This window comes from Tenrec ecaudatus, chromosome 17 (genome assembly GCF_050624435.1).
Source record: "Tenrec ecaudatus isolate mTenEca1 chromosome 17, mTenEca1.hap1, whole genome shotgun sequence".
Lineage (NCBI taxonomy): Eukaryota > Metazoa > Chordata > Mammalia > Afrosoricida > Tenrecidae > Tenrec > Tenrec ecaudatus.
In genome coordinates this window covers 63,752,641-63,895,789 of record NC_134546.1, presented here as the reverse complement: position 1 = coordinate 63,895,789, position 143,149 = coordinate 63,752,641, and the positions used below count along the sequence as shown (strand labels likewise).

At 49.5% G+C, this 143,149-nt stretch overlaps 2 protein-coding genes and 2 non-coding genes across 5 annotated transcripts; 1 reads left to right on the top strand and 3 right to left on the bottom strand.

Annotated features, from left to right (window-relative positions):
• Positions 1-88,123: 88,123 nt before the first annotated feature.
• Positions 88,124-88,184, bottom strand: LOC142431163 (U7 small nuclear RNA). The gene has a single exon (XR_012780719.1). It is a non-coding gene; the product is annotated as a U7 small nuclear RNA (small nuclear RNA).
• A 4,084-nt stretch (positions 88,185-92,268) lies between these two features.
• On the top strand, positions 92,269-123,508 carry DIS3L (DIS3 like exosome 3'-5' exoribonuclease). Of its 2 annotated transcripts, XM_075536002.1 has the most exons (17): positions 92,269-92,491; positions 94,179-94,332; positions 99,769-99,897; positions 104,050-104,185; positions 107,278-107,454; positions 108,894-108,972; positions 109,970-110,149; positions 110,826-110,995; positions 111,835-111,996; positions 114,407-114,654; positions 115,202-115,294; positions 118,790-119,323; positions 120,552-120,706; positions 120,788-120,966; positions 121,885-122,030; positions 122,617-122,791; positions 122,880-123,498. In XM_075536002.1, exons 1-17 carry the CDS (start codon positions 92,353-92,355, stop codon positions 123,186-123,188), a joined length of 3,165 nt encoding a protein of 1,054 aa, XP_075392117.1. In that variant the 5' UTR covers positions 92,269-92,352; the 3' UTR covers positions 123,189-123,498. The 2 variants fall into 2 exon arrangements, with proteins under 2 accessions (XP_075392117.1, XP_075392119.1); XM_075536004.1 differs by lacking the exons at positions 92,269-92,491; positions 94,179-94,332; positions 99,769-99,897; ... (2 more) ...; positions 108,894-108,972; positions 110,826-110,995 and having other exon boundaries at positions 109,971-110,149; positions 122,880-123,508.
• A 1,178-nt stretch (positions 123,509-124,686) lies between these two features.
• TIPIN (TIMELESS interacting protein) lies at positions 124,687-142,757 on the bottom strand. Its single transcript, XM_075536005.1, has 8 exons — positions 142,642-142,757; positions 139,356-139,497; positions 139,157-139,235; positions 138,872-138,947; positions 136,345-136,467; positions 135,232-135,295; positions 128,007-128,213; positions 124,687-125,155 (listed from the first exon to the last, which is right to left on the bottom strand). The coding sequence occupies exons 2-8, from the start codon at positions 139,486-139,488 to the stop codon at positions 124,977-124,979; spliced, it is 861 nt and encodes a 286-aa protein (XP_075392120.1). The 5' UTR covers positions 139,489-139,497; positions 142,642-142,757; the 3' UTR covers positions 124,687-124,976.
• LOC142431243 (small Cajal body-specific RNA 14) lies at positions 134,693-134,827 on the bottom strand. The gene has a single exon (XR_012780779.1).
• Positions 142,758-143,149: the final 392 nt, after the last annotated feature.

The window sequence follows — 143,149 nt, the reverse complement described above, 5'->3', positions numbered from 1 at the left end:
AGCATCTTTCGGCCTTCCCAGCTTTCCTTTCCTGTCCCTGCACTGCTGAGGGGGCAGGAAGGGGCAGCAGAGCTGGGACCCAGTGCAGGGGGTAGGAGAGGCGGGGGCGGGGCTAGAGAAAAGAGTGAGCATGGCCCAGGAGGAGACAGACGCCCTGGGCACTGCCACGTGGCACTGCACACACCTCCACTTGAATCTCATTCTCCAACCAGATCAACTGTCACAATAACACACATCACATCCGAAAACAACTGATAGGCTTGATGTGGAAATTGCATTTATCGGGCAGGCAAATAAAGTAGGAAGACATGTCGGGGAGAAAGGCTTCATCAGCCCCAGAGGGCACAAGTGACCGAGGCGCCCGCATAAGGCCCAGAGGAAGACCAGAGCAGGGCACCTAAGCGTCTATGGCGATGGGGCCAGTGGGCTGGCACAGACTCCCTCCAACTGGCTCTGGAAGGACGCTTTCCTGATACACCCTCCCCCCACAGGCCACACCTCCGCTGTGGAAGGAGACCAGGGGGGACCTGTGCTCACATCACATGGTGACTTCATGGCAAAGGGCTCCTGTCATGTACTGGTCTGGCTGGAGGGAGGCATCTTTGAACTCCAGTCAGAGACTTTGAAAATCACTCTCGGGCTCGCTTCTCGTAGCCCCATCTGAGATGAATTAAAGGAATTATGCACAGAAACCCCACAGATCAAGGAGACACTACTCTCCATCAACCGCCTGGCAGCTGATTAGACAGAGCAAGTCCACAGGAGCCCAGGAAAAATAAAATAAATGCGGAATGCCAAGATGGATGGCTTCTGTCACAAACTCTCCAAAGCCACAGCCCATACATTGAAATTCCCATCAACGGGTAAAGCGGCAGCTCAGCTGCAGCTAACGGAGCAGTGGGGTCTCTGGGGAAGGATTACGGCCCCCCTGAGAAGCACCAGCTCCTCCAAAGGAGGAGGAACTGCACCTCTAACTGAGGGGACACCCAAGGGAGGGCCTGCCTGCACATCACAGGGAGACAGCTTTGAGCTCTCCCACGGAGTCAAGCCCCGGAGCTGCCGAAGCATCAGGCTACCCACCTGCTCCCTCCACTTCCCCCAGTAGCCCCGATGCCCAGCACATCGGAGCTCAGGAAGAGGAGAGTAAGAGGAGACAGGCACGATGCTGTCGGTCAGAGAAGGAACATCAGGAATGTGACCACCAACTCTGTGCCAGTGGCTGCTTGACCAAAGAACCAGCTGCTGGCGCTGGTGACAGAGACCTCCGGCCGCTCTTCTCCCAGGCATGAAACTGGTGACCTGAGGTCAATAAAGGCCATCTGTGTCGCCCGCGCCCCCCACCGCCCCCCAAGAGATCACCCTTCAGTCTGGCATGCTCACCTCTCCTTAGGTTAGTGTACGAAAAAAAGAAGGGGGGTTCATGGCCACCTGAGGGGGGGGGTCACAGAATGTGATGTGACATGAGATCCCTGGTCTAATCTAACCCCTCGAGTCAGAACCAAGGGACGGGGACAGGGGACACGAGTTAACTCTGATCACATGGTCAGGCCCTAAGATCTCCCTAGAAAGCATCCAGAACAATCCAGAGATGGAAAGTCCCCAATCACCCCGTCCCCAGAAAGAGGCGAGGCCCAGAAGAGTAATTGAAAAAGGTCAAATTGGGATCCCTGCCCACCCGAACTTTCCCTCCGCTACTTAGTGAGCAAGGCTCGGGCCAAACGCTCGCTCCGCGGCCCAGCTGCCACTGCTGGCCCATCTCCCGGCCTCCCTCTGGGAACAGGGTGGACACGCAGCCATCAGGTCTCGTTCAACCAGGGAAAGAAATCGTTTCGTCATTCTCGGCTTGTTACTGTAGTTGACCATCACCCGTCTCTGTGTCTCCAAACGTTTTCAGTGAAGAGTTTTTTAAAAGAGAGAAACTGTATCGCCCGCCCAGCGTTTACCTTCATTCAGTGACTCCCCAGGGGAAGGTAACAATTAGAGGAGAGGGTGAAATGAAAGCTGACCGATGAGTTGTCGTCTTAAGACACTCGCTTCAATTAAGCTAAAAGCTTCCTCGGCTTCCCATCCTGCCAGCCAGGGGGCCCATGGGGCGGGGCTCCCCAGGCTCTGGGAACAGAGGAGGAGGTGCATCCCTGGCTGCTGCACCTGCTTGAAAGGGTCTCGAACCGAGGACCATCTCCTCAGCTCCACATTCCGCCTCTGTCTCCCTCTCCCTGCCTGGACGAGGCCGGAGTCCTCACATAAACGTGCTGACTTCTAGTCATTGCTTCTGTTTGCTGGCCGGCCACCTGCTTGCTGGGGGAGGGGTCCCCCCAGAGCTCGCAGAACAAGGCTATGATTGTTTTGCTCCATTTTCCAGCAACTTTTGGAAGCCCCTGACATTCAGCAGCTCCAGGTGGGAACCCAGTGCTGGTCTGACCTCTCTGTAGCCTCCCCTTGCTCCCTCGTCTTTGAAACGGGAATGCCCTTGCGTTGGGGTACCCAGCGTCAGCCCCCAAGGCTGGACGACTCGCAGGGTTGCTTTGAACGGGTCCTGTGACCTTCCCTGGAATTCTGTTTCCTCAACAGCAAAATACAGACACAGGGCCTGCTTCCGTACCCCATTAGAGGTTGAGCATGTCCACCAGCAAGGAATCATCTTTTCAAAAATCATTTTGGAGCAACTGGATATTTATAGTCCAAAAAAAGAATCCTAACATAAACTTCACATCTCATCAAAATATTAATGAATCATAGGCTTGAATGTAAAATGTGACACGTTTAGAAGAAACCCTGCTAAATCAGACAGTTTATAGTCATGACAGCAAAAGTAAAGGCCACAGAAGAAAAACCGTCAAGTGGACCTCATCAACTTTCAAAGGATTTGCTTTGTAAAAGACAGTTAAGAGACTGAAAAGACACAGCGCAGGATGAGAGAAAAATATCTACCAGTCACATAGCCAACAAACTATATGTATCCAGAATATATCAGGAGATACTAAAAAATAAATTGGAAAAATGTTTCCCCAAAGCTATGTATTTAATTTCTTTTTTTACAAAACAACCTTATCACCTTCAAACTACTTGCCATAACCCTTAATATACTTGTCAAATCTGAGATTCCATTCTTGGAAACATTTTTCAAACGCATCTGTGTGGATGGCTGACAGCACCTCCTCGTTTTTTTCTTCACCTCTTCTATGTTGTCAGTCACTGTCCTTTCATGTCCCTCATTATATACAGAAACTAAAAGAAGTCGCACGGAGTGAGGTCAGGTGAGTAAGGTGTGTGGGGCAAGAGAGGCGTGCTTTTTCCAAAAACTGGTGCACTGACATGGCTGCGAGGATCAGCTCATTGTCGTGGTGGCAAAACCAGTCTCCCGTCTGCCATCATTCAGGACCTTTTAGTCGTACCCTGTTATGCAATCTTTTCAGAACCTATAAATAGAAAGCTTGATTCGCGGTCTGACCTGGTGAATTGAACTCCAAATGCACTGCAAGTCAACGTTTCCATCTGTTTGGAAAGTTGACTGACGTCCAGAATACAGTTTGTCATCAATCGACATTTCACCTTTTTTGAAACAAGAAAACCCCTGGTACACTTGAATTTGCCCCACAACACTGTCCTCATAAGCTGTGTTCAACATCACATGTAGAGCCTGGGTTCTTAAAGGTTTAAAGTTTAAAAAAAGCAGCCATCTAGCAGGGAAGCAAGTAAGCCCACATGGAAGAAGCACACCAGTCTATGTGATCATGACTTGTCGATGGGATCAGGTATCAGGCATCAAAAGATCCAAAACAAACAATTATATTGATGTGAAAGAGAGGGGTTGGAGTGGAGACGCAAAGCCCATCTGTAGACAATTGGACATCCCCCCACAGAGGGGTTACAAGGAAGGGACGATTCAATCAGGGTTCAGTAAAGCACAGGCAAGACACACATCATTCCTCTAGTTCCTGAATGCCTCTTTCCCTCCCTTCCCCTCCCCCCAACTACCATGACCAGTTCTACCTTACAAACCTGGCTAGACCAGAGTACACACATTGGTACAGATAAAAGCTCTCAACACACGGAATTCAGGACAGATAAAGCCCTCGGGTATATTAGTGGGAGTAGGGGAAGGCTGGGGGGAAGGAGGAAGGGGAAGAAAAGGGAACCCATCACAAGGGTGAGGAGTGAGGAGCCGATACCAAGGGCTCAAGTAGAAAGAAATTGTTTTAGAAATGTTGATGGCAACATATGTACAAGTGTGCTTAATACTACTGAATGATGGATTGTTAAAAGATTTATAAGAGCCCTCCCCACAATAAAATGACTAACTAAAAAAGAAGATGATGACGATGATTTTTGGCTCTTACAAGGCATAATATAACATAGAACTTCCCCAAAGGATTTCCAAGGTTGTAATCTTTACAGAAGCAAATTGCCACACCTACCTGCCACGGAGAAGTTTAGGGGTTTGAACCACCAACCTTTTGGTTACACCCGAGCTCTGTAACTACTATACTATAGTAATACAGAGACCCTAGAACATATATAGAGACCTCCCTGAACTCAACAGCAAGGAATCAATGATCCCATCTAAAATGGGTAAAATACATGAGAGACAGATGCCCAAAGAGGATATACAGATGGCAAATGAGCACATGAAAAGATGTTCAAAATAATTTCCCATTAGGGAAATGCAAACTCAAGCCACCATGAGATATCAGAGCAATGACAACCAAAAAATGAGAGCCCCAAGTGCTGTGGAGGATGAGGGGAAAGCAGAGCACTCCTCCACTGCGGGTGGAAGAATGAGGTGGTATCAGCACCTGCAAACCAACTCGTTGTCCTCGTTAGGTGCAGTTGAGTTGATTCCAACTCGGAGAGACCTTACATACAACAGAATGAAACGCTGCCCAGTCCTGCGCCATCCTCAACATTGCTGCTTCGTCAAAGCCCATTGTTGCAGCCACTGTGCCTATCCATCTCTTCTAAGACGTTCCTCTCTTTTGCTGACCCTCCACCTTACTAAGCAGGATGGCCTTCTCCAGGGACCGGCCTCTCCTGAAAACATGGCAAAAGTACATCCAACGCATATCTCACTATCCTTGCCTCTCAGGAGCACTCTGGCTGTACTTCTTCCAGACAGATCTGTGCCACTTCGTCCGTGGCATTTCCATAATGCTGTGCCAACTCCCTTAATTCAAACGCATCTATTTTTCTGGTCTTACTTATCCGTTGTCCAATTTCCGCAGGCATAAAAGGCAACTGAAAATCCTGTGACTTGAGTCAGGCATCCTTAGTCCTCAGAGTGACATCTGTGCTCTTAAAGAGGTCTTGTATTTGCCGATGAACTAGGTCACCTCACTTCTCGATCGCTGGGCATCGATGGTGGGTTCCACTAAAATGATGCCCTTGGCGATGGCAATCTGTTCCCCGCTTACCATGATATTGTTCACCGGTCCTGTTGTGAGGATTTCTGTTTTCTTTACAGTAAAGTGTAATTCATGTTCATTGATAGTCTTTGAGCTTCATCAACAAGTGCTTCAGGTCCAGCAGGAAGCAAAGTCATGTTATCTTCACATTGCAGGTCGTTAATGAACATTCCTTGAATCCTGATGCCAAGTTCTTCCTCAGATAGTCTAGCTTCTCAGGAATTATTTACTCAGCATACAAATCGATTAAGTATGTAAGAGGGTACAACCCTGTTGCACATCTTTCTTGATTTTAAACCATTTAGTATCCCCTTCTTCTGCTCAAAAAAATTGATTCTGGTTCTATCACAGGTTCTGCATGAGCACAAGTCTGTGTTCTAGAATTCCCCTTCTTCTCGATGTTATCCATAATTGGTTATGATCCACACAGTTGAATGCCTTCACATCGTCAATAAAACGCAAATAAATGGATGCCCCTCAGTGACTAAGGGCGATACAGGGGACAGCACCGGAGACACAGTGTGGGAATTGCACCTGACCTGATCCCACCACACCGAGGCAAATCACTGGGGGAGTGCAGCGGAACAGCAAGGGAATGGAGTGGCAAGGTCCCCAGGGAATGCTGAAAGTGGACTTTGGGGCCAGGGCGTGGTGCCCCAACAGACTGGACTGGAAAACGCTCCTAAGGGCCAGCAAACGATCCCTGAACTAACTACAAGCTTTTCTCTTGTGAACTGTTTTGTTCTGTTCTTTGTCAGTGGTTTGTTTTTGTTGTTTTATTGTCTGGTTGTATACTGTTGCTTTGTGTTCCTCTGTCTAGTTTTCGTGCATGTTAGTGACTCCACAGGTCTGTCTGAATAGGACAGGCTGGATGAACTATCTGGATGAAAAACAACGGGACCGACAGTTCCGGGGGGACTTGGGGTGGGGGGGTAGGGGGGGTAAGGAAGTGGTGTTAACAAACACAGGGACAAGGGAAAAACATGGGACCCCAAATGGTAGAGAAGGGGGAGTGGCAGGCCTGGTGGGAAATGATCAAGGGTAAGGTTGCTTAGAGAAGAGGTATACTCTAGCCCAGGTGGCGATGAAGCATGGTAGTAGGGCAGGAGGAAGGTCAAGGGAGATGGAGGAAAGAGCTAGGAGTCAAAGGGCATTCATGGAGGTCTAGACAAAGACATGTACATGCAAATATATATAGGAGGATGGGGAAATAGATCTATGTGTCTATATTTATAGGTCAAGTATTAAGGTGGCGGAAGGACCTTGGGCCTCTACTCAAACACTCCCTCAATGCATGAATACCTTCTTTTATTAAATTGGAACTCTATGATGCTCACTCTCCCGACACAACGGCTGGAGCCAAAGTGGGTGAACAAGTAAATGTGGTGAAGAAAGCTGATGGTGCCCGGCTATCAAAAGAGATAGTGACTGGGGTCTTAAAGGCTTGAAGATAAACAAGCGGCCATCTAGCTCAGAAGCAACAAAGTCCACATGGAAGAACACACCAGCCTGTGTGATCGAGTGGTCCCAAAGGGATCAGTTACCAGGCATCAAAGTACAAAAAATCATATCATTGACTGCACACCTCCATGATAGGATCGCTGAAGACAAATGGGTGCACAAGCAAATGTGGTGAAGAAAGCTGATGGTGCCCGGCTATCAAAAGAGATAGTGTCTGGGTCTTAAAGGCTTGAAGGTGAACAAGCGGCCATCTAGCTCAGAAGCAAATAAGCCCACATGGAAGAAGCACACCGGCCAGTGCGATCACGAGGTGCCCAAGGGACCAGTTATAAGGCATCATGCAAAAAAAAAAAAGATATAAGTGTGTGTATGTATGTGTATATATGTGTATATGTATATATGTATGTGTATATATATATTATATTAAATGAAGGAGGAAGTGCAGAGTGGAGACCCAAGGCCCAAGTGTCGGCCAATGGAGATCCCCTCATAGAGGGGTTTAGGAGAGGAGATGGGTTAATTAGGGTGTGAGGTAGTACCGATGAAGAACACAGCTTTCCCCCAGATCCTGGATGCTTCCTCCCCCCAACTACCATGATCCGAATCCTACCTTGCAGGGCTGGATAGGACAAAGGCTGTACACTGGTACATTTGAGGGCTGGAGGTACAGGGAATCCAGGGTGGATGATACCTTCAGGACCAAGGGTGTGAGGGACGATGCTGGGAGAGTGGAGGGTGAGTGGGTTGGAAAGGGGGAACTGATTACAAGGATCCACATGTGACCTCTTCCCTGGGAGAGGGACAGCAGAGAAGGGGGGAAGGGAGACTCCGGATAGGGCAAGATATGACAAAATAACAATGTATAAATTACCAAGGGCACATGAGGGAGGGGGGAATGGGGAGAGAGGGGGGGGGAAAAAGAGGACCTGATGCAAGGGGCTTAAGTGGAGAGCAAATGCCTTGAGAATGATTGGGGCAGGGAATGTATGGATGTGCTTTATACAATTGATGTATGTATATGTATGGATTGTGGTAAGAGTTGTATGAGTCCCTAATAAAATGTAAAAGAAGAAAAGAGAAAAAAATGATTAGGGCAAAGACTATACAGATGTGCTTTATACAATTGATGTATGTATATGTATGAATTGTGAAAAGAATTGTATGAGCCCCAATAAATTGTTAAAATAAAAAAATTTTTTAAATCCGCTAAAAAAAACGCAAATAAATGAATTTCTGCTATTTGGCAAACTATTCCACAGTTTAAGACAACTAAACAACAACTAAGCAAAAGCTAAGCATTCAATAATGACCTAGAAATTGCATCCTCTGGAAATGAAACCTTATGTTCACCTGATGTCTTTTCTATGTACAATATTCTTGATGTCATCCCACAGCTCCATCCTCAATGAATCACTCTATTCTTGAGAGGTTCTGGAAATTCACATGAGATCTATTCAAGGTCATATTGTAGTTTTCAATACTGGAGGGGGTAGTTTGTTTTACAAACAAAAAGAGAAATGTTCCTAGTCAAAGTTGCCTCCCACCAACTCTGACGTCAGAAAGACTCGGGTTAGCATTTCAAATGCACCAATGACTCATCTAGCTTTGAGCAAGTTACTTCCCTTCTCTCAGCCTCAAGTTACTCACAAGGCCAACTACCCACCTGGCACAGAGAGGTCCTACTCCATCAAGTTTCACCACCATCAAGTCAATTCTGACTCACAGCAACCCTACTGGACAGACAGAATTGCCTCTGTGGGTCTCTGAGCCTATAACTGTTCATGGGAGTAGAAAGCCTTATCATTTTCCAGAGAAGCAGCCGGTAGTTTCGAACTGCTGACCTTTCATTAGCAACCTAACACGTAACAACTGTGCCACCAGGGCCTCTGAAAGAGGGGTGAAGTGAGATAATAAACCAGATAATGATCAGCGTGTGGATGCTGCAGAGTAGATATTAGTTCCCATATCCCTCCAACCAACCCCACTTGGCCAACTTGCTTTCTCAACCTACTGCTGCATTTACTGCTCTGCTCTGCGGTTCTCTGGGCTTCTCACCTGGGCAGCACACAAGTCCAGACCCGTCTGCCAGCCCCATGACTCTCCAAAGCTCACCTGCCATTCGACCCCCCAGGCGTATGGGAGGAAGCTAATAACTCCCCTGCAGACGCCCCACTTACCACCCTCCCGTCATCACGCTAGGTAACACCTCAAGGTCTTGCAAACAAGGAAGAGTTACTCCTTTACGGTGGCAAGGTATAGTTAGTTTACAGTGTACTGTTTTACACATGCATTACTGCTTGGTGCCAAGTGAATTTTCAACTCATAATGACCCAGCGTAACAAAGCAGATGCCCCACAGTGGTTTCCTAACTGTAATCTTTCTGGGACCAAATTCCCAGGTCTTTTTTCCTGAGGAGTCTCTGGGTGGATTTGAACTGCCAACCTTTCAGTTAGCAACTGGATGCTTGCATGCTGAGCGAGCAGGGCTCCTTCCAAAAAAATACACTTGCTATTGTTAAGTGCCATCGAATCAGTTCCGACCAGTCGTGATCCTGTTCACGACAGAGCATGACACTGCACAGTCCTGTGCCAGCCTCACCAATGTTCCCATGGCGAACCCACTGAGCCAGCCACTGGGTCCCCCCAGCTCCTGGAGGGCCTTCCCCGCCTCCGCTGGCCCTCAACTTTACCAAGCATGACGCCCTTCTCCTGGCAACAGGTCCAAAGTATGTAAGACGAAGCCTTGCCATCCTTGCCACCAAGGAACATTGTGACCCTCCCTTCTTACATCCCCAGCAAGACTCTAGTTAGAGACATGCCAGATGCAAGAACTCCCCTTTCTTAAACAGGAGCTAGTGCACACGGAGGAGGCGGGCGAGGAATTAAACGGAGAAGGGAAAACCAACATGGTGTAACCACCCTCTGCGTGCCGGGCACCTTGCGCTCTTTCACGTGATTCTTAAACAGGATTGTGACACCTGTGTTAATGTGTCCATCTTACAAATGAAAAGCCTCAGTTCAGAAAAGACACACAACCAATGTAAGGTGACCAGATGGTAACATTGGTAAAGCAGGACACCATTGATAAAACTCATATCCTGGCAAAATAGCCCCATGGCAGCCGAAAACCCTATACCCTAGCTTGTCGTGCATTCTTTCCGAAAAATGGGCTCTTTACTTTTATCGAGAAAGAGTCTGAAATCCTTCCTTCTCTGGGCAGGCTTCCTGAATTGCCTGGCCCTGCGGCTGCCCTGACCCCACAGACGGGAAGCCTCAGCTCTTCCTCCCCACACCACACCCCCAAAGAGCTCCGCCCTCCGTGTGTTGTCATGCACATCCACCCTGGGTATTCCAGGGAGAGGAATCCTTTACCTGCTCTTCCATAGCTGCAAGGCTGTATGCCTTGTTGGCATGCGGGGGGGGGGGGGGGGGGGCCAGAGACACAGCAAGGGAGAGGCACTTGCCTCAAGCCCCCAGTGCCCACACCGGCCCTCTCGGCCCAGGCGCCGGCCCAGGAGCACTCTCATGCTGCAGAGGCCTGCTGGCCTTCCTCCCAGCCTCCAGGGAGAGGGCTGCCTGGGCCGGGGTTAACAGTCAGGGAATCCAGCGCTCCCTCCTCCCTTCCAGGCTCCAAAAGCCTATCCATCCTTCCAGTGCCAGCCCAGTCCGACTTCCGGTCAGAAAGCTTTCCAGAGAATTCCAGCCGCGGGGGTCTCAACCACTGCTGCTCCTACCTTCTGTTCCCCTTGGCATCTCCCCAGTCAGACTTCAGGACTCTCAAGGGCCCGGGCCACCCCTTCCTCCCTTCCTCCCTCCCACCCACCCATCCACTGCCAGGAAGTCCTTTCCAACTCACAGGGTTTCTGAAGCTGTAAATCTTTACAGGAGCAGGCAGCCTCATCTTTCTCCCATGGAGCGGTCAGTAGGTTTGAACTGCTGACCTTGCGGTTAGCAGCCTAATGCTTCCCAGAGAGCACCACTAGGGCGCCTTTCTCCCTCACTACATCACACCAAATGCACAGATGGGAGAGTGAGTGAGGCGGGGTGAGTGAGGCGGTGTGAGTGAGGTGGTGTGAGTGAGGTGGAGTGAGTGAGGGGAGTGAGGCGGTGTGAGTGGGAGTGAGTGAGGCGGTGTGAGTGAGGTGGAGTGAGTGAGGGGGAGTGAGGTGGTGTGAGTGAGGGGGAGTGAGGTGGAGTGAGTGAGGGGAGTGAGGCGGTGTGAGTGGGAGTGAGTTGAGGCGGTGTGAGTGAGGCGGAGTGAGTGAGGCGGTGAGTGAGGCGGGGTGAGTGAGGCGGTGAGTGAGGCAGGTGTGAGTGAGGCGGTGAGTGAGGCGGGGTGAGTGAGGCGGTGAGTGAGGCTGTGAGTGAGGCGGGGTGAGTGAGGCGGTGAGTGAGGCGGATTGAGGCGGTGAGTGAGGCGGGGTGAGTGAGGAGGTGAGTGAGGCGGAGTGAGTGAGGCAGGTGTGAGGCGGGGTGAGTGAGGTGGAGTGAGTGAGGGGAGTAAGGCGGTGAGTGAGGCGGTGTGAGTGAGGCGGTGTGAGTGAAGCGGTGTGAGTGAGGCAGTGTGAGGCGGTGTGAGTGAGGCGGTGAGTGAGGCGGTGTGAGTGAAGCAGAGTGAGGCGGTGTGAGTGAGGCAGTGAGTGAGGCGGTGTGAGTGAAGCAGAGTGAGGCAGTGTGAGTGAAGCAGAGTGAGGTGGGGAGAGTGAGGCGGGGTGAGTGAGGCGGGGTGAGTGAGGTGGAGTGAGTGAGGCAGGTGTGAGGCGGGGTGAGTGAGGTAGGTGTGAGTCGGAGTGAGGCAGTGTGAGTGCTCCCTAGAGTTTTCAGTGGTTGGTCTTTGCTCTGGATTGGTTGAGGTCTTCAGAAGACATCAGCCTTTCTTCAAAACCACCTCCAGCTGGAGTCAGTCGACCCACCCCCCCCACCCCACCCCCACCCCCGGGGCAGCAGTTGAGTGCAGCACCACCCGGGAAGTCCTCTTCCCACAACCTGCTGGGACTCTCGGTCTGCTTGGTGGGAAGAGTTCCCTTATCTTTTCCCAAACTAAAGGTATTTTCCATGTTCCCCCAAAGAACAATCTAGCAGACCTTCGCACACAATGATGAACTTTTCCCAAAAGGTTCCTCAGAAGTAGACTTTGGGGTAAAATTCCCCTTTTTAGTGGAAGCTTGCTCCTCTCATGACCTAACTGAGATGCCAGGATCGAACCAAATTTCAATCCCATTAAATAACGCCACATAAAAGCCGCCCCTGTGAGCAGCCCTTGCCTGGTTTCCTCAAGCTGGCCTGCAATAAGTATTCCTAATTGTGCTTGTTAAAAAGTGGATTTATGAATCCCAATTAGGCCGCGCACACTTACTCGGCAGCGGTTTTCAATAACCCCAGCCCTTCCTTCTTCCCAAGATGAAATTATTTTTGGTGGGTGACAGGATAATTACTGAAACGTAAAAGGACACGCTCGGCACCACAGCAGCAGCTCCGTCGATCGTTGGGGGACCTGGGGACAAGCAGGGTTTCCACAGCCAACGTGGACCTGAGCTCAGCTCCCCTCAAGGAGCCCTGGTGGTGCATGGGTTAAGCACTCGACTGGGACTCCGAAAGGAAAAAGACCGGCCGCTCTGCTCCTCAAATAGACTGCGACGATGGGGCACAGCTCTGTGACGACACAAAGACCATAGCCTCAATCATAGCCTGATAGAGCTAGGATAAAAATATTTTCATTTTTTTAAAGCCTATTATTTTCAGGGGAGGGGCAGTGAAAGAAGAATGGGGCCTGGTGGCTGCGCCCCTTGCCACCCTCTGCTCAGGATGATTGAGTGTTGGACACCCCTCCTCTAGTGCCACAACCTCCCAGGTGCCTGGTGTCTTTTTAAAGCGCTCAGCATGGGCAACATTAAAGGACCAAACAACTTGCTACTTGGAGACACCATATAGTGTAGTCATTACAAGGAGAGCCCCTAAAACAGTGGTTCTCAACCTTCCTGAGGCCGCGACCCTTTCATACAGCTCCTCATGTGGTGGTGACCCCCACCCATAACATTACTTTCATTGCTACTTCCTCACTGTAATGTTGCTACTGTTATGAATCAGGCAGCCCCTGTGAAAAGGACGTTTGACCCCCAAAGGGGTCGCGACCCACAGGTTGAGAACCGCTGCTCTAGCAGCATGTCATAAGCATCAACTCACAGCTCTTCCACTCCCAGCTGGGCCCTTGGGCAAATTGATTCACCTCTCACAACCGTGATGATCCTCCTTGCTCATCTGTAAAATGGGGTGCCAATGTTATCCACTCTCAGGCTATTGACTGCATTGAAATAAATTCATATTCTCAAGTGTGCCATTTGTTCCCAAGATGGAGGAGTATGGTGGTTACACAATCTGTTGTCAACTTGAGACGATTAAGAGCAGAGGGGTGGAGTCTAGCCTGTCAATCAGGTCGCAGCTTGATGACCTCATTTCGAGGCACTAAGGAGATAAATAGCTCGCTGGAGGCGGGACACACACACACACTCCCTGTGAGACATTCCTGTTGACAAGCCACATGGAGCTACGCTAGAGCCCTGGAGCTGGAGGAGCCACGTGGAGACCCCTGCCAGCGCTGAGAAGCTACCACTGCCACTGGATCCACAAGACTTTCTACCCCTGGCCTGTGATCGTCCTGCACTCGGGGTCACAGCATGTGTGGTATGAGTCTGAAGGGGAATTTACAGACTGGTACCGGACATGTGGGCTAATATCGGACTTAGGGACTTGATCTGGACTCCGCTGGGATGTTTTCTTAATATACAGTTACTCTTTGTATAAAGCTCTTTCCTATACACAGAGGAGTGTCTATGAACTTGACCCAAGGACTGAAGCTCATCAATTGCTCTAGTCCTGGGCACTAGGCAAGTCTTACAGACCCATCTGGTACTCAAGCAACAACCCAAGTGGGCACCTCTTCCCCAAGTCCTCTCTCCCTCAGCCTGGGCAAACTGGCCTCTCCCCTCCCCGTGGGGCAAGGGCTGGGCTCGTTTGCGTGCTAGAGCCTGGGAAGACAGGAACATGGCTGCATGCTCCATCCAGCCTTGGGACCCTGAGGCAAGGGGGGGGGTGAGAAAGGCCCAGTCCAACAGAGTGGTCAGCCAGAAGGGCTGGCTGACAGGAGGGGCCTGACCGAGATTTGCATTTGGTTGGGGCCCAGCACTTCCACCGTGTGCCCATTAGGGAAGAGTGCAAAGACCCAGCCTCCAGGAGCCATTTCCCATCGGGGAGGAGGCCAGTGACTCTGCCCAACACGGAGAGGCTTTGGGGAGAGCTTGCCCACAGCCACACTCCATTTGCCTCGGTGTAGCAACAAGAAGCAGCCCACTCCCCAGGATGGTGATGCCCAGCAGAAGCCCCGGGAAGGAGATGGGAGACCAATGCTCAGTGGCTGAGAGCCACCTGAACCCCCAGGCTCAACTCCGGCTGGTTAATGAGAATGCTTCCCTAACGACTGCCCTCTAGGGACTAATCTGGTCACCTGAGTGTACACACACTCCCACACTCCCGCAGATTCACACGCATCCAAGCACACAAAGAACTCACTGCCATCAAGTAAATTCTGACTCCTAGTGACCCTACAAGACAAGGTAGGGCTGCCCCAGTGAGTTTCCAAGACTATTTACTCTTTACAGGAGTAGAAAGCTCCATCTTTCTCCCATGGAGCCACTGGTGGTTTTGAACTGCTGACCTTGCGGTTAGCAGCCAAGAGCATAACCACTAGGCTGCCAGGACTCCTATGAAGCACACAAACACATAAATAGCTACATTTATATACAGTCACAGACGCATACACATACCCACACCCACACACTTGTGCACATGCACACCTGGTCCCACAGGCACACATTTCATCATACAATTCACACAGGCACACCTGTACACACTCACACACATTCAGACACACTGTCTCACACACCCACATGTACACACCTACACATGAAATTGGCACATCTGAGCACACACATATTGAAGGCCCATCATATGCTCACACACAAACAAGCACACACTTAGAGACTGTCACATATATTCAAACACACATTTACCTCACAGCTGATATATCAGGAGTGTCAGAAAATTCAGGGGGAACTCCAACATCTTTTCATTCCATTTTCCATGAACTCTTGGAAGCCCCTCTGTACATATACTCAGCCAGACACAGGTGTGCACGCTCACAAACACACACATTCACATACATGTAGTATGGCCCACATCCCTGTTCTCACACCAACGCACAGAAACGTACACACACTCTCAGAGTCACACATAATCTCACACACATGTTCACATACATGCTTTGCATGCACATGTGCACATGCATGCAGGCAAATGCACTCACACTCACACACAAACCCACCCCCACCCCAGGCTCCAGCCGCTGCTAAAATCTGCCCTTGTGGTGAGAAGATTGCTTTCCCACTCCCCAGGCTCGTTTCCTCCTTCAGGAAGAGATTGACCGGACAGGAGCCCTGGGGAGGTGGCAGGAGGAGGGGCCAGTACCCACAGGTCCTCAGAGACCCCTGGAGAAGTCCCCAGGACACCGGGCGCCCCACAACAGTCTGAGAGCAGTAACGCCACTGGCCGTGGGAGCAGCTTCAGTTAAGTCAACAGGAACCACAACACTGCACTGTGGCACCTTGGGCCTCAGTTTCCTCACAGAGCTGCATGAGGATTGAATGGAATAATGCCTAGGAACTGCTACCCAGGGCCTGCCACACAGTAAGCCTTAATAAATGACAACTTGTATCTTTGTTGTCATGATTAACATTGAAGAGGAGTAATAACAAATCCTATTGTAGCGATCCTGAGAGGCATTATTTCCTCAATGCAGTACAAGGCCAGAGAATTCCTGCCACTGCCCCAGGATCACCCCCCCCAAGCAGGACCATGCTTGCTTACAACCACCACCCCCGCCCCTCCACCCCAGCCACACAGTTTGAGCTGTTCCTGCTTCGCAGCATCTCCCTGCAGAGACAGAGGAGGAGAGGGTAGAAGGGAGACTGCACCCTCCTTCCTGGGTGAATCCACAGAATGTGGTCAGGGTGCTGCTACCTGGGATGCAACGCACCTGGCCCAGCCCTGAAGTGGCTGTCCCCATTCTGCCCAAGGTTCGCTGTATGCCTTATGCTCCAGACCCCCCTCTTCTAAGTCGCCCTGGCTCCAGACTGACCCCCCACCCCATGAAACACCTGTCCAGGAGGCAGCCCAGGTCCCCGTGCCTGCTCGCTCCAGCTCTCGGTCACCGAATAGCCCTGGACCAGTCTTTCTCTGGGCCTCAGTTTGCTCTCTGCAAAATAAGGGAGGGGGGAGGTCCTGGAAGTTTTCACTAAGTTCTCCTAAGCTACGCAGAAACTCAACTCAAAGCAGGCAGCTGGGGAAGGGATCTGAGGGGAAGGGAGCATCTTAAATCATGTCACGGTGGGAAGGTCTTCACCAGACAAGGCACACAGTGGGTGCTCCAGTAAGAACAGAAATTGTCGCTCCCAAGTCCACCGCTGGTGTGCGCCCTCCACGGACAGCCTCCTATAGGTTTTCTCTCGGAGCTGCTTGTGGGAACCCCAGGAGCTGCAGCAGGGTGAGGGGCACCCACTTACAGCCACGCAGATACACGCTGGAGGTTGGATGTTCAAAGTCGCCCCGCATAAGAGAAGCCTGGCAATCTGCTTCCATTGAGATGATGACAAGAGCGCCCTATGGGGCAGTTCTGCTCTGGAACACAGGGCTGCCCCCGACTCCCAGTATGAGGCCAGCTCCCCCCAGAGTCTGAACAAGGCAGCCAAGGGGTCAGGGGTTGTTGGTCTCTTATAATGTGGCCTGTGCTGGATGATCTCTGTCATCTCTTGCAGATCAACACCGTGCACTGTCACCCTGTTTTGTGCCCAGGCAGCTGGCCTGTATGGATTGTATCAAAGGGTCCTTGACCTTGGACTCCCAGTGGGGTGTGGCCAAGAGGCAAAAACAGGAGGGAGTAAGCAAGGTCACTGAGGCCTGGCAGCATCCCTTTATGAAGGTCAGACAGCACCTCCTCCAAGTCCAGATAGGGGCGCCTTCCCCCTGTCCCTGCAGGCCCAGGGGGCAGCCCAGGGTGCTGCATGATCTTCTGTCCACTTCCCTAGTCCCGGTGCCGCCAGTCCTCTTCAGACGCGCTCATCACATTTCCCGGCTTGAGTGTGCCATCTGTTTCCTGCCAGGACCCCATACACCCGCCACTCAAGAAAAAATGCTCTCCCTCAAGCCGTCATGACAAAATCACTGTGACCAGAAACAACAACACGAAGCAGGAAGAACCTTGGGGCTCTCTGGTCAGGCGGCTCGTCAGTGCAACTGAGCTCTCTCTGGCGAGTCCCCTGTCCACACGCCTGCCAGGGTCAGGCCAAGAAGGATGGTGTGTCCAAGTCTCCTGAGGCCCAGGTAGCCAAGACCTCCCATTCCCCAGCTAAATGGGAAGGGCGCCCTCAGCTCCCTCGACTGTCGCCAGGCAAGAATCCGGCCTGGAGGTGCCGAACCTCTCATGGTGCCTAAGAAATAGGAAATGCACACTTTTCTGTGAACTCTCCGCTTACCTCACATGTTTTAGAAGCATGATGGGAGCCAACCACATATACGGCCAACAGAGACATCTGTTCCCCACCAGTAACACTCCGTACTGAAATTCAGTCTTTTACATAGGCAACACAGAGAGATGACAATGTTGGTGGCCCTTCTCAGACCGCGTCCTCTGAATCCCCAAGTCTCTGCCCCCAGGAGGGTCCCTGCCAAGGCCCAGAGAGCAGGAAGAGAGGGTCGGCACCAGCCAGTCGGACAGGGAGCTAGCTGGCCTCACCAGGGTGGGTCTCAGCCCCAAACGCTGTTTCTTTGGTGGTCACACCAGTGGCACATCCTTCCTATCCCAAGGGGATCGCACCTTTGGCTCCTGTGAGACGTGGGAAGCATGTGGGAAATTAGTGTCACTTACCAAGGCTGGAAGTCGTCCTCCTTCAGGGGACCTCTCAGCTGCAGCAGAAGAGCCAGCATGTCCCTGGGGACTGAGTGGCTGCAGAACCGTGGTCTGCTCCCTCGCCTGCCACTGCCCCTGCCCCTGCCCCTACCCACCAGGAGATGAGAGGCTGGTTCTCAGTGTACGTCTTACCGTTGACCTCTCAGGTGGTAAACTGCTTGGCAGCAGGGCCAACCTATAAGCTGCCCACCCTCTCACTGCAGGCCCAGCTTCTTCTACATGGAAGTCCACTGCTGGGATTTTCGGCGACTTGAGTGCAGAGTGAGATGGAATCTACGCATAATCATGATGAAGGCAGATGCCGTGCATTTGCGGCGCCCTTTGAACTTCAGGGATAAGAAATAATAAACCTAATAGCGGGAACGATGCTGTCTTACATTTCTATGGCGCTTTGAAGTTTACAAGGCACTTCACAGACTTAATTTTATGCCGTCTTCAAAACCTTCCTATGAAACATGGAGCGGGAGGAACAGATGAAACAGGATAGCAAAGCGCGGCTAATTGCTAAAGCAGGGCGCTTTCTCGGCACTCGTCTTTCTACTTTGGGGGCTGTTTGAACTTTTCCATTGGTAGAGAGTTGGGTTGTTGTTTTTGGTTGTTTTGTTTGTTGAGTCTCTAGTATGTAAGTGGAGAGGCGCCATCAGCAGAGCATTGTCTCCCCTGCACCCCGAGTGCAGTGCACAGACACCATTGCCTGGGATGTTATGAAAATAGCTCTAAAGAAAACGGGGTCCCCGGGTCGAGTCACCATGAGAAGCACTGGGATCGCAGGCTTCCACAGGACACAGCCTCATCGAGGGTCACCCGGCATCTCCCCACCTCAGGTGGTGACAGGCCACTCGTCCCACTGAACAGTCTGTGCGTGTCAGAGTGAAGCGGCACCATTTTCCATGGCTGGTTTGGGGGTCGCAGATCACCAGGCCTTTGTCCCAAGGCCTCTAGATTTGAACCTCCAACCCTTGAGTTAGCAGCTTGGCGCTTTAACTGCTTGCTCCTTCCAGGGCTCCACACTCAGAAGTACAGGGGAGCCCTATTCGGCCCCTGCCCACGGGAGGGGCCACGGGAAGCCTTGTGAAGAGATGAGCTACCCGTGAGCCCTGCTGGGGTTGGGGCAGTGCTCTAGGTGGTAGATCTCCCACCATCTCCATTGTCCCCAGAGCTGCCCGGAGCTGCCTCCTCTGCCCCCAGTCACATCAGGGCCCCGGAGCTGGGAGAGAGCGGCTGTGTCCTCACAGGCTGGCCCTGAACATGCCTGAGTAACAGATGCGCCAACCCTCTCCTGAGCCATGAATTGAACTGCTGATTCAAATGCCCTCCCTCTCACCCTTCCTAATCCTCCGCCCCTGGGCCCCTTTGTGCTCACACAGCCTGCCTGGCAGTTCTCGGGCCCTTTGGGCAGCTCTGCTGAGGCGTAATCACGAATAAAGTATGGGGTTTCCACCTCTCACTCCGCCCTTCTCCGCCTCAGAAGTGAGGCCTTGGGCCATAGGAGAGTAGTGAAAAACAACAGCAGCATTTGCTTTGTGAACACTGGGAAGGCATCTGTCTACTATCCTCACCTACCAGCCGTCCTCACGGAGCACGCTACCCTGTAGAGCAGGCCCCATTTGGGGTGATTCCCCTCCCCCAGTGCCCACAACAACCCCGAGGCAGGTTCTATTTGACACCCCATTGTACAGAGGGGCAGACTGAGGGGGCTAGAGGTTAAGGGCATGCCTGCATGTCACCGAGATGGCGAGTATGGCAAAGCTGAGCTCCAGAGCCAGGCAGCAGGGGGCATCCAGAGGTCCTGCTCTGAACCCCTCCGATTAGTAGCTTACAGAGTCCACCACCTGCAGATCTGAGAGTCCAGGATGGTCCAGAGGCAGCCTCTGGGGACTTAGAGACAAATTCTAACAGCCTCAGTCATGGCCCTAACCTGTTGGCTTATTCTTTGGATTTTGTCCCACCCACCCCCGCCCCATCCCCACCCCAGCCCCAGTCCTGGTCACAGCCACCTAGTGTTGGGGCCCTTCACCTGCAACTGGAGCAGCCCCGGTCAAGCCAGAGAGTAGCAGCTAGATTGCTGTCAGGGCCTCAACCTCCTGCAACCTCAGCCCGCCCGGCTGGGCCAGCCCTTGGACACAGCCCTGCCGCCGCCACCACGTCCCCCACCCCCAGGCACCTAGTTCTCCCTTGGCCCTTGGCCCGCACTGAGTCCCTTGGAAGCATGAATCTTGGCCTTCTTTGGAATTAACTCTTGCTTCTTGAGCCCCAGGGATCTGATCAGGGCCTTGCTCCAAACGCAGGATGCACGAGGCGGGGGCGAGGGGCAAGGGGACAGGGGGCGGCATGAAGAAGGTCTGCCGTGTGCCAGCTCTTACCAGCCGGAGCCGGGCTTAGTTAGCTGCAGTGTTTACACCGCACACCCAGCACCTTACCGTAGGAAGAGCTCCAGCATGTTACACACTAGTCTCAGCGCGCTAACACGAGCAGACCTCCCCCGTGCTGCTGCGCGCCCAGGAGGTGTCACCTGCAGAAGGGAACATGGCCTATTTCACCAAGCACCGTGCTCGACAGTACACTACATCCCGAGTCGTACTAGTTGTGTTTAGTGGCGGCCATGTGAGTTGTGACGCAGAGAGCCTGGTCCTGCGCCAGCTGGACACTTGTCCTCATGTTGGAGCCTGTTGCCGTGGCCACTGCGTCACTCCATCTCTTGGCACTGACCTCGACTTAGGAAGCAGGCCCACGGACGCTCCACTTTATCAGGCACGATGTCCTTCTCCGAGCAGGGAGCCCTCGGGATGACACGTCTAAAGGACAGGAGGTGAAGGCTGGCCATCTCTATCCCAAGGACCGTGCTGACGGTACTTCTCCCGACACAGGTGCGTCCGTTCTTCACTAGCTCTACCCTCACAGTCCCGTCGGTGCGCTTCACTAGCTCTACCCTCACAGTCCCCGTCGGTGCGCTTCACTAGCACCACATCCAACGGCCTTGATTATTCCTCATCTTCCTCACTCATTGTGCACTCTTACACGCATATAAGGTAGCTGAAACTACCATGGCTTTTATCAAGCCCACCTTATTCCAAAAAGTGACACCTTTAAAATATCTTTCCTGGAAGATATTCCCAATGCAGTATGTCTTTTGATTTCTTGATTGATGCTTCCCTAGATGTTGATTGATTATGGATCCAAATAAAATGGAAGTTTAGTAAGATGTTACTCATAATATCTACTTTATCACATACTGTCTTCCAAGCATGGGGTCCCTGGGAAGTGCTGCAGTGAGCATGGAGGTCTGCTTCTGGAAAATCAGCCACTGGACGCCCTACGCAGACCGTGGGCCTTCGTCAGCCCTCAGGTCTGGAATTGAACTTGCCCCCATCGCTCTGCTTTCAACCAAACAAGAGCCCGGTCTAAGGCAAACAGTAAGACTGAGAAGTAGGCACACCTTAGTACAGCTGACCATTTGAGAATAAAAGGGCAGGATTTTCTCAAAGACAAAGTTCAGATGGGCGAGTGAGGAAGGGGGAATGGCAATGAGCAATACAGGAAGGAGTGGGCTATGCGATGCTTCCACATTGTGGGTATCACAAGGAATGCCATGGACCACAGTGTGAGTTGCGGACTGGAGAAGTGGTGTGCTTGGTATACACTCACCAAATTGACAATTAAAAGTGAAAAACAAAATGTCCTATGGAGCACCGCTCTGTGCTGGCACACGTAGGGACACTGTGATTCGAAATCAATTCCACGCCAACAGGTCTGGTTTTGATTTTTTTAAAATCATTTTATTGGGGGCTCATACAACTCTTATCACAATCCATACATACATCCATTGTGTCAAGCACATTTGTACATTTGTTTCCCTCATCATTCTCAAAATATTTGCTTTCTACTTGAGACCTTGGTATCAGCTCCTCATTTATCCCCTTCATGAACCCTTGATAATTTATAATTATTATTTTGTCATTTTACACTGTCCAACGTCTCCCTTCACCCACTTTTCTGTTGTCTGTCCCCCAGGGAGGGGGTTATATGTAGATCCTTGTCATCTGTTTCCCTTTTCCATCCACCTTCCCTCCACCCTTCTGGTATCACCACTCTTCACCACTGGTCCTGAAGGAATCATCCGTCCTGGATTCCCTGTGTTTCCAGTTCCTATCTGTACCAGTGTACATCCTCCGGTCCAGCCACATTTGTAAGGTAGAATTGGGATCATGATAGTGGGTGGGGAGGAAGCATTCAAGAACTAGAGGGAAATCGTATGTTTCATTGTTGCTATACTGCACCCTGAATGGCTCATCTCCCCCCTGCAGTTTTGATTTTCCTGTTCCAGGTATCCTACTAAGCACTTGACTTGTGTTATCTCATTTAATCCACACAACAACAGTATGATTATTATATTCACATTTTGCAAAATGAAGGCTTGGTGAGTTAAAATAGATTACTCAGAGTTGGGATACAAAATGTCTGTCCAGTCTCGTTCTGATTCTTGGAATGCCCCACTTTATGCTCACTCCTTTCCAGCATGGCCCAGGAGAGCAACACTGGAAAAGTGAGTCTTCTTTAGTCTGAACCAATCATGACAATCCACTCTGCATGCCAAGGATTGATTCAGGAAAGACTGTGTGGACTAATTCTCACCAATAAATTACAAAATGACTCTGCTGGAGGGTTCTGGGAGAAGTTTTCTAGCTCAAAAAGAGATCTCCTCAGAGGTGAAATGTCTCTGAATTGCATACTGTAGAAACGGCAGGCAGGAGCTGACCTCTTCTAACTTTACTTCATAGTCCCACCCAGTCAGTTGGTGCTAGTAGCAAAAGCATGGTAGAAAAGGTCACATAAAACTAATCCATCTACCTGGTGAGGCTTGATCAAGTGCAATGTAGCCAAGAGGAATTAACAAGAGCTGAATGAAGGTCGAGCATGATAGTGGGACAAGAGGAACGTAAAAAAAAAATAGAGGAAAGAAGTAGGAGGCAAAGGTCTTATAGAGGTCTAAATGCAGGCGTGTACATATGTAAATACATTTGTATATAATGATAGGGAAATAGATCAATATACCTCTATTTATATGTTAAGTGTTAAGGTAGCAGACAAACATTGGTTCTCTACTCAAGTACTTTCTCAACTCAAGAACACATTGTTCTAATAAGCTGACATTCTGTGATGCTCACCTTCCCAACATGATTGCTGAAGTCAAAGTGGGTGCATAAGCACATGTGGTGAAGAAAGCTGATGGTGCCCGGCTATCAAAAGATATAGTGTCTGAGGTCTTTTTAAAGACTTGAAGACAAACAAGTGGCCATCTAGCTGAGAAGCAACAAAGTCCACAGGGAAGAAGCACACCAGCCTGTGTGATCATGAGGTATCTATAGGATCAGGCATCAAGGACCCAGAACAAAAATCATATTGATGTGAATGAGGGGGAGTGCAGAGTAGAGACAATTTAACATCCCTCCCAGAAGGGTCACAAGGAAGAGACAAGTCAGTCAGGGTGCAGTATATGGCATCAATGAAACATACAACTTTCCTCCAGTTCTTTAATGTTTCCTCCCCTCCCCCTATCATGACTCCAATTCTACCATATAAATCCAGCTAAAATCAGAGCATGTACACTGGTACAAATAAGAGTTCACAACACAGGGAATCCAGGACAGATAAACCCCTCAGGGCCAATGAGAATAGCAAATCCAAGGGGACAGGGGCAAGATAGGGGGAGAAAGGGGGAACCGATCACAAAGACTGGCATATAACCATCACTACCACCCCCAGGGGAACAAACAACAGAAAGAGTGGGAGAAGGGAGACAGCGGTTGGTGTAGACATGAAAAAAATAATAAATAATTTATAAATTATCGAGGGTTCATGAGAGAGGGAGGGAAGGGGTAAAAATGAGGAGCTGATACTAAGGCCTCAAGTAGAAAGAACATGTTTTGAAAACGATGATGGCAACATATGTACAAATGTGCTTGACACTGTGGATGGATGGATGGATGGATGGATGGATGGATGGATGGATGGATGGATGGATGGGTTGTGATAAGAGCTGTAAGAGGCCCCAATACAATGATTAAAAATAAAACCTATCCCACAACCGGCCACCCCTGGGCTTCTCTCACCAAGGTTCTTTCACCCTTGAAGGATAGCTTTGCCTCCCATCGTGTCCCTTGGGGCCAGTCCAAGTTGCTCATTAACAATTCACCCTTCTGTAAAGAAGAGTCCTCAGGATGAGGTGGCTCGGGGACCATCCTGACCACTCACCTTCTCTGACTTCTGATAAAATAGAACTGAGATTATGTCTTTCCATTTTCCCACTGATAGCACAGTGAAACCTTTTAAAGACTTTTACCTTTGGCCATTGCACCCAACTTTAGCAATACCTCCCCGTTAGCCCACTGTTCCAGTTACTGAATCTACAATTACAGTTTTCACAATCACAATGTATCCTGTGGACAGTCAGCACTGATAGCTGAATTATAGACCCTATCAATCTCTCTTCTCTTCCCCAGATCTATCAGGAAGGGGGAAATTCACTCAGCGGGATCACCCTCCTCTTGAGGGGAAGCACATTCATGGGGAAGTTAGGCACATCATGCCTTTAGCGCCCGTTATTCACATAGCCAGTGGCTACATTGCTCATCCCAATCAAACCAGTAGTCTGAGAAGACAAGCATGGTCTTTGATCGAAAGAATCCTCCTGCTCCATTTGGAACTCTGGGCATCTGCATCCACAAGCAAAGTCTAGTGAAGAGTAATCTGTCAAATTACAGCAATCTACAGCAGCTCCCAGTGTCAAACATCATGTTTCTTCATTTAGTCAGGTTCCAGTTCATTCATCCCGAAGCTCTGTGTTGCCATCAGAAATCCGCACACTTCTAACCAGTTGGCCTTTTATCTCACTCTTATCCCTAGTTTTCATGGGCTGAATCAACGCAAAATTCCGCCCATCTCTTTATTTCTGCACCTCCCCAATGGCCACTCATTGAGTGGACCCCAGTGGTAACCGCAAGCAAGCACATCAGGCCAACTACTTTCTAGTTTCCTTTAAGATCCAGTACAGAAGGGGGTTCTTCTGATGGGTACTGATTCTTCCTGCCTGGCTACAGTGAAGAGCAAACCATTCGATGGAAACTCAAAAACAAACCAGTTAATTATTTTTTATGCAGGTCTTTCCGTCACATACAAAGGTCCTCTTCTTGGGGGTGGGGCACAGTGTGTGCACCTTTACAAATTCACATTTCTACCTGGAAAGATTCTAGACAGGACTCAGGTTTGCAACCTAAGCCTCCAGTCCTTTGGACCAAGGACTCCTGCACTCAGACCAACAGCCTGTGTTTCTATCAGGCAAACCCAAGTTTCATGTTGAGCACAGCCAATCAAGGATGGGCTGAAGGTAGTTATACCACATAACATTATAATCTAGAACACCCAATAGTCATTTCTATCATACCCTGAGGCTTTTTTATATCCATAGTACATTCAGATAAACCCACACCACCTTTGAAAATATCCCAGCTCCTCCACTCTTGGCTACACACATCTTAATGATGCTCCCATCCATATGCTATGGTCTTGCGCTTCTGGCTGGATGACCCCTGGAAATCTGTTTGTTTAGCCAGCCTGGCTTTTGCCCAAGCCACTCCTGATATGGCTTCTGTCCCCTGGGCTACAGCATGACATATCTTAAGTTCCTTTCAGACATTACAAGTCACCACCAGCTGAGTAACAATCTGAGCATCAACTTTCATCTCCCACGCTCCTCGGTGACTCCTCTTACATGCTTTCTTGGGTCTGGAGCCATCACAGCAAACCCCGTTCCTAACACCAACTGCAGACATGCGTGGTATCTGTCCTCCAAGAGGTCAGCGGCCAGGGCTGCCCGCTTGGAGGAGGTGGGTAGACTCACCTCCTCTTGCTGGCTTTTTCACCAATCCTGGCACCAGCCGTCCTTCCCACAGCACTCGCTGCTCCTCTGCTTGGTTCCATAACGTATTGCCGTGGCCACAGAGAATTCACAAACCATACTCACGATTATGGAGAAGTAACAGGTTGTGATTCAAAATCAGAAACAACTCAGATGCATTTTTCAATCAGGGCGGCCTCTTTTCAGTCATCCTCTGACCCTAGCCTCTTAGCACCCTCGTCTGGTCTCTGTCACTCTGGTATGTCTTATAAAACTCTCTCGCTCCACCAATAAGTGCCTGAGGGCACACCACTCCACCAGGAAGCCTCCTACCTGGACTCTCAGCTCTATCACTCTGTGGGTTCACAATCCCATTGGAACCCTCTTGCTCTGTCTGTATGCCGGGAGGTCCACTGGGCCATCTCCTGGTTCTGCTGCTGCTTCTCATCATCATGAGCTATCTAGGAAGCCTAGGAAGTTAGTATAAGGACCCCAGGCCCAAGGACATTTTCTATCCCTGCCTCTTCCTTTCCACCTCTGCACCGCCCATTTTAAACCTACTGGTTTGGGAAAACTGACCAAACTACTTATCGGGGTCCCATACACCTTATTTCCTTGCCCCACCCCACCCCCCGCAAGAGTGTCATGCAACTTATTGGCATTAGCAAATAAGCAAGCTATCCAATCCTCCTGGTAGATCGTAAGCGTCTATCTGCAGTCTCACCCCAGATGGGAGTTACCAGACCATGGCAGGAAAGGTCATGAGGCAGCTTCAAAGGGGGGATAGGGGTTTGGGTGCGCCAACGTGGCACCAGAGAAGATATGGATGGAGTTAGCCTGTCAATCAGGTCGAAGCTTGATGACCTCATTTGGACGTTTCACCAACATAAATGGCTCGCTGGAGGTCAGCTTCTCTCTCTCTCTCTTTCTCTCTCTCTCTCTCTCTCTCTCTCTCTGCCTTCGCGTTCCTACTGGAGAGCCACTCTGGGACCTGCCAGAGCCCCGGAGATGTGTCCACCACCACTGGATCCACAAGACTGTGCACCCACTGGCCTGTGACCTCCCTGCATTCTGCATCATTCATGTGACTACATGAGTCTGAAAAGGGACTTATGGACCAGTATCAGACTTATGGACTTGAACTGGACTGAGCTGACATATTTTCCTGATAGATAAAGCTTCTTGACATAAAGCTTTTTCTTAAACATATATGAGGGGCACCAGATTTGTTTTTCTAGTCAATCTGGCCTAACACAAAAGGATTCATGGAAAAATGTCCATGAACTTGTTGAAGCCCCCTCATAGGTGATGCATCATCATACCACACATCTTTAAAACTGGTCAAAATGGCATAACATTTTTGAAGAAAGAAAAGGAGATAAATTCCCAGTGAGAGAAGTACACTCCCTTCTGCTGCTGGATGTTGTCACTGCCAAGTGTGAGGGCCAGAACTACAGCAGCCCTCTCGCCACCATGAGGAACCAGCACAAGAACGAGCTAGCACATGCCAACAGCCGCTAGGAAGGCAGAAGGAACCTGCGTCCTGTGGTGTACACTCACATGTTGAGAGAGGTAGTTGATTGCGCCAGCCTGGCCAATAAACACAAGTGGGATTAATCGAAGGGCGGAGAGATAAATGGCTCCGTGAGCCTCGCCTTTCTTGTCTCTCACTCTTTGATCATTGGACCAGTGTGCGGCTGCCTGCTTGTTCTGTGCCTCAATTTACAGGCTACACTACCTGTGGCACGCCTAGCCTATGGGCTGTGTCGCTGTAAGTTGAGGTACAGAACAAGCAAGGCAGCCACACACTGGCCCGATGATCAAAGAGCCAGAGACAAGAAAGGCGAGGCTCACCAAGCCATTTATCTCTGCGTACTCCAATTAATCCCATTTGTGTTTATCGGCCAGGCTGGCAAATAAGCTAACGCTCTCACTTGTCAAGCTCTTTTGTTACTTACAGCCTAACAGTCAAGGAAGAATTTAGACCTCTGTCTCTCTGGCTCTAGACTCAAAGATACCAGGCCCGGTGCTGCTATCTATTGACAGACTTGGAGGTAGCCTTGACTTTGGGACCCAGCCAGTATACTGCTAGGTTCAGAACGTAAGCCCGGGCCCAAGCCCAGTCTGCCCAGAACACTGAAGGACAAGTACCACAAAAGCAGGGCCTCTCCACAGACGTCCCACCCAGAGCCAGCCCCTGTCCCTTGGGAACCACATCTCGTTTCATTCTCCATTTCCACCGCCTTCCGCTGCCACTGCCCCATAAATCTCCCGTTTATTAATCCTTTACACAAAGCAGTCGGTACAGGATCCTGATTTACTCTCTGTTCATAAACCACAGAGAAATTAAAGATGGAAATGACCCAGAAGGACATTGAGCCTCCATGAGGAGCCCCAGCGCAGTGCTGGCCCTGAACCAGCTCCTGTCTTCCCGTCCCACCTGCAAGCTCTGGATCCGGTGATGTCATCTGTTTTCCACCCCCCACACCGAGAAGAAGGGGTACGCTCTTCTCGTCCTGCCCTGCCCAGAGCAGGAAGGGAGGGGCCTCTGCCTCCCCGCAACCCACGTCAGGGTCTGGAACTTCATGAAGATTTTCCTCTTCTTCAATCCCTTTTGCTACACGGAGGGAAACCAATCAAGTTAGGAACAAAATGTAGGGAGCTACTCAAGTGATTCCAATTCAGAGACAAGGGAAGACCAGGAAAAGAGGAGGAAAACAGCATTAAAATGACTTCATCCACCACGAATCTTGCCACCCAGGACCTGCCCCTCACGTCTCAAGGTTCAAAGACACCTCAATACCCTCAATGCCTCCCAGAACCCTTCAGGTACCAGGAGCACTGACACCCGTTAAAGCCCAGCACAGCCGGGATCCCCAAACAAAATCCTGAGGGGTGTATGTGTTGGGGGGGGGGGGTCTCAAGGCTACTGAGCCACCTACACCTGCAGCCCATCCAAAAACTGGCTGACAAACCGCCCCCTTTCCCCCCTGATAAGAGAGAACCAGACAGGCATCAGGGTTCCCTTTCTGGGTGTGTATACCAGTAGTCCTACTGTGTGCCAGGACCCTGCTGCTGGGGCTCTGACTGTGCTCTTGAAGTTGTAAGACTCCTTACGGGGAGAGGTGGGAGAAATAGTCAGGAAGGCTTCCTGGAGGAGGTGATGTCTGGGTTGATTTGGGTGGGGTGAGTAAGAGCCAGCTAGAAGGGCAGTTCTGATGGGCACTGCAGCAGCAAAGGCGCTGGCATGCACAGCGCTGAGTCTCAGGAGAGAGGGCTGCAGGCAGTGTTGTGAGGAGAGCCTGAAGCGGGAGGTGGATTACAGAGCAAGAGCTGCAAGGTGGCTGCGCCTTGGCTGCTGTGCTAATGAGTTCTGACTTTATCCCAAGGGCAATGAGGAACCATTAAAGGATTTCCGACAGGTCAGGGACATGGTCCAGTCTGCACTTTACAAAGCCCTCTGTCACGGGCACTGTGAACTGGGCAGGGCGGACAGGCAGCAGGCTGTCAGGAGACAAAGGCAGAGTGGCCCAGAGGAGAAGCAGCTCTTCATACTAGGGCACAGGCTGTGTGGTGGTGGGGGGGGGGGGGGGAGGACCCAGCCTTGAGTCCGTTCAGACATGACAAAGGCAGCCCTGTAGACTCCCTGTCCCGTCAGTTAGAGCCTGGTCAGGACCCTGACACATGGGCTAGGCCAGGAGGTGGGTGGGATAAGGTTGGAGGGGGGGGGGGCACCGCAGGGGAGTGGCAAGGGCTATGATGAAGAAAAACCCAGTGTTTTGAGCAGGAGGGGGTCACAATGAGACATCTGGCCCACTGGCTACAGTGGCAAATGTCTACAGGCAGTCTCCCCACCGCCCCAGGCCTTCCAGTTGCCTCCAGTTCAGCCTCCAGTTCCTCTTCCTGCCCCGGGTCAGGGAGGAGGCTCTGCTGGTCCACAGGCTCCTCGGCCCCTGTACCCTGGGCAGGGTCCTGCCACCTGTGTGCTGGGCTCTATTGTGTGTCTTGTCTGTGCCCGTGCCACCAAGTGGATGCTGACTCATGGCCACCCTCCACCGGGTTTCTGAGGCTGTGATCATCTGTACATGAGCAGACAGCTTCACTGGGGCGGGCGGGGGCACAGGTAGGTAGAACCATGGGCCTTGCAGGTGGCAGTCCAGTGCTGACCGGACAGTGCCTCCAGGTCTCAAAGACAGGGATCATGCTTTCTAGTCCCCTGGGCCAAGCTGTGTTAAAGAACCTTCCAGAGCAGACCCTGCGAGGGAGCTCCCTTCCCATTGCTGAGTTGGCAGAGAGAGGTGCTCCCTGATGGCAATGGGGCCCAACAGCTTGTCTCTTTCCAAATCACTCACCACCACCCCACCTCCACCACCACCACCACCTCCCCCAGGAAAGACCATCCACCTGTCGAAGCAACTCCTCCAAAGTGAGAATCCCACCTTTTCATCTCCACAGAGTGAAACTAGCAAACTCTCTCCAGCCTAATGCATGCCACCCGGAGCCACCTACTGACACAGGGGGTTATAGGTATTGGGCGTCTCACCACAGGGTCCATGGTTCAAATCCACCAGCTGCTCCACAGGAGAACAATGAGGCTCTCTGCTCCCGTAAAGATCTACAGCCTCAGAAACCTTACTCTGTCCTGTAGGGGCACCAGGAGTCAGAACCCGATGGCAGTGGGTTTGGGGTGTAGCATGTGCCACCACCATTGTCTCAAATTCTCAAGTAATCCTTAACAACCATTGCTGCCATTTTACAGGTGAAGAAACTGAGGCTCGGAGGAGCTAAGTCCCTTGCCCAAATCACACGGCTCCACAGTCAATGCCTGGTCCTCTGAGCCCTGCAGTGTGGTCCACCAATGGCCAGAGAAGACTCGTGTGACCTTGGGCAAGCTGTTTCACCACTCAGGCCTCTGTTTGCTCATCTGTAGAATGGGGTGGGTCGAGAAACTGAATGAGCCCATTGGTGAAGAGCAGCCATCTCCTTGCCCAATGCTGGCTGCGGGGCAGGCTGCTGCCCCGTCCTCTCAATCACCCCTTCTCAAGATGAGCAAGACACACTTCTGAACGAGAAGTGAACCACTAAGCCAATCTTTTTTATCTGGGTAGATATAAATTATAGCAGGAAGTTTTGGGGATTGGTGTCTTCTATGGCATTAGAAGTACCATTAATTATGTATTAAGTGTTTGAAAGGAAAAGACATTAGTAGTCTATTGGATGAATTTGCATAGTAAGAGGATTGATTAGATACAATGCCCATACGGAGGGCTAGAGGGATTCAGGTCCCCGGGCTTCACAGCAGCGGTAAATTACTGCCACAAAATCTCTCCGATAGTAAAGAATGGCATCCGAATTGCTGAAGGGACTCGCTGCCTGCTGATGAGAACCGGGTGGTCATCCTGCCAGGAAAGGGGGAACAGGCAGGGCCTTGTGGACCTGGCTGCTGGTGGGGGGTCTGGTTTCCCCGGTGGGCGCCCTCTCCACCCACTTCAGCCATGAGCTGGGCCAGAAACACCTGACCACCCCCGTCTGCGGATGCTCCAGAGAGAGGCTTGTAGCTGCTTCCGAAACCTGGATTTTGCTAAGGGCTCTGCTACGAGTCCCTCTGGGAGGGAGATGCTTCAGTAAAAAGAAAATGCAAGTGTTGCCTCTCCGGCTGCAGGCTGTGCGTCCCTTTTTAATGAGGCGCCGGGAGGGCTGGGTGAGAGGCGCTCCCACTCCTGGGGAGATGAAGGCACAGAAACGCCTGTCTTCTGGGTCCGGGCGCGCCTCCCGGAGGCAGCGGGGACAGGCCTCCACAGTGGCAATCGCACCAGCATGCACGAGCTTCTGCCGTCTGCCTGGTCCGGGCTGGGTAACAACAGCCCTGCAGGCGGTGCCGCCAGAGTCCCCACGGTACAGGTCAGGAAACTGAGGCCCTGCCAGCTGTGCCCTTGACACCAGCATTGCTCGCACCCTTTATTGAGACCTTCCCCACCACTGCCTCGAAGCCTGCAATCCCATTCCCACCCCTCCCTCCCTCTTCCCCTTACCTGCTGGCCTCTACCCTTGTCTCACCAATCACCTTCAAATAAAGGCTAACCCTAAAAGCAAACCTGACTGGCCAGCCGGGGGGCTCTGGCTGCTCTCTCGATCTCTGGACTCAGAGGCGGCTGGGGTCTCCAATGGCTGCGCCGGTACAGGGTGTTAAAGGCAGGGGGCAGACGCAGCACCACGGGAGGCCCAGGATAAGCTCTCCCTCCTAACCCACCTGTTGCTGTCCGGGCCAGTCTGACTCGTGGCAGCCCCGAGGGGGTCAGCGTAGAAGAGCCATGATCCTTACGATTTCCACTGGCTGGTTTTTCAGAAGGAGCTCGCCAGGCCTTACTTCCGAAGCACCGCTGGGAATCCAGTAGCCATTTCTCATCTCCCAGGGACTCCTCGCTTTCACCGGCCGCAAACGGTTGTGTCACATAGTCCCTCTCACCTAACCAGAGACACCCCTGGTGACTAAGCCACCCGCTTCCTTCTCCCACCAGATTGTGGCTAGCTCCCCCGCCCCCCTTTCCTCTCTCTGTGCCTCACTTCCGTTCCTCTCACTCTTGTAGCCCCGAGGATGTCCACCTCACCCCTCCCCACCTCACCCTCCAGTAAAGCACTGGCACAAAGCTCCTGTTTCTCAGGAACAGGAGACCTGCTCCTCATGAATGGCCGCCACCACCCCGTGCCTAGCAGGGTCTTGCTCGGGGTCAAGCTGTCCAAGGGAAGACGAATTGCTTGGCTTGAGAAGAAAATGAGGTACTTCTAACCCCTTCGGCCAAGGAGAGCGGGGACTTAGATAAGGGCTCTCCTACTTTCCATGCTGCCTCTCCAAAGGCTTCCGCCCCAGGAAGGGGGAGCCGCTTAAGGTTCCATGGGCTCTGACTTCCTCAAAGCCAAGCAAGAATGTCAGCCCTGTGGCCTGCTGTGGCCTCAGAGCAGCAAACCGTTCCTGCCAGAGTGGACCCGCTACTTTTGAGATCTTTGTGATGTGCCCTTTGCCTGCACTGTTCATTCAGTCTGCACCAAAACCTTATGCACTATGATTAGTGTTAGTGGTGGTGGTGGTGGTGGTGGTGGTGTTGGTGGTGGTGATGGTGATGGTGGTGTTGGTGATGGAGGTGGTGGTGGTGGTGGTGGTGGTGGTGGTGGTGGTGATGGTGGTGGTGGTGGTGGAGGTGGAGGTGGTGGTGGTGGTGATGGAGGTGGTGGTGGTGGTGGTGGTGGTGGTGGTGGTGGTGGTGGTGGTGGTGGTGGTGGTGGTGGTGATGGTGGTGGTGGAGGTGGTGGTGGTGGTGGTGGTGGTGGTGGTGGTGGAGGTGGTGGTGGTGGTGGTGGTGGTGGTGTGGAAGTGGTGGAAGTGGTGGTGGTGGTGGTGGGGGAGGTGGTGGAGGTGGTGGTGGTGGTGGCTGTGGAGGTGGCGGTGGTGGCGGTGGTGGTGGTGGAGGTGGCGGTGGAGGTGGAGGTGGCGGTGGTGGTGGCGGTGGAGGTGGCGGTGGAGGTGGCGATGGTGGTGGTGATGTTGGTGGTAGTGTTGGTGGTGGTGTTGGTGGTGATGTTGGTGGTGGTGGTGGTGGTGGAGGTGGTGGTGGTGGTGTTGGTGGTGGAGGTGGTGGTGATGATGGTGGTGTTGGTGGAGGTGTTGGTGGTGGTGGTGGTGGTGGTGGTTTTGGTGGTGGTGGTGGTGATGTTGGTGGTGGTGTTGGTGGTGGTGATGATGGTGGTGATGATGGAGGTGGTGGTGGTGGTGGTGGTGATGTTGGTGGTGGTGTTGGTGGTGGTGTTGGTGGTGGTGGTGATGGTGGTGGTGGTGGTGGTGGTGGTGATGGTGGTGATGGTGGAGGTGGTGGTAGTGGTGGTGGTGGTGGTGGTGGTGGAGGTGGTGGTGGTGTTGGTGGTGGTGGTGGTGATGGTGGTGGTGGTGATGTTGGTGGTGGTGGTGGTGGTGGTGGTGATGTTGGTGGTGGTGGTGGTGGTGGTGGTGGTGGTGGTGGTGGTGGTGGTGGAGGTGGTGGTGGTGGTGGTGGAGGTGGTGGTGATGTTGGTGGTGGTGGTGGTGGTGGTGGATGCCATCAAGTTAGTTCCAACCCATAGCGCCTCTACGCACCACGGAACGGAACACTGCCGGTTCCCGCGCCACCCTCACCATGATTCCTGAGCCTGAGGCCCTGATGGCAGTCACTGTGTGTGTCTATCTCCTGGAGGGCCTTCCTCTTTTTCACCGCCTCTCCACTTTCCCAGACACGCTGTCCTTCCCCAGGGACTGATGTCACCTGGCAACATGTCCAAAGCATGTCAGACAAAGCTCGCCAAAACAGGTCCTCAAATAAGACACATAACTTGTTGAAAAGCATGCAGCTGGTAAATGGCAGAGCCAAGACTTGAATTTCATCTAAAGAGGGGCTGTCACACCTACGAGATGGTCTATGAGGAAGATACGGTGGGGTCCAGCCTTCCTGGGAAAGCTTCTTGAAGTTGGTGTCTTCTCCGGCACCAAGCTAGCATGAGTCATGCATCAGCGTTAGGGAGGAAAAGACCCCTCCTGTTACCTGTGTCTCCCACAAGGCCAGCCCGAGCCCCTTGTGTCTCCCAGCCAGGGGCATACGTTCATTTTCTTTCCTGAAGGGGTTAAGTCAGGGGTGCTGGAAAAGCCCATGGTGGACTGTTGGTCTCTGACTCTGATTGGTCATCTTGGTCTCTGTCAGAACCCACCCACCACCCGCTCCCTGCCAGCAAGTCAATTCTGACTGATGCGGAGTAGCTAGGGGTTTTGAACTGCTGACCTTAGGGTTAGCAGCCCAGTGGGTAACCACTGTGCCACCAGGACTCCTCCCAACTACCTAAGGATGGAGGGGGGGGCGCGGAAAACTGCTCCCTAACGGCTCCCAGAGCTTCTCCCACCGTCAGGCCCAGGGAGGGAGGAGGACTCGGAGGAAGGCAGAGGGGAAGCAGAGGTCTCTGGAGTTCTGCCCTCCCCAGTGCTCCAGTTCTGGGAGGTGAGTCTGGCCCAGAGAGAACATAAGAAAAGCCTTACTATAGTGACCTTCAAGAGGAGCAACTAGGAGCTGAAGGCAGGGTTTGTGTAGACCATGCAAATGATATGCAAGTGATATGCAAACATGAATACAAATAGGCCAGGGCCAGTCCCCCAGAGGCTTCCTAACGCCTGCCAGCCTGATGTGCCTCTAGAGCAGCAGTTCTCAACCCGTGGGTCACGACCCCTTTTGGGGGTCGAATGACCCTTTCACAGGGTCGCCTGATTCATAACAGTAGCAAAATTACAATGATGAAGTAGCAACGAAAATAATGTTATGGTGGAGGAGGTCACCACAGCATGAGGAAGGTTGAGAACCACTGCTCTAGAGGGGTAGTGGGGCAACGGCACAAATGGCCAGGAAGTCAGGGTTCCAGGTACCTGGGGTTGGGGACTACCAGAGTTAGAGGAGTGGGACCCTTAGGAGGGGACCCCAGGTCCAGGGCTCCTTGTGCACTGTAAAGTTTTCCAGCCCCACTGGACCAACTCTGCAATAAACACACACACACACACACACACACACACACACACACTCACACTCACAAAAAGAATACGCTTTTCAAAGTGAATCTTGAGGATGCTCTCAGTTCCAGCCGTCACCTCCCCGTGTGGCCTTGGGTAACCGCTTCAACCTCTTGGAGCCTCAGTTTCCTCATTTACCCCCTAGAGGTGGTTCCAGGCTCCTTCCTCTCCCACCTTCCAGGCTCTGTGACAGAACGGAAGCCGAGAGCCTCCTGTTGTTCCCTAGAGCTGTCTCCTGGCCTTGGGGACAGACTGCTAATGCTGGGGTCAGAGAGGAGCTAACACCTGCACCCACCCAGGTGGGGGGGCAGCACCAGGTCAGAGCCAGGCACAGGATGCAGCTCTCACTCATGGGCCTCTCACCTTCTGGCCTGAGAAACTGCCCTTCCACTTGGAAACTTCCAGAGCTTTAGAAGGAAGGCCAGCTGGGAGCCAGGAGGAACCTTAAAACATAATAACACCGTGATTATCGGAGTGAGCTGGAGGAGTTACAAAATGCCAAATCGTTGGGGTTTTGTATATTTCAGGGCCTCAGACTCCCTTTCCAAATTAATATTCATGGGGACTGGCGTGCCATTTATTTGCATATGTAGATTGTTGCTCATCCTCTGCAGGATAAAAAAGTTTGGGGGTGTTTTTATTTATTGTATTTATTTTAAGCTTGGATGATAAACCAAGAAGGTCAGGCCGGGGGAAGGGCAGGTTCCAAGGGCAAGAGTGGGTTTAAGATCCGTTTTGTTCTGAGACAGGATACACAGGGTAAGTGACTCAAGCCTGATCTCCACAGCCGCCCTTCTGAGGTCAGCCCACCAAACCCCCCACTGTCCCCACAGCAGACTCTGGGAAACCAAACCTGCCACTGTGCCTCGGGTAGACAGGCACCATGTGGGGTAAATGTGGCAAGACACCTGAACTCTCTGAGACCCTTTCTTCTGAGGATGACAGCCTACTACGCAAGGCTCTGGTAAAACACAAAGTAGATCACGAAGGCACCCCCAAAGTCCCTAATACAGGGAGCCAATGCTACCGCATCCCCCCTGCTTCTCTCCTGCAGTGGAAAGCATCCGCCTCTCCCAGACACCCTCAGGGATGGCTCTACCTCCTTCCCACCGCCACCTAACGCCTCCTGAGGACCATGGTCACCTTCTACTTTCCGTGTGCTACTGACCCTATTCCTTTTATCCAAATAGCACGCCTTCATGGCTCCACTGAAAAGCCCTGGGCCTACTGTGAGAATCTAGGGGGGTCTGATAACTCATAGGCCCCTGAAGCCCGGTGCAGGTCTGTGGACAGGGAGACCAGGAAGCCTAGTAGGAAGGTCACAGACTCTGGACTCACGCAGACCAGGGCAGAATCCTGAGGCTACCAACAACTTACCTGTCTCTCTGGCCTCAAGCTTCTCATATGTGTGAAAGAAAACCATCGTTGTGTTCTCTTCTGTCGCTTTGTCTTGCTATGCCTTGTTTTTTGGTGCATATTATTATCTCTGCAGATCTATCTAGATAAGACAGGCTGGATGAACAGTCTGGAGGAGAAAACAATGGGATCGATGGTTCCAGGGGAGCATGGGAGAGGGGGAGGCGGTGGCGGGGGGGGGGGGGTAAGGAAGTGGTGTTGACCAACCCAGGGACAAGGGAGCAACAAGTGATCCAAAATTAGTGGCAAGGAGGGTAGGGTGTGAGAGACCTGGTAGGGATTCAGCAAGGGCAATGTAACCAAGAGAAATTACTGAAACCCAAATGAAGGCTGAGCATGATAGTGGGACAAGAGGAAAGTAAAAGGAAATAGAGGAAAGTAGTAGGAGACAAAGGGTATTATAGAGGTCTAAATACAGGTATGTACATATGTAAATATATTTATATAGGATGGTGGGGAAATAGATCTACCTGCATATAGTTATAGGTTTAGTATTAAAGCAGCAGACGGACATTGGACCTCCACTCAAGTACTTACTCATTGCAAGAAAACTTTGTTCTATTAAATTGGCATTCCATGAAGCACACCTTCCCAACACGATCACTGAAGACAAATGAGTGCATAAGCAAACGTGGTGAAGAAAGCTGATGATGCCCGGCTATCAAAAGATATAGCATCTGGAGTGATAAAGGCTTGCAGGTAAACAAGCAGCCATCAAGTTCAGATGCATCAAAGCCCACATGGAAGAAGCACACCAACCTGTGTGACCACGAGGTGTAGAAGGGACTAGGTATCAGACATCAAAGAACAAAAAATCATATCATTGTAAATGAGGGTGAGTGCAGAGTGGAGACCCAAAGCCCATCTGTAGACAACTGGACACCCCTTATTGAAGGGTCACAGGAAGGAGATGAGCCAGTCAGGGTGCAGGTAGCAATGATGAAACATGCAACTTTCCTCTAGTACTTAAATGCTTTCTCCCCCCACTAGCATGATCCCAATTCTACCTTTCAAATCTGGCTAGACCAGAGGATGTACACTGGTACAGATAGGAACTGGAAACACAGGGAATCCAGGGTGGATGACCCCTTCAGGGCCAGTGGTGAGAGTGGTGATAGCTGGAGGGTGGGGGGAAGGTGGGGTAGAAAGGAGGAACCGATCACAAGGATCTACATATAACTCCCTCCCTGGGGGATAGAGAACAGAAAAGTGGGTGACGGAGACGTCAGTGTAAGATATGACAAAATAATAATTTATAAATTATCAAGGGTTCATGAGGGAGGTGGGGTGAGGAGGGAAGGGAAAAATTGAGGACCCAATACCAAGGTCTCAAGTTTAAAGCAAATGTTTTGGGAATGATGATGGCAACAAATGTACAAATGTGCTTGACACAATGTATGGATGGATGGAATGTGATAAGACTTGTACGAGCCCCCAGAAAAATGATTTTTTTAAAAACAACTCACTGCCATCAAATCAATTCCGACTGGCGGTAACCCTATAGGACAGAGTAGAACTGCTCCTATAGGTTTCCAAGGCTATCCCTCTTTATGGGAGTGGAAAATCCCTTTTTTCTCCCAAGGAGCGGTTGATGGTTTCAAACTGCTGACCTTGTGGTTAGTAACCCAATGTGAAAGCACTATGCTGCCACGGCTCCATCTGTATTCTGGACCTCATACTGTTTTATCTACCTCTTGGAATAACGGCACATAACCAAAACCAAGGAGCCTGGCTAAGGCTAAGTGGTCAACTGCTAACTGGGATCACAACCAAGAAACCCTTATGAGGCAGTTCTGTGCGGCACACACGTGATCACTGTGAGTCGGCATTAACCTGACCATCCCCAGCAACGTCCAAAATCAAACCCACAATTGGGGAGCCCATTTCATCTGTGTGTTCCCGAGCCGACTGAGCTCCTAAAGCTTTCTGGGCTGTTCCACTTGGTCCTGTAGGGTCACTACGAGCCGGGGTCAGCTTTACTCCTGGGGTTAACCCATCAGCCTCTTGGTTGGTAACTGCGGGCAAATGGTAGTGCTGCCTGGGGATCTTAACGGCATAAAGCAAGGCTTCCGGAGTTTGGTTTTTACCACCAGGATTGCAGAACTCCGGACAATTCTAGCGGGGGCATGAGCTCTCACACCACTGGGGGCGCTATTTCAGACCGCTCCACAGTTGTGCTCACGCAGGGCTTCCTGGGGCTTCCTGAGAGAATCGGGTAGTTAAGCACGAAAGAACGTGGCGATTAACCAAAGGGTTGGCCGTCGTCCAAACTCACCAGCTGCTCGTCAGGAGAAAGGTTGGCCGTGGGCTTCCGGAAAGATGACAACCGACTGTCCCAGGCAGTTCTCCTCTGTCTTACAGTGGCCCTTGGGGCCAGAACCGACTCGGTGGAAAAGAGTTTGGTTTAATCGTTGTGGGCTTGTGGTTGTTTGGTTTCCTTTCGTTTCAATAAAATCCCTTGGGGGTAGAGTGCAAACAGGTAACCCTCTTGGTAGCTTTGAATCGCCCCAGAAGAGCCCCAAATGTCCTCCTGAAAAAACCAGCCAATGAGAGCCCAATGAAGTGCAGCTCCGCTGACAGACATGGGCCCTTGACTTTGAGGCAACCGGCCTCTCAGTGCTGAGTGTTGCGTTCTGGTCTGCACTTGTGCTGACTTTGGACAGACACCTGTCATTGTGGTGGGCTAAGGAGAAAAAGACTGCGGTCGAACGTATAAATGGTGCTTTTCTGCGGAGTGATCTCTGGGCAGGCCATAGGAACAAGGGTTTCCCAGCATGCCCAGTTGCAAGAAGTGGCGGGAAAGTTGAGTCATTACAGGGCACACAGGGGAGGAAGCAGCCAAAGTGTGTCACGCAGCCAATATCCCATTCACGCTGCAGGGCTGAGATTTAGTCTTAGCAGAATAGCAACCGAACGCATTCAATTATTGTGAATCTGCATGTTACTGGCTTTGGAGCTTGCATTTAATTTGTACGCTTGCTTGGGGTTTAAGATTGAATAAGTTCTGGGCACAAGTTGTGGACGCCTAGTTTGGTGTTTATATAGGCTGAGATACCATCATGGTGTTAATGATTTAGGACAATCTCGGAGGTGTGTGGGAAGCTTTTTGTTCCCTTTAGAATGAAATCAGCTGTATATTGCTCAAGTTGGAAAACTAGTGGCTAAAGGCGATGCAGGGACCAATGTGGGAGTGGCTGGAGCCCCTAACCCAAGCCAAATTCACTGCCATCAAGTCAATTCTGACTCATAGCAACCCTACAGGACAGAGGGAGGAATGCCCCTGTGGGTCCCCAAGGCTGTAGCTCTTGGCATAAGCTGTTGAAAGTCTCCTCTTTCTCCCAGGAGCCCCTAGAGATCAGTGTTATTGTTCCATTCTCTCCTACAATGGATGGAGAGAGGAGAGGTTTGGCTGAGAAGGAGAAAGCCCAGTAGGTGACGTGAATGACCTGCCCAAGGGCACCCCCAGGTCAGCCAGGTAACCCAGGATTCTTTCTTGCCTTGAAAGGCAGCAAGGTTTCTAGAATCTTGGCTGAATTCCTCCGTCCTTTGCTCCTGAAAAAAGGGTTCCTGGATATACAGTAGTTTGAAATGGGCTGCTGACTTAAAGGCTGGTGGTTCAAAACCACACTATGGTGCCAAAGAAGAAAGGCCTGGCAAGCACGTCTGTAAAGATTACTGCCTCGAAACCCCGATGGAGCAGTTTTACCCTGTACCACATGGGTCACCACAGGTTGGAACTGATTTTCGGGCAGCCAGTTCTTGTTTTGTTTTGCTTGTTTTTAGTGGCTCCTGGAATGCCTTATGCCTGAGAGTCGGGATGGAAAAGACTAATCGAGGGAAGGCTAGTGACGAAGTGGCTTCCTCCTTAGCCCAGCTCTTCTGACTCCTCTCTCAGAGCCCAAGAAGCAGTGGCCTCCTGGAGAAAGGTGGGCTCCCACTCCTCTCACGCCTGGCCACACCAGTGCCTCCCTGCTCAAATGTCCCAGAACATCCCCTGACTATTGTGAAGGGGCAATGGGCACTATGCAAAGAAGGTTCTGCCCACAGATGTCTGCAGAGCCTGCATCCCCCTGACACTGCCATCAGCAGTGAAGAGACATTGAGCCCATAGCCCAGCTCTGTGCTGGACCCTGGGATGGGAAGGAGACCAGTTTGGGCTCCTACAGTGGTACGCTGTACACAGGTAGAGCCCAGGAGGGAGAAACTGGCCAGCCAGTAACCAAAGCCTCTGTTCTGTGGTAAGAGAAGAGCGCTGTTGTAGCCCAAAGAAGAGGTAGAACAATGAGAGATGACAGAGATGGAAGTCAGAAGGTGAGAATGTGAACTGCGCTGTGAAGGTCAGACAGGGCCCCAGTGGAGGAAGTGGCCAGTCCAGCCAGTGGTAACAGCATCGAGAAGCCAACAGCTTCTCTGAGACAGAGAGGCTGAAGATGAGGAGCCCCCTCTACTCAAGTCCTCCCTCAACGCAAGAGCATGTTGTTCTAATAACCTGGCATTCCGTGACACTCACCTTCCCGGAGTCATGGAGTGGGTTCAAACCTCCAACCTTTTAGTTTAGTATATTTTGTGTCAACTTGGCTTGGCCAGGATTCTCAGCAGTTTAGCAGTTAAGACATAATCATCCCCTCGGTAACGAAATGTCCTTGGGGTGTGGCCTGCTTCCAATATAAGTGGACACTGTGGAAACGCTTGCTTGCTTTTTGCTGGGTCTGGATCCTGCATCTGGCTCGTCAGTAGATCTCTGGTTCTTCAGACTTGAGCCAGCAGCCTGCAGTAAGTATCACATGCTGATACCATGCTGATATTTGGGAGTCATTACTCACTTGCCATCTGAACTGCCAACCTTGGATTCATTCGTTCTGCAGCCAGAAGTCTCCCACGTGCCCTGATGATCTTGAGCTACTTGAGTCAGGAGAAGCCTCCACCCTGACATCTGATCCACAGACTTGGAACTTGCCTGCCTCTACAAATTGTGGTAAGAGTTGGATGAGCCCCAATAAAATGATTTTTTAAAAACACACACATAAATATATGTATATATATAGACACACACACATACATATACATCTATTTCACTAGTTTTGCTTCTCTAGAGAAACAAGCCTAAGACCTAAACAAACAACAACAACAAATTGCCCTCGGGTCAATTCTACCACCTCCTATGGGCCTTGTAAGGGCCGAGTGGAGCTGTCCCACAGGGTTCTGAGATGACACATCTTTACAGACGCAGACTGCCACGTCTTTCCCCAAGGGGCTGCTCAAACCACCTGCCTCTTAGTTCGCCATTGAGCACTTCACCGCTGTGCCACCAGAGTTCCCCGTGAGGTTAGTGGTCGAGCATAAATGGTGTGTGCCACCTAGCGACCTTTCGGTGTTACAAGGCTGAGTCGGGGCAGATTATAAACATAACCTTACAGTAATGTCCAGCATAAAATAAAACTTTCATTAAATTGAGTCCCTTCCCCCACTGGTGGTTAAGAAACCAGGGGGGAAGATTAACTGACTTTCTCAGTCAAATTACCTTATTTACTCCCTTCCATCCCTGTGATTTATTAATTCAATAAATACTCGTTGAAGAGCTATGTGCTTGCTGGCCAGACCCTAGACAAAAGGAAGACTCCACCACACATCCTCACCCCCATCTCAGACCGTCTCGGTCTCACATCTGGTCAGGGACACAAACTTACCAACAAGATGCTAACCAACGGCACCAGCAGCATATTATTAAGTACCGAATTTGTGGTGTAGGCAATAAGTGCTACAGAATTCAGGGGCAGGAAGATCAATGCTCGGAGATCACCGTGGACGCCAGTGGCCAGGGCAGTATCAATGAGGATGCAGCTTCCGCAGCAGTCCAGAGGGCAGGGCTGGGGTTGGCATGGAGGAGGGCAGAACTGGAGGCAGCGGAGCGGGGTGGTGAGTTGCAGCAAGCAAGGATGAGGAGACAGGACGCGGGCAGGTGGTGGGAAGTTGTGAATGTCTATTTGAGGAGTTTGAGCTGCAGCCAGTGAGTAATACAGAAAATCATGTAAGGCAAACCCAAAACCCATCGTCATGGGGTCCCGACAACCCCATAGGACAGAGCAGAACTGCTCCTTAGGGCTGCAGAGGCTGTACGTCGTTACAGAGGAACCTTGGTGGTGTGGTGTAGTGGTTACACAGAGAGCTGTGATCCACAGGGCCGACAGTTCAACCCCCACCCCCACCCCACCCCCCAGCAACCTCATGAGAGAACAAGAGGGCTTACTACTTCTGGAAAGAGTGACTGTCTCAGACACCCACCGGGGCAGGTCTACCCTGTCCTATCGGGTCACCGTGATCGGCTGCGGCTTGGTGGCTGTGACTGAGTGAGAAATCTTGACAGAAGCAGACTGCCTCATCTTTGGGGTTGACACGTACACCGCCGTGCTACCAGAGCCCCTTCATTTAAAGCAAAAATGGATTTTTTTTAAAAAGCATTTAGGAAACACCCTGGAGGCATACTGGTTTTGTGTTGAGCTGCTAAACTTGAGGTTAACAGTTCAAAAACACCAGCGACTCCACAGGAGAAAGATGGGGCTTTCTATTCCAGTAAAGAATTAATATGGGAAACCCACAGAGGCAGCTCTACCCTGTCCTATTGGGTCGCTCTGAGTTGCAATTGAGTTGACGGCTGTGAGTTTGGTTTGGGCTGCAAAGGGGAGAGAGATGGGAGGCTAGGAAAGGGTCCCTTGGGCAACGAATGTGTCTTGGGCCTGGACTCCAGACTCGTCACCTCTTCACTGGGCTACACAGACTCTGAGCAGAGGCAGAGGGCCCACAGGCCTGGAGATACTGGTCACCGCACATCCCTAGGCACTAGGGCCCGGGCAAGGCAGAAAGGTAAGGTGGGACTTGGATATTATAAGTAGCCCTAAAAAGGAGAGAGAACCCCAAGAGCTGTTACCAATATTTTGACCCCCGCATCTGGGAAAAGGATGTGTTGAGGAGGGAGCTGTCTTGAGAGATGGAGACAGGTGGTTTCATTAAGGCATGCAGATCTCACCAAGGCCACCACGTGTCCAAAGAACGACAGTATCCACCCAACAACTTGAATGTGGTCTTGGGGACACTGTGCTCTGCGTCCCGGGATCTTGACTGGCCAACACTGACCATATTTGGACTGATAGTGAAGCAACCATGTTGGTAGGGCGATGACCCTATCTTGACCCAACAGGCCCATTTTCTGGCTGAGAGAGGAAGAGGATAAACTCATAACCCATCCAGACCGGAATGCTGGCGTTGCAGCATACACCATAAACCAAGCACCTCTTCCAGAAGCCTTCCTGATTGGCTGAACTCTCAGTGATGTCACACTACTACATAGATGATATGCAAATCACACCGGTTCACACGCTCATTTCATTCTGAGTTTCTGTGATCTAGTTCTCACATCTCTTCAGCACTAGATTATAAATCCTTTGATGCCAGACGTCCCCCATTCAAATAATTATTGGTCCGATTCCAATTTCTCTTCACAAAATGTCCCATGGACAGATGAGGAAACACGCATAAAGGAGCTGAAAATCTCACCTTGGATCACAGAACTAAAAGAGAGAAAACAAAATTCTAACTCAGGCCTTCAACTCTGTCAAAGGCTCTATTAGGTTTTTTTTTCTCCTTTCTAATAACACTGTTTATTCTCTCTTGTTCCAGACCACTTACAATGGTCCCTTGCCAGCAACTGGTTTAAGCATGGACATGTGATTCACAACTGCAGCCAATAAGACCAGAGCGAAAGACTGGGCAGGCTTCTAGGGGAAAGCTTCCTTCTGCCTGTTCAGCTTCTATACGTTATTACAAGGGTGTAGCACCTGGAGCTGTTGCCACCACCTCTTGACCTTGAGAGCAAGGAAAGATTAAACGAATCTGGGTCTTTGATAAGACTGCAGAGACACTTTAAAATAAAACCACCTTGGGAAAGCCATGGCCCAGATCTTTAATGTGGGAGATACAAAGTTCCTAACTGTCTCATCCAGTTGATTTTCTGTCACTTGGAGCCTGGGTTGAAACCCAGTCAAGCGCTGGGCTCATACCCCAATCAAGGGCTCTGGTCTTTAGAGCTCTCTGAGCCAAGCATTATGGGACATATGGTCCTGGTCTCGCCCGCCTGGTCCCAGACGTGGGCACTAGATACGGGCTCAGTGGGGGCTTGAGGAGTTCATTCTGCTCCTGCCCACCCGGTCCAGCGGGTCAAGTCCCTGAGATCCCTCTCTTCCCTTCACTTGTCTGCAACTTATTGTTTTTCTAGGTTTCTGCCTTCCGTTTGACTATGGTCTCGCCAACAGGCCCTCCTTGTCTCTTCCGCTGCTTGTGAGGGTAAGGTGAAGAGAGACCAGCAGTGAAACTCTGCACTCCTAAATATTTGTTCTTTGAAATATCTTTCTCAATTAGATCTCACCCAGAGGTTGGAGATTCAGGCTGAATTCCAACTTCCTGTTCCAGAACTGACTTGTCGAGCTGCATAATCACTGCAGCCAGTTTTGTTTGCTATAAAACATGGATTTTTTTCTTTTTTTCCCCCTCAACTACAATAATCGATAAATAGAATACAGATGAAAAATGCCAGCACTTAGGAAAGCCATGCTTTGATGGTCCTTTCCTTTCGGGTCTAATTAGCACGGTGGGAAGAGAGCGTGCCGTTGCGATCTTGCCCAAGTGGCTAAAGTGAACGAACCACAAACTCTCCTCCTCCTGCGGATGTACAGCTCGACACCAGACACTAGTCAGATAGACAGGCAGCTTCAAACCGTTTGCCAAGACTCCACAAACGGACCTGTAAAATCTATAATACGGACTTCCTCCAACAGCTCTGTTCACACTTGCTGTTTAATAGGTGCTCTCTCCCTTAACACACCGCAGTTTCTGTCAACTGACACACAGAGAGCCCCGTTAGCAGGAGACGCAGTCTCTCTGAATTCCTTGCCTTTTCCGGCTCTCCCATTCTTTCTTTTAAATGAAGACGTGCCTGTTCGGACAAGGGTCACCCAGGCCATGAAAGTTTCATGAAGGGCTCTCTGAGTGGATGACACCTTTTCAATTATAACACTGCTTATAATAAACCCCCACTGAGCCCCGGGGCATGGAGTCTACCTCCAACACAGACCACCTAGTCATTCCCTAATTATATTGCAATATATGATCTGTGTGTGTGTGTGTGTGCTGATGAAGATAAAATATTCTTTAAATTCTTTGGCCTCCTGGCGGGGGAAGGGGTGTACATCGGCAAACCCCAGGAGTTTCCAGAGCTAATCACTGCCTTTGTTCCAGGCTCTTCCATTGCCTCACTCACCTCATCTTCCTTTGGTCTCACACAGAGATTCTCAGCGTGGTCCCCAGACCACCAGCATCACCCAGGAACCAAGTGATGAGGCCCACTCCATACCCACTGAATCAAGCCCCAGCGATTTGTGTTTTCACAATCTCCCACTCTAAAGACTTAAAGCCATTCGCCTACAAAAGAGAGAGCATCATTTAAAATTGAAGCAGAGGCCAGGGACACCTGGATCCTTTCATCCTTTCTGCATATGTATCCCAGTCTGCAGGGCTCCATTTATTCATCTGTACAATGGGACTCCAGAGCTCACCCAGTGGCTATGGATGCTGCGGTTTAAGGGCACATGGTTACCTGGCACCAGTCTCTATGGATACCTAGTAAAATCACAGTTACCAACTCACCAGCTCCCTCCCACCACACCTGACTGGGAGAAGCTCTGCAGAGTAGGTCTCCAGCACAACATCTAAGGTCATCGATGCAGCTGCCTCTGGGTTACCCCTGGCAACCAGGAGCTAAGGTCCTGGAAGTCCACAGATGCTCCAAGCCTCATCTTGGCCAACAGCTTCGAGCTTTTTCACCTGCAAACCTTGAACCATTGACTAGAGGAGAGGCTCAGAATTGTCTTTGTCATGTTGTCCCCTGTCAGACATCTTGGGTGCATGTGGCCCCACTCTAAAACCACTAGGCTTTAAGCCTGAAAGGACAGCTCGGCAGCTGCATCTCCAGGACCTAGACTAGTCCCCGTACAAAAGCAGGAATTCAGAACGGTGTGCTGACTGTTCCTGGTGCAATAACTGCCCTGCCCACGCTTGGTCCAAACCAGTCAAGTAGCTAAATTCTAAAGGCTACCTAGTTGGGTATCCATCAAGGAGATGGATGGACACAGAGGCTGCAACAATGTGTTCAAAGATAGCAACGCCTGCCATTGGTGCCAGCTGGCCCAGTGCTTCCTTCTGCTCTACATGGGTTCCCTGTGACCCCCTGGCACCTAACAGCAACGTGGTGGGAAGAGGCAAAGAAACTAGGAAAACTCCCGGGAATGATGAGGCAGGGTAAGAGGAGAGGCCACAGCCTGACTATTTCTCAGCTGGAGGCCCAACCCCTGACTCTCAGGGAGCCAGGGAGCCAGGTGCTCACCCTAGATCTAGGATTCTAGAGCTCAAGTGACAGGTCCTGAGTTTAATTTCTAAACTGCTGCCCCTTTGACCCCCTAGCAAAGGTCACGTTCTCACAGGCCCGACGCTGCCGTCCTTTGACCAGTGTTGAACGTCATGGCTGCCCTCCTCCAGTACTTCTGTCCCCAACACCATTACCAACGGGAAATTATACACCCAAGTAGAGTCAAGCTCTACCTTTTTAGGGGAGACTCTCCCTAATCCCGCCCCGCCCCCCCCCCCCATGGAAACTGATTACCCAGGAAAACCTGTAACCACTTCCTAGGTTACAACCCTGTGGCTTCACCCTCCCTTCGGACTACACATTGCGGGTGGAGGTTGAGTCTAAGCGCCCCCCCTCCCAAATTCACCGCAGAAGGAGGCAATCGCAGAGTGGCTCCGCTAAACCCACAGCTTTTGTCCCCTAAACCTGCGCGAAATCTCGCAAACGCCTCCCCAACTCACTTTAACAAAGAGGGCTGCGAGGCAAAGGCTCCACTGCCTCCGAGGAAGCCGCCCCAACTGGCGACTTCGAGGCTCACTGACTCCGGGACCGAGTGCGGGAGCGGGCGAGGAGCTGAGCGGCGACCCGGCCGGCTCGCCTCGCCAACCGCCACCTGGCCCAGGGATTAACCCCTCTTTCTCCAGCAGGGCGCAGGAGGGGCGCTGCCGCCCGAGCGCGGGGACCCTAGCCAGAGCCGACTGAGGTGGCCGGAGCCCAAACCAGCCAAGGCCCTCCCCCAGCTCGTCGGAGACCGTGTGCTGCCAACCCGCGGGCACGGGGGAGGGTGGAGAAGGCGAACCTGAAACGTCTTCACTTGGCAATATTTTTTTCTCGAGAATATGACCGTGCGGGGAGCGAGTCAGATCAACCTCACAGCCGGGCAAGGGGCAGGGATCCCGAGACGCGGCTGCCACGGGATGGAGCCCGGGAGTTCGCGTCCCGGAGAAAGCAGCCGCGCTCCGCGGCTTCGGGCAAAAACGTGCGGCGCCCAGGCGCTCCCAGGTTACCGGTCCACCATGGCCGTCCCACTCACGGGGCTGGGCGCCCGTGAGGAACGATTTTTGCGTACTGTAAGTGGTATTTTTCTAACAATTTAGGAAACAGCTACGTCTAGAAGGAGTGGGCAGCGCTCGGGGGTTCCAAGCGACCACAACGATTGCCCACCTTCCCACCTCCGACACGATCGCCCGCGACTGGCAGAGAAGTTGGGAACTTCGGGACGGCGCTCCGGGCGCGCACAGGCAGTGACTCGCTTCTCGTTGAACTTCGGAGGCTGGGGTCGCCGCGGACGGCAGGAGAGACGCGTGGCCAGCAAAGCCCCTTGGGGCGGCTGGGCTTCCCGGAGGAGGGGAAGGAATCCGAATGAGAAGAAGGAGGATCTGCATTCCCTCCCGCTCCTCCAAAAAGCCAACGCGCGCCGGGCTCCCGCGGGCGCTTCGCTGCGGCTAGGCGCACAGCCGGCCGCCGCCGCGGAGCTACCCGCGCTCCCGGGCAGCGCGCCCACCGGCTCGACGTCCCCGCCGGGCAAGGAGGGCGCCGGAGCCCGGCGCGCAGCCGGCGCGCCGGGGAGGCCAGGGCCGGGGGTGCCCAGACTCCGGCCAGCGCCTCCCCCGGACCCGGAGCCCCGCCGCCGCGCCCGGGTCCTCCCCCGCACGTGGATGCGCCGCGGCCTCGGGCGGAGAGCCGGTGCCGGCCACGCCGGGGCGCCGCACGGCCGGCGCGGACCTCGGGCGCTTCCTGGAGCCCGGGCACCCGTCTCCTCCCCGCGCCAAACTCGGCTTCCGCAGCCCGCCACCAGCCAGACCGCCGCCGCCCGGAACCGCGGAGCCGGCGGAAAGTTCGTCTCCGGGCGGCAAAGCCCCCGGCTCGGACCCGCACCCCGCGCCACGGAGCTCTGCGCCCCCGGCGCCCGGAGACTCCCAGTCCTCGCTGCCCCTGCCCCGCCACCTACCTGCTGCCGCGGCTGGCTCAGGCTCGGCTGGCCAGTCGCACGGTCCGGTCCTCCGGAGCCCGCGCCGCGCGCCCGCGAGCGCTGGGCCGGGAGCCGGAGCTACAGCAGCCCCGAGCAGGGCGGGCGCGAGAGCGAGCGAGCCGGCGGGCTGGAGCCGCGGCGGTGCTGCTGCTGAGCCAGCCCCCACCCTGCGTCCCTCGGTCCCTCCCTCCCTCCATCCCTCCCCTCCCCTCCCCTCCCCTCGCAGCCTCCCTCCTCCCTGCTCGCGGCTCCCGCCCGCCGCTCCCCACCCCGCCCCCCTTTTCTCTTTCTCCCTCTTCGGTTCTTTCTGACCCTGCTCCCGCCCTCCTCCTTTCTTCTCCTCTTTCTGTCCCCAGCTGTCCTTCGGGTTCCTGGTTTGGGACTCAACCTTCCCCGCATCTCTTCCCGCCTTCTCGCGCCCTCTCGCTCTCTTGGCCGCGGTCTCTGCGTTCTTGTGCTCCCTCTAACCCCCTGCCCACCGCCCTCTATGGTCCCCCGCTTTTACTCCTTGCCAGTCTCTGCTCTCGTTCTCCGTCAGTCCCTACTCCCCTGCCCCTGAGGAGAGTGACCTGTCCTCCCGGCCATTCTGGCTTGTGGAGCCCTAATGGCGTAGTGGCTTAAGCGTTTGGACTGCTAACAGCAAGGTCAATAGTTCAAGCCCACCACCTGCGCCACAGGAGACAGACGAGGCTTTCTGCTTGGGGCAGTTCTCGCCTGCCCTATAGGATCGCTATGAGTCGGAATCCACGGACAGGGGTCAAGGGATCTGGGGGCTGCCCTTGAAGCAGGAGAGGACAGAAAGGGAGGGGCCAACGCTGAGGCTGGAGCCAGTAATGTCTGGAAGAACAGGGAAGAAGGCAAGAAAGCAAGGAACACCTCAGAATGCCAGTCTCCTAGACCCAAGCCTAAGGGTGCCTCGTAAAACGATGACTGAGGCCCAAAGTGAGGAGAGCCAGGGGCAGCTCCGTGCCTAGGTCAGCTGCCTAGCCCCGCGAAGGCTAGCGCCCCAGAGGTCGGTCAGCTCCTTCCAGCCTGTCTCTGGGCTCTGTGTCCCTGTCCCCTGGGGCCTCCAGATGAAAGTCGCTCGCCCCGGCTTGGGACAGCGCCTTGGGCTGCCTCCTTGCCCCAGAACACTCCTGGGGAGAATGAGCCCCGCCTTGAGAACCCCTTCTCCGCCCACCCCTCTCCAGGAAAGACATAACTCTCTTAGTGCTCCTGCTTACCTGGGCTTGTCTCCTTTTCTCCTTGAACTAAAACGGGAGCCGGAAGGCCCAGATTTGGGGGAAAGTGACTGCATAGACCCCTGGGAAAGTCGGGGGGTTTTCCCCCCAAATAAAGTAGCATAGTGTCTCTGACAATAAGCACTGTGGGAAGTGCCTGTCTGTAGGTGTGTCTGAGCATCTAGCCCTCCCTGGGTCAACACAACCCCCGCCACCCATCTACCTTTCTCAGCTCCGCCTCCAGAAGCTTCTATAGAATCTGAGGTTCGCAGGGACCCCCCCTTGCAGTCTTGACAAATCAAGACAGACCCATGAAGCTCCTAATTGCTCAGAAGGTCTCTTCCCTGCCAGCATTTGTGCCCCACTAGTACTGCCTTCTCCTTGGTACCAGCCAGAAGCGGAACTTCCATCCAATAGTGCCAGCCTCTGACATTCAGCTGAGGTATTGGCCAAACTCCACACGAACATCCCATCAGACACCACAGAAGAAGCATCTATTCAAGGTCAAGATGAGGGTGAGGCAAGTGAGGCACACAATTGAAAGAGGCCTTCACTGTAACAGTCCTATGCCTGACCTGGAGAGCCTGGCACCCCCTCCCCTCCCCCAAGGCCCCAGTCAAACCTGAGGTGTGCCCCTCCCCAGCTGGGTGACCATGGCCCACCACTGCCCTCTCTGGCATCAAGTTCCTCCGCCCCCTGTGCAAAGGCTGATGGCCTTTCGCTCAGGGTTTCTCCAGCTCCCAGAGTGCTTCAGTCTACAGACTCGGAGATGCTGAAAACTAAGGTCTAACTTCCTGGGGCTGTTTTCCTGCCACTTAACTAATTGTGACATAGGGCAGTGACGTGACCTCTCCAACCTCAGTTTCTCTATTAGCACTCTCGTGGGCACTGTAATTGTTCTTTGAGCCCTGTGAAAGTTCAGACAAACTATGCACTGAAGCATTAGCATATGCCCCGCCCTTACATCTTTGTGATGGTTGTGCATTTAAATGTTTCCCAAACTTCCCAGAAGTGAAGTTTGGGAGAGAAAGCAGGTCTTCCTGGAGAGCCTTTCCATCACTACCACCCACATCTCAATTAGCAAAGGCTTGAGAAGCAGCCCCACCCCCATCTCTTTCTCACACTCTCACACTGCCAGGAGTGGATTGGGTGACTGAGCGCTGCTGGCCACCTCCACGATGGGCAGCAGGGTCCTGGTGCCCTGCCAGACTCTAAAAAGCCACATGGATCTATAAAGCCAATGCACCTTCCCACTCAGCTGGCAGGCCTCCAAGGACACGTGTCCCAACAGAGCCAGGAACACTTTCAGCAAGCATCTCTGGGGGTCAGCTTGGGGTCACGTTGGAGCCCCGTCAAGGGGCAATAAGACAGTAAAACAGAGGAGTGGAGTGGGGTGATCAAGCGCAGGGGCTCTGCAAGCAGGTAGCTGAGTTCAAGTTCTGGCTCCATCACTTGTGAGCTATGTGACCCCAAGCAATTTAATTCATCGCTCTATGCCTCTGCCTTCTCATCTGTAAAATGGGAATGGTGTGATTATTTTAAAAGCTGCCTTGGGGTCAAACCTAACTCATGGTGTCCCCACACCTGTCATTAGAGCTTTGGGGAGAGAATGAGATAACCAGGCCTTCGTTCTGAGACTTCTGGGAGAATTCAAACCACCCACCTTTCAGTTAGCAGCTGAGCATACTAACTCTGCACTATCAAAACCCGCCAGTAGTAAGACAGACAGTTATTACCTCGTCCTAAAGAGCGGGAGCCTGAGGTTCCAGGAGAGGAGCATTCCTTGGCTCAAGGTCACACCGAAAGTCAGCAGACCCCAAGCATAATTGACTTCAAGATCCATGCTCCACCCACTACACCATCCCCACAGCCACTCTGATTTTCCTTTCGACAGGGCCCCAGGCATTTCCTTGTCCAGTGAAATGGCATCTGAAACTCCGCTCCATTTCTGCACTTTGCCCACTTCCACGCTTCATTCGGCGCTGAGGGCGAGGGAGACCAGAAGTTGGGAGGACCTCTTCCTTATTAGAAATACATTGTCAGAAAGGTGGGTCCCTGGGCAGAGAACTGGGGCTGGGCTCGAGGATGCTTCCCTGTCCTCTCTCCTTTCCTAGGTCCGGCAGCAAGCCCTCTCTCGGTCAGAGCTAGGAAGGAACCCCGCAGAGCACAGACCAGGAGTAATGGACTGATCCTGGGACTTGTAGCATCTTTGAAGTGCCTCTGCTGAAACCCGCATACATTAGAGTGGTTCTGGGAATCCCCTTTATCTGCCTTTCTATTACGAAAGCTCTGGTGGTGACCTGGTTACCCATTGAGCGGCTAGGCAACAGGTCAGCAGTTTGAAATACCAGAAAAAAAGAGACTGTCTGCTCCAATAGAGTGCTGGTCTCAGAAACCCACAGCGGCCGGTCGCTATGAGTCAGAATTGCCTCAATGGCAGTGAGTTTGGTTTTTGTGTTTGTTTTGGGGGGTGGTGTTTTGGGTTATGTGAGCATGCAACCTTAATATACACATGTGATTTCATTTAAACCTCACAACAATGCTATATACCTGCTTCCTTCGAGCCCGTTCTACCGGCGAAAATGGGAGTGCTCCACGGGGTGTGCTCCACAGGGCGCCTGAGGCTGGGAATCCCTTCTGGGGGCGGGAAGCCTCATCTTTCTTCCTTAGAGTTCCTGATGGATTCAAATTCTCAACCTTCTGATCCATAGTTCAATGTTTGACCCACGAGGCCACAATTCCATACAGCAGATAGGAGCATCTTCCTTTTACAGATGGGGACGCTGTGGGTTCGAGTGAGTAACTGACCTCAGCTCACCTAGTAAATGAACTGAGACCTTCTGAGCCTCTTTCCTCCAGGCTCCTGTCTGACACTGCAGCTGCGGGGATCTCTGAATGCAAGCAAGAGACCGCGCAGAGACTCTGAGAAGGGTAGTGACTGCAGAGCCACGTGAATGTACTAGATGCCACTGAATTGTTCAACTTGAAAATTATGAATTTGTTATATCAATTTTACCTCAACTAAAAAATAAAAATAAAGCCGGCACTCACCCTACACTGGCATAACCCTGAGAACAGGACATCTTTGCATATCTTTTGTCTTACTCACTGAGTGCTGCTTTAGGAATAGCAAGCCCCAGTGGTGCTAGTTGGTAAGCATTGGACTGTTACCTGCAAGGTTAGCTGTTCAAAACCACCAGCTGCTCCTTGGGAGAAAGATGAGGCTCTTTCTCCTGTAACAATGTATAGCCTATTTAGGGTCACTATGAGTCAGAACCAACTCTAGGGCAGTGGGTTTGGGCTATAACAAAAACACCCCAAGATCCCAAACACTGACTTTTCTCACAATTTAGGAACCTGGAAATCCGAAGTTAGCATGCCCACTCCACAGGAAGTTTTTCTCTGAGGGCCTGGGGAGAGATCCTTGTCTCTTTCTCGCTTCTCCCTTAGCAGTCTTCACAGGACTTAGTGTCTATTTCCCCATCTCTCCTTGCTTGTGCTTCATCTGTTCTTTCATGTCTCAAAAGAGATTGGCTTAAACGCACCCTAGTGGAATACTATCTCGTTAACATAACAATAAAGGCCCATTTCTTAGTGGGATTTTGACCTCATATAGAGGTTAGACTTTATAGCACATATGTGGTGGTGGGGGGGAAACACAATTAAAATCCATAATATTCCCCATCAAATTATGAAGGTGCCTGGGATCTCTGATGAATGAGGAGCAGAGAAAGAAAGCAGTAAGCAGAGTTTCCAGGTAACTTGTGCAGGCCTGACATACCTTTATATTAGTGCTCACATAATACGCTGACAATCCTCCCAATATACAGATTACTAAGAGAGCCCAACAAACTGAGCTACATACCGACTCAACACAAAATCACACACACACACACACACACACACACACACGAGTCTCACTGTGGGACAAGGCAAAGGCAGTGGAGTCTCAGAAGAGAACCCAAGTGGGATGGCTCTTCCCACAAGGTTTTTATGAACTCACCACCACCAATCAAAGTCTTGATTAACTAGGTTGTATTTATTAAATTGTGTTCAATATTTAATAACTTTGAATATGGATTGAATATGAAAGTAGCTAGGTAGCGATCTCTTTGTGTATAAACATCAGAAGGCCGATTGCTTTGACTGGAGAATTGAGTTAACGACCCCTTCTCAGAAGGTGTTGCTGCCGATCTCTCCATTTCACATGTTCCCCAGCCTGTTTGCATTACAGGTTATTGGCATGCCCTTAAAGTCCTCTTATTCATCATGATGTGACATGGAGTGCCACATAATCCTAGCGAGTATGCATTTCCTTGCATTCAGGCAGACTCGGATTGCGCCTCAGTCCCCTTCCTCCATGTTTAAAAGCGAAAGGACCAAATATGCTGCTGTGAAATGCATTCCATGTCTTAAACCCTTGGGCCTCCCAGCAGGCACAAAATGGTCTGGAAGCAATTTATGTGCTTTGTCCAAGATCAATTTGTCCAAGAGAAGAAACTCTGCTTTGTGGACTGAAGACAAGCAACATGAAAGTCTTTTTTTTGTTGTTGTTAAAACAAAAACAGAAATAAGAGAATTGGATGCCAAACACAGCTCTCAGAGGCACCCTATGACTTGGAGATGGCCGTGCAGGTTTTGTGATGGCTGAATTAGCATGGTTGTACACATGAATTGTACGTAAGTTACAGCTATATTATTGATGCTCTCTGGCTAATACGTAATTATAAAATGTGGTTTGTGAGGGGCCAGAGTGAAATAATTGGAACTCACCCTTGGGCCACAGCAGGCTGCTGCCCTGCGGGGTGTAAAATGCTTACTCACAAGAGAGCAAATGCATTCTCCATCAAGTCACTCATCCCAAGGAAGCACCTTTGCTACTTTCTGGTTTGCTTTGATTTGGCGTCCAACGCAGATCTAAGGGAATGCGCTGCACAAAGAGGAATGTCAACAAAGCCACCAGGTAGAGCATGACCTGCTGCCTGAAGTCAGCGCAGTCCTCCGGCCTGAATGCTTTGTTCACTTTAACTGCAAGAGTTAGCTGGAGGATTTCACTTCTGCACATCCCCCTTTCCCTGCCCTCTGCAGCATCAGTAATCTACCAACCCACAAATCTTAGCGAAACCATATCAACATGGCTGCATGTCTTGCGTTCTTCATAGTGTTCATTGGATTTTGGTTTTATTGTATCATATTGTATTTCTGCTGTTCTCGGTACCTAGACTGCCTTTGTATCCTCTTTTGAATTTGGCAAACTCCAGTCTCATCCTTTCTTTTTTTTTTTTTTCCTTTAAAAAAATCATTTTATTAAGGGCTCATACAATTCTTTTTTTTTTTTAATTTTAACAATTTATTGGGGCTCATACAATTCTTTTCACAGTTCATATATATACATACATCAATTGTATAAAGCACATCTGTACAGTCTTTGCCCTAATCATTTTTTTCTCTTTTCTTCTTTTACATTTTATTAGGGACTCATACAACTCTTACCACAATCCATACATATACATACATCAATTGTATAAAGCACATCCATACATTCCCTGCCCCAATCATTCTCAAGGCATTTGCTCTCCACTTAAGCCCCTTGCATCAGGTCCTCTTTTTTTCCCCCTCCTCCCTCCCCCTTCCCCCCTCCCTCATATGCCCTTGGTAATTTATACATCGTTGTTTTGTCATATCTTGCCCTATCCGGAGTCTCCCTTCCCCCCTTCTCTGCTGTCCCTCTCCCAGGGAAGAGGTCACATGTGGATCCTTGTAATCAGTTCCCCCTTTCCAACCCACTCACCCTCCACTCTCCCAGCATCGTCCCTCACACCCTTGGTCCTGAAGGTATCATCCACCCCGGATTCCCTGTACCTCCAACCCTCATATGCACCAGTGTACAGCCTCTGTCCTATCCAGCCCTGCAAGGTAGAATTCGGATCATGGTAGTTGGGGGGAGGAAGCATCCAGGATCCGGGGGAAAGCTGTGTTCTTCATCGATACTACCTCACACCCTAATTAACCCATCTCCTCTCCTAAACCCCTCTATGAGGGGATCTCCATTGGTCGACACTTGGGCCTTGGGTCTCCACTCTGCACTTCCCCCTTCATTTAATATGATATATATATATACATATATATACATGCATATATACATATACACATATATACACATACATACACACACTTATATCTTTTTTTTTTTTGCATGATGCCTTATACCTGGTCCCTTGGGCACCTCGTGATCGCACTGGCCGGTGTGCTTCTTCCATGTGGGCTTATTTGCTTCTGAGCTAGATGGCCGCTTGTTCACCTTCAAGCCTTTAAGACCCCAGACACTATCTCTTTTGATAGCCGGGCACCATCAGCTTTCTTCACCACATTTGCTTATGCACCCATTTGTCTTCAGCGATCCTATCATGGAGGTGTGCAGTCAATGATATGATTTTTGGTTCTTTGATGCCTGGTAACTGATCCCTTTGGGACCACTCGCTCACTCAGGCTGGTGTGTTCTTCCATGTGGACTTTGTTGCTTCTGAGCTAGATGGCCGCTTGTTTATCTTCAAGCCTTTAAGACCCCAGTCACTATCTCTTTTGATAGCCGGGCACCATCAGCTTTCTTCACCACATTTACTTGTTCACCCATTTTGGCTCCAGCCGTTGTGTCGGGAGAGTGAGCATCATAGAGTTCCAATTTAATAAAAGAAGGTATTCATGCATTGAGGGAGTGTTTGAGTAGAGGCCCAAGGTCCTTCCGCCACCTTAATACTTGACCTATAAATATAGACATATAGATCTATTTCCCCATCCTCCTATATATATTTGCATGTACATGTCTTTGTCTAGACCTCCATGAATGCCCTTTGACTCCTAGCTCTTTCCTCCATCTCCCTTGACTTTCCTCCTGCCCTACTACCATGCTTCATCGCCACCTGGGCTAGAGTATACCTATTCTCTAAGCAACCTTACCCTTGATCATTTCCCAGCAGGCCTGCCACTCCCACTTCTCTACCATTTGGGGTCCCATGTTTTTCCCTTGTCCCTGGGTTTGTTAACACCACTTCCTTACCCCCCCCTACCCCCCCACCCCAAGTCCCCCCAAAACTGTCGGTCCCGTTGTTTTTCCTCCAGATAGTTCATCCAGCCTGTCCTATTCAGACAGACCTGTGGAGTCACTAACATGCACGAAAACTAGACAGAGGAAAACAAAGCAACAGTATACAACCAGACAACAAAACAACAAAAACAAACCACTGACAAAGAACAGAATAAAACAGTTCACAAGAGAAAAGCTTGTAGTTAGTTCAGGGATCGTTTGCTGGCCCTTAGGAGCGTTTTCCAGTCCAGTCTGTTGGGGCACCATGCCCTGGCCCCGAAGTCCACTTTCAGCATTCCCTGGGGACCTTGCCACTCCATTCCCTTGCTGTTCCGCTGCACTCCCCCAGTGATTTGCCTCGGTGTGGTGGGATCAGGTCAGGTGCAATTCCCACACTGTGTATCCGGTGCTGTCCCCTGTATCGCCCTTAGTCACTGAGGGGCATCATGACTCATAGTGGGGCCAGCCACAGTCTCATCCTTTCAATCTCGACTCATCCACAAGGCCTCCTTGGCCCCCTCACCTCACCTGTTTACCTACCTCCGTCCACACTTGCCTCATTGTATTTGATGATCTGTTTACAGATCTACCTGTCTCTGTCCGGTGAAGGATTTCCTAAAGTCAGCTCGTTATCTCCAAAGTCTTGAGCAGTGCCCGGCCCAAGCTGAGATGGAGGGGTAATGCCATTCATACAAGTCAAAGCTCAAGGGAATTTGCCACCATCTTCTTTTCCAAATCTAACCACAGCCCTCGTGGTTACCCCATAACACATATTTTCACTCCACAGACATGTATGAGGTTTTTACTATGTACCCAGTTATGTACCCAGCTCTCTGCTCTCTGCTCACTGCCCCACATCACATGACTGACTCAACCCCAGAAGACTCTTAAGAGAGGCCAGGGTCTAGGAGCAGCCTCTGCTTTTCCCTGTGGCAACCAGGCGATCTCGGTCAGAAACATCTCTCCTTCAGGACAGCAGAGAAATACCTGCCCAGTGGAGGAAGATTCCATTTGATGAATTTTTAATTCTGTTTAAGTGCCTCAAATCCTTTGTGGAAGCAGATAAGGTGTGAACTGAACTCGCACACGTTTAAAAAAAAAAAAGTCCTTGGCTTCGAGTCCTCCCTCTCCAGCCCCCTCCACCATCAGGACTCTGCTGTGCACTTTGCCCTCCAGCACTACTGAAAGGGTTGTGGGCCCCGTGCCCACTAGAACCAAGATCTATGTGAGAAAGCACTGTGCTGTTTGCCAACATACACTCAGCACCTGGAACATAGTGAGCTGTCAGTGATTGCTGATTGGGTGAATTGCCTTTGCTGGTGATGTCTCTTCTGCTTAGAATACCCTTCCTTCCTTCTTCCACCTAGCGCTCACTCATCAGCCGCTCAGATCAAGTATCTTCTGCCCTAGGACGTCATACCCTTCCTCTGTGTTCTCGGGCACCACATAGGAAGGCTTCTGTGACCACTCACCACAGGACAGGGAATGTCTCTGTTACGTGTCTGCTTAGCACACTGGACTTGGGCATTTATGAGGACAGGAGGCATGCGTATCTTCCTGCCCACAGTCCCGTGGCAAGGTGCCTGGAACATAGAAAGCACTCTATAGAGATTGATCAAGTTGAACTAAATAACCCAAGTGGGTGCAGATTGGATCACACCACATGTGACTGCTGAATCATCTGGTCATTTAACAAATGCTAATTAATCGCCTATGACTTGCCAAGCTCTGTGCTAGGTACTGAGATCCAGCAGAGAGCCAAACAGATAAAGAAGAATGATAGTGCATATCCACAAGTAAACATCACTCAGATAGTTTACCTGGCTAGTTCTGTGGTGAAGGATCCCTGAGGGCATACTGGGTCACGAGTTGGGTAGTTGAAGCCCACTGACCACTCCTTAGAAGGAAGAAGCAGCGTTTTGCTCCTGTAAAGAGTCACGGCCTCAGAAACCCACAGGCACAGTTCTACGCTGTGCTCTTGGTCACTGTGAACCAAAATGAACCCAATGGCAGTGGGTGAGGGAAGCGGTGAAAGTGCCGATGGGAAGACGCTTTCAAGCCTCTGTTGAATCATCATATGACGTATTGACATTTAGGGAGAGAACCTAGGGTCCCAAGCGTTCCGTGGTCTCTCCCAAGGGTCAGCGTCCCCATCTGCACAGGAGCACCTTCAGAAGCCTCCCATGAGATATTCTCAGGCATGTTTACACAGCGTCCTCAGAAAGTCCTTGCGCATGTTCAAATCGCAGTAATTTCTCTAGAAGTGCTCTGAAAAGAGCACTCAATGTTTCAAGGCTTAGAAACCACCTCACAATTGCACAAAATGCATTTGTCTTTAAGGCCCTGTGATAAGTAAAGAATAAAAGTCGAAGGAGCTTTCAAAGCAAGTAAAATTTCGTTTGCCTCTAACTGCCGCTTTGGGGGTCGCTTGGCTCGTGTTCACCAACTGCGCTACATCTCGCCAACTCTTCGGGAGGCCTTCTACTGCGCCAGGCACTGTAGCTGGTGCTAAAGAAAACAAAGATGGATGAGGCTTGACCTTGACACCAGAGCCAAGCCTTCTCCAATGGGTAAGAACCATTGAAGAAGAGGAAGGGGCAGATGAGGGGAAGCTCCCGGCCACTGACTCACGGAGGGGAGATGGCAGAGGCGAGCAGGACAACATACCTGCAGGGGAGAGAGTCAAAAAGACTGGACAGGTGAACTGGACTCGGATGGTGAAGGCCAGTGGCCAACCAGGTAGAGTTTTATTCTGAGGCTTGGGGAACATGGTCGTAAAGCGTAAAGGTTTTGAACGTAGGCGTGCCTTCCTGTGCATATTGCACACGTTGCGAGAGCCTAGGTGGTGACAACCAGCGATAACAACAAAAGTGGCTAAAGGCCCACCCTAGCTGTCTGAGGGCCTGCTCCTTGTCCGAGAGAGCTTGTGCTAAGCATCGGACATGCATCGTCCTGGCCAATGTCCACAGCTCGCCTATGAGGTGTCAGCCTCACGATCCCCTCTTGCATGTGTGATATGGACGAGCTGGCGGCTACATCTCCCAGCTAGCCTCTGGCCGCCCTGCAACTTGAATGAAGGTGCATCTGACTCCAAGCCCTTCACCTCCAGGCAGCTGTACAAACAATTAGCAAACTCATGAACTGGGGGGTTATACCAAATTCCCTTTCCAGTCTTAGTCTATCTCACAAGTCTCAGCAGTTTTATACCCTTTAGCCCAGTGGTGGGAATACTGGGAACAGATTTTTTTATTTTTAATCATCAGGAATCCACCCCACTGCTGTCGAGTCAGCTCAGACATATGTTGACCCTTTAGGGCTGTGTAGACTGCTCCTTGTGGTTTCTGAGACTGTAAATCTTTCCGAGAGCAGAAAGCCTCATCTTTCCCTGTCAGGGCAGCGGGGGGGGCTTGAACACCAACCTTGTAGTTTGCAGCCCAACGCTTGACCTCCCATGTCACCGGGGCTCCTTTTAAAGAGATGCACAAAGGTGATTGTTGAAATGTTATCTATCACAGAGAAACGTTTGAAGTAACTTAAATATCCAACATTAGGGAAAAGGGTTCATTGTGAAGCAATAGAACACTATGACACCATTATAGAAGTAGATGCATGGCTAGACATTCAGGCTCACTGGGCGTGAGAGGGAGAGTGGGATAGACCGTGGGATAGAACGGGGGTCATTGTGCACTGGTATTTCCCTTTGTTCACAAATAGTCATGGATGTGGTGGAGCAATCAGAGGACAAAATTACCAAAGCATCTTCAATAGGACCAAACATCCTGTGAGCAAATGAGTCTCTGAGCCTGGGGACTCAGGACCGTATTCCCAGGGGACACCCAGGCCCATTGGTGTCACATAGCTCACAAAGACAGCATTTTGTAGTCTGCTTTGGGGGACAGTGACTGGGGTTGAAAAGCTCATCATCAGCCATTGAAGATGTACCTCTTGGTCTCTCCTTGCCTAGACGAAAGAAGAGCGGCAAGAGGCCCAGACACAGGGAAGCAATTAATGAATGGAATTAAAGACCACATCAGTTTCCATTGCCCTGAGACAGGCCCCCGATGGTGCCCAGCTACTGCTACCAACTGCTCTGAGAGGGATCGCATGAGGTGGTCTTGGACAGAGTGGGAGAAAAATGTGAAACAAAACTCAAAGTCACAAAAATTAAGAATTTTTAAAAGACCCAGCTTACTAGTCCAAGAGAGACTGATGGGACCGCCCTGAGGCTACGGGCTTCAGTTGCCCTCCAGGTCTAGAAATGAGCTCGCCCCTTTGGCTCAATTTTCAGCTAAACCACAGACAAGTCTATAAGGGAATAAGAACACTGTGGGGTATGCACACCTTAGAAAACCGACCCTTTGAGATGCAAGGGGCACCATTTACCCAAAGGAAACACAGGAAACTAAATGGGCATGAACTACTGAATGGAAATGAATCCGCTCTGCATACCCTCACCCAACTCACAATAAAAAGTTATACCTGCACACATAGGAGCCCTGGCGCTGCACTGAGCTGCTAGTTCAACAGTTCAAGCCCTCAGGCTGGTGGGGAAAGATGAGGCTTTTGAGCCCATAAAGACGCACCACCTCAGAAACCCAACATCTCTGCTCTGTCCTGTAGGGATGTTATGAGACAGAACTGGCTAAGCAGTGAGTTTGGTTTTGAGTTATGTATTATTTTTTAAATTTAATTCTAATGGTGATATATAAAATTATGAGCTGAGCTGCTCTCAAGTTGGCCCTGGAGTGCCATCTGGTACGTCACAAGTGCGGCCTGGTCCCGCACCAGCCCCAGGATCATTTGCAGATCAGACCTCTGTGATCCTCTGGGTTACCTCTGGCTGGTTTGGGGAAGTAGATCCCCAGAATCTCCTTCCTGGTCCATCTAGTTTGGAACTCCGAGGACACGTGTTCAACGTCGTAGCAACACCCAGGCCACCAGTGACAGACGAGTGGGGCTGCTCCTAGGGGCCACTGACTGAGAGTCGAACCCAAGTCTCCTTCGTGGGAGGCAAGAATTCTACCACAGATCCACCCCTGCCTCTTCCATTTACCTGTAGACACACCCATGTTCCAGGAAAGCAGAATAACACACCGTAAAGTTGAAAGTCTAATTAGGGTCCCGATGAACATGTTTGTTAAACAGCATGTTTGATCTATAGCCTGGCCTTGTCACCCCTCCTGTGGAGGTGGCAGGGAAGCAGGATCTAGAACAAAGGCAGAAGGGAGGGCCCAGCTTGGGCAGCCCACTGTCTGGGGAACGCACGATGGGATTACGGCGCCCTCCCAGAGGAATGAGAGCTAAAGTTAATAACCCAATTTGGAATAATTTAAAGCTCTTTTTAGGCAAGTTTTTGACTCAATTGAGCTCATTATGCATGGGTTTAATGTGTAACAATTTGTTCTTGAAAGCTAACATTATTGTTGGCAATAAAGATAGGAAGTGGAAATAAGTTTCCAATATGTAAAGCAGATTTATTTCTCGTCTCAAACGGACTTGTTCTGGGTCTCGGCTTATGAATCACACTGGGCGCCCCGCAATAGGATGCTGTCGGTGCAGTTGGTTATGATAAATGGCCTGTAATTGTGAATCTGATATTGGTTTTCAATATTGAATTTATCATTCTGTCCTCTTAACAGATATTAAATACTTTTAAGAATTTACCCATTTGCCTGATCCCTCTGTGATTTTTTTCCCAATATGTAAAATTTATTCGTTTCCTAGTTTTGTGAGATTTTAACAGCCGACAACATCATAAATAATGCTGAGTAATGGAGCTGACCTCTTTTAAACCTCTGTTCCCTTCCACTAATCCAGAACATTCAAATTGAATCAGAATGTATTCGATTGGGAACCCAAAAGATGGCCTCGGCGGGGTGCCTGGTTTGAATTGCGGCTCAGTGCTTGTCCTTCACTTCACCCCTTCGCCACTGGGCACCGGCTGGGAGCCCACCTGCTCCTCCCATTGAGTGGGCCACCCGGGAAAGCATTCCCCTCCCCTCAGCTGCCTCAGTTTCTTCAACACTGGGTGATTGATGATAATAATAAAGCTTCGTGTCCAGCTTGGTGGCGGAGAGCGTGCTGTGAATGAAGGAGCGCCCCTGCAGGGAGGCTCCGCTGCTATCCTGGAGCTTTCCCCAGGCGTCGCTGGGAAGGATCCCTGCCTTAAGGAAGTGAACTTCCCTCGACCCCTACCTGTGTGTCCAAAGCCACCCATGAGAGACACCCTAGAGCCCCATTCGAACAACATGAAGCTTGCTCACGATTCTGGACTGTGTCTTTGTTGATGTTGTTGGTTTGAGTCCAGCCTAGAATTCGCACCTCCTACGCAGGAGATCCTGGTTCAATTCCCAGCCTGTGCACTTCAGAGCGGACACCACTTGTCCATCAGTAGAGGTTGGCAGGTGACTGTGAGGCTGCACAGATTTCCACGGAGCTTCTAGACTAAGGCAGACTAGGAAGAAAGGTCATTTGATCTACTTCTGAAAATCAGTCAGTGAAAGTCCGGCAGCTCACAATGGTCCCATGCTCAAATGATTGCGGAGATGGATCAGGCCTGAGTAGCACTTTACTCTGTTTTGCTCAGGACCACCTTGACTCAGGGTCAAATACAAGGGCAGCCAACAAGAACACAAGGCTCGTGGTTCCTGCAGCCTCTGATGTGTCAGGTGGACATGCAGAGGCACACCCTGCCAGAACCCAGTTCCTGAGGTCAGGGAGCAGATGCCAGCTAACCCCCAGCCACTGCAGCTCCACAGCCAGGGCCCCAGAGGGGGTAGCATCGGAGCTGTGCACACACAGAAGGCCTGGGAGGCCCAAGCAAGGGGTGTGGGCAGGGAGCACCCAGCCTGCAGGATCCAGCTGAGGTTCCTAGTCATGCTTCTGGGGTGCAGGGGTCACCTTCTCAATGATGAGCTCCCCCTTGCTGTCTTCGACCTGTGGGTAATTGAAAAATAACCACCTTCCCCTCCAGTGAGGCCTCATTTCATATTCTGGTAGCAGTTCCATTGACTTTCAGTCCAATGCAAATCCGCTCCTTTGGACGTTTTGTCTATTTATGGATTATGGACCGAGATCAAACCTATCAGAAGAAACCAGGAGCTGTCAATAGGGTCACTGGGAGGCAAAAACTTTTCGAAAGGCTCCTGAATCAAGAGGCAACTTGCTGTATTTTCCCCCCAAAGCCAGAAGGTCACCTGGTTCCAGGCGACCTACCAGGTGACATCAGATCAGTTGTTCAGGAGAGACCATAAGCCAGGTCTCCAGACTCCCTATGTGGTGTGTGTTCTGTCCTAAGATGACGTGATCAAGCAGCTGTTACAGAGAAACAGCCATGTCTCCCCAGACCCCAGGCATTTCAGGACTCTGTGCAGACTCAGTTTTTACTACACCTTGCATATACACGGTTAACCGCCCCTTCCACCCTCGTCTCAACAGCAAATGCCACGGTAATCTAACCAATACTTATGGAGCACCTACGGGCGTCTCCGTGCTGAAACGCCACATCCAAACTGATTGTGTTGAGCTGGCTGTACATCGCAGAGTAGATCTGCTCCACGGGGTTTTCTTGATGGTCAGCTTACAGCGGCAGCTTGCCAGGTCTTTCTTCTGCAGTGACAATCAACCTTCAGGTTAGGACCAAACCAAAATCAAACTTACGACCAGCGAGTCGATGCTGACTCATAGGACAGAGTAGAACTGCTTCATAGGGTTACTGAGACTGTAGATATTTATGGGAGCAGATGGACTCTGTCCTCCCACAGAGCACCTGGTGGGATTGAACTGCTGACCTTGCAGTTAGCAGTCCAACTCCTAAGTCACTGTGCAGCCCAGGCTCCTTTTTAGGTTAGTAGTGTTGCTCAGGCTATCTTCACCCTTCAGGGATCTTCAGTGCTTAAACTTAGAAACCCCATTGCCAAAAGCCACGAAATGCATAAATTCCAGGGCAAAGTCCAGGCACTTAGGCAGGGGCTGGACCTAAGCCAGGGATGTATATGGCCGCCAACTGAAAAGGAGAGGAAAAGGTGGGGGTGGGGGACGTGGACAGTGGGGAAACAGGGCGCTAACACACACACACACACACACACACACACACGGGGAGGGTATTGTTCATGTCTCCACAGGAAAACGAACAAGGGCCCAGACCTCAAGGGCAACACACCAGCATGAAGCAGCGAATCAACCGAAGGCCTGCGGGGCCAGCTCCAGTCCCAACTACATCGACCCCTCCCCAGAAGAATGCCCTACAGAGGACAGCATTAAGGATACAGCCCATGGACAGTGGCAGGTCTGCCCAGACCACACGGGAGCAAACTAGGAGGGAAAGAGAGAGAGAGAGTGGACCACAACCTGGCGCCCCAACCCTCCAGGACTATATTCCCGCTCGGAGCAGCCAATGCACAGAGAGGACTGTGGGGCTGGCCCCACCATGAGACACGATGCCCCCTTCCTGTCCCACAGCACTGCAGGAGACAGCACAAAAGACACAGTGTGGGAATGGTGCCAGATCTGACCCCCCCTTCCCTATCCCCCCCCCCCACACACACCAGGGAAAACACGAAAGGAGCAGAGCCACAAAGGACCCAAGGAATCCCGAAAATAGGCCTCGGAATTGGGGTGTAAGGCATGGCACTTCACCGTATCCGATTGGAAAACATTCCCAAGGGTCAGCAGACAAACCTGGAACTACTTATAGGTCTTCCCCCCCCCCTCTCTCTTTTCCCTTTTTTACTTTCTCTTTTTCTCATGTCTATCCATATAGGATAGGCAGGCTAACCATTCCCAAGGAGAAAACAACAGGGCTAATGACTCTGGGGGGACATGGGAGAGGAAGAGGTGGGAGAAAGGAAGGGGGGAGCCAGCGAGCCCAGGGACAAGGGAACAACAAGAAATCTAAAACCGATGGCAAGGAGGGTGTAAAATGCATGATGGGGTTGATCAAGGGCAATGTAGCTGAGAGAGAAAGTACTGAGAGTCGAATGAAGGTCAAACACGATAGTGGGACAGGAGGAAAGAAAAAATATATATAGGAAAGAACTAGGACATTGGAAACAATTATACTTTCCCTCACAGAAGGGTCACAGGAAAGAAAAATGAGACAGCTGGGGTGCAGCATAGCACCAATGAAACACAACAACATGTCTCCTCCCCTATCTTAATGTTTAGTTCTTTCATGCTGAATGCCACTATCATGACCCCAGTTCTACCTTATAATACAGACAAGAGCTCTCGACACATAACCCCCTCAGGAACAGTCATGGGAACAGCAATACCGTGAAGGTAGGGGGAAGGTGGGGGGAGAAACGGGGAACTGACTATAATGATCGATGTGTAACCTCCCCCTTCCAGGGGGACAAACAACAGAAACATGGGTGAAGGTGAATGGGTGACAGTGAATGGTGTAAGATATGAAAAAATAATTTATAATTTATCAAGTATCCACGAGAGTGGGAGGATGGGGAAGGGAGTGGGGTAAAGAGAAACTGATACCAAGGGCTCAAGCAGAAAGAAAATGTTTTGAACATGATGATGGCAACATATTACAAATGTGTTTGATACAGTTGATGCTTGGTTTGTTCTAAGAGTTGTAAGAGCCCCCGATTTAAAAAACAAAAAAACCCACTGCCATCGAGTTGGTTCCAACTCATAGCAACACTGTAGGTGCCCAGCAAGATGCAGGGCAAGACATGCAATGCAGTCTCCGCCCTCAGGCTGGACTAGAAGTGGTGCTTCATTCCATCATCGATTCTAGAGCACTGAGGGCAGACCTAGCAATGAACTTGAGGCGGCAAAGGACGTGGGACACAGAACCAGGCTTAGCCTCTTCACGCGGAGCTCGCTCTATCAGCGAGGGGAGATTTGAACACGCAAACCATGACGGTTTATAATGAAATGTTAATTTGCGTGGTTGAGACAACAAATACAAAAGGAACACAGAGTTGGGAAGGATGCAGAGCAGCTGGAAATAACCAGGGCAAGCCAGAGGTGCGGAGACCCTGGAACAAGGCTGGGAGAAAAGGAAGCGTGGGTGGGGGCAGGGTAAGGTCGGTGTATGTGTGTGTTTTCAGGAATTACATATGGATCAGTCATGCATTCAAACACCATAATGATTGATCTGCCTACCTTACCAGGTAGTCACCCATCTCTCTCCTGCAAAGTAAAGGGGCAACAAGCAGCTTTGGGGTACCTATCTCATGCTAAAACGCACTATGCACTTGAATCATCACCTCTTGCTCCCTGGCAACCAAGAAGTCATGAGCCCCCTTTTACTGGAGAGGATGCTAGAGCTCCCAGGGTAAGCCACCTGTCACTAGGATTGAGCCATGCTGGGATTCAAATGACGGTCCCGGTCTCCAGTGTTGATATTTTGTTACCACTTCATCCTGCGGGCTGCGAGCGGTCTAGAAAGCCTCAACGCCAGCTAACATCACGTGCTTGCCGAAGAGAAGCAGCCCTGGCCATCATGTTCTCCCTGCCATTAAGTCGATTCCGACTCATAGTGACCTTATATGACTGTGTAGACCTGCCCTTGTTGATTTCCAAGACTAGCTCTTAGTGGGAACAGATCTCCAGGATCGAGACTGATGGTTTCAAACTGCTGATCTTGCATTTAGCAACACAATGCGTAACCATGATGCTAGTTAATTAAATGTCCCACCAGTAGAGCCTGCAATCAATGTTATTCAGATGGCCTTTGGCAGCAAAAAGTTGCCTGCCCCTGACATGGACACTAGGAAGCAAAGTGCTGTGGTACCCCGAGAAAGCAAAGCTAGCCCAGGGTCTAGGAGGAAGAAGTGGAGGGGAAGTGTGATCGCCGTCTCGGTGGGGCCAGGCCAGAGGTTACGGTGGGTAGACAAGGGCACGTCATGGACCTTTCATCTTTGGAGGCAGCGGCCACTTGGGGTGCCCTTGGAGGTGCCAGCCTGAGCATGGCTCCCTGCCATGGGGACAACTGCGTTCTGGCCTCCGGGGGACACAGAGCTCTGCCCTGTGACTGGAGTCCTCACCCACCAGACTCCTTGTCCTTGCTCGGGGTAAGGCAGGCCTCCAGAGGGGACACCTCACAGCTGTGTCACCTTCCACTCGCCGTGGGAGAGGAAAACTCCTTACAAACCAGAGAGCCTGTGCGTCCTCAGTTCTGAAGTGGGTCCTGTTTTAAGCCAAGATGGGTGTAATGATAATTATAGGAAACTAAGACCAAAGGATACCCCCCACTGTCCTTAATTATGAGCAAGATGATCAGGAAAGCTCTGGGGTGGCTTCTTTAAAACACACAACCCTGAAGAGGGAGGAAAAATGAGAATCATTAAAATGAAGGTCAGCCGCTTGTTTCTTGAAAGGATCTTGGAGGAAAGAGGGGTCTGACTGGCAGAGGGACACTCTGGGGATGCTTGCTCACCAGCAAAGTAGCTTTGCTGAAGTTGAATAGTCAGGAAGGCCCAACCTCTGGCACCTCCTGCCCACCCCCCACCAGAGCCTTTCCAAGCAGAGGGATGAACAGAAAAAATACCAGGAGGTCGGGGTCTGCTGGACAAAGACACCCCCCCCCCCATTTTGGGCACATTCGCATCCATCCATTGTGAGAAAGGGTTAAACCTCTTAAACTCCCTTGCCATACTCAACGTGGGGTTACCACCTTATCATTGTCATCGTCACTACGGCTGCTGTCATCGACATCCGTCCAGCGCCAACAGTGTGCTTAGCACAGCGCAGAGCATTCAGGAAGATATGCTTTGACAATCAACATCGAGGGTCCCCAGGGAATGTATGCCCCAGCAGGGGAGCCAGCCTCCTGTAACACGGGAACATCCTGCGCCTGCGCACCCGCCTCGCAAAGCCCTGCCACTGGCTCTTAATTTTCCATGAGCATCTTCCACTCTTCAGCATTCTGCTCGGTGTTCCAAGGGCCTGCCGCGGTCCTTTGGCCCTCAGTTGACCTCTGCGGCCAAAGTCAAGGCGCAAAGACCAGGGTAGAGGGCGGAAATTCATGGGTAACAAGGCCTCAGAGAGGAGCGTAGACAAGGCAAAGAACCCAGTGTGCGTACCTAATGTGATAGCCCGCTTCACGCGGCCCGCTGGTTGCTCAGACCCGCACTCTCACGCTTCGCAAATCCCAGCCCAATGTTCGCCCTTTGCGTGTTTGGCACACGGCACCGCAGAAATGTATAAATAGTATAGACACACATCAGTTCTTGGAGCAGACGTGCCATGTCCCACGCCAAATGATATTTTTTGCAGCAGCGTTGTGAGATGAGTGAAGGTGTGTATTTCACCGGAGTGAGCTATTTTTATAGAGTAGGGGGGGAGGGGGGAAAGAAAGAATAAAGGTCCAAACACTTTGATTGCTTTATAACCAACAGGATTTCTGAATGCAAATGAGCGAGTCACCTTTGTGGTGGCTGGCTGCCTCAGTTTCCTTGTCATGCGTGAAGAAGGCTCAGCGGATGTGACTTGTATCCTCATGAGTCTGGGGAGGATAAAAGACTGGCATTCCTACCAGTGAATTATGAGATTTGTCTTTATCACTGAAACTAAGGTCGTAACGGAGCCCAGGCACCGCCTGTTACATGTGTGTTCCGTCTACTTTCCTGTATAATGTGATCCGGTGTACGAGGGTGAGCTGAGAAGCCCAGTGTATAAATTAGTCACTTTAAAAAGCTGCATGAAGTCTTCAAGGCCACCAGGGTACCTTTTAATGCATTGATGCCCCCTCTTCAATAGACCTGTCTTCTTCGCTCCTGACCTGCATTCCGATGACAACGGTGGAGAGGAAAGGGGGAGTATTAAGGGAGCCCGAAGGACTCTCCTAAGGATATTTGAAATTAGAGAGATAAATAATATGCAGTTGGGTCCCAATTAGAAAGCTAACCAATCATGAGGCTGAGTTCCTCGTAGTTATTTCTAAGGAAATTTATTAATTAAACGACGAAGTCCCGGTTCCGCAAATGCCGGAGAGTTGGAGAGACACCGCTGTCATGGTGGGCGCTCTCTAAGAGGAGGAGAGTGGCGCGGAAAATCACGGGCACTTTCTGAAAGCAGGCACACACTATGCAACTGGAACTATGCACTCGGTTTTCTTGCAGCTACTTCTGTGGAAAGCGCCCTCGTCCCCTGCCACAGTGGCAAACCACCCGCCACCATCGAGTCAATGACCCCATAGAACAGACTAGAATTCATCCATGACTCTAGAGGAGACAGTCAAACTATCCCTTTGGGTTTCGCAGACTTTAACTCATTTTTTAAGTAGCTTTGTTGACATAAAATAAATACATTGGGCTGCGATCCAAAAGGTCCACAGTTCAAAACCACCAGCCACTCTATGGAAGAACAACCAGGCTTTCTACTCCCATAAAGAGTTAACAGTCTGGGAAGCTCACAGGGGCAGTTCTACCCTGTCCTATAGGGTAGCTGTGAGTTGCCATCAACTGGATGGCAGTGAAAGAGATACTTCACATGTCATACAATTTAATCTTCAATGATAGGAAAAATAGTTGTACAATCATCACCACAATCAACTTCAGAACATTTTCTACCCATCTCCCCTATCCTCCCCTGCAATTATCCTTATGCAATTATCAATCCACTTTACTGACTTTGTAGATCTACCTATCCTGGATGGATTTCTTATACAGAAAATCACGCAAAACACAAATGGAAAGTAAACAACAATGATTAGACAAAACATAGAAAAATCTCAATCAAATACTAAACACCAAAACAACTATATAATGGGTCAAAAGGGAGATCAGACAATAAGGTATTACAGTTTAACCTAACGACATCTGCCATGGTCGACTGTCTGATAACAAGCTATTCATTTCCCTGGACTGTGTTCAGAGGGAATTGACAAGAGGCTTCATCCATGTGTGGACCCTGCAAATGGATTTTGGGGTTCCACTGTCACCCACAGCCTTCTGCATATCCAGTGTGCACAGTTTCAGCCCTAATACCATTCCCTCTTTCTGATTTGGATTTTTTTATTTACACTCCTTGGATCACACCGGCTGTTCTATTTCTCCCATGTGGACTTAGCTGACACCTCACTTAGAGGGCTGCTTGTTTGAAGACAAACCTTTAAGACCAGATGCTATTCTTTCTGAGAGCCGGGCACCATCTGGTTTCTCCACCACACGTTGCTATAGCACCCCTCATCGTCAGTGATCTCTTCATGAAAACAAACAGCAACCAAGGCCATGCCATAAGAACTAATTGCTTGTAGGTCGAGGCTACAGACTTTAAATCTGTATGGGAGCAGAGCTCATCTTTCACCTGTCGAGTGGCTGGCAGGTTTGAACCACTGACCTTTTAATTAGCAGCTCAATGTATGACCTACGGCACCACCAGGAGTCCTCTGCCACACTGCGGTAGGCTACATTTGCTATTGGTGAAGTCTTTCCCCCACAACCATCACCACAAGAGTTCACGGTGAGCAAGGGCCTATAGTGTCCATTCCTCCAGTGTCCCAATAACCATTTACTAAAAAAAAATGAACTGTTGGGAATTTCCTCTATATTCCCCCATTTGTGCAGGCACAGGCAAATATTTTGGGGAAAAACAATTGAGAACCTCCCTTGCCCCCCCCCTCACACACACAATGTACAAAGAATTCATTCATTTATTGAAAATTGAATATATGCCATACATTGTGCTAAGCATTGGGGGCAATCAACAAAACAAAGTTCAAAGGGTACACAGAGGATAAGCAAACACATAGTGCGTGATGTATGCATATTTGCACATCTCCTTTCATAATGAGAAGAGATTGATTGTCTTGGTTCAAATCCCACCGCTGTCCATCTCTGTAGGAGTTGGGGAGCTACTTAACATCTGGTACCTCAGTTTGTTCTCATCTGGACAAGGGGGATGACAATAATTACTAAAAACAATCTGGGGGAGAGGTAACAAAGGCTTTGACCTGGAAAACAGCACTGGGGTAAGTCAAGGGCATCAAGAATGGGTCTAGACCCCCAAGTGGTGGGCTTACACCACTGGATGAAGGGTGGTCTCTATAGATTTACCTGTCCTGGATTTCACATACAGGAAAACATTTAAAAAGTAAAGAAAGAAAAAAGCCTAACAATAATAACAAAGTCAAACAGGTAAATATTAAAAACTAGAAGAAATTAAAAGGGATCATTAGGAAGATCAAATGATAGGGTGTTAAATTTTAACCTCGCGGCATCTGTAACAATCCACTGTCCAATGCATTCTGCATGTTAGCAAGGCTGTTCCCACCCGTGGGCCATGGTCAGAGGGGCTTCCCCGTGGGTAAGCCCTTTCTCCATCTCAATCTCTTTCTGCACACACACAGACGAGCATTACTGGTTTTGCCTCTCTGGAGAATCCTACCTAACACAGCGTGTTTAAAAAGGCATCAAATGACCAGGGAAGGTATTTTTTATTGGTAATCACTAATTACAGATCCAAGACCTAGAACTTGTCCACACCCCCCACCCACAAAAAAAAAAAATCTACCCTTTCTCCTGTGACACAAAGGTTCCCAACTTGCCTGAAGGAACCGCCAAGAGAGCATGCCATTGGGAGCCACGGGGAAAGACAAGTCCAAAATTGCCAGTCAGTCACACACATGGCAGGAGCGCTGGGGTGTCAACCACAGCAATGGAGTCCCGATAACAAGCTTCACACTTTGACTCGGGGGCGGGGGGTGTTTTATGGCTCGATTTTTTTAGTGCATTGGCAAACTAAAGGGTACAACCCTCAGGTCTCGTCTCAGAAGCTAAGAAACAGCAAGGAGCAGAAGGAAGCCAGGCCCGAATAAGCAGCTCTCCTCAAAGGTGGGTGAGTGTGTGAACTCGGAGGCCAGGCTGGGTTCTGGGACCCAGAGCAAGGATGACAGGGCCACAAGAGCCTCAGAGGCCCCAAGATTTGAAAGCCTCTCCGGAAGACAGCCACATGCTAAATAACCTAGTATTCCACTTAACCTCTGCAGAGGAATAAAAAGTCCGTCCGACTGGGGTTTTGAGCTCACTGGCGCTCACGAAGGTTTCCACGTCGGGCCCTGGACTGCCGACACCCTGAAGAACATGGACAACAGTGGCCGCCTTTGAAAAAGCTCCTTTCTGTTTTCATTATCATTTAAGGCTGAAGTGAGTATTGAGCAATAATGAGAACCTGGCATGGGGGAAATGCGCCCAAATCACAGGAGTACACAATAAAAATGCTATTACAGACTTTTGTGAATATAAATCGTTTTTTAAATGAGCTTGCTACGACTGGCATCCTCGATGCTAGCTGAAAAAGCGTTATGTTTATATATTCCAACAGTTGTACCAGCCCCCGGTCTCTGCTTTCTACCACAAAATGGACCGGGTGATTTATTTGATTTTTTTAGACTGATTATCAATGCAGACGGGCTGTGGGGCAAAGAAGGGAGCCTCAGATCCAAGCGGCGGGCGCACAAAGGGCAGAGCGGAGGAACTTGAAGCTCGACAGGAGCAATGGAAGAGGACAAAGGGAGAGGGTGCAGAAAGAGGAGGAAGGGCAGGTTTGCCCAGGATGCTGTTGAACAATGCATCCTCAGCGGGACCGCGGTAGAAGCTGCGCAGGGCAATTGTGCCTTTGCATTTAACCCTAATCCCAACGGTCAGGGTGCCGATTTCATAGCTCTCCCTGGTTCTGGGGAAGGCATTGCATTAATTAATGAGTATTCAGCAGAAACCAAATAATGTCAATGCTGGTGTTTCCTTCACTGGAGTCACTCGCTCTACATACAAGCAGGGTTTAAAAAGATGGTAGGCGGAAACGGAAAGAAATGGTCATGGAATTTTCACATAAACTTTTTGAGGCCCGCTGGTCCCCTTGAATTACTAGACAAGGACGCCCAGTTGGGAAGGTGGAGGGTGGGGGAGGGGTGCGGACCCAATGTGGAAACTCTGTTGTAGGTAAGAGTTCACATCTCAACCAAAAGTAGGCCCCAGGAAGGACTTCCTGGCCGTGGGGAGTAGGAGTACTAGAATCCAGGGTCACAGAGCTGGCTGAACCCCAGAGGTCTGAAAAGGTAGGCACATGGGCTAGCATAACCTCTGCACACGTCGCTCCAACCCCAAGTACAAAACCCACAACCGGGGAGGATGTGCGATGGGTGGTCTGCTGGACTTGAGACACTGCGGGCCACCGGCTTGAGGAGGGGAGCGGGAATCTGGAGACTTAGCCAGTGAGTTTCAGTAGCTCCATCGGTGCCTCTCTGCAAGGGATCCGAACCTGGGAAGTGAGTAAGAAGATGGACCCCTTCAGCAAGCTGATGGGGATGTGGGGCCAGAGCTAGCTGTTCCCATCTAGGTGCTCGATGGGGGCCTCAAACTTGCCCTTCATCCCACCTCTGCCCCTTCACGGTCCCCTCTGCCCTTGACTATTGTAGTCAATAGCACCCTACCGTCCTGGTGGCCAGCTCCAAGCCTACATCCATCCCTTCCACTGGGCACTTGCTGCTGCTTCCCCGCTTTCCATCTGTCTGCCACCAAGCCCCGCAGGCCTGCTCCCCACTGATCCCACCTTTTCAAGCCCCTCTGGCCTGCCCACGTCAAAGTTACTTTCCCTTTGTGGGATCTGCCCTTGGTTCCTCTCCCACTTTTCTTTCCTTCCTTTTCCAAGTCCCGGGGTCCACTCCGGAACCATCTATATATTTGGATCACAACAGCCCTCTGCGCAGAACTCTTCCAAGGGTCCCCGTACCTTCACAGCCAATGGGGCAAAGCCTAGAATTGAGGCACCCATGGCCCAAGGCCCTCCACGCTCCTCCTTGCCTTCGACCTCCCACTCCACACTGCTGTGGTTCACCATCTGTCTGCTCAGACTCAATTCGGGCTCTGCCTCCATTGCCTGTCCCACCCCGGATATGGAGCTGCCTGCACTGGAGGACTGGTCCCTCCACTGAGAGTCTCCATCCAGCATGCAGCTTCTCCGCTATCATCTGGGAGGTTATACTGTTATTTAGTGTTTTGCTTCTCAATGTCTCAACAAAACATCCCAGGTGGCACAGTGGGTATGAGTTGGGCTGCTAATTGTAAGGTCAGCTGTTCAAGGCCCCAGACCCTCCCTGGGAGAAAGCTAGGGCTTTCTATTCCCATAAAAAGTTAGAGTCAAGAAAGCTGATGGTGCCCGGCTATCAAAAGGGATAGTGCCTGGGGTCTTAAAGGCTTGAAGGTGAACAAGCGGCCATCTAGCTCAGAAGCAAAAAAGCCCACATGGAAGAAGCACACCAGCCAGTGCGATCACGAGGTGCCAAAGGGACCAGTTATAAGGCATCATGCAAAAAAATATATGTGTGTGTTTATATGTATATATATGTGTGTATGTATGTGTGTGTATATATATATATATATATATATATATATATATATATATATATATATACCATAATGAATGAAGGGGGAAGTGCAGAGTGGAGACCCAAGGCCCAAGTGTCGGCCAATGGAGATCCCCTCATAGAGGGGTTTAGGAGAGGAGATGGGTTAATTAGGGTGCAAGGTAGTACCGATGAAGAACACAGCTTTCCCCCAGATCCTGGATGCTTCCTCCCCCCAACTACCATGATCCGAATTCTACCTTGCAGGGCTGCATAGGGCAGAGGTTGTACACTGGTACATATGAGGGCTGGAGGCACAGGGAATCCAGGGTGGATGATACCTTCAGGACCAGGGGTGTGAGGGGCGATGCTGGGAGAGTGGAGGGTGAGTGGGTTGGAAAAGGGGAACTGATTACAAGGATCCACATGTGACCTCCTCCCTGGGAGAGGGACGGCAGAGAAGGGGGGGAAGGGAGACTCCGGATAGGTCAAGATATGACAAAATAACGATGTATAAATTACCAAGGGCACATGAGGGAGGAGAGAGCGGGGAGGGAGGGGAAAAAAAGAGGACCTGATGCAAAGGGCTTAAGTGGAGAGCAAATGCTTTGAGAATGATTGGGGCGGGGAATGTATGGATGTGCTTTATACAATTGATGTATGTATATGTGTGGATTGTGATAAGAGTTGTATGAGCCCCTAATAAAATGTAAAAAAAGAAAAGAGGAGAAAAAAGAAAATGATTAGGGCAAAGAATGTACAGATGTGCTTTATACAATTGATGTATGTATATGTATGGACTGTGATAAGAGTTGTATGAGCCCCTAATAAATTGTTTAAAAAAAAAGTTAGAGTCTCAGAAACTCACATGTACAGTTCTTCGCTGTACCTATCGGGCATGTGAGTTGGCATCGACTCGATGGCAGGGAGGCTGCTTTGGGATTTGTCTGGTTTTGAGTGTGCCTCCATCTCTCCCTCGGGATCAGAGTCCTGTGACTGTAAGCACTGCCCACATCTGTGTGTGTGTGTGTGTGTGTGTGTGTGTGTGTGTGTCCGAGCTCAGTGCTCTGACCAGAGTAGGTGCTCACTAAAACCAAGCGCATAGTTGACTCAGCGACCCTATAGGACAGGCCACAGCTGCCCCTGTGAGTTTCCCAAACTGACTCTTTTCAGGAGCAGAAAGCCCCCTCTGCCCCCTGATCTGTATTAATTTAGAAAGGGGTGGCCTCACGGACACTTCTGTCTGCAGAGGTCTTGATGTCAACAGTGTGTCCTGAAACGACAGAAAAGGTCTCCTCTCACAGGAGTCTGGTCTCGGTTGAGGCAACTCTTCCACCGACCCACAGCAAGATTTCCGCCTCCTCCGACCTCCCAGCTCGCCTCAAGTTGAAAAGTCAAGCGCTTCAGAGGCGATGCCGCCACGCGCCAACGCAGCCCCAATGAGGACATTCTGGGAAGGTTCCCAGTTCAGACCCAATGATGAGGAGACTAACTTTGGTTCGTGACTTATTAATCCTTACGAGTGGGGTTAGGCAGGCGTGTCCTGGCCCCGAGGGCACACATGCCTGCCTGCCAGGTGCCAAGACAGGCGGAAAGGACACCATTACCCTCCAGGGAATTTGCACACTTTGGTCCCAAATCACCTGTGGAACTGGATTTCTGAGATCTGACTGCATATATAGAGAAGTGTTTTCCATTACTTGTTTGGATAGACTATAAGACATTACTGTAGAGGAGTCTCCAGTTTATGAACAGGCTGTATACCTCAGGACCGTGTTGGCTTTTTGTAACTTAGAATGCATGTTTCCCTGGAAGCAAGAGGGATGAGGTTTACCCGCCAAGCCCCACACGCCCATGCCGCCCGTAATGTACTGCAACCTAGAGCCCTCCCTCCTGTTTGTATTCCATCCATCCGAGGCTGGCAGCCTCAAATGCCCACTCAGGACAGGTGGACAGTGTGGTGGGGAGGGTCAGGTCAGGAAAGAGGGAATGAGCGACTGAGCCATGACAACCTCCTGTAAAGGAGTGGCCAGTCCCCAGCTGCAGGGGACTCCACATTTTATCGGAAAAGAAGTGGTAAGTAATTTGAGAAACATTTAAGCAACTGTGCGGATGAAAGCAGACACATCAGCGGGTGAAACTGGCCCGTGTTTGCCACCTCCCCGCAATAAACATTGCTGCCTTTGAGAGAAAGCATTTCGCTCTTACAATCTCCAGCGGGGGCGTGGTTCCCTTCTTCTGGGAAGGCGGGGCGCTCTTGCTGGGCACTGTTGTGGATAGCTACCCTTGAGTCAGCTCCTGGCTCAGGGCGACCCCCAACTCATGGACACCCCCCCCACACACACACAACTGGGGCATCACAGTCCCGGGTTGAAACTCTTCCTTTCTGTGCCAGGAGATGATCTGAGATCTTCAGGCAGCTATCGGGCCTCTGGCCCTAACCCTATACCCCTCACATGGAGGTGACTTCTCCACCCACCTCTGTCAGAATGCCAGTCATTTGTGAAGTTTCAGAAAAGCCAACCCCACTGCCATCAAGTCAATTCCAACTCACAGTGATACTGCCGAGGGTTTCTGAGACGGCGCCGAAACCTTCTTCCCTGGAGCAGACAGCCTCGTTGTTCTCCCCTGAGTCAGCTGGTGGGTTCGAACAGCAGCACCAGGGCTCCGTATAGGGAAGCTAGGACTTGCCTGTGTTTTACTTGTGTTGCTGCGGTGGGGTGATTTATTGCAAGGAGCACTGGTGAGTTAAGGGTTAAGGGTTTGGTTGCTAGTGGAGAGGTTGATGGTTTGACCCCACTAGCCAGTCCTTGGGAGAAAGACAAGGCAAAGCCTGCTTCCACAATGATTTACAGCCTTGGCAACCCTATGCAGCAGATCTGTTCTATAGGGTCACTCTGAGTCAGAACTGACTCAAGGCAACGGACGGGGTTTGGGGTTATTTGCTGTTCTTTTATTTTTGTTTGTTTGTTTTATCTTCAAAACTTAAAAAACCTCACTGCCATTGAGTCCATTCTGCCTCCTAGCGACCGTATAAAACAGAACTGCCTTTGAGTTTCTGAGGTAGCTCTCTATGGGCGTAGCAGACTCATTCTTTCTCCAAGAAGCAGCTGGCCTGTGGTTGGCAGCCAGCACGCCACCACAACACGACCAGGGTCCTACTTTTCTGGTTACAAGTGTTCTGTGGGATCACCGTGGAAAATTTCAATGTTTCCCTCCTAAATACAGTTATTGACCATAACGATTTGTATTTTCAGTATTTTCCTTTACTTTTTTTTATACTGCCCAATACATGAAGAAATGTTCAATTCAGACAATATAGAATTGGGTAAAGGCAATGCAGTAAAAGTCCCCCTCCGTGTCACACACATCCTAATCTCCTCCCACAAATAATAAATGTTTGGTAATACCTTTCTAGGCCTTTTCTTGTTCACTTTTTATTTCTTTTTCTTTTTTTAAAATGTTTTATTGGGGGGCTCATACAACTCTTATCACAATCCATACATACATCAATTGTATAAAGCACATCCGTACATTCTTTGCCCTAATCATTTTCAAAGCATTTGCTCTCCACTTAAGCCCCTGGCATCAGATCCTCCTTTTTTCCCCCTTTTAAACACACACACACACACACACACACACACAATTAGTGGGAAAGCCCACTATCTTTTGATTCTCCTTTTCCATCCACTCTTTCAAACCTCTTCGTATGTAAGCATGCACCACAACCTGGCTATGCACATTTCGCGTGTGTTTAATAAATGGGATCATAGCATTCCGTTATTGGCTCTTTTTGAAATGCCGTGTTTCTGGCGGGCTAGTGTCACATCTGCATATCCAGGTGTGCCCTGGTCTTCCTATCGCCTGCGACAGAGCCCATGCTAGCATCTTCACTGGCTTGAACGTATCCACGTCACTACTGACAGTGAGACATCAAAGTTGGCCCTCCCAGCGTGGCTACGGCTGAAGTTACCCTCCCTCCCTTTCTGTCTACACACGTGGAAGAACAGGTGGGGGGCGGGGCGAGAGTGCCCATGTGCGGTTCTCAGTTTGACCACCAAATCCTTCTGGCTCTTTCCCGTTTGCCCTCTTGGGACTGGGTGTGACCAAGTGACTTGCTGCAACACGTGAGCAGTCGCGACAGGTGTCATTTCCCACCGGAAGCTTTAAGAGCCTCATTCTCTTTCCCCAGCCCGAAACTTTGGAAGGAGTGAGATGAAGGCCCTGCCAGTGAAGACTTCACTCCAGGAAACCCACGGGGCAGCTCGGCTGTCCTACAGGGTCAGTGTGAGTCAGAATCGCCTCCGTGCAAACAGCAGGATCCTTCTGAACCTGAAGAAAGCTCTAGGCAAGTACCTTGAGATCAAGGGTGGGTTGGGGGCAGGATCAATTGTGGGTCACTCAGCATTTAATCAACAATAGTATTAACCGTATGCTTTTTATTTCTCCATGGTCCCTTTGGCATTGGCACTGCGTTGTTGAAGTTTGCTAATGGAAATTGCAAAATGCCATGTTTCCAGTATCCGCATATCACCATACAACAAACAAACCTCACTGCGGTCCTGTCAAAGCCAACTCAAAGTGACCCCCTACAGCGCAGGGTAAAACTGGCCCTCTGAGATGCCGAGACTGTAAATCTTGACAGGAGCAGAAAGCCTCATCTTTCTCCTGCAGAGTGGCTGGCAGTTTCAAACTGCTGACCTTGCCATTAGAAACCCAATTCATAACCCACTACCCCTTGTCACACTAGCCCTGAGTGGCAGAGACCGTAGGTGAGGGTGAGGCTCCGTGGGATTGCTTTTGAGCTGGAATCTGGTGGGCTTCACCCAGAGCAGCACAGATTAATTAGGCTTTGGGTGTCTGGTCATTTGCTATAGCTTCTTATCCATCTGAAATAACAGTGCTTTGTGGCCTCAAAGACCCTTCTCTCTGGCTCTGGACAGCCAGACCAGCAGGTGCTATTGGCCGTCAGCAGAGAGGAAGTGCTTCGCTCTGGTCAACAGGGATGCCTCAGACTGATTAAAGAACAGTGTGTGTAGAAACGGAAGCCGATCAAAATGCCAATAGCTCTCCGAGTCAGGAGCGATAAGGCCTTGAGGCTAAAATGGTGAGCCTCAGAAAAGCCTTGTGGTTTCATTGAAAGATTCTCTAGAAGTCAAGCCTTTTACTTATGTATTTTTTCTTCACACAGGGAATATATTTTAAATAAGATCTCACACTTAAAATATCCGATTTCATTGGGCCTCCACTCAAGTACTCCCTCAATGCAAGAACACTTAGTTCTATTAAACTGGCATTCCATGATGCTCACCTTCCCAGCACAATTGCTGAAGACAAATGGGTGCATGAGCAAATGTGGTGAAGAAACCTGATGGTGCCCGGCTATCAAAAGAGATAGTGTCTGGGGTCTTAAAGGCTTGAAGGTAAACAAGTGGCCATCTAGCTCAGAAGCAACAAAGCCCACATGGAAGAAGCACACCAGCCTGTGCAATCATAAGGTGTCAACGGAATCAGGTATCAGGCATCATCAGAACAAAAATCCTATCATTGTGAATGAGGCGGAGTGAGGACTGGAGACCCAAAGCCTATTTGTAGGCAACTGGACATCTCCTTAAGGAAGGGTCGCGGGGAGGAGATGAGCCAGTCAAGGTGCAGTGTAGCAACGATGAAACATACAACTTTCTTCTAGTTCCTAAATGCTTCCTCCCCACCATCATGATCCCAATTCTGCCTTACAAATCTGGCTAGACCAGAGGATGTACACTGGTACAGACAGGAACTGGAAACAGAGAATCCAGGGCGGATGATTCCTTCAGGATCAGTAGTATGAGTGGTGATACCAGGAGGGTGGAGGGGGGGTAGGATAGAAAGGGGGAACCGATTACAAGGATCTACATATAACCTCCTCCCTGGGGGATGGACAACAGAAAAGTGGGTGTAGGGAGATGTCGGACAGTGTAAGATATGACTAAATAATAATTTATAAATTATCAAGGGTTCATGAGGGAGGGGGCAGCGGGGAGGGAGGGAAAAATGAGGAGCTGATGCCAGGGGCTTAAGTGGAGAGCAAATGTTTTGAGAATGATGAGGGCAATGAATATACACAATTGATGTATGTATGGATTGTGATAAGAGTTGTGTGAGCCTCTAATAAAATGATTAAAAAACAAACAAACAAATAAATAAAATGTCCAATTTAATACAAAACATACAAAGAAAAACTCTGTGCTGTCCCTCACCCCAAGGCAACCCTCAGAGAAGGTTCATTCCTTGTGGCCCTGACCTCATCTCATGGCTCTGACCCCTGAACAGAGCTTTCCTGCCCAGAAGACAGACAGATGGGCCACAAACAGCTGGGCAAACAGATGGCCCACTCTCCCTGTCGGATCACCACAGCCAGCCACGAGATGTCGTTTTCATTTAAAATTCACATCTGCATGAAATGTTGGGCCTCCTGTCCCCTGTCACAGTAGGCTTTTAAAGGGGGATCCTAATCCTGGGGTCTAGCCTCACTCCCTTGAGTGATCATGTGGATTGAATTGCATCCCCTCAAAACAGGTCTGCCAATCCTAAACCTACAGGAGGGGAGAGGGCCGTAATCCCATTAAGTTCTCTTTGTTGCTTAGTGAGGCCATGGCAGTGTCCTGTGTGCCCTAATGACTTCCCAGACAGCCGCGGAGTCAGTGCATTGGGCGGGGAGAGACGACACCTGGAGCCCACAGGGAACCAGAGTGTGTGTGCTGGGGTGCCTACACAGAGGCAGCCTTCCCCGGGAGCCAGCACCTCAAAGTCAGACTTGGAGCTCCTGAACTGTGAGAAAACGCATTTCTGTTGTTTAAAGCCTTTCGAGTCTGCCCTTCCTGTTATTGCTGCGCTGTTTCATCAAACAAAGGCAGGTGAGAACTGAGACCAAAGAAGAGTGTTCTCCTCCACAAGACCCTCCATGTACAATGCCCTCTCCACCACATTGGCCCAGGGTGAGCCCAAGGGAGCTAGCCCGGGGCTCTCCAAAGTCATCCCTGAATCAACTCTGGGTGCTGGGAAAGCCATGCTTACACCTCACCTGGAGTATCGTATTGTGCGGTAGGTGAAAGATTGCCCAGCACACTCATTCCCCATCCCATCGTTCTTACGCAAATGGTCCTGCGATGTCGCCTGCCATCCTCCAGATGTGTCAGTTACCTATAGCCACCCGCTGGGCTCTGGCTTACAGTGCCCTCCTTCTGCCCTACCTGCCTTCTTAACTTGGCTGTGGGGCAAGTGCTGCCCTTTGGGTCTCATATAGGTGACTCTTCTGGGCCCACCCTCCTCAGGGTTTATTTTACAGACCTGTCTATTGAGCATTCATTTACTTTTGTCTAGTCTCTGAATTACTAGCCGGGCTCTCTCCGATTTGCTTTGTTTGTTCTTTTTTGTAAATTAGGTGCCAGCTGAGAGAGGAGATCCGTTTTACAGTCAGCAATCCATGCACATCTTCTTTCATGCCGCTGGTCGCAGTCCTCGCACCCTGGTGGCCCTGGTCCCACTTCCTCCCTGTGCTCTTGTTCCCACCCCTTCTCCTTGCCTAACCCTTCTGAACAAGCTGCCCTGTGATCTCAAAAGGGGGGTGCTTCTACAATGTGCACGCCAGCCCCCTCCCAGCGTTGCTGTTCCCCTCGCAGACCTGTCGGGTCAGACTGGACAATGAGTCACAGGGGTAAGTTCATTTCCAGGCCTGAACAGTGACTAAGAGCCAGAGTTCAGTTTCTATCCCACCAGTAACCTGGTCCTTAGGATTGCTCTCCCATTCTGTCCGGAGTTTCCCACAGTGAGCGCTTGCAGGGCAGTTGGTCCTTCTGGCCCCGGGATCACGGAGACACGTTCTCATGGTCCCTTAGTCCAATGCACTGTCTTCCATTTCTGTCCCTCCTTTTTCCCCTCTTCGGGCGCTGAGTGGACCCCTTCCCCAGGGTGATGTACCACTGCACATCACCCTGGTCGCACCTCATTGGACCCTGCCCTGGCTCCCCGTGCATTGGCTGCCTCCAGGAACCTCAGTGTCTTTTTAAATAACATTTGTGTTGTTCTGGAACACTTACTACATGCCATTGTCCTTAATATCATTTACTGACTTCCAAATGTTCGTGGCAAATCACTGTGGAGTCAGCATTCTGAGATGACTGCCAGGATCCCTTTTTGCTCATGCGCAGACTGATGTCTCCCACTCACTCTATTCGATGGCATGGCTCTCTGACCACGGCTAGGCTTCTCAGGCAGCAGTTCTCAACCTGTGGGCCTCAACCCCTTTGGTGAGGGTCAAATGACCTTTCACAGGGGTCACCCAATTCATAACAGTAGTAAAATTACAGCGATAAAGTAGCAACAAAAATATTTTTTTGGTTGGGGGTGGTCACCACAACGTGAGAAACTGCATTAAAGGGCCTCGGTATTAGGAAGGCTGAGAACCACTGGTCTGAGGGATGATAAAGAGCTACAAGGTGGACGAAGAGTTAATTTCATCAAATGACATCAATATGAAAAAAATCAAACGGCCCACAGTCACGCTTACAGTTGTGAATTATAGATGACTATTCGCGTAACTAGATTTCCTCCCAGTCTGCTTCTTATTCTCTTCTCTATCGATCAATAAAATGTAGGTGGCAATTCGTTTTGGAGCATCTGCACCGCAGAAGGGTTTCTGTAGTCCCCAGTGACGATGCATTCTCACAGCAGTTGGGAAAGGCCAAGGGTCTACTACTCAGATGCCTACACAAATGGAAACTTTAGAGAGGCGGGGAAAACATCAATGAAACAGCGCCGCTTAGTGGTAACAAGCCAACATTATCCGTAGATGTGACCAAACCAAAACCAATTTCACTACCATGGAATCCATCCTAATGCGCAGCGACCCCAGGACAAGGTAGCACTGCCCCTGAGGGTTTCTGAGACTTAATTCTTTACCAAGTACAAAGCCTCATCTTTCTCTCAAAGAGGGGCTGGTGGATTCGAACTGCTGACCTTGCGGTTAGCAGCCCAATGCATAACCATTACGCCACCAGAGCTCCAGTAGATTGACAGCACAGTGAAATTTTGGGTGAGATAAACAATTGGTAAGCACAAACTCATTGTTTTAGGGGAAAAAAGAGTCACACACAACATTTTACAGTAATCATTGCAAAGTGGATTATGGGGATTCACGAGACATTTAGGAAAGCCGAAAGGAAGCCATCGTGTCTACTGGGTAAAGTGAAACCCAGCATTAACAGCCTTTAACATATTGGAAACTAAATTATCTCTAGTACAAGTCACAGTGTAATCTTGGAAGCCATTTGTCCTCCAACGATTCTTCCACTGAGATGGTGCACCATTGAAAGCAAGCCAATTCCTAAGATAAATGGGGTGTTTTTAGACATTTACATGGTCCTTAGAATCATGGGCTCGTTAATACCAATACCCAGCAACATCTGTCCTGCTGGCAATATTTTACCGCTGGAATCACTAAAACTCAGGGAAGTTAGACAAGGGGCATGGTTAATATTGGAACTTCGAGGAGGGAGGGAGGGAGAACAAATGTGGAGCTGATGGTATCAGGGGCTCAAGTGGGAAGAGAATGCTTTGAAAATGATGATGGCCGCATATGTGCAAATGTGCTTGACACACTGGAGGAATGTATGGATTGTGATAAGAGCTGTAAGAGCCCCTAGTAAAAGTGTGGAAAAATAAAATTCTGGAACTTCGTTGTTTCCTTTTCCCTACTCCTTAAAAGTGGCTCATGCGTGACCCACTGTCCAGTATGAACTTGGTCGATGGCTCTCACCACGGACAGCCTTACAGATGGGATCACACCGTATTTTCATAAACACAGCAGCCAAACTGCTTAGGGTGCAGAGAATGTTAAAAAAAATCAAAAGATAAACATTTTTAAATCTGTTGAATTGTCCAGCTTGTGACAACTCCCTGGGACGGCGGAACTCTGGACAATTACGTCACTCCTCTACTTCTGCTTGCTCTGCTCAAAATTGTGGTTCATGAGAGCTCCACAGCCCGAGCACAGTTGATAGACAGGCCCTAGAACCTAGTAAGCGTTGGGGAGGTATTAGGTGAAGGGAGGAGCCCTCCTCTTCAGGCGGTTGGTTAAAGATTCGCACTAGCTATCAGTAATGGGAGATTGCTTGGGAGAAGTAGCCTTTGGGTGAAACAGGTCCTCAATGTTCTCCCATTCAAGTACCCTCCCGCTTGGCTTCCGAGTTGGGGCACATTCGGGGTGGTGTGGCCACAGACCGGACCTCAACGTTCTTGGTTATTTGTTTGTTTGTTTTGTTTTGGACCTCAGTGCCCATATTTGGCATCCATCAGTATTGTCTAGATGGGTTTCCACAAGCATGTTTGCACTGTAGCAATTTAAAATTAATAGACTATTTCAAAGTTTGTTCAAGCCCTTGGAGTTTACCTTCGGGAATTCCTCTTATGCATTGAACCTCCTGGCCTTCTTGGCCCTTTGAAAAGTTGTCCCTTCCTGCCGAGGCTAAGCTCTTGATGAGACCTTCTGATTAGATTCTGAGACTTGCTGACATCTGCACCCCTGGGCACATCTGCAAGAAAGCACGCACAGGCTCCGGGCTCCTCTGCAGCGTAAGCACATGGTGCTCAGCCTGAAGAAGATTGAAGTCATGCACCAGGGAAAGTGAGCCGTGGTCGGAGATTGCCATCAGCAGCACAACACTGAGGACTGTCGCTGTGCTCTGCTTTCTGGGCATCACAGTGCCCATCGGCACCCAGGCTGACAAGGAAAGGAAAAACCAAAAGAGAAGCAAACTGCCAGCCATCCTTTGTGGTAGCCAGGCCCAGTGTGGCAGTGGTGTGGCCCCGTGGCCCAGACCAAAGCACTGCAGACCCCTGGTGGCCAGCCAGCTCCTGGAGAACTGCACAATGAAGACTGCTTGTTCGAATCCTATGGGGTCCCTGGATGACACACGCCATTCAAACTCCCCTACACACACACACACACACACATATGCACGTGCGCACGGGAGGGGAGAATCTGCTTGCTTCTGGCGGTTTGCTGATGAGAAGATGATAGGCAAACCTCATGGACACGGGATCACTGTGAGTCACAAGCGAGTCATTGGCCACAGGTTTGGGGTTTTGCCTTTTCCCAGAAGTTCGTACGGCGCTCCATCAGTGGTGAGGTCTGAGGGAACCCTGCCGGAGCTGTGTTCAGGTGCTCAGCTGTAACCAAAGCATCAACAGTTGAAGGCTCCACAGGAGGATGCGGCAGTCTGCGTCTTGGAAACCCTCTGGAGCAATTCCGCCCAATCCTATAACGCTGCTCTGAGTCGGGATGGGCTCTAGGGCAGTGGATTGGGATTTTTAAGGCTTTTTAAAACAAATAGTCGTGCTACTGTTGGGCAAATATATTAGTATCTTTTGTAAATTGAGGCTGTTTTAGTTAGGTAAGGTAAGGCTACCTGCTGATGCAAATTTATTTCTCTCTTAAAAGCGGCTACTCTTTCGAATACGCTCACTCAGGGATGCAGGACTCCGCTCCGCACTGGTCTTCGGGGAACCCAGTCACAGAGCCTTTGCCACCTGGATTGCTAGCTTCCACAATCCTCTGGGCGCTGGGGTCCAGCCATCAGAGCAGAAAGGGAAATGCAGGGGTCAGGCCTGGAAATGGCGCTATGGCGTTCTGTCAGCCACAGCTCAGTCATATGGCCATACCTGTCCGCAGAGGATGCTGGGAAATGTGGGTCATCTGTGTGCCTAGAGGAAAGAGGAGATTGTGGCTTTGCCACACTGCTTTCTGCTATCTGGGCATCAAGCTGTCCATCTATGCCCAGATGGGCCAGGAAGAGGGAAGTTTCCACTGAGGGAAATCCCATATTTACCTTGAACCATTGTCATAGGGTCAGACAGTTAGATGTGGTGATGTGGGTAGAGGAGACATAAAAAGTGGTGAACAAGGGGATGGACAGCAGAAAAGCAGGTGAAGGGAGACATCAGTCAGTGTAAGACATAAAAAATAATAACTTCATAAATTATCAAGGGCTCACGAGGGAGGTAAGGAGGGTGGGGGAGGGACGGGGGAATGATGTGCTAATACCAAGGGCTCAAGCAGAAAGAAAATGTTTTGAGAATGATGATGGCTACACATGTACAAATGTGCTTGACACGATGGATGGATGGATTGTGACCAGAGTTGCACACAACAAAAGAAAAAAGAGTTGCACAGCCCCAGTAAAATGATTAAACAGAATAAAGTGAAAAGTGAGCAGTAGGATGCTCATGGAGAAATGGACAGCAAGCTGAGCTGGAGTAATCAGACAAGAGGTTTGGGGGGGATTTTAAAGGGGTTTTTCGGGAAAACCAGAAAACCTGCTAGACAAATTCTAAAAGAGCTGTAACACTTTTGGGGATTTTTAAATAAAAGTTTTAAGATGATGCCAGAGTCAACTGAGTCATTCAAGGCCAGGGGAAGTGGACTTCCGGCCCATTGTTGTGTATGGTGATGACTTGTTCTAGCCAATCAGCAGAAGCCATATAATTCCACGTCTGGATGAGCTTTCAGCCCACGCTGGCAGGCTCTCTAAGAACACACGTCTAATCTATTTCCGTGGTGCTGACTCTGATTCACAGACAACCTCTAAGACAGAGCCGAACTGCCCTGCAGTTTCCAAGTGTTTTATTTTTCTGGAAGCAAACCCCCACATCCTTCTCCCACGGAGCCACTGGTGGGTGTAAAACGCCAACCTTTTGCCTAACAGTTGAGGGTTTTATTGCTGTGCTCCTCCCTCTGACGGACCCTCAAAGCAGGGTCGGCACGTGCGTGCGGGTGGCGCCCTGTGCGCACACGACAAACCTAAATCACCAAGATTGGGAGGGCTTGCCTGTTACTACTGCATAATCTAACATGTCCTGACTGATACCCTTTTATCATTTTCCCAGCAAGAGGCAGCAGGTGGCTTGTAAGCAAACAACAAAAGAGGTATCTTTGTCCATTGTAGATCATCAGTGGCAGGAACTACAGGATCATGTTTTGTGTTTTTTGAAACCTAACTTGTACGCTGGTGGCACGATAAAGGAAGTGATTGACGGCCCTTGAATTATTGAAAATAAGGATAAAACCAACTTCCAACACAGCCCCAGACACCATCTCCCCTTTAAAAAGTATTTGCTAGCATTTGGAGAAAGTTTAAAGCTACAAATTACTAAAGAGAGAAGTTATGGACACATTAGTATCTCACCAACACCCCCCATCTACCCACAACCACCCCAATATAATCAGAAGTAAAAAGTAAAAGGTTTGCAGGGAATTGTGGGCAGCTGTCTGACGCACCTTTAGGTAGGGGACAAACGTGGCTACCATCTGGGGTCTATAGGACTGAATTAGGAAGGGCCTCCTCGACTGTCAGTTATGAGGCCTCCTGTTCTTTGCTGTGGACCGGCAATGTCCTGCGGTCCAGACACTCCACCAGAGGGACCCAGGTGGGACACTGGTTGCGTGCTCAGCTCTGACCTAAAGGTCAGCAGTTTGAACCCCCCAGCCACACCACAGGAGAAAGACGAGGCAGTTTGCTTCTCTAAAGATTCACAGCCTTAGAAACCCTATGGGGTCATTCTCTGTCCTACCCAGACACTATGACTCAATGGTAACGAGTTTAGTCTTTCGGCGTCTGTATTCCACCTGTGATCTTCGTATCATCCTACAGTGGAACATAACTGATACAGAAATACGACAAGGGAGGGATCCTGACTCTTTAACATGTACCCCTAAAGCTACCATCCACCTGGTGACTCCCCTTTCTCCCACCCCACCCCATGAGGTCTGCTGACGTCAGCATCATAGGAAGCTTTGATGTCCCCAGCTAGCTGGATGAGGTGCTTTAACTCCAGCTCAAGTCGACTATAAACTCCTTAGATGCAGGAGCGCTTCCATCCATCTGGGACCAGCACTGTCATTAGTTAAGAGTCTGTTTGGGATTCAGTCAGTTTCGCATTTGAGCATTGATTCCATCGCTGGGTAGTGACCTTGCAAAGGGAGGCAGAAATCACCCAATTTCCGTGATTCGTTGTGGAAGAGAAATGTGTGTTCACAAAATCTTTGTTCAGTGTTAATCGCAACGGTGGTTCTAGTCAACCAGAGTTGTGGTCTCAGAACCCAGCGCCAGTGTTAGCCGTCAAAGAAGGGGTTGGTTTTCATTTTATCTGCATTGTTTGCCTTTTTACATATATTAAAAAGACATGAAAATAAAAATACATGAAATGACGTGGACACCAATATGGTGGAAGCCCCTCCAGAAGATACAGAAATGTGCTCCCTAATCCAGTCTATGAGGCAAACATAACCCTGACACCCAAACTAGACAGAGCACCACCGGAAAGACAGACCAAGATCTCTTCTAGAGATGCGAAAGTACTCAAGATACGGGTGAACAGAATCCAACAGCACACTAAAGGAATCGTGCACCATATCAGAGTGAGATTTTTGTCCAGGGAGGCAGGCATGGTTCAAGGTGAGAAAATCAATCAACACACCACACCACCTCAGTAGCACAAAGGATAAGAACCACCTGATCATCTCTACCAACACTCGCCATGCCCAGAAAGCGCTGAACCACACCCAGAAAGGCAACCACACTTGCCACACCCAGAAAGTCCTGGGGGCAGCTCTACCCTGTCCTGCAGGGTTGCTCTGAGTCTGGGTTTTGTTTGTATGTTTGTTTGTTTGATGTATACATATTCAATTAGTATGATGAAAGGATACCACCTTGCTATACACCTTTCCTGATGTTAAAGCACTCAGTAGTCCCTTTTCTGTTCCAACAAGTGCCTCTCAGTCTACATACAGGTTCTAGATACGAATAATCGGGTGTTGTGGGGTTCCGGTTCCTCCCAATGTTATCCATAATGTGTCCTGACCAAAATAGTCAAATAAAATACTTAAGAATAAAGCTAACGCGAAGGACTTTTAAAAGGAAACTATAAAACACCGTTGCCTGTGTTCATTCGAACAGTGTTCACATTAGCCAATGGTTGAGAACAACGTAAAGGCCCATCATGAGATGAGAGTCAATGCAATGTGGTCCACAGGTGCAGTGGAGTGAGTGCTCAGCCAGTGGGAGGAACCAAGCCTGGACTCATGCTGCCGCATGAATGGCGCTTAAAGACCTTATCCTGAGTGAAAGCCAGGCCCCAAAGGGCACAGGGTGTGTATAAGACAGAAACTTGTGATCAGAGTTGTATAAGTCCCCAATAAAATACTTTAAAAAAAAATAAAAAGAAGACAGAAACAGGCAGCATCCAGAGACCAAAGTTCATGAATGGTTACTGGTGGCAGAGGGGGCGGGTCACCAAAGGTGGAGAAATCACATTGATTTGAGGGCAGGGTTGCCGTCAACCACTGTAATTGCTGGCAACAAATGGCATCCTGTAAAATGTTGAATAGGTGAAAATATATGTATGGAATTAAAAATAAATACAATTTTTTTGTATAAGAGGACAAAACGTGACGCCGATTAAATTGCTTTATCTTTTGGCTCTTTTAGGGATAGCAAGAGCGTTGACTAGCCAACACTCGATGGCAGCTTGATTCCCACACAGGAGCCCTGGTGGCACAGTGGTTTTTTGCGTTGCGCAGCAAGGTCAGTCAAGGTCAGCACCGGCTGCTCCTTGGGGGAAAGACGAGTCTTCCACCCAGACAGTCCTGCTCCAAGGGCAGGGCAGTGTGTTTGGTTATGTTTCAGGTTTCCATGGCAACAACGACTAATCTCAAGGCCAGCAGTTCGAGGCCTCCGGGCACGCGGAGGCGGCGCCGGTGAGGCAGGGGCGGGGGCCGTGCAGGGGACCGAGCCGGGGGCGGGGGCGAGGGCCGGGGCGGGGGCCGTGCAGAGGGCGGGGGCCGGTGGCCGGGGCGGGGGCCGTGCAGGGGCCGGGCTGGGGCGGGGGCCGGGCCGGGGCGGGGGCCGTGCAGGGGGCGGGGGCCGGGGGCCGTGCAGAGAGCCGTGCAGGGGCCGGGCTGGGGCGGGGGCCCGGGGCCGGGGCGGGGGCCGTGCAGGGGCCGGGCCGGGGCGGGGGCCGTGCAGGGGGCGGGGGCCGTGCAGGGGGCGGGGGCCGGGGGCCGGGCTGGGGCGGGAGTCGTGCAGGGGGCGGGGGCCGTGCAGGGGGCGGGGGCCGGGGGCCGTGCAGAGAGCCGTGCAGGGGCCGGGCTAGGGCGGGGGCCGGGGGCCGGGGCGGGGGCCGTGCAGGGGGCGGGGGCCGTGCAGGGGCCGGGCTGGGGCGGGGGCCGGGGGCCGGGGCGGGGGCCGTGCAGAGGGCGGGGGCCGTGCAGGGGCCGGGCCGGGGCGGGGGCCGTGCAGAGGGCGGGGGCCGTGCAGGGGCCGGGCCGGGGCGGGGGCCGTGCAGGGGGCCGGGCTGGGGCGGGGGCCGGGGCGGCCGTTAGGCGGTTCGGGTGACGGCTCGCCGGCGCGCAGGGCCCAGGGGGCGGGCCCCAAGCCGCGGCCTCGCGTCCGCCTGCGCCCGCGCCGCGCCCGCCCTGCCCGGCTGCCGGCTCCGGAGCCCCGCGGGCCCGCGCCGCCGCCATGCTGCAGAAGCGGGAGAAGGTGCTGCTCCTGAGGACCTTCCACGGCCGCACGCTGCGCATCGTGCGCGAGCACTACCTGCGGCCCAGCGTGCCCTGCAGCAGCCCGCTCTGCGCGCAGCCCGCCGCCTGCCGCAACGGTCCGGGCCCGGGGCCGGGGGGGGGGGGACCCGGGGGGCGGGCGGGGGCCGGGGGGCGCCCGCGGGGGCGGGGGGAGGCGGAGCGCGTGGCCGTGGCGGCGCCGAGTCCCAGGCCGCGGGGCCTTGGCCCGCCCTTCCGCTCCTTCGGGGCAGCGCCGCTGCGGGTTGGGGGCTCGCGACCCAGCCCCCCCCCCTCCGAGATCACCGAGTGCTTTCTCCAAGGCAAAGGCCCGGGGACGGAGCCCCCCCCCCGACGAGCACCCCCGGGACAAAGCCCTCCCAGGACAAAGCCCTGAGAGGGTGGAAGGGACGTGCCCTTTTCCCGCACCCCGGCATCGCAGAGCTGCTCGGGTTCGGTGACAGTGAGGCCCGAGAGGTCACCCCAACTCTGGTGGAGAGCTAGGCGACATTGTCACCCGTGCGCCCCGAAGTTTCTGTTCTGCCTGCGCTGGTCCCGCAGACGTTTCGCTGTTGGGGCGCCTTCTTCCCCGTCGTCCGCTCCTGTGGGCCTTGCTAGCATCCTGGCCCAGGCAGGCTCTGTGGGAGCAGATGGCACCGAACTGGTTGCCAGCCCCGGGCTTAGCCACTGCCCCACGAGGTCATTAATTAGTAATTGCCTAGCCCCTCGTGCCCTCGAAGTTCATGGGAAAGTTGGGCTGCTCACCAGAGGTTGGCGGTTCAGCCCCACCCTCACCTACCTGGGAGCGAGATGAGGCTGCCTGCTCCGATCGTGAGGTACAGTCTCCAAAACCCCTACAGGGTCGCTGAGTCCGAACTGACTGACTGGCAGTGGATTCGGTTGGGGCTTTGATGCACTAGGCCGTGACGGATGGTTTTCATGACCTTTGGTGCTACAAGTGGTTAACCTTTTGACCACTAGCCAAGAAGTTGGTCCTGGGAATCCACTCGGGAAAGCACCACGGAAGACAAGGCTGGCAACCTGCCTCGCACTGATCCCAGCCTGAAAAACCCTCTGGAGCCATTCTCTTCCACATTTGGGAAAAGCCCTGGGTTGGAAGCAGCTGCAAGCAAGCAGCAATCTGGGTGGATGATTCAGGGGTGAAGTTCGCCGGCCTGCGGTGGAAGATGAGCGGTGGACCTTTGCAGCTAATGTTTGGGTTCCTCTGTTTGTGCCTTGGGCATAATGTTTCCGTGACTGGCGGACTGAATGGCCCTCTGGGGCACGGCCAGGTGGAAACCCCCCCTGCCCCGACTTCCACAGAGTAGTTTTTTTTCTGTGCGTCTGGCCCTTGGATACTTCTGAACATGTCCAGACATTTGGGTTGAAATTGCTGGGCAAGTGGTTAGCGTACATGTTGGTTAGGGTGCTCCCTTGAACCCGAGTGTCCCTGACGATGAGTTCTCCCAGAAGTTCAGGTATGCCGAGATGTTGCTTCAGCTCAACTCACTGTGAGTCGTTGGCCACTCCCAGCGACCTATTTGTACAGGGTGCTACAGCCCTGTGCCTTTCCCAGACCGCTTGCAGGAGAACTACGGCCCTGCATGTACTTGAACTTGGAACTTCTACCAAAGTAGACTTAGCTACTTTGCAACTTCACCCAGTCTTAAGATTGGAAGTTAATTTACATAGTAGGCCACTGTCAAAAAGTTATTTTGACAGGGAAATGGTAATCCCCCAGATTTGCAAGCGGTTGTCTAAGCTTTTGTACATTTCCAATTGTTTTAGATGGGAAACTTCTGTCCAGCGACGTGACTCATTACATGATCCCTGACTGGAAAGTCGTTCAAGATTACTTGGAGGTCCTTGAGTTTCCTGAGCTGAAGGGAATTATTTTCATGCAAACAGCTTGTCAGGCTGTGCAGCATCAAAGGGGCCGAAGGTATGTTTCCCATTAGTTATTTATTTATGGTGATCTCGGCCCCCACCTCATCCCCCCCCCTTAGAAAAGAACCTTTGTTGGGAGAGGAGGAGGGGAGAAATTCATTATTGTGTCAGAAGGGACTCTGAACTAATTTGGTATTCTCCTTGCTAGTGAGGAATGTGGTAACATAATTTTGTGTTTCTGCTTCAACACCTGGCCAAAATTTGATCTGACTGTATCGATCAATAGACTGCAGTGTCCCCAGTATGTGGTATTTAAGATTCTGTGCTGAACTTGGTTTTTGGTTTGCATTTTTTATAGTCGTAGGGTTATTGCTTATTTCTTTTTTATGTTTATTATTTAATCTTGTTTTTAGTATATAAATATATGTTTCTTCAGAAGCTTACATTCTTGGGGAAAGAGAGGGCTTGCCTTTTAAATCTTAGACTCCTTTGTGGATGCAAATTGTACTTGTGATCATTTTTCAATGTAGCCAGAAGTAAGCTGTTTTATTTTTATAATAGGAGTGCAAATGCTAACCCTGGTCATTGTATTTGCTAAAGAAACGGATTTTCTGATTGAAACCTGGCTGAAATGCTGGCCTGGACCCTAAATGAAGAGTGATTGCCCTCCTTTGAAACAAATACTCTAAGTAAAGTAATTTTGCTTGGTTCCACATTGAGGAAACATTTATGACTTGGAGCTGGAGGGTGTGTGGAATAAGCACGTGAAAATTAGATATCGAACCTCATAACGCTCAAACTATTTCAAAAGCAGAAACTAGGTGTTTATTCTTCTTTAAACTTGTGGCTTCTTCAGACCTTGGTCATAAAAGATGAAGTGTTTTTATTTGTATATGAAAATGATAAATTGTCCTTATTATTCGCTCAGTTCAAAAAAGTGCATTAACTAGATTGTGTGCAGGTTTTTCAGATAGAATATTTTAAAATGAGCTGGAAGTTGATTCTGTTCAAGCACACAATGTAGATGTTTATACACATCCCAGTTTAAATGCTGCTCCACATGCCGTATTTCAATCTCTGCCACTAAAATCAATTTGTTGCTATCATTCTGATTGCTAACATACTGCCGCGCCTTTTCAAGCTCTGTCTTCTGAAATACTTTTAATATTAAGGATGGCTTTCAAAACCCGCTGGAGGACGTTCAAAGGCGAAGAGTTGGAATTTAAATGTCTGCGCTCCTGAGCATTTCAAAAGTAGTTAACGTGATGAAAATCTGTTGGCGATTCACTGCTTCTGTGTGTGTTGGAACACGGTCAGTGAGAAACTAAAAGATGAGGGGTTCTGGGTTATGATAACACCCTGGCTTCCCCAGTCAGCACTTTGGAAACTTGCAGAGTGCGACCCTCCACCCACTCCCAGCAAGCCTGCTTTCTTGTTTGGTTTCAGGAAGAGCCGGGGCCTGGACTGGAGGAGCCCTGGCCTCGCTGTACAGGGCGGGGCTTCCCTTCCACAGAGATCTAGTCTGACCTTGTCATTTGTTCTCCCTTGTGACCTTTGTTTGAGTTTTTCTTATTTTTTATTTTCTTTCCAATTTTTATCTCTTTTCTCTTTTTTTGCTATTGCTGTTGGGGTGTGGTTTGGGAGGAGGGGGTGTATATTGTTCTTGTGAAATCTAGATAGGTCAATCTATAGAGCCAAAGTATGTGTAAGTTAAGCCACAAAATAGTGGGAGTCTGGCCTGAAAGCCGTATTGTGAACGTGGCTGATGAGGAGAAAGAAGGGGTAGGAATGGGTCAGAAGTCTGGGAGCTGGCACTTTGTTGGCCTGTTGAACGGCTCCCCCATTCTCACTGCCGCCGGGCCATGCTGACTCATGCTAACTAGAGTAGAAAGCTCCACCTTCCTACGCGGAGAGCCTGGTGGTTTTGAACTGGGTACCTTGGGGATCACAGCCCAGTGCGCAACCCATACGCCACGGGGGGGCCTGATCAGCAACTAGAGAGCACCTTCGGGTTGACTCAGCTGAAAACCCACAATTGTGCCTGAACCCTACAAAATGTCCTATCTTGCACACTCACCTTTCATTGATGGTAGTAATTGAGTAGCAGGTTTGCTTTACTAATTCAATCTTCAGACACTTGAGCTTATGAGGGGTAATTGACTAGCTGACGCCCCCCCCCCCAAAAAAAAAGGATTCCATTTAAGTTATTGACTTTGTAAAAATTTGGCCTAGCCAAGACTCTGGAATTTTGTTTCATGTAAGTAAATAAAAGATTTTTTTTTCTATTTAAAAAAAAAGGAAAAGGTTTTCCCCTTTCCATTCTTCCTTGGAGAATTTTGAGGTGCTAGTAAATAGTTTGGTCTGTTCACTGTGTTTTTAGAAGCACCATCGCTGAAGAAACCATTGTCCAGGCCTCCTCTAGGGTGCTGCCATGAGGATGCTTACCGCCCCCCCTGCTGAGCTCCTGAGACTCCCAGCATTGCTGGCCTCAGAGTGCACTATGCAAATGGAAAGGCTTCAATGGATCACATAACTAAGTCCCTGTCCAAAGCACCAGTGTCAATTCAAAGGGGAACTTAGGTCATGCCTGTTTGTGTTGACCTTGTTTCTAAAAGAAAAAAGAAAGCTCGTAGACACAGTGATAATCTCCCATAATGTTATTTAAATGTGTTTAAACATCTGTCTAGGACTTTTTTCGTGCTTAAGGACTTACTGCCACTCCAAAATTAAATCAGACCTTCAAACCAACGCTCCAAAACCAGAAAACCACAGATGAACATTAATTTCCTGTCACAGACGTTATTTTACCAAAACAAAATCACCAGCATTGCTTTAACAATAGGAAGGTGTCTGGCCCCATACTCAGTCTGTGTTTATATTTTGATTGCAATGTAAATGCAGAGAAATATCTGCTGTCATACGTATAGGGTACAAAACAGTATGAATGAACACACTTCATTGGCCAAAATAATCACACATCCTACCATTCATACCCCTGCCATGTTTGCTTACTGAATGGTCACTGTAAGTCTTGTCTTCTGTATGTGTAAATGTTTTCTGCTGTTTATTCCCTTATTCAGCACTGTGGGCTAGCCTAGGGGTTGAACTATTAACTGCAAGGTCATCAGTTCAAAACCAGTGGCCTGTTCCTCATAAAGATTTATACTCAGAAACCCTGGCTAGCGTTGCTGTGATTTGGAATCAGCTTGGGGGCAGCGGTTCTTGGTGTGGGTGGATGTGCCAGGGCTTGTGCGGTGCCAAGCAAAGAAGTCGCTTCCAGCCACAAGGGAAGACCGGCAGCAACCAAGTAATCAGCTGGGGTTGCTTTGACCATGGAAAGGTGTTTGGCTCTATATTTAACCAGCTTTTGTATTTGGATTTCAATATGAGTTTTTCAAGTACATCCTAGACCATCTGAATGGCCCTCCTCTTGGCTGCGATGACTGGCCACCAATGCTGTGTGTACATTGGCATGTGGGCATGTGTTCAGTTCTCTTGAGTCGATAGCTAGGGAGCTCTATGGATCTTTACCTACTAAGAAACTCTCGAGAAAGCCTGCTTATCCACCTCCAAGTTACCAACGTCTCTCACCTGAACTAAAGCCATATTCTACCTTCTCTTCTCCAAGCAGCCCAAGAAGCTTTTCAAAACAGGAAAGCATGTTCCACCTTCCACGCCTTTCCCTGCAGCCCAGGAGGCCTTTTGCCCGATGCAGGGGCCCTCATTCATAACAGGGACATCGCCCAGACAAAGAACCTTGCTCCATCCTTTGCCTGGTTTAATACTCCCCAGCCCTCGCCTTGGAAAAGCCTTTCCCTGCCTCCCAGGCCAGCCCGGGCTCTCCTGGCGCCCCTGCAGTTACCACAGGTGCAGCTGTACATCTGTTTGTGGGATTGTCACCCAATTCTCCTAGAAAACCGCAGTACCCCGAGAGGAAGTCCGCAGCACCCCCTGCCCCCCAAGGGTTCTACAAAACCCAGCTAAAGCAGGCCCATTCAGTGTGGGACTCGTCCTGTCGCCCACTGGCTGGGGACGCCCCCTTGACCCTGAGAGTCAGCAGGAGGAGAGGACAGGGCATCTGCTGGCACAGTAGCCATCTGACGACATTAGTGAAAAAAAATCCATCTAAGGAAAAGAAGGTTTAGCTGGTTTAGTTCCTTCTGAGAACTTATTTTGGAAATATTTAGATGATGGAGATTTGGGAAACGTCTAAGCCAGTCCCAAAACCCTAAAGAGTTGGCATGGAGTTGATTCCATCTGACAGCAATTTTTATATAGGTTTTCTGTGACGATACCTTTATGGGAGCAGACAGGGGTGGGTTTCAACCACTGACTTGGCAGTCAGCAACCAGTGCCTATCCCACATCACCTCCATGGCTCCTTGGGGTAAAACTGGAAGTTGTGTTTTTAACTGAAATTTTGATGGTGTCTAAAGCTGCCACTCGCCTATTATTCAGGTCAGACTTTTCCAAAGTACCAGGATGCACTTTGCTGACTCCGTATGGAATACTCATATATCTAATTCCGTCTTCTGCACAACAAACCATGACTCACAAAAAAATATGACTGGGTTGTACGCGTGCCCTCCTAAATCATCAGCACAAACCCACATGTCTCCAAAAAAAGCTCGACTGTCACCCTCAGAGTGATTGGCTGTTTGTTTTCGGCTTTCCTCATTAATATTCTTGTGCCATGTGTTCATTTGTTTTATCCGGCCGATAGGAACTGACAAATGGAAGCGCATACCACCCGTCTTCAAAAGAAATATGCGTGGCAGAGAGACTTGGAATGCAGGCGGTCCCTTTTATTGAAGTTCTATGTGATTCTCTCTCTAAGTAAGGGGCGGATTGGCACTCCTCTAATTTGGTGGTAAACAGCTGAGCCTGGCTCTCGGCCCTGACTAGCGTTGCTTCCCCTCTCTCCTGGTGGGACGCGTCCCTCCCTCAGGTCAATCTTGGCGACTGCCTAGAGAAAAGCTACAGGTAACCCCTCTACCTTACCAACCTTGCCTGCCCTTTTCTAGGGATGCCAGCCAAAGTAAGATTCACTGATCCCTAAGGCCATGTTGTGGAACAGGATGAGGTGCTCGAACGAAGCATGGTTGGTGGATGTTTGACGAGGGCGCTCTGCTCATAATTAAATTACAAAGCAGCAAGAAGGGCAAACGGGAGACGCACGGGCTTGATTGAGTCCCAGGCTAATTACCGAGGGCAGGTCCAAGTGCACGCTAGCCGGCCAACAGAGAAACAGCAGACCGACGGGAAGAGCCCCGCGGAAAGGCCGAACTCAGTAAAGCCAGGGGAAACCCAACTGCTTCTCGGGTTTTCAGTCATCTTTTTTTTTCCTGAAAATACTCCTAATCTTCTTTATTTTTGAAGGACATGCCTCGCCTCTCTTTTATTTTTTATTTTAAGGAAAATCACTCATCCTTAGCAAGCGATGGTAAGTGCCTGCTCTGTGAGGTCTGGTCTTCTTCTCCTTTGTGCCGCAGACAGTATAACAGACTGAGAAACCTCCTGAAGGATGCGAGGCGCGACTGCGTTCTCTTCGCGAATGAGTTCCAGCAGCACTGCTACCTGCCCCGCGAGAGAGGGGAGCCCACGGAGAAGTGGCAAAGCAGGTGAGCCCCTGGATGCTGTGCGCTTCCACCTGACCGTCCCCCTTAACGCCTCACCGCCGGCTCTTCGGAAGTTGACCGAAGCCACCAAGGCATGACCCGGCAGTGATCCCCGAACCTTGATGAACCCTGAAATGCTCCATTGACACACGTGCCGATATTTTAAATTGGTCATTTGAGGAGCTAATAGATATATTTTTTGAAATTGTAACTAGGAAGAGAGATACTCTGCTGCCAAGCAAGAGGTCGGAACTTTAAGTCCACTCAGGGACACTGTAGGGAAAGTGCTTGGCAATCCGCTTCTGAAAACGCCACCAGGGGACAATCCGGTGCAGCCTCGTTATCCCTGATACCCATGGAGTCACCGGGAGTCGGGGTCAGCCCAAGGGCACGTGACTGCTTGGAGGTCCCTCCCCCACAGTGGTTAGCAGGACCATTCCAGGCACTCAGAAACCATAGCTTTTAGTTATTTTTCATTGTGAGACACGTGGAGAAGGGGAAGGCAAAGTGCAGTGGGTTAGTGTAAGTCCTAAAAGTAGAGTCTGGAGCCAGGATTTGGCTGTGGGATATTTATGTGAAAGGTGATTCCCAGAAGCAGGAATGAGGAAGTAGGGAGAGTGAGACAGAAGAGGAGAAACCAGTAAATAAAGGGCTGGGCCTGCTGAGGAATCTCTGAAAAACCGGTAGGGTGTGTCCTGTAGCATTCAGTCTGACAAAGTGTGGGGAAGAAACCAGAAAGAAGAGCGTCCACGGCCTTAAAAGCGTGTGTTAAAAGGAGCAGCCATCTAAGTGAGGTGTAAGCTAAGCCCACATGGCAGCACACTAGGCTGTGTGATCCAAGGATTGTCAATGATACAGTCTGAGATCACAGAAAAGAGCTTTATTACAGCTTAAATTCCCAGCACCCCCCATGTGCAGAAGGATGCCAGTGGAAGCCCAAAATGCAGTTGCAGGATTCTCATGGGGAATAAGCCTCCGCTGAATTCCCTTGGCTCATTGGCCAAGAATCTGAATGGCTTTGCTCTCAGAGAGAATGCATCCAAACACGAATTAATAGTTAAAGCTAGGCCCATTTGTTTTCCCTTTTGACTCGTTTTTAACTTGTTTTCATTATTTTCTGCTTGGATTGAGATTTTTCTGTGTTTTGTTTTGTTGTTGGGTAGGGGAGAATTAGTGTGATTTCTGTATGTGAAGTCCAGGATAGGTAAATCTACAGAGACAGTAACTGGCATAATAGTTTCTTAGGCAAGGGGAGGTGGGAGAAAGGAAGGGGGGATGGTGACCAACCCAGGGACAAGGGAACAAGTGAACTAAAATCAATGGAGAGAAGGACGTAGGGTAGCCACTGGGGCTTAATCAAGGACAATGTAGCAACAAGGAATTCCTAAACCCAAATGAAGGCCGAACATGGTGGTGGGACAAGAGGGAAGTAAAAGGAGCGAACCAGGAGGCACAGGACATTGATAGAGGTCTCAATACAGGCATGTACACATGTAAATGTATATAAAATGAGGGGAATAGAACTATGTGCTCATATCTATATGTTAAGAATTAAGGTTGCAGATGGACACTGGGCTTCGACTCAACACAAGAACACTTTATTCTAACAATCCGGCATTCTGTGATGCTCACCTTTCTGACACGATCGCTGAAGACAAAATGGGTGCATAAGTAAATGTGGTGAAGAAAGCTGGTGGTGCCCGGCCATAGAAAGATCTAGTGTCTGGGTTCTTAAAGGCTTGAGGATAAACAAATGGCCATCTAGCTTAGAAGCAATAAAGCCCACATGGAAGAAGCACACCAGCCTATGTGACCATGAGGTGTCAATGGGATCAGGTATCAGGCATCTAAGACCCAGAACAAAATCATACCCAAGGTGAATGGCGGGGCGGTTGTGGCGGGCATGGAGTGGAGACCCAAGCCCATCTGTAGACAATTGGACATCCCCCTACAGAGGGGTCACAGGGAAGACATGAGCCAGTTGGGGTGTAGGATGGCACCGATGAAACACACAACTTTCCTCTAGCTCTTTGGTGTTTTCTTCCCCCCACTATCATGATCTCAGCTCTACTTTACAGATCGGATTAGACCAGAACATAAACACTGATATGCATAAGAGCCCACAACACAGGCAATCAGGATAGATAGGCCCCTCAGGGCCAACAATGAGAGTAGAGATACCAGGAGGATTAGGGGAGGGTGGGGGGGAAAAGAGGGAGCTGATATCAGGGACTCAAGTGGGAAGAGAAGGCTTTGAAAATGATGATGGCAGCATATGTGCAAATGTGCTCGACACACTGGAGGAATGATGGATTGTGATAAGACATGTAAGAGACCCCAATAAAGGTATTTAATAAAATTTTTAAAGAATAGTTTCTTAGGGTTATGGCAGGGATGATGATGGCCGGTTAAGGTTAAGGGAAATGGAGAGCTATAACAATGTGCAAAAACGATGAAACTGTTCTAATATTGATTGTGGTGATGATTGCGCAGTTCTCTTAAATATATTCAGACCATTGAATTGATGGTACATGAACTATTTTTTGGGTGTTCGTTTATTTTTTACTTTTTAAAAAATTTAAATCATTTTATTAGGGGTTCGTACAATTCTTATCACATTCCATATATACATCCATTGTGTCAAGCACATTTGTACATTTGTTGCCATCATCATTCTCAAAACATTTGCTTTCTACTTGAGCCCTGGGTATCAGCTCCTCTTTTTTCCCCCCCTCCCTCCCTGCTCCCTCTCCCTCATGAACCCTTGATGATTTATAAATTATTATTATTTTGTCATATCTTACACTGTCTGATGTCTGCCTTCACCTACTTCTCTGCTGTCCGTCCTGCAGGGAGGGGGTTATATGAAGATCCTTGTAATCTGTTCCACCTTTCTACCCCACCTTCCCTCCACCCCCCCCCCCCCCCCCCCGTATCGCCACTCTCACTGTTGGTCCTGAGGGGTTCATCTGTCCTGGATTCCCTGTGTTTACAGTTTCCATCTGGACGAGAGCACATCTCATAAGAAAGAAGAAGATGAGCTTGGAGGGGAGGGTTAGACATGTAGCTAGCTACTCCCTGAGCGAGGGGCACTCACTGGGCACTTGGGGTAGGTACACTGTCCACCTCCGCTCCAGCTGAGCACCGGCAGTGCCCGTGGAGGTCCAAAGAGACCTTAAGATTTTAAGTGTCTTATCTGAAAAGCATCTCTACTTTGTCTTGTCACTTTTTATCTGTAATCGCCATTCACTATTTCAGTTCCCTGAAGCAGAATGAGCACTGACACATACCTGAGTCGTTAGTTGGAGGCTCAAGTTCCCGCAGAGCTGAGGGCTAGAGAGGGAAAGCTAGTCTTCTGCATTGTGGGCCATCCGTGAATACACAAGATGACTCTCCTCAGTGCACGGTGAGCACACGGAGGCACTAGGGAAAGCCTGGCTGAATCGCAACAAAATGGAACCAGATAAGGAAAGAGACCTTACAGAATATCAGAATTTGCAGAGAAGGACACCTGTGTCCAGAGAACTTGACCTGCCCTGCCCTTAGAAACATCACCCGGAATTGACCTCAGGGCTCCAGACTCAATTTCCCTTTTAAATGAGATAATCAGACATTTCATGTGGTTCCTTGTCCAACCTTACTGGATCATGGCCCGCAGCAACTTATGACCTGGTTTTTCTCTTAGGCAAACACGCGCGTCTGTCCAGCCTCACACAGACAGCTTCGCTTCTCATTCCTTAGGCTGTGGGCTCGGCCCTCCACTGACGGGCGTTCGAGGTTTCTGGGGCACATGGAGAAGTGCCAGTGATGGCGGTGGCCGCCAGCTGTACCCCAGACTCACTGCCTTTGAGTCCGCTCCGACTCGGAGCAGCCCTATGGAATAGAGGAGAACTCTCCCTGTGTGCGTCCCACAGGGACTCTAGGAGGATAGGAAGTCTAATCTCTCTCCCGGTCCTAGGGAAGGAGAATTGTCAAACACTTCCTGATTCCGCCAAAGCACCTAGTTCAGGACGTGCGTATAAAGGGCACTCGGCAATCTTTGTTAAATGGAGTCGTCTGATTGGGCCGCGAGTTCAAAGCCAGGTGTCACACTGGGATTCCGGCTGTGGGGGTCGGTCTTGGGAGGGCTGGCTCACGTGCCTTTCGTTTGTCTAGGAGCATCTACCGAGCAGCCGTCTGGTACCATCAGCACTGCCAGGGCAGAATGCCAATCGTTATGGTGACAGAAGGTGAAGAGACCATTCAACAGTATGGAAGTGAAACAGAAGGCGTGTTTGTGATTTCATTCAAGGTACTCCCAGCTGTTCTCTGTCCCAGGGAGTGTGTGGCCCTTACAAGGCTAATGAAAGTGATGCTCCTGAGCTCGCAGTGCTTAGTCTAGTTCCAGTGCCTTGATAGATTTTCTCAAAGGAAACAGGATAACTTGGGGGGCTTGTTACAAAGAAGTTTTAAGAAAACTGAAAACTGCATTGGTGAGGAAAAGGCCAGGCAATTTGAATCAATAAATTTTTCCTTCACCACAATGCTTATTCTTCCAGGGCCCAAGGACTGTCCTAGGAAACCTTGCCCCATCCACAGCCTGGGTTGTTGCTGAAGCTCAAAGAGCATTTAAAAGAAGCGCAGTGTGAGGCCAGGACAACCCCGGGCTGCTGCTTTGACGTGGTGTGAACCCGAGAGCACAGTTCGTCAGGGAAGGGTTAGAGAGTTGGAACCAGTACCTGCAGCTATGTGTAGACTTAGATGGTGGGGTATATCGAGGGCCATAGCTTCTCATTTGGGGTAATTGTGTGTAATAGAGGCTTCTCTGATTCTGTAGCATTATTTACTGACTCGCTTTCATAAGCCTTTTTGTAACTAACCTATTTCAAGCTGTGTGTTTTTGAAATCACTGGCCTCCTATTATGCATATAAACTAATGACTCAGAATAAACCTCCTGATTCACTTTCAAACAGAGGGGGGTATCCTCTTCTCCCCTCTCCTCTATCCAATTCATCTTGGCTGTAGCAAGGCCCATGGCAGCCAAGACATCTGCCCAGGAAACCCCTGCTGACAGTAAACATATGTTTATCTATGCACAGTAACAATAATGATAGTCCTGGTAAAATGTTAAATCTTAGACAATTGCCAATATGCTCGTTTTGGACCTACGAAACAGCGATTTGCTATGGCCCATCTGATCATCATATACTACCGCGCGATTGGTTTCTCTCGGCCAGGCGGTGTGCCAAGGCTATCACACGTGTTATTTAACTCTGGAAGGTGGTATTTGATCTCCATTTTATTGGTAAAGAAACTCAAACACAGAAAAGCTAAGCAACGTCCCCAAGGTCACGCAGCTAGAACGAGGTAGAGCCCAGACTGTCTGACCCCAGAACTCTGGCTCCCACCCACCACGCCGTCCTGCCTCCCCAGTTGTTTTTCTAAAGGTACACGTACACGCTGTTTTGTGTTTTCGATCTCGTTTCTCAGCCGTTCCTCCCCTGCCCCGCCTGTGCGTGTGTGGGAGTTCGTAGGGGTCAGTGAATGGGTTGGTGTTGTGTATAAGGCCGCTCGCTGTCAGCTCGGCTCAGCTCAGTGTTCAGATCGCAGACAGGAGCGCAGTGCCCGTGACAGTTTCCTGGGCTGTCTTGGCATCACACTTTGCCTTATCTCTGAGGTGCTGTCTGCGGACGGGACAGCCGTTTATCTCTCAGTAGATGACTAGTCTCTTCTGCCTGCCCAATGGTCAGTCAAGTGCCACTAGCGGAAAACTTTGTCCCTTGCTTTTCTGAGGGGATGCAGCGTGAGGCCCTCCATTACCCTTGTCAGTGTTCAGAAAGTCTAGTTGGGTTTTGAATTGTAGATTCTATAAGGGTTCCCAGGTGCATGTATCGCTAAAGATTTGCCAATAGAATTTTCTTGGCCCGGCTATAAAAAGTGTTGTCGCATGCCGGAGAACTCCAGGGGCGCGAGATATTAATGGCCGTGTCACTTGTTTTCTCTGTTGCGATACATCATGTCTTGTTCCCGCAGAGGACAGTTGACTAAAATTACATTTTCCTACTGGCTGTGAAAATTACTTTTCTTGGTAGTCCAGCGGTATAGTGCGGTTTTATTTTGACTAGCATCTCACAAGCCGGCTGCGTGACCTGGGCCTTCACAGAGGTGAGCGATAGCAGAGGAGTTTGGAAGAGAGGGAAAGCAGGGCTTTTCTGTGGAGGTGTCAAGTGTAATGGAACAGAGGGGCGGCAGTAGATCCCCTTGAAGAGTGTTTTATAATGACAAACTTTGGTGGTTGGTAGATGGTCATAGAATTGGAGTCCCGAACTTAGCACAGACAGAACTTGTGGAAGGAATCAGGTTGGACAAGACCCCAAATTTAGCAGGTAAAATGCTAGTGGTAACTATAAAGATCATTTCTTTTCAATTTGAGAAAAGAGAATGTATTAGACTCTACTACCTTAGACTTAAAGTTAAGTTTAAAATCACATGTAAATGTGCTTTTATTCAGTGAGAGCCAAGCATTTGTTTCCCTGCCTGATACCTGCCCCCTCACTGCCAGTGACTCCCTTCTGACTCACAGCGACTCACTCCCTGGGGGACAGAGCAGAACAGCCTTTCCGAGGCTGTCCATCTCGGTGGGAGTGGGCAGCCTCTGACGGTTTCTCACTGCTGACTCTGTGCCGAACGACTCCCCCAGGGCTCCTTACACAGGGTAAATGGGGCCACTAAAATGTATCGTTGTCTGCACCCCAGACTCTTTGTCAGTGGTTGTCTTGGTGTTTATTCTAGTGACTCTCTGAAAGACTTGCACCAAGAAGTTGAATAATATTCAGTAACGTTCTAGTTCCAAGGACCAGGCACTTGTTGCACAGTTGTTTTAAACCGAGTGTACAGCCAGTAGCAGCATTGTGCCCCCTCCAGGAGCACAGCAGACAGTCACAGACGAACACTCCGTCCCCTGGGAACTGCTAAGGAGAGAAACCCCCACCAGTGGACAGGAACATCTTTGCACCCCTGTCTCTGCTCAGGGAAGGGGGCATCTGCCCAGACACGTCACTCTTTGTCACTTTCATCTCTTATTTAAATTTCTTACAAATTTCAAGTGTCTCAGAATGAAAAACACACCCACCCAAAAGGAACCAGGAATGCCCACACAGGAGCCTTTTCTCTTTATTCTCCACAGGCCACTGTCTGATGCCCTGAGTGCACTCAACAGAATGCGTGCACGTCCGGGAGGTCGCCCCCCCCCCTCTCTGCACGCCGTGGGCAGGAAGGAGGAGGTGGAAGGAAATGCGCGTTTAACACGTCACCCTCACAGCAGAACACCCTCTGTTCCTGGTCTGGGTTCTGGTGGTGCTGAAGTCATGCCCATGTTTCTCTGGTGCCCTTATCTACTGCAGAGCTACCTGGACAATTTTTGGCCCGACTTAAAGGCTGCCCACGAGCTTTGTGACTCGATCGTTCAGACTCGGCGGGAGAGGGAGAGCGAAAGTCAGGAGAGCCATGGGAAGGAATACCCGGAGCACCTTGCCCTGGAAGTGCTAGAAGCCGGCATTAAATCTGGGCGCTACGTCCAGGTGAGGGGGTCCTGAAGAAGCGGGTCAGGACCAGCTTCTCCTCTTTACTCACTCCACCCCCACCCCCACCCCACTCCCAGGAGCCAGCTTCAAGGCTGTAAATGAGATGGGCATCGGCCCTCCTGGCCCAGTGTGCAGGGCTGTGGGTTTTTAAGGCGGTAGGAAGGGTGCCACCCTGTCCAGTTGAAGCTGCGCTGTCCTGCTGCTTCCTACCCGTGTCACCGCACACACGGAGCACGGCAGTAGCCTCACAAAGGCCTCCGTCACCATTAGAAAGGACACATTCATGAGGGGCGTCAAGAAGCCCCTGGTGGGGAAGGGGGTGGACACAGGGGAGCTGATAGCAAGGAGTTTAAAAAGAAAAGAAAATGTACTGAAAATGATGAGGGCAGCAATTGTACAATTAGCCTCATTAGATAATGGAACTATGGATCGTAATAATATCTGTAAGAGCAGCTAATAAAATATTTTTAAAAAGAAAAAAGTTCCTAGGAAAATGTCATTATCTTCTAATTCCAATTTTCCCAGGACTTTAAAAATATTTTTATATACCACGGCTCATTTTTTAAATTAAAAAATTGTTTTCCAACAGTTTCATTGGCACATAATTTACATATCATAAGAGAGTAATTCAATCACTCAGGCATCAACACCACACTATAGGGCACCCCCCCTTGGGTTGAATCGCCTTTACGGTGACTTGTGCAGTCATGATCAGTTCGTGTTCCCGCCCTATCGAGAGCTTCTGTAAGCCCCCTGGCATTTTGAATCAACATTCAGAGTTTTGGCAAAACTGAAACGGGTGAACTTAGGCTTCTTCGTGCCTTGGGTATCTATCTCCCCGAGTCCTTCAAGGACACCCTCAGGATCCCAGCCCCACCTCCAGATCCCAGGTCCAGAGCCAGACGCGGCGGTCAGGGCTGTGGGCAGGACTTGGATACAGTTAGGCTGCTCAGCTCTCAGCAATTGCGCCTGCACTCCTGTGCCTGTGAGGGGCAGAGAGTGGTCCTGTGTGCTTCTGTGACACGTGGAGACACAGAGAGACACGTGGCGGCCTTTCCGTGCGCACCAAGCACTTGGGGCGATTTGTGGGCAGGCCATTCGGAGGTGAGCACCCTCAGGCGCCTCCCTGGAGTCAAGGTGTGCTAAAGAGCCATGCCTGAGAAGGCTAGCTGCCAACCTGCTGGTCAGGCTTACCGCCTCCCAGGAGGCAGTTCCCAGGAAGCTTGTGCAAGACCCCTCCTCATGTCAGTGCAGTGAACCCCGCTCCCCACAGCAGTCCCGTGGAGAAAAGGCAAGCTGGGCCGGAGCGCTCTCCAGACAGGGAAGCTGGCCAGCCTTGGAAGAGTCTGACAGGCTGTTTCACGGGGTGCCCTGTCCCCTTTCTTGCGGACCTTTTGGAGCTAAACCAGGATGACACCTTTGATTTGTGATTTCAGGGAGTCCTCAACGTCAACAAACACAGAGCACAAATGGAAGCGTTTGTTCGTCTCCAAGGAGCCAGCAGTAAAGATTCAGGTTCATGGAAAACGTCCTTCAATCTCCATACAGCTCACTTCTTTATGAAGGGTCCCTGGTGGCACCATGGGCTGAGCCTTGGGCTACTGACTGCAGGGTCAGTCGTTCAAGCCCACCAGCCGCTGTGTAAGAGAAAGATGAGACTCCCGTGAAGACTTACAGTCTGGGGCAGTTCTCCTCTGGCCCGTAGCGTCGCTGTTAGACAGTCGGCGTGGTGACAGCAGCTTATCACTCTTATCATTCTGCTGTGGCACAAGAACCAATGACCTGTCCTCAGCTACTGTGCGAGGGGCTGGGATTGAGGGCGGTTGCTTTGATGTTGCTTTGCTTTGCCTTTTGACTCTCACTTCTGATTTAATTGTAACAAACCTTAATAGGCGATGGTGGCTGAGATTATGTTAGTTAGTGCTTACTGTAGACCAGGTACAGGCCTAAGCCCTGCGGAGACCGAGTGTTCTTGTCATTGTTTCTGACGTTTAACACGAGAACCAGGGTCCCTTTCCCAGGGCCACACGCAGGGAGCGCTCGCTGGCAGCAGTCTGGCCCCAGAGCCTCCTCGAAGACATCCCCCTGCACTGCCTCGAGCGCTCTCTGGCCATCCTGAAGTCATTTTTAAAACGTAATAAAAACAAACATGGGCACAAGCCAACTCTATCGTAATAGATTAGAGTTCTTAGCTCTGCACCAGCAGGGAAATGCAGCCACCGGGCAGTCGCAGGAGCGCAGCTGGCCGGGGGATGAGAGATCGTGCTTTCTGAAGGCGTGTCCCAATCCCCCGGCTGGAGCAGCATGGAGTTCATCTGCCACCGCCGCCGAGCGCCCCCCATGAGCTCCAGGGCCGGCTTCCACACACGTTGGCCACGCGTGTGCCTCCCTCCCCCGCAGAGCGCAGGAAGTTGGCGCTCCCCCCAAGACGGGAGGCACGCTGGTGAGACCCCCAGCGAGTTGTGTTTGGCATTGGGCTTGCTGAGTCTCCCTGTGCTGACCCCCAACCCAGATTTAGCCAGCGACATCCTGATCCACGGGATGAAGGCGCGAAACCGCTCCATCCACGGAGACGTGGTGGCTGTGGAACTGCTGCCCAAGGACGAATGGAAAGGCAGGACGGCCGCCCTGTGTGAGAATGACAATGAGGACAAGACCTCGGGCGAGTCCCCGAGCGAGCCCATGCCCACAGGTGAGCTGGCTGGGCCTCCCTGTGCCCGGCTCCACCTGTGGAATGTCTGTTGTGCCCACGGCCCGAGTCTCCCTGGGCAGGTGTATTTATTCCCAGCCATACTCCCGTCTGCTCCCCTTCAGAACAAAACTGAAGCTCTTCTTGAGGTGCCCCAAGCAGAGACTCCCCCGAGATCTCGCTCTCTGTGCTCCTGGCTGCTGGCCCTAGCAGAACCACTTCTCCCGGGCCTGCCCCCGGGCCTGCCCCGGCACGCTGCTAACGCGGCTCTCAGTGAGCTCTGGCGCCAGTTCCCCATCCTCAAAGTCATCCCTCACTGCTTCCCTCTGCTCCGGGAGCCCCGTGGGGATGGCACAGGTTTTAACAAGAGTAAGAAACACTGACTTTTCCCACCGTCCCGTAGACTGCTGGTGTAGAGGGCAAAGAAAAGGTGGGGCAGATGGGTCCTAACTGTCTCATCAGGCCCCACAAAAGAAGGAGCTTTTACCGACAGGGTGGTAAAAAGAAAATGCTCGTCTGAACGGTACCTGTGTGCCAGCTTCTCAGCTACGCGTCTCTTGAAGCATCTCGTGTGTGGCTCTGATTGGGGGAGGAAACACCCAAGTCGCTGCGTTTCTGGTTCTCGTTCCTCCTGCTGAACTGACGATGCTAATGGTGGATCTGTTTGCTTTTCCCGAAGGCAGAGTGGTGGGCATCCTTCAGAAGAACTGGCGGGATTACGTGGTGACGTTTCCATCCAAAGAAGAGGTCCAATCTCAGGGCAAAAATGCTCAGAAAATCCTAGTGACCCCTTGGGATTATAAAATTCCCAAAATCAGAATTAGCACGCAGCAAGCGGAAGCCCTCCAGGTAACTGCGGGTGTCCCTCTGCGGCTTACCCACTCCCTGCCCACACCACCTCCCACTCCCCTTAGCCCTCCGCCCAGGCCCAGCAGCTCCTCGGCAGTACCAGGAAGCATTGGTAATTCCCCTGCAGAAGAGGGTAGATTATTGATGGCATCTGGCATTCTGAGATACCCGTTTTTGCTTGTTTGTTTTAAATTCTAAATATATACGAGCCATCTATTACATAGTCCGTGGTTAATAAATAAAGACTGAGAAGCCGACCTAGAAAGAGCTGTGTAGGACATCCGGCAAGAACATACATTATCCAGCTGTCTAACACAGAAACTTCCAATAGCTACACTTTGCCAACACTAACAAGCTTTCCTCCAGCAAGCGATATAGAAATACGATCCCTCTGCCCTATAGGGATGATATAGTGATCCTTCACAGAATCGATTATCCATACAGCACTAGCACTGGAGAGAGGACATAAACCGGAAAGTTAGAGATTGACCTTTACCTGCTACGCAGAGTATAAGCACCGCCGGATTTCATCCCCGGATGCTCTGCAGGTTGAAAGTGAGGCGCTCAGGCAGGCTCCCCCCAGGCAGGCACCCGGGCCCCGTGAAGCCCTGTGGCAAGATTCAAGCTGGGGCAATGCTCATGTGTTCTCCTTCCTCCATTTGCCGGAATTCTTGGCGCTGGAGGCTTCAGGTCACACTGGTTCCTTCAAGCCTACCCAATGGCATCTGAGGATGCCAAGGAACTTAGCAAGCAACCCCCCCTCCGAGAAGAGAGTGAGCCGCTGCTGCTCGATGCTCTCCTGGCGCCGCGCTCATGTTTCCTGTTGCTTCCCTTCACAGGACTTCAGGGTGGTGGTCCGCATCGACTCCTGGGAGCCAACATCTGTGTACCCGAATGGGCACTTCGTGCGGGTCTTGGGAAGGATCCGAGATCTGGAGGGGGAGATTGCAACCATCTTGGTGGAAAACAGCATCTCGGTTGTCCCTTTCTCCGAAGCGCAGGTCAGAGTTCCCTCAGGCCTCGGGTCTAGTGACGGGCATTTTGTATGGTTCGCTTTTGTTTCTGTGATCATTTGTTTTGTCGCTAAGGGAAATCTTTGTCCTATGGGATGATCCATGGCCTGAATCCCGCAGTAATGGAAAAGTCTCACTCCTATTATTCTGTCTTCGGACTAGTCTGAAGTCAGCCACAGAGCAGAATTATTCTCCTCTAGTCTCCTAGCCCTCAACTTCTCTCTATTCCAACTGTGCTTACAAACGGCGTGTCCAAGTCTCCTAGTCAGCGTGCATCCATCCCAGCAGCTGCAGGGCTACCTAGCTATAGGCCCAGCTGAGCTGAGCTTGCTCCCAGAATCACTCGACCGGCACCCTGCACAAGGCCACCAGCAGTGGCTTCCTGGCTTCCATACGTCTCTGACCCGTGGTTTAAAAAAAATAAATCATGCTTATTATGGAAGTTTCTGTACCCTTTACAGAAGCCCAAAATCCCCAAAACACAAAGCATTGGCTATTTTCATCACTTTTTGCTATTTTAAAGCCTTCATCTATTGTGGGTTTGTTCTTACAAAGCAGTCTTGTTTGGTGTGTACATCATATTTTGTGCTCTGCGTCTTTCACTTAAAGTTATTTCTATATGTTGACATGGCCTGCTTACTGTAAGTAGTCACGGCCCATGACTGTGCGTCGGTGAGCCCTGGTTTGTGTAAGCGTTCCTCAGTTGCTTGGTGTTCGTGCTATTTAATTTTTCAGTATTATAAAGGATGCTATTTAAAATGTTATTATAAACATTGTTTTTTTATTATTTTTTCCTTTTGATCATTTCCTTGGAATGTAGCCATTAATGTGAGATTACCAAATCAAAGGGCATAAAAAATTTAAGGAGCTTTGGTTATGGATTGTCAGATTAGTCTCCAGAAAAAGCAGGACCAGTTTGCATCGCCGTCAAGAGCATCTGGGTGTTCTTGTTTTCATTATAGTTTTTGACAGACCAGGAGCTATAATAGTAAAATATCTGAGGATATTTTACATGATTACATTTTTATGCTTAACATTAGTTTCTGGAAATTCTTTCTTGGGTTGTTTGGCAGCTCTTGGTGAAAATGTTAGAATAAAATAAAATGTGGATTCCACTTTTTGGAACTACATTTTTCTCTTCCCTTTTAGCCTACTTAACTGTGAATTGATAGTTTGAAAAGGTCCTAATGCAAAGGAAATGTCCTAGTTGGTCCTATTTAAATGATCTTTCAAGAGTAAGCTTTTAATATTTGGGGTATGTTGAGGCAGAGGTGTGTGTGTGTGTGTGTGTGTGTGTGTGTGTGTGTTTCACCAAGGCTTGATTTGTAGACAAATGGACATCCCCTCACAGAGGGGTCACAGGGAAGAGATGAGCTGGTTATGGTGCAGTATAGCGCCAAAGAAACACACAGCCTTCTTCTAGCTCTTTGGTGCTTCCTAACCCCCACTGTCATGACCTCAATTCTACCTTACAAATTGGATTAGACCAGAACATACATGCATACTGCTACAGATAAGAGCCCGAAGCACAGGGAATCAATAGATAAACCCCTCAGGGCCAACAATGAGAGTAGAGATACCAGGAGTTTAGGGGAGGGGGGGGCGAGAAAGGGGGAATCGATCACAAGGATTAATCTATAACCCCTTCCCAGGGGAATGAACAACAGAGAAGTGGGTGAGGGGTGATGGAGGACGATATAAGATATGGAAAAAAAATCTAATTTATCAAGGGTTCAAGAGGGAGGGCTGGTGGGGGAGGGAGTGGGGAGAAATGGGGAGCTGATAGCAAGGGCTCAAGTGGGAAGAGAATGCTTTGTAAAGGGAGCATATGTGCAAATGTGCTTGACATACCGGATGAATGTATGGATTGTGATAAAAGATGTAAGAGCCCCCAATAAAAGTATTCGTTAAAAAAAGAAATATAGAAATGAAAAGAAAACAACAAAACTTCACTTCCATTTAAACAGATGGATCATTTGAAAATGGGGTACCTGCTCCCTTTATAAACTACCCATTTGTTCTTGCCCCAGCCCCTGTGACTGAAAATCCTGGAGGAAGTTGTTGTTAGATTTACAGGTCTTCAAAGACATGGTCTCATGGCTTAGCTGTTAACTCTTGACTTTCCAGAGCCCAGCAGGCCAAACGCACTGCTCTTGAGTCGCTTCCCACTCACAGCGATCTTCTAGGCCAGGGGAGAACTGCCCCTGGGGGTGTCCGAGACGCTGTCTCTTTACAGGAGCAGCAGCCACGTCTTTCTCCCCGGACCCACATGGCCTAATAAATAATGACCGCTAGGAAGAAGTGATTGCATAGGTTGCGTGCCGAAGGCAATTGGGAAGGAATGGCACCTGTGTGAGGCCTCCGAGAAAGCTGTGGAAACTGCCCTCTCGTTGAGCAGATGGGAGAGATGCCAGTGAACAGTCCAGAAACCCCCTGGAAGGTGAGCCCTGAAGAGGAGCTCAAGCGTCGAGACTTGCGGGAAACCCACCTTGTGTTCAGCATTGACCCCAAAGGTTGTGAGGATGTGGATGACACACTCTCGGTCAGAACCTTGCCCAACGGCAACCTGGAGCTTGGGGTGCACATCGCCGACGTGACGCACTTTGTGGCGCCGAATTCCTATATTGATATTGAAGCCAGAACAAGGTAATGCTGTTTGCAGCGGGCACTGTGACGGCGTGTGTGTGGCTGTGCTCACGGCAGGGTGCTCGGCACGTCTGCCAGGGCAGGTGTGTGAAGGCCCCCTTCTCCCTGCCTTTCAAAGAGCCGTACCTTGATCCATTGACCCCTGCTTTTCTAACATGGCCTGACGCGTGGCATTTCCTACTTCGCTGAGCGGGTTAACATTTTCACACAGCAGTATAGTATGATCTTATACAAATACTGGATCATTACACTTTCATTTTTCTTGTATAACTGAGATTCATGCCACTGAAGGGAGATTTTTCTTTCGTGTGTGCGCGTGTGTCTGTGTGGCAGAGGCAGACTTCAGCGAACAGCAGTATCGCTTAGCAAAGTGGGAGCATGGGAATAGCTTTATTACCCAGTCCGCTGCACTTTGTGAACGAGCAAGAGCGGGGGGGGGGGGGGAGGGGGCAGCAGCACTGGCCGTTTACCTCCCTGCAGCCCCCACGCCCCGCCGTCCCCTTCTTGCTGCTGCAGGTCGCACCCCAGCATTGTGTTTCATCCCCAGGGCCACCACCTATTACTTAGCAGACCGGCGCTATGACATGCTGCCCTCCGTCCTCAGTGCCGATGTGTGCTCCCTCCTGGGAGGCGTTGACAGGTAAGTTAGTATGCTGGGTGACGCTGCGTTGTTCCGAGAAACAAAATCAGTGACAATATACAAGAAAGGACTTTATAGCAAAAAGTAATTTCTTTTTGAGAACACAGCCCAGCCCAGTTCAACTCAAGACCGTAAGTCTGATGTTAGGCAGAGCCTTCTTGGGACTCACGCAGCGGCAGGCCAGTGATGCAGAAATGAGAAGCAGGTCGTGGGAAGAGCACAGGCTGGTGGGTGCAGAGTCACGTGGATCCAAGGTTGGCAGGAACATGGCAGGATGCTGGTCAGCTCTCAGTCAGGAGGCCCACAGGGAGCTGTCCCGGGAGACAGGCACAGGATCCTAGAAAGCAGGCAAGCGAAGGGGCAGAGAGAGAAAGAAGGGGTCCCAGTTTCTCCCTTATAAGAAGACCACACCTCCCAAGAGGCATCATCAAGCTGTGATCTGATTGGCTGGACTCCACTTTCATACAGATTCAAGTTTACACAAAACTCTTAACTACCGTATATACACGAGTATACGCTGACCCGAAATTTTCCCAATAAGATTTTGGAAATTTTAGGTCAGCGTGTACTCGAGTATAGATGGTACCGCATTTGCTGTTGCTATTACTTGTCTTCGTAACTTGTGTTTACTCTTCTGTGGTGCCTGGTGCTCACTGATTCTGGTCCCGTTTTTCTAGGACGCTTTTCACCACTATAATCATGCCTGCCCTTCTGCAAAGCCAGCTAAAGACGAGCATGCACAGAGCATGCCGGCCCAGCTATGTGTGGCTGACCCGCATTCCCTGCTGGAAACTTTCATGAGGGTCAGGATCTACCATAGGTCTTTGTTTGCATATTTGTTGTAAAACTTGCATTTGGCTTTAAAAAGGAAAACAAATCATGTGGTACCAAATTCATAGATTCTGAAGGAAACTTCGTGAAAGCCTCCTTCCTCACCCCTTCTCTAGCCAATTCGTGTGTATGTATACAGGTGTATATTTGCACACACCTAGCCACATGCATACGAGTATGTTTTCGTTCTTTATACATGGCGGCATCCTGTGTCTGCTGGTCGCACCTCTGACTCATAGCAACGCTCCGTACAACTGAGCACAGGGCTGCCCCGGCCGGCACCGTCCGCACAATTGTTCTCTTTGACCCCATCTGGCAGCCACTGCGTCAGTCAGCCCCTCTTCTGAGGATCGGCCTCGTTTTCATTGACCCAGAATGATGTCCTTTCCAGGGACTGGTCTCTCCCGATGACATGTCCAACGTATATGAGACCAGTCTCGCCATCCTCGATTCTAAGGAGCCTAGACTTCTTCCAAGACAGATTTGTTTGCTCTGCTGGCAGGCCCCGGTACTTGTGACATTCCTTCACATGCTTCGGCTGGTCTCTAGGCGTCCTTATTCAGATGCACATGAGGTGATTCATAATAGTCTGGCACACCTTAGTCCTCAAGGTCACATCTCTGCTCCTTAATACTTGTCTAATGCAAGTCTTTAAAGAGGTCTTGTTCAGAAGACTTGCCTAATGCGATAGATACATTGTTTGACTTTGCTACTTCCGTGAGCATCGATTGTGGCCCTGAGTACAACGACATTCTTGACAATGCCCATCGCTTGCCTCCTTGTCACGATGGTGTCTACTGGTTCAGCTGGGAGGGTTTTTCTGTTTTTTAACATGGATTTTCAATTCATCCTGAAGGCTGTAGTCCTTCATCTTCACCTCGATTTGCTTTCAGCAAGAGAGATTATGTAACTGCATGTCTCGGCTATTGATGAGCCTCCTCCAATCTTGAGGCAGCTTCTCGGTCTCTTACTATATTACTTCCCTTAAAAGAAGACAGGAATGCATCTTGGAGAGCACGCCATACTAATAACAGTCACTCATCTGTGGAAACTTGGGTTGCTTCCAGTCTTTTGCTATCTTAAGCAAAGCTGAACGTGGGGCATTTCACGTTTGTGGCAGCACAGTCTTCCTGGAGGATAAATCCCTAGATGTGGCGTCGCTGTGCCAAAGGCACGCGCATTTGTGCATCCACAGATGCGATCTGGTTCCCCTCCGTGGGCGACTATGCCAATGGCATGCTCACATGGAGGCATGAAGGAGAGCGCTCTTCCCAGCCCAGCCTTGCCCACACGGTATGTTCCACGGATGGATTTCATCTTTGACAACTTGATAGGTGGAAAGGTGTTTTTTAAAGTGCTTTTAATTTTTAACTAAGTTAAATCACTTTTGTATGCATGAGTTATGTGCATATCCTTTCCTGTGAACTATGTTTCTTGCCTATTTCCCTATTATTTTTCTTTTTTTTACAAAATCAATTTCTGTTCATTTTATTTATTTATAATCCTTTTATTAGGGGCTCATACAACTCTTATCACAATCCATACATCCATCCACTATGTCAAGCACATTTGTACATTCATTGCCCTCATCATTCTCAAAACATTTGCTCTCCACCGAAGGCCCTGGCATCAGCTCCTCATTTTTACCCCTCCCTCATGAGCCCTTATTTTTCTATTACTTCTGATCTATTTCATTTTTATTGTGAATTAAATGAAAGCTAACGAGCTGATCATCAGTATTGCATTCAGTAATTCATGCACATTTTGTTTCAGTTATCTACTGCCACTCCCCAAAAGTACCATCACTTACTGCACTTCTTCCCTGTGCTTCCTGTTGCCATGCCTCCTTCTTTGCTAACCCTTCCGAACTTTGTCCTTAGGTAAATGCTGCCCTTTGATCCCAAGTGGACGAGTTTAGTTCCAGACCTAAGAGTCTGCCTGAGATCTCGAAGGTTCTGCCAGTATCTGTTGGCCAATAAGCCTGGTCTCGTTTGTGATTTGGGGTTTTACTCACACATTTCTCCCACTCTATCCAGGACCTTCCAGTGGGATCTCTTCCAGAGCAGTTGGTAGTGGTAACCAGGCAACACTCAGTTCTGGTCGCAGAGCTGTGTACACTGATGTTCGCATGCCCATTCATCTCTTGGACTAATCTATTGGTCTTGCCATTTGCATCATTCTTCTTGATCTACTTCTGATTGATTTGTCAGAGCTCTTTATACATTACAGAAAATGACACTTTGTTTTTTTATGTTTGTTGCCTATTCTGCGTATGTTTGGAGTTTTACTGATTTTATGTTTTCTCTTTACTGATTTTCTTGCTAATTACCCACCATCACCACCAATATCATAGTTCAGTGTCATCTTGTAGGATTTGAAAGGCTTTGCTCTTCTTTCCCACGGAGGCAGACAAGACTTGACTCTCGTGCCACATTCTAATACAAGCGAAGGTTGTCAGGGAAGGCTGGGAACAGCAGACGGGCCTCATCTGTGCACCTCATCTCGCAGACGCCCGTCTGGCTGTTTCCATTCAGACATGTTTCTGATTCAGTGGTACAGTGGCTGGGTTGAGCACTAAGGCCAGTGACTTGTGGTAATGTCATTTCTCTGCCTGCGTCAGAACTGGGAAAACTGAATGGGGTCTTGTCTCTTCTGACTTTGTAGGTATGCTGTAAGTGTCATGTGGGAATTGGATAAAACCTCCTATGAAATTAAGAACATCTGGTATGGCCGGACCATCATTCGATCAGCATACAAACTGTTCTATGAAGCAGCCCAGGAACTCCTGGATGGAAACGTCCGTGTTATTGAGGACATTCCAGAATTCAAAGCCTTGGATGAGAAATGCAGACAAGCCAAGCTAGAGGAGTTAATGTGGGCGATTGGGAAACTGACCGACATCGCGCGCCATGTCCGAGCGAAACGAGACCGTTGCGGTGCCCTGGAGCTTGAGGGGGTGGAAGTCCGGGTGCAGCTGGATGAGAAAAAGAACATCCACGACCTCATCCCCAAGCAGCCCCTGGAAGTCCACGAGACGGTGGCTGAATGCATGGTCCTGGCCAACCACTGGGTGGCCAAGAAGATCTGGGAGAGTTTCCCTCACCAGGCCCTGTTGCGGCAACACCCTCCTCCACACCAGGAGTTTTTTTCTGAACTCCGAGAGTGTGCCAAGGCGAAAGGCTTCTCCATGGATACACGGTAATCCTCGTCCGAGGGAGCAGAGGGATGGGAGGGGGTGTTGCACGTTTTTATGGTTTGGGGAGGGGGCTAGTTTTAACAGTTTCTTGTGTTTTAGATAAGTTTCCCCAGCAAACTAGTTCCCATTTAACAATCCATGCACAGATTAATTGTTCCCTGATATTGAGTGCTCACTGCAATGTGTCATCACTGGCATTTCTACCCTGCCTTCCCTCGTCTTTGCTGTTGGGAACGTGGTGCCAACATGGTTCTCACAGGTGTTATTATTTATTTAAAGGTCTGTTTTATTGTTTGGCTGAAAGGTGGCCACTAGGAGTGGCTTTAGCTCAGTTAAGGATATGGTAGTGATTTGGTTACGAGCTGGGCTGTTAACTGCAAGGTCAGCAGTTCGAAACCATCAGCCGCTGCACAGGAGACGGATGAGGCTTTAAAGAGTTACAATCTCAGAAACTCACAAGGGCAGTTGTACCTTGCCTTACAGAGTCACCAAGTCTGCAATGACTCAATGGCAGTGAGTTTCAGGGCTACAGTCTTGGGGGGTTCTGTAGTCTATCAGTCTACAAGTCTAGTCTTTTTATGAATTTGTGTCTTATTCTCCATTTTTCTTCCAATCTAACTGGGAGTCTACAGTCTAACTGTACACTTGTTTTTACCTTAGAAGCCATTCTTACAAAGTGGTACCAGATCAAAAAGAGAAAATGATCTGTCTTCATTTCCAAAATGTGCTCGATCCAGAAACACTGAACCAATTTATTTAGGCATCATCTTGACCCGTTGCATTTTGATATCCAGAAGCTGCTCTCCGTGATGTGGGTGCATCTAGCCCAGCAGCACATGCCACGTCTGCAGCAGCATCTTAAGATGGTAGGCCCAGGCATACCCTGACTCCTGGACACTGGCATGAATAGTCTCCCCCATTAAAAATTACACATAGGAATTAAATGTTTTGTTGTCGTCCAATCTCAGGTACTAATTATAACACCTCTTTATTGATCTTGAGGTAATGGCACCTTTGTTGGGTGTTCACTGGGCCTCCTTGGCATCTGCACCTTACCCATTACTGATGTTAACACTATCTCTACTTAAACCTTGAACAAGGGAGCTAGACTTCAGCAGTTGGGAGTTGCTTCTGTGTCCTGAACCAACGTAACTTCTGTCAGGCTAGGTGTTCCGGCCTGCAAACAGCTCCTCAGCTTAGCGCCAACGCCATGTTTCTGTTCTCTGTCAGGTCCAATAAAACCCTGGCGGACTCTCTGGACAAGGCAAACGACCCCAGTGACCCCATTGTGAACAGGCTGCTGCGCGCTATGGCCACACAGGCCATGTCCAACGCCCAGTACTTTTCCACCGGCAGCTGCGCAGAAGAGGAGTTCCTCCATTATGGTGAGCCGGGGAACATTTCCTGGTGGCTGAAACGTTGGCTTTTGTTGCGTTTTCCTGCAGTCTCTTGGTTTCCTTTGAAAGGTCTGGCCCTGGATAAATACACTCACTTCACGTCCCCGATACGGAGATACTCCGATATTATAGTGCACCGATTGTTAATGGCGGCCATCTCAAAAGATAAGAAACTGAACGTTAAGGAGCACCTGCCCAGCAATAAAGATCTGGAGGAGCTATGCCGGCACATCAACAACAGAAACCGAGTAAGCGCCTACTTTTCTACTTTGACCGGTGCCTCCTGGGCACAGATTGGTGTGCCAGCTATGCTAAGCACATTAAATTCTGGAATGACCAGTGTTTGTGCAATAGCTTATCAATAGGAGCATGAGACCGAATGGTCAACATAGGATGCGGGACGTGCTGGCGAGCAGGAAGTACTGTGCTGGTTAATCCAATTCAGGTCCATCATGCCCAGGTCTCAAGGCCTGTCCGAGTAGGCCTGGAAACACTCCTAGAAATGGAACTGCTGAGTCCAAAGGTGCACACAAACCTCTGATGCGTATTAATTACTGCATGTGTATAGATGTACACAATGTGGATTACTCCATTGCCCTCCAGACCAGTGGTGCCAATTTGCACCAGCACTGGCAGGGCTTTGGTGGAGCAAACTTGAAAATAAAGGTTAACGCATAAGTGAGATACTTTACCTGAAATGGGCATGGCCCAAATGTCCCCATCTGTCTGTGCTCACTAGCAAACCTACCCTAGATTGAGTTTGAATCCACCCCGCAGTGTCATGGAAGACCTGCTAACGATGATATTGGGGAGGGTGGGGGGAATGGGGGTGTAAACGAAGCCAAAACTCATAGCCATCGAGTGAATTCAACCCGTAAGCACCCTGTATGATCCTGTGACTGTGACTGAACCTCTACGAGTAGAAAGCCCTCTTTCTCCCAGAGCGGCTGGTGGTTTCACACTGCTGACTTTGGGGACTAGCAGCTCAACTCAGCCTAGGGAGCACTTCTACTCGAATACAGGGTCACTGTCAGAACGGACTCAACAGCAAGCAGCGGTTTGCTGGCTATCGGCACGGTCTGGTGTAGTTGTTCCTCGCAGCAGGAAGGGCCCTAGTGGGAGGTCAGGAAGCCAAGTCTCCTGCCTGGGGCGTGTTCCCACTGCAGGCAGCACAGCACTCGCAGAAGCAGTCCACGGAGCTTTTCCAGTGCATGTACTTCAGAGACGGAGACCCCAACGCCGAGGAGCGGTGCACATCGGATGGCGTCATTTACTCCATCAGGACAAATGGCGTGCTTGTGTTTGTACCGAGGTATGTCGTGCCTGAGCAAGTGGCTAGGAAGAAATCGCCGACAGACTGTTGTGTCCACGTGTGTATCTGAGCCGAGACCGGAAAGTTTGCCACCGGTACCTGTGCACGGTGTGATGCCATGGCTGAGGTCGGCGTGGGAAGCCAGGCCAGTGATCTCTGGCATCAGTCTGAGCATAGGATTTAACCTTCTTAGACAGCCACAATTTGTTTCTATCTGCTCAGGGAAAAGGCAGTATTTGGAGGTAAATCCCAAAAAAAGGAATTTGCTTTTAATTTATTAAGAATGCTAAAAATAATAATTTAGGAATGATGAAGGGTTCATGAGGTAGGGGGGAGTGCGGAGGGAGGGGGAAAACGAGCAGCTGATATTAAGGGCTCAAGTAGAAGGCATATGGTTTGAGAATGATGGCAACAAATGTACATATGCGCTTGACACAATGGATGGATGTATGGATAGCTATGAGAATTGTACGAGCCCCCAATAAGATGATTTAAAAATAATGCTAAAAAAATGCTAGCACGTTAGGCAAGTATACAAGATCGAAGGCTACATTATCTCTGTCTTTGTATTCTGTTAACGATCCAGGTTTGGGATCAAAGGGGCTGCTTACCTAAGAAATAAAGATGGTTTAGTGATCGCATGTGGCGCAGACAGCCATTTGGAATGGAAGCCAGGATCCCTTCAACGATCCCAGAACAAAATCACCTCTACCACCACGGCAGGGGGCTCCGTGACGTTCCATTTGTTTGACCACGTGACAGTAAGCCTGCCTTGGGGGGAGCAGTTTCCAACGTGGAGAACCAAGTCTGTGACTTAGTAATACGCGTCTTCTTCTCGTCTATCCACAGGTCCGGGTGTCTGTCCAAGCCTCACGGTGCCATGCGGACACCATCCGGCTTGAGCTAATAAGCAACAAGCCGTACATGATACCAAACACAGAACGTTCTCAGCAGAGCCCACTTCTGCTGAAGAGTGAGATGGTGAAAGAAGTGACGAGGTCTGTGGAGGAAGCACAGCTTGCCCAGGAAGTGGAAGGAAGCACCGTCCAGGAAGAGTATCGCGAATACTGCCAAACAAAGGGCAGGAGCCTGTACGCACTTCTAGAGGAGATCAGGGACCTGGCCCTCCTGGACGTGTCCAACGATCACAGAATGTGAAGCAGATTCCCTAAAGGAGCTTTACTGCCAAAGGCGTTTGAGTGTCCCCAACATTCAGACCTAATGTGTGTGACCAGGCCCACAAGGACTGGGTAGCCATTTCACATGTCAAATGTTTTCTCATAATCCAAATAAAGTGTACAAATGAGGTCACTAGGAAACTGATTTCTCGATAATGTGCAGTGGTAACAGGGTATATACAACACAGTAATAGCACTGGTGGCTGACTGCCACACTCACTCGTCTTCTTAGTAATCCCCGAATTCACGTTTGGTTATCTTTCAGACAATAGGACCCAATCCTGTCTACCTATCCACGTTTGGAAGTAGTCTGTATTTGACTGGAGTCCCCCCCTCAGCCCCCCACCACCAGTGGGGATAAGGCATGGATAGCCGGACACAAGGATGACGGTCTCTCTCTCATCTCCTGAGTACTCCATGGATGAGACAAGAGACCCACAGTGTAAGCCTTCCTCTTGTAGAAAACGCTTCATTTGCCCCGAATCCTGCCACTGGACAGGTAGGCTGAGTCCGTTTGTCTAGCCACCCCATCTATTCTAACTCTTGAGGGTGGGCAGAAGCTCAAACAGACCTAATCTGGAGAAGCAGAAAGCGAAGCACTTTTCCTAGCCATTGGTGATGCCTACAGGCTGCACTCCCATTTCCTAGCCGGTCCTTCTGGGCAGCAACAAGCCAGGACCCTGCACAAGCCCTCTTGGTTCAACCCCAGGGCAGTTCCCAGCAAGCCCAGGAGCTCACCTCCATTCATTCACTGCCTTGTACCCAACCTCCTGGCTTGTCAAGCAAAGTGCCTGCCCCTCCCAACTCGTCTTTCCCCAAGGAGACACTAGGTTTTTTAAACACACACTAGTGTTTCTCACAAAAGCTCTTTCTTCCCAGTCTAGATTTTAAAAACTGGTTTAATCAAACCCACTACTGCGTAACTGGAAAGCTCTTGCCTAGAAGCAGACCTTTATAAAAAGCCTTGGTTCTCAACCAGGTGCTTTCTCTTCCGTAATTGTTCCCTCCACCAACTTTGGCAGCTCTCGGAGCCTATCCAGCCCCCCTAGCACCTCGAGCCACTCCTGAATCTTCCTGAGTTCCTCAGTCTCCATCTCTATTGTACATGTTCATCCCAGTACTAGGGATTTCCTCTACCAACAGAATACCTACTACTCTGTGTCCCATGACACTGTGCAAGGTTGGGGAGGGTAGTGCCCCTGTCTTTGGAATTCTGTTCAGCATTTTCACAGGCATTTTCTAAGTTTCTAATGTGACCTTTTAAAAAGCAAAGTATCTCTGCAAAATACATACATTAAATACATGAAAACCTGAAACATTAAAGGTGTAAAGTGAAGTTCTATGCAGTGATAAGAAATATTCACAAAGTCTATGGAGAGTTTGTAAAATCACTTTTGCTTTTAAAAGACAATATTCATTATTTAGTTACATCTTAAAGCAGTACCAAGTTAACTGAAAACAATGCTTTCAATGCTACGTTAGCAGCAGAAACTTTATTAACAACTATCACTTTTTAAGTCCCAAGGAGCTATGTAAAAAGTAAACACTAAAGAGAATAAATAAGACTTAACCAGTTCGTAAGAAAGTGACACATGACCAAAATAAAGACCAGGTTTTAAACAGAAACCTGAAACCAAAATTTTCCCAGGTGCCGTTCACTCAAAGGAGATCCACTGTTCGCAGCAACCCCGACCTGGATGACGAGAAACTGAGGCTTCACTTCTAATCTGAAGTCTGGCCAACTCTGGCAACACTTCGGGTGCAGCATTTAGAGCCTTCGTTCCCGCTGCATGTCCTCGCGCTGTAAGTCATCCTCAGCATTGGTAGCACTGGCGGCTCCACTATGTGCGTTTTCTGTCATGTCTTCATTCGGTCCATTGGCCCCTGTTTGAGCTTCGTCTGCGTTAACCTCTGCAGGAGGGGCCTCCGGAGTGTCCATGAGCAAGTCTGAGAGAAAGAGCATCCTCATTAACATCACCCCTTAACATGACTGCTCCCAAGCACAAGCACCTCAACCAGCTGAGCTCCATGGAAGCGAGGTCTGTGCTTCTGAATACTCCTTTCACAAATGTACAAGTCCACTTAAAAATGAAGAAGGGTCTCGAAGGATACCCTGGAATCATAATCAAATTTTAACACTTCATCCAAAATCTAAAAGGGTAGTCTAGTTTAAAAAAAAACTCTCAAAATCAAATACACTTAATTGTGTATCAAAATTATCAACCAGTAAAGAAAATTTAAGATATTTGTGTCCATTTGGGCACATTCTAAAGTCATACACCATTAACAGATGAGCCTTAGTTCTTGCCAGGAATCCTATGAAGATGGCAGCTTAAGAGGCCACTCCAGTCATGTCTTTATGTGATTTTTGACATATTACTGACAAATTATCCATTTGTAAAGATAAAAATTAAGTTAACTTAAAAAAATCAAAGTGCATTGAATAATTTTCACGAGAATTTTATTAGGTGACACATTTAAAATGAGGTGTCAAAAAGTATTGCTACATAAGCATTAGACCCTCTATTAAGCAGAAATATCAAAATGTGACGCTATTGTTTCTTCTGAAGGCAGTGTTCCAATGCAAAGTGCTCTCCACTCTGCATCACGCCTGCTCCCTACTGCCATCGGCCCTGTGGGGTCTGCGACGGAAGCAGAAAGCCTCCTGCTCCCAGAAGGCTGGTGGCACTGTGCGTCTGCCGTAGGCAGCCCGACACACAACTCACTGCGGCACCTGGGCGCCTGGAGGGACTCACATCACGCTCCTTGTAAATACTGGGTCTGGGAAACAGAGGCAACATCAAGGCTGCGAGGGGGATGGAGTGAAGCTTCCCACGAAATTCTCCTCAGACAGCCCTCAGGTCCACTGTTGTGATGGAAAAATTTCCCAGAGCAACTTTCCTGTTTTTTTTCTCACCAATGCAATTTGTAATACATCAAAAACTTCTTCCTAATAAGCCCGTGACTGTCCTATGTCCTTCAAGGAAGTTGAGCCAGATTACCCACATGAAATTACCCCTAAAAAGTCAACCATAACCTTTTAATCTGACTTGTCTTGAATTTAACTGGCCCAGAAGATTCCCCTTGCAAAGCCACCATTTTAAATGAACTTTTAAAATTTTTTAATCATTTTATTGGGGGCTCATGCAACTCTGATTGCAACCCATACTTACATCCATTGTCAAGCACATTTGTACATTTGTTGCCATCATCATTCTCAAAACATTTGCTTTCCACTTGAGTCCTTGGAATTAGCTCATTTTTTCCCCTATCTCCCCGCTACCCACCTCTCAGGAACTCTCGATAATTTATAAATTATTGTTATTTTATCATATCGTACACTGCCTAATGTCTCCCTTCACCCACTTTTCTGTTGTCCATCCCCCAGAGATGGGATTATATGTGGATCCTTGTAATAGGTTCCCCCCTTTCTACCCTATTCTCCCTCCACATTCCCGGTATCTCCACTCTCACCACTGGTCCTGGGGGGGTTCATCTGCCCTGGATTCCCTGACTTTTTTTAAGGCACTCTAACAAGACAAAGACAAGTTATTTCTGGGGAGACTTTATCTGCAACTATCCACTGATTCCAGAGACGTGTTTTAGCATATTCTATGCGGAATAAACTCATTTCCACATTAACTGAGTCCCCAGTAGCAATCCTCCTTGACTTTCCCTTTTGTTCTATGCAAGCTTGTTCACCTAATCCAGTGGTTCTCAACCTTCCCAATGCCGCGACCCTTTCATACAGTTCCTCATGTGGTGGTGACCCCCAACCATAAAATTTTCGTTGCTACTTCATCACTGTCATTTTGCTGTTGTAAACTGGGCAACCCCTGTGAAAGGGTTGTTCGACCCCCAAAGGGGTGGCGACCCTCAGGTTGAGAACCGCTGACTTAAGCCCATGGAAATTGATAATTATTTTTACACAACTGGTTTCCAAACTCAGTCTTCAAAACATTAACTCTAGGGAAGTTTTCCAAAGAGCAAGAATGTTACTGAGAAGCAAACGAACTACCCCCGAAAGTGGGGAAATGACGTAATGTCAAGGAAAAGCATCTTAGCACACAGCCATGTCACAGTCAATGCCTCTAAAATCCTCAGTGGGTGGAGAAGGCATTTTACATGTTTAGGACAGTAACTAACATTTACAATTAGGATGCTACAGAGGACATTGTGTGTCATATGCTTTAAAGATTTTTTTTTATGAATCCAGAATGAATTTCAAATGCTTAAAATAACTTTTAAGGGGGAACCGATTACAAGGATCTACATGTGACCTCCTCCCTGGGGGATAGACAAAGAGAAGGGGGTGAAGGCAGAAGCCAGATAGGGTAAGATATCACAAAATAATAATCTATAAATTATCAAGGGCTCATGAGGGGAGGGAGAGGGGGGGGGGTGGAGGACCTGATGCAAAGGGCTTAAGTGGAAAGTAAATGCTTTGAAAATGATTAGGGCAAAGAATGTACAGATGTGCTTTATACAATTGATATATGTATATGTATGGATTGTGATAAGACTTGTATGAGCCCCTAATAAAAATGTTTTTTAAAAAAAATAACTTTTAAGAGGTAGTTATCCACAAAGAAAAAAATCTTGGTTTTATTTGTCTGTGGATCCAAACAGATAAACACACACTTCCTCTCTCAAATATGCATACACTGCATATGATATACAGTTTCAGTTTTTTTCTACTCCTAAGGGTATTTTATTGGGGGGAAATGTAGGGAAGCTGAAGTTTCTCACATGCCCCTGGTATATTAAAAGAAACTCATATATCCAGCATCAACTTTACCATCGCCTAGGGGCTGGCTGTTGCTCAGTAGCTTTGCCTGTCTTCTCTCCAAGGCCAGCTGTTTATTCCTCTCGATTCTTTGTCTCTCCTCTTCCGTTAGGCTTCTACTGGGCTCCGGAGCAGCCCTCTCACTTTCAGATAGGTTCGTCATAAAAGGATCTAAGTCGGTGGCAGGCACATCATGGTCGCTACCGTCTCCTCCTTCATCTGTAGTAAAAAAAGGGGACAGTCGCTTAATATGTATCATGATTAGACCAGTTAGAGAAAGACTCTAGGAAAGGCAAGATGTCAGAACTGATGCAGCTCTCTGTGAAGAATGAGAGTGTAAGGATGCATGGCTGAGTCACATAAGGACTACTCCATCACTTCAAAGAGGCACTTCACACCCTCCCTCCAACTATCATGATCCGAATTCTACCTTGCAAGGCTGGCTAGAGCTGAGATGTACAATGGTGCAGATAGGAGCTGGAGGCACAGGGAATCCAGGGCAGATACCTTCAGGACCAGGGGTTTGAGTGGCGATACTGGGAGGGTAGAGGGAGAGTGGGTTGGAAAGAGGGAACCTATTACAAGGATCTACATGTGACCTCCTCCCTGGGGGATGGACAACAGAAAAGGGGGTGAAGGGAGATGTCGGACAGGGCAAGATATGACAAAAGAATAATTTATAAATTATCAAGGGCTCATGGGGGAGTGGGGAGGGAGGGGACAAAAAGAGGACCTGGTGCAAAGGGTTTAAGTGGAGAGCAAATGGCTTGAAAATGAGGGCAAAGAATGTACAGATGTGCTTTACACAATTGATATATGTATATGTATGGATTGTGATAAGAGTTGTATGAGCCCCTAATAAAATGCTTTAAAAAAAGAGGCGCTTCAAGTAAAATGGAAACATTTTAAATTGAAATATGCATGAAAGAGAATATTCTTAGTTATGATAGAAAATATTTTACTTTTGGGGTAACATTTTTACATTTTGAGTCTGAAGAACATCAACCCTAATTGTTTTTTAAACCAATGTATTTTAATAGCTTGCCATATTTTCGATGGTACACAACAATTACTTTAGATAGGCTATTTTCTTTTATGGGGCAGGAACACAAAAAAGGAAAAGAAATTTAGAGTTCTGTGGACATATTTCCAAGTAATTTTTTTAAATGCCGCGTTCTCTGCATTGTGTTAACAAATCTTAGAGCCCTGAACACCAGGTATCACAAAGCAGGATGCCCACAATGATCCAGTGGTTTAGAAAGGAAGAAGTAGGTTTTCCGTTTATATTTTATTTAAAGTACTGTGGAAAATTAAGCTTCACAACCTGTAATTTAAGGCACCCTAGTGGTATTGGAAGGTAAGCTTTGGAATGCTAACCTCAAGGTCTGCAGTTCAAACCCACCAGGCACTCCAGGGGAGAAAGATGCTCCCACAGGAGTCATTGCCTCAGAAAGCCTACACCACGGCACTGAGAGTTGCCGTAGACCAGCTGAGAGCGTGCACGGAGGGTTACCCTTCCACTTAAAAGCAGGGCTGACACAGAGCGACGGTCCTGGCCCGCACTGCAGATACTGCCTTCAGCTACTCGGTCAGAATGAGCACTGGCAGCCCCAGTTCAGAAGGAAATATGGCGGCCCTCACGCTGTCAGTTCAGCACATTTGAAATTACAGATATTTCTAATGCGCAATTAAATACATTGACCGGTACTATCTAGTTTAAGACAAACCCAACAAAATGTTCAAGTGGTAGCTTAAAAAGACGTTTGCAAAATTTTTTAAAAGTCAGTAGATGAAAGATCATCAAAGGGTAAGCAAAGATCTAAGAAAATGGCAGAGCTACCTTAGTCAGATTTATGGGGGTAAGAAATGGTAATTCCGTCAGATTTGACCATGAGGCCCAAACATTCAAAACTATTTGATATACATGAATTCACATATACCATGCTTGTCCTGTATATGATTTATACCTTGCTAACAGCTACTTAGTCAAGTTTCATTGATATATAATTCATCTATCATACCGTTCTAGTCCAATCACATCAAGAGTTATATAACCATACATCAGTTTTAGAAGATTTTCTTCATTCTTGTCCTCCCCATTAATATAATTACATAAATATATGTGGCAATTAGCAATATTTAAAATGCGAAGACAAGCCTTTAAAGTTATTCCAATGATGTCTGAAAATCATACACTACTTAATCCAACCCAACCCTTTACAACTCACACCCCCTTTGACATCCCTTTTGTAAAACACCAAAAAACTACCTATGTGTTTCTTTCCTGATGTGGAGAAAAAATGTAGCAGCACATCAACTGTACTCTTTAGTCAGTAAATACCAATGGAGAAAGTATCACTGCAGGAGCTGCAAATATTACAATCCGTTATGCAATATGCAAGTATGCAATGTCACACTGTCCCCAGCACAGGGCTCATAGGGTACTGGAACCATAAGGAAAGGCATCAAGAACTAAAACCAACCTCTTTACTATGGAAAAATAAGGTGAATATAAATATCGGTGGAGAGCAGCTTACTTCTTTGACTTGCATAAAGCACCACATAAAACTCACTCACTGCAACCTTCATAGGGAAGCTGTACAGCACTGACTGAAGACAGCGTGTGCAGGCAGGAATAAAGGGCACAAAAGCTTCCAACAGACTAAGGCTGTGCGAGAGCTCAGAAATCAGGGGGATGAAGCAGTGAGAGGGAGGGAAACTGGATCAGAGCAGGTCAGAGGCTAGGGGCAAGAGCACAGGTGAAAGGAGGGCATTAGGATTGGGACTTCTGGTTCTAAAGAAACGCCTCATCACAAGGTTTTGAACTCAGGTGGGTGACATTAACTGCAACTGTCTTAAATATAAAAACACAACAAAATGATTAATTCATAGTAGCAGGGAGACTGAAAGTAGAGATGAAAATTTGCTAGTAAACAAACACAATTCCAACCATTAATTGTGAAAATTAAAGTCTCATATTGGGCCTCCACTCAGGTACTCCCTCAATGCAAGAATACTTGGCTCTATTAAACTGGCATCCTATGATGCTCACCTTCCTGACACGATCGCTGAAGACAAGGCAGTTGAATAAGGAAATGTGGTGAAGAAAGCTGATGGTGTCCAGCTATCAAAAGAGATAGTGTCTGGGGTCTTAAAGGCGTGAAGGTAAACAAGCAGCCATCTACCTCAGAAGCAACAAAGCCACAAGGAAGAAGCACACACCAGCTTGCGTGCTCACAAGGTGTCGAAGGGATCATCAGGCTTCAATGAACAAAAAATCCTATCATTGAGAATGAGGGACATGCACGGTGGAGACCCCAAAGTCCATCTATAGGCAATTGGACATCCCCTTACGGAAGGGTCGCAGGGAGGTTAGCGAGTTAGGGTGCAGGGTATCAACGATGAAACATACAACTTTCCTCTAGTTCCTAAATGCTTTCTCCCCACCCACTATCATGATCCCAATTCTACCTTACAAATCCGGCTAGACCAGAGGATGTACGCTGGTACAGATAGGATCTGGAAACATGGAATCCAGGGTGGACCAGTGGTGAGAGTGGTGATACCGGGAGGGTGGGGTGGAAAGAGGGAAACGATTTTAAGGATCTACATATAACCTCCACCCTGGGGAACAGACAATAGAAAAGTAGGTGAAGGGAGATGTCAGAGAGTGCACAATATAACAAAATAATAATTTATAAATTATCAAGGGTTCATGAGGGAGGGGGGAGCGGGGAAGGAGGGGAAAAATGAGGAGCTGATGCCAGGGGCTTGGGTGGAGAGCAAATATTTTGAGAATGATGAGGGCAATGAATGTACAAATGGGCTTGACACAATTGATGTATGTATGGATTATCATAAGAGTTGTATGAGCCGCTAATCAAACGATTAAAAAAGAAAATGTCTAGAAGATAATGATGGCAACATAGGTACAAATGTACTTGATACAATTTATGTATGTATTGTTACAAGAGCTGTTAAGAGCCCTCAATAAAGTGTTCAAAAAAAGAAAAATAATTTTTTTTTAAAATTAAAGTCCCAGATATCTTACATGCAAACCATTTGGTTTGCAGGGTGAGGACGCAAGAATCTACCACCAGGCCTTCAAATCACTGTCTTTTCCAAGAAACATTTAACCCGAAATTTCTGAGGGGGAAAAAAGTATTCAACAGAAAATTCAACTGCCTTGTTTTTAGCAAAAATGAAAAATGTACACTGTACATGTGCTTAAAAATAAATTTAATAAACACCACCCCTCTCTCTTTGCACTAAGAGCCGCTCACCAGCCACTGCCCTCAGCCTCTGCAAACGTTCGCCTGCGCCAAATTTGTCTCCACCCCTCCGTGGGCGGGAGCCCCCCAGACCACCCGCAAGCTGCTGAGCCGACCCGGGCCTGTGCTGGTGCAGAAACAGCCCGAGACACTGGCCGAGGAGCTTCAGCAGCGTGCCAGCCCATTCCCGGACCTCACTTGTCCCTTGGCCTAGCATCCAAGTCAAGGGACACTGACTCAGCCGCCAAGTCCATTGGGGCTGCCAGTTGGGCCTGGGTTTGGGAGCCTCATCCTGGGTGACACCAAGAACCCTTCTCGGAAGCAGCAGCTCTCCTCCTGCGCCATCGTGGGCTCTCCTGATGGCGGCCTTCCTCAGCCCCTTCCCCATGTGGAGGGTCTCCACCTCCCAGAGCTCTTTGTTCTGCCTCTCATCGGCCCTCTATGCGCCTGTCCCTGCACCTCCCCGGGCAGCCTGGGGAAAGTCATTGGCGCAGGGTCTGACAGAGGGGAGACAAAGAAATACTGTATTAATAATAATAAAAAGAAAGCCATTATGCTGTTATGGTGCCCGATATAAAGGACACAGCTTCAAGACAAGAGAGCTCTGGGATACACGTCTTCATACCCACTCTATTGTAACTGCTTCTACTCCCCAGAATGGCCTGCTAACTGAGGCCCCCACACCAGCCACTCTCTCCAACCCAAAGCCTCTGCCTGGCCTGCACTGCTCACCCCAGGGCGGAGGCTCTCTCTCCTGTCCCTGTCACTGCTCTACTCTAGTGTGCACCAGGGACACTGTAGGTTAGCCAACGGGCAGCTTGGTCAAGTTACACCCCATCTGTGCCCAATTCGTACTTGTTAACTAAGACATCGCCAGACTCCTGGAAATGTCTGTCTCTCTCCAGTCTGTAACCTCTGAAGGGGCCTGATCTTATTCACCTTTACCCCTAAACCTGTATTAGAGTGGGCAGCTCAGAAATGTTGCTAAATAAACTCACCAGTGGTTTATGCTGTGGACCTTTGCACAGTAGTAAGTACACCTACTCCTCACCTACCAACTACCTCATTAACTGACATTCCACATTTACAATCAGTAGTGAATTATCCACTATCTGACTATTTTGCATGTGGCAGTGAGGAACACTACCTGTGATGGCCAAGGTTATCTCTTAACTTGGCTGGCCCGTCATTCTCAGTGGTTTAATAGATATGAGGGGATGCCCCCACCAAAAAGAACAGATAAGAGCCTCCCTGGATGGAGCTTTTGTAGTCCCCGTTTTTTCCTGACTAAGCAAGCATGGAGCCACTCGCTCTTAGTGCACTCGGCATTGTTTGGGAAGGTTCTCTTTGGTCACAGTGAAATTTTTCGTAAAAGTAGCTTCCACTCAAACCTCATTTTTGTTAAAGTCAATTTAAGAGAACAGCATACAGCTGTGAAATTTTATTTCCTGCTGTGGAAAAATGCTGCAGAAACTGTTGTGATGTTGAACACAGCTTACAAGGGCAGTATTCTGGAAAAACTCAAGTGTATTGGTGGTTTTCTCATTTCAATAAAAGGTAAAATGTCAACTGAGGACAAACCTCGTCTGCATGTCAACTTCCCAAAAGGATGAAAAGGTTGACTCAGTGCATTTGGAGTTCGCTCCACCCAAGCTTTCCATGTAGAGGTTCTGAAAAGATTGCGTAACAGTGTGCAACCAAAAAACATGCCAGACCTGTCGCCGACGGGGAACTGGTTTTGCCACTGTGACCATGCACCTGCTCATGAGCCATCGCAGTGGGGCAGTTTTAGGCAAAACCCAGCATGCCTCTCCTGCCCCGTGCACCTGACTCACTTGCATTCGCTCCATTTGACTTCTTTTTGTTTCCACGGAGAGGGTGACGGAAGACAGCAAGTTGACGGTGTAGAAGAGGTGAAAAATGAGGACGGTGCTGTCAGCCAACCCAACAGATGACCTTGAAAAATGTATTACGTGTAATGGAGAGTACTTTGAAAGTGAAAAGGTTGTTTTGTAAAAAAAATTTAAATATATAGCATTGGGGAGGGGGAGGTTAATTCCAGGGGTTGCTAGGTCCCCCAATATAATGATGGAATAACTTGGCAGTGTGTCATGATGTAGTCATCCTCCATGCCCACCGAACACTGGTTTTCACATAATGGCCTGGTCTTTGGAATGTGACCATGTTTAAGACATCAAATCCAGTGCCATTACTACATACACACGATCTCTTAAAGAAAGCTAAACTCTAGATTATTCCATTGCTTCCTTCATATGCTTTCAAATGCAAGTTATAATCTTTGGAAGAGTCCTTACATAGAATCTTGTTAGCTTCAACAAATACTTCCAAATAACTATGTTCTACCACATCTTTTACGAGTTCTCACACACACACACACACACACACACACACACACACACACACAAATATGTATGGAACCATCGCACAGAAAATCTGATCACTATACAGACCCTGTCGGCAGGAACCACGTGCTTTGATGTGAGTGACTCTCCACGGTTGCGCTGTACAACTGACAAGGCAATCAGTACCAGGAGCAGTCACTGAGGTCTCACCCGAGCTCTCTGTCCCAGGGCGTCCCTGAGCGAAACGTGCACTTTTCACCATCAAATGATGCTGCCTAATTTCCCAAAGGTACTTTGCTATAAACGATCAACAGAAATAGGATCAATTGGCCATTATAAAGGATCAATAGATCACCAGAGCCCTCCAAAAGCTCATGTTCTAAGGCTAAATTTATTTTTATAAGATCTCTAATGGCATTGCAACCAAGTACTTAAGAAACAATTTCATGCTTACCATTCTGGATGTACCAAAGCATTCTAACGCATCCCTAGTCTGCCACTTACCGCACTTTCAATCACACACCCAGAGCCAGGAAGATGGTCTACCAACAAGATCATACCTAACAGCAAAATGATTCTATCAGGTTAACCTATACAACTCACCTTTATTGCTAATAAAATCTTCATGTACAATAGGGAGATCAAGTCGGATTCGTTTTAAACAGGTCTGAAAAAAAAAAAGAAAATTGCATTTTTGCCAGTAATAATACAGGGCTAGGAAATGGCCATTTTCTCATGTTTCAAAATACTTACTCTTGAGAATCGATCACAATGATTGATGCATAAACACCCACCCACCACTCACCCCGCCCAACAGGGCATGAACAGAAATGTGGGTGAGGGGAGATAGCGGTCAGAGTAAAATATAAATAAAAATTTATAACTTCTCAAGGGGTCACAGGGGAGGGCCTGATATCAACGACTCAAATAGAAAATAAATGTTTAGAAAATGAGGATGGCAACATATACTAATATGCTTGAGATAATTAATGTAAGGAATGTTATGAGAGCTGTAAAAGCCCCCAATAAAATGATTTTTTTTTAAACCCACAAACTTATTCTTCAAATTTTCCTCATCTATTACATTTACTTTTATCTCTGAAGAGTGATTTCAAGATGAAAACTTCACACAGCTGTGGGAAACAGAACCAGGAGCAGTATGCAGGCAAACTCTCAACAGTCACATGTGAAGGAGTCTGGGAGGCCAAGGCTCCCGCCTCCACGTTCGTCGGTTGCAGACATGTCCCCTCACATTCTGCTAAATTGAGTGATTCCCCACAATGACCCACCCCCCCATAATAATGCCAAATCTGAGGTCTATTTGTGATTATATAAAGTCGTGAGATTACATTACTCTCTCTCTGCTCCGATCTGGCTCCTGAAGTCATGACTCAGAGGTGAGCCTTTGCATGCTTTATCTTGTCTGATATCTCTTTAACTTTCCCCTCAATTACACAAACCCACTCACCCTTAGACCCTTTCTGTTGTGGGGAGGCTGGTCCCCCACACACAGCTATTTAGAAAGAAACCCCCCTATCAAGGTCTTTACTGGGCATTCCTGTAACTCTCACCTCTCCCGAGCACAATCGGGTATTTCCTGCACTTCACAAAGTTAGCAGGCATCCCAGTGCCAGTCTTTCTAAGCGCTGGCTGTATCTACCCTTGTACTACACAGCATTGTGAATGAAATCCATTGTGAATGACCTCAACACTTACCTGAACTTCCTTTTTATTCCCCAGGTATTCGACTCTGTCAACAAAATCTTCAAATTTCAGTTTAGGGAAGAGCCTATGTGCCCAGTGCTCCATGTGTCTGATTAGCTTCTTCAAGTCTTCAGCCTGGCACATAAAAGTAAAAATGCTAAACTGACGACTTTCCTACAACTGACCCTGTCGGCAAGTTTTAGAAGTGAACAGAACTACACCAAAGTTACAAATTTGTGTTATATTTACAGGGTTGGGAAATTTTTACATGGAACATTAAGAAAATCTTGATATAACAAAATAATAATTTGTAAATTATCAAGGGTTCATGAGGGAGGGGGGAGTGGGGAGTGAGGGGCAAAAATGAGGAACTGATGCCAGGGGCTTGGGTGGAGAGTGGATGTTTAAAAATGATGAGGGCGATGAATGTACAAAAGTGCTTTACACAATTGATGCATGTATGGATTGTGATAAGAGTTGTATGAGCCCCTAATAAAATGATTTTAAAGAAAGAAGAAACTCTTGGTAAAAGCTTAGAAGACCAATGTCTAAAGAACACTGGAGATACACCATACATGTGGGGAAAAACTGCTTGAAAACATTAATGAAAAGTTAAAAGATAATCATAGATGTGCTTTTACAACTGCAACATAAAATCTAAAACTATGTTTCAAAAACATGCCATGATACCTTTTAGGAATAACTAAATGCAATGACAGATCCCTAAATCATAAAGAAAGCCTTGAGACTTCAGTAATCAATGCAATTTCAAGGGCAAAGTACCTAAGAGCAGCAAAGAAATGTTCACCATTTTTAGACCACATCATTCCTCTAGATTTTAAATTGCAATCAGTACTAAAATTGTTAAAAAAAAAATAATAAAGCTTGCACTTGATAAAGAAAAGCTACATTAGGCTTTCCTGAGCAGCACTTCATTCACTTCAGAGCATTTTAAACTAAGATGGTGTTTATAAGAGCAGACTCTACCCCCAAGGCTGGATGACATCTGCTCCCCAGCCCCACACTTCAGAAATCACTGCTCTGAGATAATCATTCAACCTTCAGCTGAGACTATCCCCTGAAGTTATCGCTAAACACAATTGCTTACCTAATTAGTAAAGAATATCTGCCTTCAGCATTGTGCTCTTTTAAAGAAATCAGGTATGTGATCAAACAGACAACACAAAACCGGAAAGGCTAATAGAGAAGCTTGAGAGGCAATGAGCTCATGTTTATGGCGGTGAAATAGCTTGGAAAAGCAGAGACTGGTGCCACCCCCTGACCATGTGGACACTGGTGCACTGGTGATGTTTCGTTGTGTCAGTTCACAATAGTGCAGTGCTCGCTGGCCAGCAACAGTCTGTTATCTAGGGCACTCTCACCCAGGGAGGAAACAAGCTGGTACACAAACGAATGTTCATTATGTAGTGGACTTATAAACACGATCGAAACCTCAGAAATTCAAAGGACCAATGCATCACAAGGACCTGAAAATTGCAAAAAGGGTGATGAAGTCTTTAATTTAGCTATGGTTTTTAAGCTACACTGATTTGTATTTAGTTTCTGTGACAGACAGAGAGGTTTATATTCTTTCTCTCCAGTAAAGCCGATCAAATGTACCAAGACTTTTCAGCCCCTCAGGTTTGAAATCTCAGGGTTAGTTTTAACTTGCCCTCTCATTTCCAACCACCTACGAGTCCCACATGTTGTGCATCTCTCTACAGCTGCCTCAACACTATCTGTGCCCCCAGCCTCTTCTGCTGAACTGTCCTCATACCACACCTGGTTCTATCTGAAACAGAGCATCCTAGCACCGGACACTTAAAACTCAAAATGTCACTTTCCCTAACTAGATAATCAAACCAACACCTACCCCCCCCAAGGTTGATAATTAAAGGAGAATATTTGTAAAAACATGTCATAAACAGTCAGATTACATGCAAAAAAACCACAACTGTGTGACTCAGAGAATTTCGACGTATACAAGAATCAACAGTCCTTACGCATCTTCTTTTTCAACAGGACTTTACTGATGCCTGCATACCAAACCTCGAGAATACATCGTGGTTAATACAAGCAGAGAGTGCTTGCCCTTGTGAAGCTTACACCTCTCCAGGTTAGGCAAAACGTATCCCTAAAAGTTACAAACTGTGAGTTTTTCCTAAAATCCTAGTTTTACTTATTTACATTTTGGTTTTGCAGTTGTTGGCTTTGATAAGTGTCATCAGTGGAACGATCCACCCTTTCTACCTGCAAAGGTGAGCAGAACGCTACTGTATTTCTCAGTTACCTTCACCTTGAGAAGACACTGAGTAAGAATAAATGTCCACCAATCCTAGTTTGAACAGTGGTAAAATAAGACTAGAAGACACAGTCTGCTTTTTCAAATAGCACCCTTTCCACAACATCACTGCTTCTGAGAGACATGATGACAAATGATAGTCTCAGTCAAGATTTGAGATCCTTAAGAGCACATGGAGCCCCACCGTTTGATGTTTTATCAAACAAATTCTACAATAAAAAGCAGACACGTTCTCACCTCGTGACCTTTACCTTTGAATTTTGTCTTATCGAACACATGCCGTAAGGTTGGAAGCCCTCGCTCTGAAATTAACCTGGAAACAGAAGTGTCTTTTTAATTCCTAGTTCTCTAGAGCCATCGAGCACAAACCAAGATCACAAGAAGGAAAAGTATTTTCTGAGAGGAGAAGAGTCTTTAGAAATAGCTGATCTCTAAACCATCCCAAACAAAAGCTTATCACATAGGAAGGAAAGCAAAGCATCTAATGGGAAAGCACGATGCTTAAGAAAACAGCCACCGCACCTCTGGGCATCCAGCTTGGGCATGTTCCTCTTCACTCTCCTCTTTGGAGGCACAGGGACAGGTGTTCTTCCCTCCAGCTCTGGTGAAACGGGCCAAGATTTAAGATTACTTACTGAAGCCTCACTTTTGGAAATATCAGTTCTAAGCTAACAGGAAGCCCACTACACAAGGATGCTCCTGTGAAACTCCCCATGCGGACCTTCATCGAGGGGTTCAGCAACTTCCCCATCTTCTCCCTCGGGAGAGGCTGGAGGTGGGAAAGGAGGAAACGTTTCATCTTCCACATGCTCATAATCTGGTAGCTCCATCAGGCCATTCTCCTGGGGTTCCATCACCTTTACCTTGAGGGGAAGAGAAAAAAAACTTTTATTATTCATCCACAGACTTCCTGTTACTGTCCAGTTCCACCAGTAGCAAAATCCTAGAGTTTTCACCATTTAAACCACCTGGCTAATTCACCCATCATGAAAACAGGTAGAGAAGATAATTGTTGGGGAGGTGGGGGAGTAACTGGGGCAGAAGCAGAACCACCGAGTTTTAAGGGATACCCTCCCAACCAATAAATAACTTTATGATTCTGATTTTTATAACAGCTGAGCTTCTACCATAATGATTTGTTTTTTTAACTCTGTAGAGCAGTGGTTCTCAACCTTCCTAATGCCGTGACTCTTTAATAGTTTCTCATGTTGTGATGACCCCAAACCATAAATTTTCACTGTTACTTCATAACTGTCACTGCTACTGTTATGAATTGCAATGTAAATATCTGATATACCGAATGTATTTTCATTGCTACAAATTGACTTAAACCAGTGATGATTCACAAAAACAAGATGTAATTCTTGTGAAACACTTATTTCTAATGACAAATAAATAAAATTTTGTCTTGAAGCATGGTGTAGCATAGTTAACAGTCTTCTCACTAGGCAGTCATAGGTGGGTTTATCACCCACCTGGAAAGGGACAGAGGAGCGGTGTCTGGGTTCCTAAGACCATCAGAAACATGTGTTTTCTGAGGGTCTTAGACGACCCCTATGAAAAGGTTGTTCGACACCCAAAGGGGTTACAACCCACAGGTTCAGAACCGCTGCTTTAGAGGGTTTTAAACTGGGATCCAAATGGGTGTGAAAGAGGCTCGGCTAAATGTCCTTAGTAGGTGCACAAGGCGTATGCTGCTAAGAACTGAAAGGTTCAGTGGTGCTGTGGAAGAAAGGCCTGGTGATGCACTGCTGATTAGTCACAAATCTCCATGGAGAAAGAACAATTCCTTCTTCACCAGGAGTTAAATGTGACTTGATGACAACAGGTATTTGGACAAGAATCCTATTTTTTTTTCTTTTTAAAATCATTTAATTGGGGGATGTCCAGTTGCCTATAGATGGGCTTTGGTTCTCTACTCCGCACTCCCCCTCATTCAAAATATGATTTTTTTGGTTCTAGGTCTTTGATGCCTGATACCTGATCCCATGGACACCCCATAATCACACAGGCTGATGTGCTTCTTTCATGTGGGCTTTGTTGCTTCTGAGATAGATGGCCACTTGTTTACCTTCAAGCCTTTAAGACCCCAGACACTATGACTCAAGTATCCCATTTTAAACACAGAAACTTTTTTTAAAAAACTGGTCTTCAAGGTAAGATTTTCTGTTAAGGAAATAATCATCAGATTGATCATATAAAAATTTTTTTTCCAATATCATCTTATTTGGCCTCTCAGGAACATCTGAGTTTTCATCAGTCCCCTTTTCTTTCTCTCTGGCTTCTAATCTCTTTCAGATTTCAACTATCACCTCCTCAGAAAAGTCTGCCCCAATTCTCCTACATTAAATCCTCCTATAATACACATTACACACATTCTTATCATCAAATGCCTTTTCTTCTTAGCACGTACCCAATTTCAATATTAAGCTTTATGGGATTTCCCCCCAAGATTTTTATTGGCATATTGTGGTAGTTATATAATCATTTGACAATTTGCAGATTTAGAATGTAGGGGTGGAATCTAGTGTAAAAATCAGATCATAGCCAAAGAGGCCTCTGTGTGGGCATGGCCTTCTGAGAATTCTGGGAACTCCGGGATTTTCCTCCTTGGAGGCAGGAGACTCTCCTTCTGCAGCTCCCTGGGAGACAGTGCAGCTGACAAGACACACGGAACTCCCCTAGTGCCCTGAGCCAGACAAGCCACATGGATCAACCAGACCTCTGAAGGCGGAGAAGCCACAGAGAGACCCCTGCCAGCACTGAGATGCTTACAATGCCACTGGACCCAAAGGCTCTCATCTCAACCCACTGGCCTGTGATCGTCCTGCATTCGTCATCATTGCATGTGTTTCGTGAGTCTGAAGAGGAGATTGTTTTCTTAATGTACAATTCCTCTTGCATATAACCCTCTCCCTTAAATACATATGCGTGTTTATGAATTTCTCTAGTCTACCCAGACTGACGCATATAATTCACGTTCTCACGTAATAGTTCAACATTTATGGGATTCTTTAAAGCCATGTTTGTCTCGGCACTGGAGAGTGGTTCTAGCACACCAAGACCATGTCAGTGTGCCCGGTGCTCACCACTGCCTCCGGGCACAGGTACACAGCAGGTGCCCAAGAAACGCTTACAGAAGGAACGAAGAACTCAAAGTTTCCACCCACCTGTAAAGCCCCTCCAATCTAAATGTCTATGCCAGTAAATACACAAAAACAAACCTACCGCGTCTCCGAGTACAGTAAAAGAGCCGCAGGCGTTTGAGATTGGGAAGGCGGTCGGCGGTAGCCGCGGGTCTAAAGTCGCTTTCCCTCTCCGCGTCGGTTTAGCCCCACCCTTGATGAGCCCTGTGGGCTGAGCGCAGCTCGGACCTTCGCGCTCGGGGACGTTCAGGCACCACGGCTGCGTGCAGCGGTTTACCTTGCTGAGGTGCAACACCGGCCGTGTGCGCGGGTGGATTCTCCATGGACTGACTTCTCTGTATCTTACTTCTCGACCAGGGCTGCGTGCTACCTTATATCGGGCACGGTTAGTCCTCCACGGGAGGCACAATGGTTACGGTGGTGGCGCCCGGTGAAGCACTCGGCTGCTAAAGAAGCCTGGCGCCCGCCGCCCACTCAGAGACCCCGCGACGGACGGGCCCGCCGACGCGCTCCCTCAAAGACACGGCCTAGGACACTTTCGGGGTGGGGGTGTCACTGTACTGTCACGTGGGACCGCTCCAAGGCGCGACCGGGCCCACCAAGCCCACGGAACAAAGAAACGTCCAGTGCGAAGCGCAATCCGCGCCCCCAAGCCCACGACGTGCAAACTCTCCACGGGACGCCCGCGTCCTGCTCCGCTACCGGCGCCTCCCATCCCTTCCCGCCTCGACCCCACACGTGGCTCCGTCTTCTCCTCATTCATGCCAGTCTGCCACTACTTCTCATGGCCCTGGGGGGCCGAGTGCCCGCGCTCTCCCCGGCCGCCTCCGCGCCCCGGCACAGGCCGGCCGGCTCTCGTACCTGCAGGGCGCGCGCAGGCCCTCACCACCGCCCGCAGCTCTCCGCCGGCCGACGCGCGCTCCCCGAGGCGCCCCGCGAGCAGCCACGGCGCCGGCGCGGCGGGGAGGGGGCGGGGCAAGCCCTCCTCTCGCGATATCTGCGCTCCCGCCGCGAGCAGCCCGGGCTTTTGGCGCCAAATCTTAAGAGCCGGCCCTCGGCCAGCCCCTCCCACCCCCACCTTCCAGGCTTTTCTCCTCCTCACGCCCTGCTACTGCCTGTTAGGTTCCTGAGTGGGTTAGACCTCGGCTCTCTGCCTCGCAGCACGCTGAGAGAATTCACAACCGAGCGCGCTGTGTCATCCAAGCGAGTTTTTATGAAGGGCAGGACGAGGTCCAGGTGTTACAGCCCCCAAAGGATACACACTGTGTCTAGAAAGCGAGCCAAGTGGCGTGGAAGCCACGCTGCCGTTCACACCTGGGCGCGAACCGCCACGTGGAAAAGATCACCACACGTGTGGGGGTGGGGAGGG

Excerpts from the sequence above, each read along its gene's own strand:
- DIS3L (XM_075536002.1), top strand. The coding sequence starts at position 92,353 with ATGCTGCAGAAGCGGGAGAAGGTGCTGCTCCTGAGGACCTTCCACGGC. Across the intron at positions 94,333-99,768 it reads CAGCATCAAAGGGGCCGAAG|ACAGTATAACAGACTGAGAA; the intron begins GTATGTTTCCCA and ends TTTGTGCCGCAG. Across the intron at positions 107,455-108,893 it reads AATCTGGGCGCTACGTCCAG|GGAGTCCTCAACGTCAACAA; the intron begins GTGAGGGGGTCC and ends TTGTGATTTCAG.
- TIPIN (XM_075536005.1), bottom strand. The coding sequence starts at position 139,488 with ATGGAACCCCAGGAGAATGGCCTGATGGAGCTACCAGATTATGAGCAT. Across the intron at positions 139,236-139,355 it reads TGCTGAACCCCTCGATGAAG|AGCTGGAGGGAAGAACACCT; the intron begins GTCCGCATGGGG and ends CCGTTTCACCAG. Across the intron at positions 138,948-139,156 it reads CCCAAGCTGGATGCCCAGAG|GTTAATTTCAGAGCGAGGGC; the intron begins GTGCGGTGGCTG and ends TTCTGTTTCCAG.